Genomic DNA, 144,179 nt, shown 5'->3' with positions numbered 1-144,179 from the left:
AACTGGTTAAACAGTCTTTAAATGGTCCTGCTTCTGCATCTGATATTATGCCTAAAGTTAGCAAGACCAACATTCAATAAGGAAACATGGACTTGAAGTGGGAGAATATAAAGGCAAACTATAATTCACAAGGACAAACTAGATCCTACAAGGGCAAACTGAAACTTGTGAGTAAATAAAGACAAACTAGCATGTGTGTCTGTATCTCATCAACTCCCATCTTTAATCATGTGGGTGTTTGTAGGATCAGCTGCGTCCTTTCACTATGGAGCTGCTCCAAAACTTGACTTAAGATTCAGAAAAGAAACAGAATGCAGCAGGAAGATTATATTAAATGTCTCCTTAATGATGTGTTTCAAAAGATAAGGCCTGTATTATGTGCTACCTCTCCCTGATGGTAGCAGTTAAAAGGGAAGATTTGAGGTGAACATTAGAGGAGTAGGTGAAATGATTAGGAAATAAGCACCAAAAGAGGGAAAAAAATAAAAAGTATGTTCAAAGGAGTAGCTGAACCCATGTGGTGCAAAAATGTTGTTCTAGGGCAGTATTTTACTCACAGACTTAGTGATCTCTAAATGTGAGAATGAGAAAGAGCTGAATTAAACTTACTGTCAGAAATTTTATACAATATTTTCCCTTATAGGAAACCAAAACAAATGGAGCATGCAAACATGTGGATTGGGTGCAATGTACTTTATGGCACAAGGATTCTGGCAAGGAAATTTGTACAAATAGTAAAACAAATATACTTATAATATTACACAGCTTATGAGTGTATTATTATAACATGTAGTCATCATCAGAAATATGCCTCTTCAGCAGGTCAGATATGAATATCTTCTGTATTGCATGTGTATTAGATAAGTATGAAAGAGTTTAAGATATTCGGGATCATGCAAATTATGAAGAAATTGCTAGAAATGGGCATACTCATGCATTAAATATGGTTTTCTGAGACTATCTTTTCCCTCTTTTAGGGAATTTTATTAAGTAAAAGAAGATATTTGTGCTAAATTTTCACTTTTGCCACATAGCAGAAAAAGAAATTGATAACTTACATTATTGTTTGATTACCACAGGAAATAGCCAAATACACACACTCTGATTTTTAATTTTATGGATTTTATTAGTTACTGTACATGGATATAACAGTAAAGGAACTACTTCTTTAAAACATCAGCTCTTTCACTTTTCAGTCTTGTGCCAGATCCTTATGTATATTAATTAATATTTGAGATGCAATATAGTACTGGTAACACTTCATATAATTCTTCTATTTCTTAGTATTAAAATATTGTTTCAATATTTTCTGTTTCGTTTTTTGGATGGACTTTCATGTATGGGTGCCAATAGTCCATCATGTACTTACATTTACTCATAATCCTCATTCTTTGACAGTCAAAACTAAAAGAGGTAGCAATTTTATTTTTGTTACCAGTTGCTAATATATTAAATATACTCAAAAGCAGAACTAAAACATCATTAGTTAAAGTTTGGGTTCATTCACATCACTATTTTCCCATGTGCAATGTAAAGATTAAGTAAATGTAGTGTGTTAGTAATTATATCCTCATATTTATTTTTATGTTGAGAATATTTAATCATTAACTATAGCAGAATCTAACTCAGGCACTTTCAGATAGTGAAAGTTTTCTCTAAACAATAGCCACACAAACCCTAACATCAACAATTCCATCATGTTCTTGTAAAATATCCAGTCTTCCCTCTTGAAAAGTACACCAAGTATATGGAAAGTCATATTATTGTTTTCTTCTTCTATTTTGGGAAAAGTACAAATATGTAACAAGGTCAAGAACCACATTGTTTCATGGTTCACTCTCTATTTTCAGGTTGTAGCAGATTCTTCATTTTCACTTTCATATTTTTTCAGAAATAACTTTTTCTAAGTATCACTGAATCAGATAAAGAATATTTGAGTGGCTAGAGGATGCTAGATGTCCTGAACCATTTTGTCACTAAGGAATGCCTGGAACAGAAACAAGTCTTGAGTTTCTCCCTTGAGATGACAAGGGTTAGAATGCTAATCACAATTTTTATTTTATGAAATAGCATACCTGAAGAAGTCAGTGTGACTAGAGGTATTTCACTAATTAGTATAAACTACTTTTTCCAAAGCAGGATTTTTGTGCAAAGCTGCCTGTTGGTTGTAGTTTTATACTATAAGCACTTTTAAAGAAGTCCATTTACCCTGTGTGTTTGATATATGTTTTCTTTCAGTTCATTATCTAGGAATTACATGGCATGAGGATTCTTGTAAAATAACTTCATTGTTAATAACTACAACAAAAAACAGGAGCATTATTTTCCTTGCAGACTATTTTGCAAGCTCTCCAAATTTCTTGTACTTCTTTTGCTCTATTAATAGAACACTATTTTTTAAAATTTTTAGTTGTATATGGACTCAATGCCTTTATTTGTTTTTATGTGGTGCTGGGATTGAAACCAGTGCCTCACGCTGTGAGGCAAGTGCTCTACCACTGAGCTACAACTCCAGCCCTAGAATAATAATTTTTTAATCTTATTTTTTATTTTTTTTTGCATTTCTCAGATTGCTGTATAGTGTATATATGCTGTGAAATTTGGAAGGTTTTTTGGTTTTCTTCAATACTGTAATCAAACTATCCAACAGTGCTTGGCATGTGACAGGCTATTGTGGGTTGGCTTGGCTCGGTTGGGCAATTCATATGCTCCACAAGGTGATCATTCCAAAGAGTGCTCAGATAGGACTAGAAATTCATGATGGGGTAGCTGGAATGATTGAGGACTGGCAGGGCCTTTACTTCTGTCCACTTTAACTTTTACAATGTGCCTCATGCCTCCAGGAGCATTTTTATTTTAAAACCTAACCTATAGAATTGTTTCTGAAAGTCCTTGAGCATTTTCCAAATTGGTTCTTATATGATCATTAATTAAGTTGAGGTAAAATGAAAATACATAGGCTTTTAATTATATCATATGAGATGCAATAATTCCAAGAAATTTAAAACTCCAATATTCTACATTTCAAAAAAAAAAAAAATCTGAGCCATAACGGTGAGTTGATAACAAAGTTTTACAGCTTTTAATTTCAGTACATTGGGGTTATTGAATGACATACTTTTTATTTGTACAGAGCTTGCTTTGAACACTAGGAATAGCAAATAGAATTTTAAAATATTTTACGGAAATGTATTCGTTTTCTAAGTGGTATTTTTCAGAAGCCATTGGCACTCAAGTGCTGACAATAGAAAAGTACATTCTGAGTATCTTCCCCCTCGATATGATATCTTACTAAATGTATTATTTCTTGTTATAATGTTTCAACTGCAGAAGTTACACAAAGCATCAATTCTAAATTAAAACATTGAGAGCATACCACTGTCTGTGGCTACAGAATAATTGGAATATAACTCCTTTACAGGAATTGTAAAACCAACATTTAGTTCCAGCACTGGTGAAATTATGTTTCAGAGCACTGAGAAAATGCAGAAAATTTCAAGGATTGCTATTTTCTTTTGTGCAATATAAAAAATCAGTCAAAAAAAGAGAGCAAAATATCAAAAGTGTAGTTTCATTGAGTTTTCCACACATTTTGATTTTGTATTTCTGATAAAAGTTGTTTTGTTTAATGTACTCTTCTCTTCATATTGACAATTAATTTAGATTATGTTTAGGTTTGCCTAGATCCATGACCTCTCACCATCCACTACTCCAAGATTTAGGTATTAACACATCTGTTTTGACTTTAGATTACATAAACATAAAACAATAAATTAGTATCCTATGATTTATAGTCAACACATTGAATCTAGTTTTAGAACAATAATGATCTTTGAGGGAAAACATGAACTATAAAACTGTAATTAAGTTACTGAAATTATACTTCCCCTGCTAAACCATACAAAATTAACTAGAAGAATAAAAATATAAATTACAGAGTAAAAAATCTTGGAACTATAATTAAACACACCTTATTTAAGTAAAGTTTTAACTTTCAACAGTGTTTACCCAGCAGGTAAGTGTTGTCCCATTTACTAGTCAGAGGAGTACAGTGATCCTGACACTTGTCCATTATAGGTGTCCTTAGCACTGGTTATTCCAGTATTTCTTTCATATGTTAAGCTGTGGAATTAAATAAATACTCTTCCTATCAAGAAGTAGGGTCAGTTTTCCCTTTCTGTACATAGGTGTACTCATAACTGTTTTTGAGCAATAGAATGTAAAATATTCTAGGATGCTGATGGTAGCACTAGATCATTAAGAAGCCAACTACCCTGTACTACCCCTAAGATGGTCCATGCTAGAGAGGCCACTATAGATGCTTCAGTTGAGAACCCTAGTTAAGTTGCCAACTAAAAATCTCACCTAACAATGCTGTTAATAAGTCCAACCCAGTTGTGCCTTCAGATGCCAGGACCCCCAACTGACACTTGAGAATCACCCAGAAAGAATCATCCAGGGAGCCCTTCCAAAATTTCTGACCCAAAGATTCATGAGCAAAATAAAACAGCTGTTTTACTCCACTATACTTAGAAGTAATTTGTTATCAAGAAACAAATAACTAGACTATAAATCCATTTTAAGGTTTAAAACAAATAAGTACTTAGTAAAGATTCCCTCCTTTGGGTCCTGCCTCTTTAGAATAAATTGGAATAAAACCCCCATTTTTTTCCATTTCTTATTCTTCATTCTTGAGGTGGGAGATGGTTCAGGCTAGTTCACTCAATTTTTATATGGTATACTCCACTTTGTATTCTTTGACTAATAGTTTAAAAGAGGATCAGGTTGTCTTGGGCAAAGTTGTTTCTTTTTTTCCCAGTACTCATCTGGATTTTATTCTTTATCATCCAATGGAAAAAATTATCACATAGTGAATGTGTTCATGTTTTACTATTCTTCACTTGACCTTTCACTTCCTATAAATGTTACACTGTAGCAATTTGGTATTGGCCCCAGCTATTTATGCTTATATCAATTTCTACAGTAGTCAAAATGATTGAGAAATATTTATTGTCAAGTCTAAAACTAAATCTTAGTGAAATAAAAGAGTGGAGTATCTGCCTCTCCCTTACTTTTTTTTTTACTTTTATGTTACTAACTAAAAACCACTTCTAAATGTGCCAGTTATAATTCTTATCCACTGAGGTGAAGAGCAAAATGCATATTATCCTGTATAATATTCCATGGTTTTATTGCTCTGCCTGATATATAGTTATCATCAGGAAAAAAAATAACATACCTAGGTATTCTGGATATGTTATGTATGAATCCAAAATCATTTTTACACACATCATTTTTACAGCTACCCTGTACTACCCTGAGATGGTAAACGTTTTTTTAATTGTTTATATCTAGCAAACTTCTAAATAAAGTCAAAGATTTTATTTAGGAGTAAATATAAATATTTTATTTAGGAGTAAATATTTAGGTAAACAGATTATTTTGAGACTTTTGGTAGATGCTGCAATATTTAAACCAGATAGATAGTTGATGGATATTTTCATATTTCATAACTAGCAATTGGTTAATTATGCCTGCATTAAATATAATGCAGTTACAATAAAGCCACTATAACTATGTTTTATCCTAATCAATAGCCTAAATACTCATCTGACTCTGTGTGAAAAAGACTGTTTTATTTCTAGTTAAATGTTGATCCACACTGCTTACAGTTATTACTAGGCCAACTTTTATGCCTAGGTAAAGTTGCCATATATACAAGCCTATTTTCAGCTTAGGCTACTCAGTTTTTGTTATAAGGTTTCACACTTATATTTCAATCATTTACAAAGTGTATAGATTTGTTTTTGTTAAGCTGTAAAGAATATCTTCATAATGTTTTCTTACAAAATGACCTTAAGTATGTTTATTAACATATTCTATTAAAAGTACAAATGAAAAAAATAGATTTATAAGAATTTTGAAAGGCTGAGCAAATCGTTTATTTGATCAGATTCTAAAGCCTGTGAAACTGTTCAATACCAGAGCCACTAGCCACATTTAGCAATTTGCACTTAAAATGTGGCTATATACATTGAGATATGCTATTTGTGTCAAATATCCTTTGAATTTCTAAGTACAAAAAGTAAAATATTACATTAATAGTATTTTACATTGATTACATTATTAAATGATAATATTTTAGATATTAAATAAGATAAATTATTAAAATTAATTCATACATGTCACTCATATTTTAATTATGTATCTATTGTATAGCACTACATTGCTCTAAAGGTAATTCTTGGATTAAATCATGAGTGAATTGAGTGCAGGGACCAGAGTTTTGACCTACCAGTGTATCATTATTGTATTTTTCTTGATTTTATTTGTACCACTAACCTGCCTTATAGGAGAGTATAAGAAATATTCCTGTTAATATTACAACTTTAGGGTTGTTGTTAAGAATAAGTAACCAAATTACATAGGGTCTTCTTATAAAGACTGTATCAGTTGGTCTGGGATTGCGGCTTAGTGGTGGAGCACTTGCCTAGCATGCATGAGGCACTGAGTTTGGTTCTTAGCATTGGACATAAATAAAAGGTCCATCAAAAAATTTTTTAAAAGACTATCAGTCAACATAGGATGGGTTATATTGCAGTAACAAACAAGCTCTAAAATCTCATTGGCTTAGAATAATGAAGGCTGGTTTCTTTCATAGGCCTCAAGCTCTTCACAGTTTGAAGGAAGGGTTCTTTGTTCATTGTAGGCACTCAAGCACTATGACAAGAAGGTCATCCAGTATGTCAAATATTGCTAAGCCAAAGGGTAAGAAGAGAGAATGGGTTACACGTCGATAATTAAACACTAGTGAAGTAACTCAAGTCACTTATTCTAAAATTTTATTGATAACAGCTAATTATATTGTCCCAGCCAACATTATGCACTGTCCAGGAAGTTCAAGCTCCCATGTGCCCAGAGGAAGACAAATAGAAATAAATAAATAAATAAATAAATAAATATTATCACAATAGCCTAAGAAATTTATTTTATGTATCTGTATTTTTAAAATATTTAAAAATTTTCAGTTGTTTCTGGGGTATCTATTTGTTTAAAAACAGCTAGAGTATCTTATCTTATAATGCTTTCCTGATTACTAATCATAATTATTATTTAGTTTTATTTCTCCCCATGTAGAGTTACACCATTTGTGCAATAATACCCACATATAGTGGTAATAATAATTGTTAGAACTGATATTAACTTTATCTTTATTTAAATATTTGGAACCCTTGGACTTATTTTTCTAAATTTATCTTTCCTTCTTCCATATTTTCTCACTTATTTTAATGTCCTGTATTTATGCATACCTGTTTAAAATACCTGAATTTTTTTAAAATAAAATAACTTTTGCACACTTATCCATATGTGAAAGAGGAAGAGATTTTTAGGAAAAGTATTTTAAAATATTTGATATATTATGGTTTGCAAAATTATACAAAATAATAATTCTCATAAGTTTAATAATTAAAGCTTTTAGTTATAATAGTGTTTAAATTGTTTATTGGTAGTGACCTTACCTGTGTAATCTAAGAAAAAAAGTTTTTTTATTCTCAATAACTAGTTCAGCAGTATTCTTTTTGTTATCTCACAGGAGTGACTGAATTGGTCACTTTTCTATTTAAAGATAGATTCTTTTTTTTCTCCTTTCACTCAATGTAATATATGCTACTTGAGAATAAAAATTTAATTATTTTAAGAATGACTGGAAAAAATAAAATGTTAAGAAACTAGAGTGAACTTTACTTAATTGGTTCATGACAATGCAAATAGATAAATATTATTTCAATGCTGGTTTTGAAGTCAAAACCCATACTTACCTATAATACTTATATCTAAAAATATGACATATAATTTTGACCTGCTATACATATAAATTATGATGATATATGTTATCTGAGTATTAGTGTTTACCTCTAAATAATTTTAAATAATATTTACCTCATAGAATAAATGTACATAAAAACAGTCTTTAAATGTTTCTAGGCCACTAGAAGTGTGGATCATTGGCAATTGAAGACATCAACATGTACATTTTAATGACCAATTTGGGTTTAAAATTGTTCTATCAAAGTTAGTAAATGTGTTGAACATTATAAAAGAAAATGTGTGGGGAGATTGTCATAATTTGATGTTGTTAACTATACCTGTAAATACAAGAACTTCAGTTCTAACTTTAGTGTGCTAACCATTGTAATATGCATGGTAGTTCCCAGATTAGTAGCTCTCTTGTGATGATATAAAGTTATGGCCAGCTGTCAAGGAAAACTTTCATTTTTTAATCTTCCTTAATACTTCATCATTCTATATCTAGCACTAATCTTATTTTTACTAAGTAAAACATCAATAAGGGGGCTGGGGTTGTAGTTCAGTGATAGGGTGCTTGCCTCGCATGTGTGAGGCTCTGGGTTCAATAATAAATAATAAAAATAAAGTATGCTAGCAAAGCTTTTTTGCACAAATAGAGCATGGCTTTTTATTTCTCTGGTTGTATATGATGTGGAATTACACCATTTATGCAATAATACCCATATATAGTGGTAATAATGTCCATATCATTCTACCATCTTTCCCCTACACACTCCATGTCCTCTCCTACACACTCCATCTCCCCTCCTTCCCTCCCCTCTATCTCCTCTGCTCAATCCAAAACTCCCCCTTTCTCCCCTTGCCCCTCACCCATTATGGATCAGCATCCACTTATCAGAGAAATCATCCACTTATCTTGTATTTGCACTTATCAGAGAAATCATTTGGCCTTTGGATTTGGGGAATTGGCTTACTTCGCTTAGCATGATATTCTCCAATTCTGACCATTTACCCATAAATGCCATAATTTCATTCTTTAAGGCTGAATAGTATTCCATTGTGTATATATACCACATATTCTTTATCCATTCATCTATTTAAGGGTATCTAGGCTGCTTCCACAGTTTAGCTATTGAAAATTGAACTGCTATAAACACTGAGGTGGCTGCATTACTGTAGGGTGCTGATTTTAATATATATATATATATTTTTTTTTTGGTATAGACCAAAGAGTGGGATAGCTAGGTCAAACGGTGGTTCCATACCAAATTTTTGAGCAGGTCACTCAGGGTAGATAGCAGAAGTTTATTGGAAATGTGCAGTATATATTGTGGTATGAATTGATAAATACAATCAATAAGAGTGCAAGTTATAGGTTATGGATTAGTAAAAAATGTAAATTATAGGTATACGGTTTTGATAAGTGAGATAAGACGATTATAAAGCAAGAACTGTCATAAACAGGCCTAAGACTCCATTTTGCCGCCTTCTATAAAAAACTGTTCCAAGAGCTGTTTCTGAGAAACTGAAATGAAAGATGTTTCCTTATTTAAAAAAAAATGTTTTTCTGTACATTGTATCTCACAAATTGTACCCTACGCAGGATGTAGCAGTGGTTGTGGTGAGCTACATCCTGGGTTTTAATGCCTTTGTGGGTTTACAAGACTTTGAAGTATATTCTTGCCCCACCAACCCGCTCCCTAATTCAGGATATGACTGTCTAGCACCTGCTTGAAACCAAGACTGTGGTCAACTGAATTGCAAAGTTAATGCTTTTTTTTTTTTTTTTTTTTTTTTTTTTTGCTTCTGTTTATCACTTGCTTGCTGAATGGAAAATCCCAGTCCTGCCTAGAGCCTACAGGTCCCACTTATTAATGTTTTAATTTCTGTGATTGGCTAACTTACATGACAATAAGAAAGTCACTGAGTTATGGTTTTTGTTCTTATATTCTTGGATAGACCAGGAAGCTGCTGTCCTCGAACAGAGCTTGAGTTTCTACAAGTGGGTGACAGTCCATGGTCAGGTAAATAAAGCTCTCTTTTGATTTGAATTCAGACTTAGAGTGTTTTATGAAGTGGCTCCCCATAACAGTACACAGCGATCAGAACAAACTAAATGAGACAACTTTGGGAGCATGACACATTCTTTGCAGGGTTGGGGGATTTAAGAACTTTGATTCTTGGAATGGGACTGAATTTTTTGAAGCCCTTCCCTGCTGAAATTAGGGAAAATGCAAATTAGGGAAAACTTCCGGATCCCAGGAAGTTTTGCTCCCCTTTGTTATGACACACAGGGTTCTTGGAACTTGGAAGGAATCAAATCCCATGAAATTCCTTTTGGTCTGTTTGAAACCTTTGGAATTCTGTCTTTTATTACAAATACCTCTTTCTCCTGGAGCTTCTTGGAGATGAAACCTTTAGAATAATGAGTTCTTGCCATCTTCCTTGAGGCTGAATATCTCTGGGGGAGAGGTGGTTATGACTTAGTTTCCTTTTTGCCCTAGACCTGTATAAGTATTAGGACCTGCCTAATAAAAGTTTCTTTGTTCTTGCCTGCTTTTTATAAGGTTCCCCTGAGGTTTTAGTTTTTATGATGCATATATATGTCTGCTGTCCTCTCTATGAATTACTACCCTTCATTGGCCCACCTATTCATGTCTAACACTCCCACCTAACAGTAAGAGAGACACACGCTCCCCTGGGCTTTGTTTGGCCCTGCTTCAGGTGTTATCTTCATTCTCAGAATCAGGCTGAGGAGTAGCTAATAATAGTAAATTACAGCATCCTAGCTAGCAGAAATAGAATAGATAAGAAACTTGGTACATGCACATGTATGCGTGCGTACACACACACACACACACACACACACACACACACACAGAGTTACCATTTAACTGTCTATTCCTAATTGCCATTCATCACTCCTATTCATATTTCCTTAGTCAATATAAGTCATATGGAATAGCAAAGCATAATTTGCCCAAAGGCAGCACTGCATGTCACATATCAATGATCAGCAATAAATAATCCTCTTAGAGACAAAGGAGAAATGAACATTTGGGAACAATTATTCAGTCCACATCACAGAAGAATGTAATAAAAGTTGGAGAATAGAGAAGGGCAGAATACTGACCCTGGTGTCTTCCATCCTGAAGGTTGAATTTTTAAAAAAAGGAATAACAGAGCAAAAGAAGGAATATCAGAGTGGAAAATCAGATCAGTCTGTCAGATCCAATCCAAGGGTTTTTCAAATATGAGAGCATGGTCAAATGCATTTAGTGCCCATGAATAATCAAATAAGAAAGTTATAGACATAATTCTTCACTTCATTTCTCAAAATGAGCAAGGCTGGAGTCCTCAAAAAGTGCATTTTAAGTATATTTTCAGAGTAATAGTACAGTGAGCTCAGAAATGATTGAGGATTTCTTGTCCTGATATAAGGCAGCCCAAATTAGCATAAAATCACTCCTGTGCTGTAAGCTCCTAGAAATCCTGGATAAAGTACAACAATAGCAAAATATATTGCTGAAGTTGTAAGAAAGCAAGGAAAATCCCTAAGTGTCAGAAACAAAGAGGAAATGAAAAGATAAGGCCGTAGCACTGAGCTTGTTGTTATGGAGGTGATAGGGAGCAAAGAAAGAGCTTTATAGAACCCATAAAAGTCATTTTTAAGGCTAAGGCTTGGGTTTTTAAAGCTTACCAAGATATAGGGGGGAAATAACTTGTACCAATGTGATGTTTCAGTGTAGAGTCTCTGGCTACAAACAAAATGTCCCATGTAAAAACAGAAAATCATGGCTATGGCAAAATTTTATTATGTATTTCTTCCAGATGATGCTTACTTAGATGTCATGTTATCCTGTGAATTCTTCTGTATATTTGGAATATTTCATATTTAACATGATAGTAGTTTGAAAGTATTGATAGAAATATTGAATATAAACGATATCAGATAATAAAGTCAGTCATGAGGGATCTCTTGTTTAGGTTATCAAGTGAAACATGGTAAAATACCTAAAATATTCCTATACGTATCAAAAATTCCAAAAGTATTCTGACTTAAAGAAAAACCAATAAACATACACAAACCTTCTTTGTTCTACAATATGAAGAAAGAATAAATGGGTAAGGTATTGAAAGACATTTCTTTGAATAGTGTTGGGGCTTTGTTCCTCTACAAAAAGGGAGGAATGAGAATCTCATATTATAATCACAAACTTGTTGAGAGGAGGCTTTAAGAGAACTTCTCTAAAAGCTTGATAAGTATTCTTTGTGCTTAGCAAACATAATAGATTGATGTATTATGTACACTGAAGAATTTCTAGACAGAAATCTGACTATCAGCTAGAAGCAGGAGGACAGAGAAAGATGGTAAAAAGTTATTTGGGGCAAACAATGAATTAGCTTCTCCTGGTTAGGTCTACTTTAAATGAGCATCATTCTCGTTAAAACTTCCTCAGACAGTCTTGTGGAGTAGATGTTTTGCTTGACAACCTAAATGTCATGTCCCTCACAACTGACTTTGTTGTGTGGTAGCTTTTATATATCAAGATCTCTGTCAATAATTCCAAATTAGCATCTTGATTTAAAAATACTATACTAAGGGAGATAGGGGCAAAAATAAACAAATGACTGTCAGAAGAGCCCAATAGGAATGTCTCCAGAACATTAAAAAAAAATAGCTGTCTTATACCTATTCACCAATGGGAGCTGGTGCTAGATGACAATTGCACTTACATAAAACTTTTTTTTTTTTCTCACAATCCTCTCTTCCCCTGGGCCTTAGTATGAAGGTTTAAAATAAATATATATGTAGCACATGCCCTTAGGAAGTTAAGAGAGGAAATTAAATGCTAAGTAATAAAAGAATTAGGACCCCACACTCTTTCCAGGTACTATCTGTCTACCTAAATCAAATTGTGATGGATAAGGGGAAATTTTATGATTGAATGAATTTCAGATATTTGATCATAGCCAAGTATCAGATATACTAATATCTGTGTATTGTTAATAAAGGTGATTCTACACCTATTTCTTAGAGAATATAATGGGATTTCAATGAAATAAAGAGTTATTTGAATAAGAATGCCAGAGTAAATTTATATGAAGGCCAATAGATTGTGGATAGAAAGTGTGATATTTTGCATCTAGTAATCATTGGTGATACCAAAATTCAGCTCTTAAGTCAATGTGTTCAGAATTTCAGGTTGCATGCTTTTTTTTTTTTTTTTTTTTTTGGCAGCTTCCAATGAGGAGCATAAAACTAGGAAATGAATTGAATTTTGATGCCAAATAAATTGTTGACCCCCTGAAGGTCAGACATTTTAGGCACAAATATAATGGAAAAAAATTGGAGTTGATAGGCATTTGGAATGATAATAGGAACAAACTTGAAGCCAGATAATGAAGCTGATTAAAAACAATTTTATAAGGTTTTTTTTTTTTAGTATGACGACTATTGTTAAGTCAGAGTTGTGATTATTTTTCAGACATCAAAAGATGATTGATATATATTTATCTGAAGTGATTATGTAATAAGGTACAGAAAGGAAACATCAAAATGAGCCTCAAACATGTCCCTTTTATATGAAGTTAGATATGTGTGTGTGTGTGTGTGTGTGTGTGTGTGTATAGTGTATATATATATAATTGAATATCATTCAGTCATAAAATGAAATGAAGTAGTAATATTTAATGCAGTATGAGTGAACCTTGAAAATATTATGCTAAGTGAAAGAAGCCAAATTTAAAAAAAAATAAAATTCTGGGGCTGGGTTGTGGCTCAGTGGCAGAGCACTTGCCTAGCATGTGTGAGGCACTGGTTCAATCCTCAGCACCACATAAAAGATAAATTAATAAACAAAGATATTGTGTGTCCCTCTACAATTAAAAATTATATATTTTTAAAATTCATGTTTTCTATCTCTAGGAAATATCCAGAATAGATAAATCCATAGAGACAAAACCAGGCTGGGAGTTCCAGGAACTCGGGGGGAATATGGAATGAAAAGCAACAGCTTAAAGGATATAGATCTTCCTTTTGGGGGGATGAAAATGTAGATTCAGAACCACATTGAAGTAATTGTACAACAATATGAATATATTAAATGCCATTGAATTGTTTGCTTTAAAGTGATCAAATTTATGCTATGTGAATTTCATCTCAATTTCAAAAAAAACACAGCAAGAATCACTTTAAATGGTATAAAATAATGTTAGAAAATTTTGAGGAATTAAGCACTTATGTACTATGGGAATATAAATAAGTATGAGAATTAAAGAATAATATATCAGGACTGGGGCTGTAGCTTAGTGGCAGAGTGCTTGCCTTGAACGTGTGAGGCACTGAGTTTGATTCTCAGCACCATATACAAATAAACAAATAAAATAAAGGCATTCTGTCCATCTACAATTACAAAACATTTTTTAAAAAGAATAATATATCAATATATTTCAAAAATAAATCATTCCCTGACTTATAGGCAATTTCAATTTAAGATATTAATCCTAAAACTATATCCCATAACTTTAATCCAGATATTTCATACTCCATATATATTTTGAAAGCTCCCTTTATCACCCTTAAACCCATTATGCACAACTAAAAATAGGTTTAAAGAAATATACTGTTCATATTTATATATTTGGGAGCAATAACAAGTTTTATTTATGAACAATGTAGTTTTCTTTACATTCTGCAGAAGCAGGAAGTTTGGTTTAAATATTTAGAGTCTCAAAATTTAAAGGAATCTCATTTACTGTCAGAGTCCTTTCCTCAACATCTCTAAGAAGAGCTCTTTTAGAAAATTCTCAGGGGAAAAAATTAAGGCCATAACTTAGTGTGTACTAAGGCAGCTTTGTGGACAAATTCACTTGAAAGAATATTTTCCCTCTGCTGTTTTCACTGTTTACTTGTGGTCTTAAAACAAATCTAATTATGCCCATACAGAGCAAATTTACTCTGTTGAACCCAAAAGTCTTTAGAAGGCAATTGTCATCTAGATTGAGCATTCCTGGTTCTTTGCATCATGCATTCATGAAAATGCATATACAATCACTAGGCACTTAGTTAATCACTAATACTAAAGAAACATTTATCCATTGTAATAGCTAGTAGGAAAAATAATACCAAAAGTCTTTTTTTTTTTTTTGCTTAGCAAAAAACAAAGTAAGATACTGTGTCATTTTCTTAAAACATTCAAATTTGCTTTATTTTGAGATTAAAATAAAACCCTGGCATCCTGTGAATTTGGGAGCCAAGTTTTATATGGGAAATGATTATTATGTTGAATTATGAATCCCTGAAAAATAAAGCTTTACAAAAGAAATGCTGGCACAACCTTAATTGCTATTCAAAATGTTGACATTTTAATCTATGTAAATACTCTAATAATATCATCTTTTCTGTGTATCTAAGCTTTCAAAGCTGTTTAAAGCCTTTGGTATTTATATATTGTAGGTTTGTAGGACCCTTGTGAGAGAAACCCTTTCAAAACAAAATCATTCATTTGGACTGACTAGATGAAAAACATGAGCACACAAGTATTCAGATCCAGCATCATGATTCCCTCAGCATCATGATTATATGAGTTCTATAAAGTCCAGTTCTGTGGGGAGCTAGGAAAATGCTTTCTAGAACCGCTAGAATTTGAATATATTCCCTAGTTCTAATTCTTTGGCTAAAATGCCTTCATTTGCATTTTCTACTAAAATTTTTTTCTTTTAAAAAAATTTTTAGTTGTAAATGGACACAATACCTTTATTTTATTTATTTTTATGTGGTGCTGAGGATTGAACCCAGTGCCTCAAATGTCCTAGGCAACTGCTCTACTACTGAGCCACAACTACAGTCCCCACACATATTATCAATGAATATGCTTTTATGTCTGTTATTAAATAAATCAATAGTGTGTTTAATTGTTTTCTTCAAAAGGAATTCCAAGGAATTATCCAGGTAATAATCCAAGCCCAGAGGATTAGCTCTCAATTTAAGCTTCCAGGCAAACATTCATAAAGCCTACCTGATGGCACTTTGCCTTGGCATTAGACATTTACAAAGGGAAAACAAAAAGGTACAGATTTCTGGTTTCTGATTTGAGTACTGTATAGCCATTTCAGGGAACAACAAATAACATTGCAAAAGATTATCTTTAAAGTATATCATGTATAAATTTATAGGTTTAGCTGAAGTGGGCATTTTTTATGTTATGTGATGACACTAAATAACCAGAGAACATTTGGTCATGTTTTTCTGGAGAAATAACCTGAAATAATGATTAAGAAAATGAATGCTACAATGTGCATATACTGAAGCTTCTGGTTCCATACCTGGAATTTATAGTCTTTGTGTTCAATAATAATTCTACAGTGATGGGTTCCAATTTCTTCAAATATTAATCTCAATATTTTTTCTTTCATTAAGGGAGTTTCACTCAAAACGTTTTGTGTTTTGAGGTTTTAAATTGATTTTTAATTTCTAAAGCCATTTCATATTATCTTGAAGCACAAATAACCTAGACTAAAATGGACAAATTTTAGATACACAACTCAGTGATTTCGATTATTTTAAAATTAATACACTTTTAAAAAATAGTTAAATTTAGAAAAAAATTGAGAACATGGCATAGAGTTCCTGTATTTTACATATCTTACTTCGTACACTATACCCTATTATTAGTATTTTCACTAGTGTTTTATGTTTTTATAACTATTGAACCAATGTTTGATGTATTACTATTAACTAATGTCCATAGTTCACATTAAGATCTACTCTTTAGGATGTATAGTTCTATGGGTTCTAACAAATCTATAATTCCATATATATATATATATATATATATATATATATATATATATATATACCATTGTAGTATCATTTAAAAAAGTTTTATTACTCTAAAACTCTTCTGTTCCTTACCTATTATTGTCCTTCCATCTTCCCCAATCCCCAGCAACCACTGATATTTGCCTTTTCAGAAAAGTTTTTTTTTAACTTAGCAATATGCATATAAGTTTCCTCCAGGCTTTTAACTTATCATTTTTACTTCTTTAAGGGATTATGCTTTGGGTGTTATATGGAAAGAAGTATGGCCAAACCCAAGGAGATATAGATTTTCTTTTTTGTTATCTTCTAAAACTTTTGTTTTAGTTTGCATTTAACATTTAGGTCTATGTTTCTCTTTCAGTTAATTTTTATGAAAGGTGTAAGGGGTATATGCATATTCACACATGAATGTACAACATTTGTTGAAAAGATCATCCTTTCTTTTTTTAATTGCCTTTGCTCCTTTGTTAAAACCAGTTGACTACATTTGTTAAGGTTTATTTATGAGATCTTGAATCTGTTCCATTGAACTATTTGTTTTTTATTTTGCCAATATCACAATATCATGATTAGTATAGTTTTATATAATAAGTCTTGTAAACAATAGCATTAGTCTTCCAACTTTGTTCTTCTTTTTAAGTATCGTATTAGTTATGTGAGTGGGATCTTTTGCTTTTTCATATACACCTAGAATCCAATTGTTGACATTCAAGAAATAACTTTGTGAGACTTTAAGCAGGATTGTTAAGAAGAGACATCAAAGATACTTGCTAAAGTGACATAATAGAATTCTTGCAGGCCGGGATGATCAGATAACAAAGGAGAGTATTCATTCTAAATTGCTTTAACAGAATTCTTGCTAAAACTGGATACGCAGGCTAAAGACAAAGCCCAAGAATGAGGTCAAGTGAAAAAAAGCATCAAAGGAGCCTTTCTAAAGTTTGGACAAGGATAGAGTCTTTGTCATTGGACTGTGTCCAATATTTTCTGTTGTTGTTAGTACAAGAGGATTTATAGCCCACTAGTGTCCTTGTTTTTCTCCCCTCCCCAGTTTTCTTTGTATTTACCTAAGAAATCATTCTTGAACAGAATGTCTGTTTTTTGGCTCTTTTGATTTTAAATAATTAGTATATTTTTGAAGCTGTGTAAATTTAGTGGTAAGGAGTGAGGAAGGGGAAGCCTTTTATAATTTATTATCAAATCTCATTTTTAGTAGGGTTAAGTCCTTTTGCTGTGACATTCAGTATGTCGTTTCTCCTCCTCCTCCTCCTTCTTGTCTTCTTACATGAGACTAGAAGGCTAGAGAGAGACTGAAGCTGGCCAGTTACGTTACCCAAGTCAATAAAGGTTTAGTACAATACTTTCCCTTCAACATAGGTCTCTTTCTTGGAGAATACTTTGTTTATATCTCAAAAGTGTTATTTTTCTTCTCTCTGTGTTTATACAGGGTTACTGTTTCCTCCGTCTATAAGAAGGGTTTTTCTCTAATCTTTTCTATCAGAAACTAATACATCTTCTAGAGGTCAAATCCATAAAAATGTCCACCACCACCCCTCAAGTGTTTGAGCTCCTAAGAGTTTTTGACTCTCAAGCTAATCTACACTTAGCCTTCAGCAGTTTGTCAAAATTGCCCATATGGGGTTGCTGCCAATTACTGGTTCCAGCAGTTTCTGGTGACATTATGCTGATCTGTGATTCTCTGTATTCACCTGTCCACATTTCAGTATGGCAATTTTCCCTGTGATCTCAGTTATCCAATATCTCCACAAAGTCATTTTTTTTTCAGTTTGGTTGGCTTTTTAAAAATCACTGTTGTGAGTTCCTTATATGTCAGAACTGAAACTGAGTTCAATAGCTTTTTTTAATTCGTGCATACAATATTTTTATTTTATTTTAGAGTGGTGCTGAGGATCGAACCCAGTGCTTCACGCATGATAGGCAAGCACTCTACCTCTGAGCCGTAACCTCAGCCCTCAATAGCTTTAAAAAAAAGATTAGATGTTGAATGAACCTTTATTTTATTTATTTGTATGCGGTACTGAGAATCAAACCCAGTGCCTCACACATGCTAGGTAAGTGCTCTACCACTGAGCCACAACACCAGCCCCTCAATAGCTTTTTTAAAAAATGTATTTATATATTTGTTCTAATCAGTTATACATGACATTAGAATTCTCCGTGATTCATTGTACACAAATAGAGCACAATTTTTTTACTTTTCTGGTAGTACACAAAGTAGGATCACACCATTTGTGCAATCATACATGTACTTAGGATAATGATGTTTATCCCATTCCACCATCTTTCCTATCTCTATGCCCCTCCCCTCCACTACATCCCTTTAGCTAACCTAAAGTTCCTCCATTTATCTCATGCCCCCCTGCCCCATTATGGATTAGCATCCACTTATCACAGAAAGCATTTGGACTTTGTTTTTTTTGGGGATTGGCTTACTTTGCTCAGCATGATATTCTTTAACTCCATCCATTTACCTGCAAATGCCATAATTGTATTCTCTTTTATTGCTAAGTAATATTCCATTGTGAGTGTGTGTGTGTGTGTGTGTGTGTATCACAGTTTCTTTATTCATTCATCTATTGAAGGCCATGTAGGTTGGTTCCACAGTTTGGCTATTGTGAATTGTGTTGCTATAAACATTAATATGGCTGCATCACTGTAGGATTCTGTTTTTAAGTCCTTTGGGTACACACCAAGGAATGGGATAGCTGGGTCAAATGGTTCCATTCCAAGTTTTCAAAGGAATTTCCATACTGTTTTTCATATTGGCTGCAGCAATTTGCAGTCCTACCAGCAATGTATGAGTGAGCCTTTTCCCCCACATTCTCACAAGTACTTATTGTTGCTTGTATACTTGATAAATGCCATTTTGACTGGAGTGAGATAAAAATCTTAGAATAGTTTTGATTTGCATTTCTGTAAGTACTAGAGATGATGAATATTTTTTCATATATTTTTTGATCAATTGTCTATCTTCTTCTGAGAAGTATCTGTTTAACTTCTTAGCCCACTTATTGATTGGGTTGTGGGTTTTTTTTTTTTTGGTGTTTAGCTTTTTGAGTTTTTTTATATATCCCAGAGATTAGTTCTCTATCTGATGTACATGTGGTAAAAAATTTGCTCCCAAAATGTACGCTCTGTGTTCACCTCATTGATTGTTTCTTTTGCTGAGAAGCTTTCTAGTCTCAATTCATCCAATTTATTGATTCTTGATTTTATTTCTTGCTCCTTAGGAGTCTTGTTAAGAAAGTTGGGGCCTAGTCCAACATGATAAAGAATTGGGCCTACTTTTTCTTCTGGGGGGCATAGGGTCTCTGGTCTAATTCCTAGGCCTTTGATCCACTTTGAGTTGTATTTTATGCATGGTGAGAGATAGGGGTTTATTTTAATTTTGCTGCATATGGATTTCCAGTTTTCCCAGCACAGCACCATTTGTTGAAGAGGCTATCTATCTTTTCTCCAATGTGTGTTTTTGGTGCCTTTGTCTAGCATGAGATAACTGTATTTATGTGAGTTTGTCTCTATGTCTTTTATTCTGTATCATTGGTCTACTAGTCTATTTTGGTGCCAATACCATGCCATTTTTGTTACTATAGCTTTGTACTATAGTTTAAGTTCTGTATTGTGGTGCCTCCTGCTTCACTCTTCTTGCTAAGGATTGCTTTAGCTATTCTGGGTCTCTTATTTTTCCAAATGAATTTCATGATTGCTTTTTCTATATCTATAAAGAATGACATTGGCTTTTTAATTGGAATCACACTGAATCTGTATAGAATTTTGGGTATGGCCATTTTGACAACATTAATTCTGCCCTTCCAGGAGCATGGCATCTTTACATCTTCTAAGGTTTTCTTCAACTTTTTATTTGAGGCTATTGTGAATGGGGTAGTTTTTCTAATTTCTCTTTCAGAGGATTCATCACTGATGTATAGAAATGCATTTGATTTATAAGTATTGATTTTATATCCTGCTACTTTGCTGAATTAATTTATTAATTCTAGAAGTTTTCTAGTGGAATTTTTTTGATCCTCTAAGTATAGAATTATGTTGTCAGCAAATAAAGATAGTTTGAGTTCTTCTTTTCCTATTCCTATTATTTTAATATCTTTTATCTGTCTAAGTGCTCTGGCTAGAGTTTCAAGAACTATGTTGAATAGAAGTGGTTAAAGAGGGCATCCCTGTCTTGTTCCACTTTTTAGAGGGAATGCTTCCAATTTTCCTTAATTTAGAATGATGTTGGCCTTGGGTTTAGGATAGATAGCTTTTATAATGTTGAGGTATCTTCCTACTATCCCTAGTTTTTCTAGTGTTTTGAACATGAAAGGGTACTGTATTTTTTCAACTGCTTACTCTGTATCAATTGATATAATTATATGATTCTTATCTTTAAGTGTATTGATATGATGAAAAACATTTATTGATTTCTGTATGTTGAACCAAACTTGCATCCCTGGGATGACCCCCCACACACACACACTTGATCATGGTGCACTATTTTTTAAATATGTTTTTTGTGTGTGATTTGCCAAAATTTTATTGAGAATTTTTGCATCTATGTTCATCAGGGATATTGGTCTGAAATTTTTTTTTCTTGATGTGTCTCTGGTTTTGATATCAGGATGATACTAGCCTCATAGAATGAGTTTTGAAGGGATCCCTCCTTTCTGCTTCATAGAATGATTTGAGGAGTATTGGTATTAATTCTTCTTTGTAGGTCTTGTAGAACTTGGTTGAGAATCCATCTGATCCTGGGCTTTGCTTTGTTGTTAAGCATTTTATGACATCTTCTACTTCCTTGCTTGAAATTGATCTGTTTAAATTGTGTATGTGATCCTGGTTCAGTTTAGGTAGAACATATTCCTCTAGAAATTTGTTGATGTCTTTGAGGTTTTCTATTTTTCTGGAGTATAAATTTTCAAAATAATTTTTAATTGTCTTCAATATTTCAATACTGTCTGTTGTGACATTTCCCTTTTCATCAGGAATTTTAGTACTTTGTGTTTTTTCCTTCTTTTCATTAATGTAGCTAAGGGTTTATCAATTTTATTTATTTTTTCAAAGAATGAGTTTTTTGTTTTGTCAATTTTTTTGAATTGTTTCTTTTGTTTCAATTTCATTGATATCTGCTCTGATTTTCATTATTTCCTGTCTTCTCCTACTTTTGGTGTTGGTTTGTTCTTATTTTTCTAGGGCTTTGAGATGTAATATCAGGTCATTTATCTGCTGACTTTTTCTTCTTTTAATGAATGAGCTTAATGCAAATAACTTTCCTCTTAGTACTGCCTTCATAGTATCCCAGAGATTGTGATATACTTTATCAGAGTTCTCATTTACCTCTAACATTTTTTTTTATCTCCTCCCTGACGTTTTCTGTTATCCAGGTGTCATTCAGTAGAGTATTATTTAGTCTCCAGGTGTTGGAGTAGATTTTATTTTTTATTTTATCATTGATTTCTAATTTCATTACATTATGGTCAGATAGAATACAGGGTAGTATCTCTATTTTTCTGTATTTGCTAAGACTTGTTTTGTGGCATAACATATGGTTGTTTTGGAGAAGGATCCATGTCCTGCTGAGAAAAAACTGTATTCACTTGTTGATGAATGGAATATTCTGTATATGTCTGTTAAGTCTAAGTTATCATTTGTTTTATGGAGTTCTACAGTTTCTTTGTTTAGTTTTTGATTGGAAGATCTATCCAGTGGTGAGAGAGATATATTAAAGTCACCTAGTATTATTGTGTTGTGGTCTATTTGACTCTTGAAGATGAGAAGAGTTTGTTTGATATACATTGATGCCCCATTGTTTGGGGCATAGATATTTATGATTGTTATGTCTTGTTGGTGTATGAATCCCTTGAGTAGTATGAAATGTCCTTCTTTATTGCTTTTCAATAACTTTGGTTCAAAGTCCACTTTATCTGATATGAGGATGGAAACCCCTGCTTGTTATGTGGTCTGTGTGAATGATATGGTTTTTTTATCCTTTCACCTTCAGTCTATGGATGTCTTTTCCATGTAAGATGAGTCTCTTGAAAGCGACATATTGTTGGGCCTTTTTTTAAAATTCAAATCTGCCAGTCTATGTTTTTTAATTAATGAGTTCAGGGCATTCACATCCAGGGTTATTATTGAAATATATTTTGTATTCCAGGTCATTTTGTTTCATTTTTGGTCTATAACTTGAGTTGGTTTCTCCTTTGATTGGCTTTTCCTTTAGTGTAGTTCCTCCCTTTGCAGATTTTCATTGCTGTTTTTCATTTCTTCCTCATGGATATTTTGCCAAGTATGTTATGTAGTTCAGGTTTTCCTACTGTTAATTGTTTTAACTTTTGTTTATCATGGAAGGTTTTTATTTCATCATCAAATCTGAAGCTCAATTTTGCTGCATACAAGATTCCTGGTTGGCATCCATTTTCTTTTAGAGCTTGGTATATGTTGTTCCACGATTTCCAGGATCTCAAGGTCTGGGTTGAAAAATCTGCTGAGATACTTACTAATTGGTCTCCCCCGATATGTGATCTGATTCCTCTCTCTTGTGGTCTTTAAGATTCTCTCCTTATTCTGTATGCTAGTAATTTTCATTATAATGTGCCTTTGTGTAGATCTGTTGTAATTTTGTAGATTTGTCCCGTAAGCCTCTTGTATTTGATTTTCCAATTCATTCTTCATGTTTGGGAATTTTTTTGATATTATTTAATTGAAGAGATTGTGCATTCCTCTGGTTTGTATCTGTGTGCCTTGCACTATCCTGATAAATCTTAGATTTGGTCTTTTAGTGTTATCCCATAATTCTTGGATGCTCTATTCATGGTTTCTTACAATCTTCAACTTTGTTTTCAAGACTGTATATTTTGTCTTCATTGTTTAAGGTTTGTCTTCCAAGTGATCTAGTCTGTTGATGATTCTTTGTATTGAGTCTTTTATTTGGATTATTGTTTCCTTCATTTCAAGAATTTCTGGGGTTTTTTTGGTTGTTGTTGTTTGTTTGTTTATATTCAGAATCTATCTCTTTCTTCACATAATCTTTTGCTACCTGTATTTGCTCTCTTATCTCTTTTTTGGAGTGATCAAATTTTGCCTAAAATTGCTCTCTTAGGTCATTCTTTAATTTGCAGATCATTTTAATTATGTATATTCTGAATCCCTTCTCTGACATTTCATCTACTATGCTGTCAATGGTTTATCTTATTGTAGTATCTTGGTTCATTTGGGGCACTTTCCTCCCTTGTTTTTTCATGTTGTCTATGTGTCTTCTCTCTTGCAGTGCATATCTGAGATATTACAGTTTCTATCCTATGATCTTATAGTGTCTCTGTAGGTTACCAATACCTCACCTTTAAATGGGAGATCAATGTTTACAGCACACAATGCAACCAATATGCAGCCATAAGTCTATTAGCTTCTATTTAGTCATTTACAGTTTTGTCACTATAAATAGAAGTGTTGAGTTCAGTTATCTTCTACCTTATAAATAGTAGGTTTGCATAAGAATTTATATTTTCTAATTATGCACAGAGAGAGAGAGAACACAGGGGATAGGTAGGCTGTGATGTTTATGAGGTAGGTTGTGAGAATATAGAGGTATTTGATTTTAGGGCAATTGAAAGGAGAATCAAAAGATTCTCTGTTAGCAGGACAAAAAAGAGAGAGAGGCAACCCATGCAAGTCTCCCTGTTGCCTCTGCAACAGGATGGTGTCTTTAGCACACTGCAAGGGATACCTCTGGTGCAACTGGGTCTACAGAGACCTTGGTGATAGTCTTTCAGGTCCTGGTTGTTATCCCTAGATGGAAGTGGCCATGTCCGTAGTTGTTGGCAACAGTAGTGTCAAACCTGTAGGTACCTTGATGTTGGCTTCCAGGCCCAAGTCAGTGTACCAAGATGGAATCTATCACATCTAAATGTGGTGGAGGTGGCAGTAGAGATAACTCCAGATGGTGGTGGACGTGTTCCAAGATGGAGGCAACCACTTTCAGAGATGAGACTGGAAGAATGAGCTGTGCGATTGGTGTTGGGAGGCCTGCTTGGTGATGGTGCAATGTAGCATGAGGTGCTACAGTGGGCCCTGTCCATTGTACCATGGTGAATATGACCTCATAGGAAGGGTATTGCAGTGGCTGCAATGTCCCAAGATGGAGGCAGTTTGGGTGAAGTCATATATTGGTGGATAGGGTACTGCAGTGTTCTGATTCTGGCTCCAGCATCAATAGCTTAGCTTTTTATGCATATATGAAGACATAATTTTCCAAGATCAAGTTGTAGGATATTTCTATCCCAAATGTACACTGTTGCATCTCTTAAAACTTACTTTCTCATAGTGGTAGCAAATAATTTGTGACAGACAGATAGATAGATCATAGCACCATATCTTAGCCTGTTCTAAAACTATATAAATGAATTCATACAAATGTGCTTTATTGTACAATTTTTCAAAAGATTCATATATATTGTGTTATTAATTATTTTTACTGCTAAGTAAGTAGTTTATTTTCCTGTTTATTGACATGTGGTTTGTTTCCTTACTGTACTTTTGTTTGTTTGTTTGTTTGTTTTCCTATTATGGATAAAGTTATAATGAGCATTCTTATGCAAGTCTTTACATATTGAATAAGTTCACTTTAATATTAACCTTGGAATGGAATTAAAGAACATGCAAGTTGTTAATTTATTGCCTCTCAGTCCCAAACCCACTCTTCTTCCTCTGTTTTGTCAGATAGAAGATAAACTCTGTATACTATACTTCTCTTTTACCAGCTTGCTTCAGTTTAGTCTCTAATCATAGAATTTGTTGGAAGAAAACACAAAGGCTGAGTGAATAAAGGAACTCTGTTGCTTCTACTTTCCATTTTAGTTTGTTTTTTTTTCCTTAATAAGACTATCTCAGGGTAGGCTATGAGACAAGTGTCTTTACAGAGGGAGCACTCTTGTGGCAGAGGAGCAGGTACTCTCCTTCTCTTTTTAATCAAAACAACAGGCAGGTGCTGGACAACCCCTTCTGACCAGCAGATTACTGGGAGCCTAGATCCAGCCCAAACCACCCATACCAGCCCTCAAGGGACCTACCTCTCAGTAGGCCTCGTTCATCCCTCCCCCTGCGGGGCAGACACCCACCAGAGCCTAGCCTCTGGTGCAGGACCGCCCTTTCCAACCAGCAGACTACCACTGGAGGTCAAGCCCAGTGGGAGGTCAAGCCCGGTGGCCCAGATCCAAGCACACTGACTTGCAAAGGACCTAGATCCATGCACACTGACTTGCACCTACTTGCAGTAGCATTCATTGAGGGATACTAGCAGGGTCTGGAAGCCCTGCATCAAGGTGAGGTACAGATAATCTGTACAGATAATATAGGGAAGAAACTGTAATATCTCAGATCCACACTGCAAGAAAGGAAGACACATAAACATGAAAAGGGGGGGGTGGAGAATGTGCCCCAAACAAACCAGGAAACTATAATAACAGAACCCCTGAACAGCGAAATTGATGAAATGTCAGAGAAGGAGTTTAGAAAATTCATGATTAAAATTATCTGTGAATTAAAGAATGATCTAAATGAGCAAATACAGGCAAAATTGATAACTCCAACAATGAGATAAGAGAGCAAATACAGGTAGCAAAAGATTACATCAAGAAAGAGATAGAGACTCTGAAAAAAAAAACAGTCAGAAATCCTTGAAATGAAGGATACAATAAATCAAATTTAAAAAGTCAAAAGAGGGGAGACCCCATGTGTTTGTGTGTGTATATGTATATTAATGAATGTGAGTATGGGGAGCTTGCCCATGCTGTCACAGGGGTGGATCCTGTGCTGCGGAAGCCTCCATCCTGCTCCTACGTACGGGTTCTTCTAATCTCATTGTTTCTTTTAGATTAGCTCGGGCCTAGTGACCCTCTGAGCCTGATATATGGGCTGGACAGTATCACAACCTGGGCCTAGGAGCTTAACAGTAGCAACTGCTGCAGAGGTGGCAGGCAGCAGCAGCAGCACCTTTAGCAGCAGCAGCAGCAGCACTACAACTGACTCGGGACAACTACAGGCACCCAAAAGGCCACACAGGTGTTTAGAGAAAATGGCAGAAGATACTGATATTGAAGCAATGCTTGAGGCTCCTTACAAGAAGTCTTGCCTAACGATATCTGACTCCCATGAATTCACCTTTCATTCCAGTGTGAACTGTCAATCATAAGGATGAGAACAAGTTGAGCATTGCTAACAGCCATGAAGAATGTAGCAAAAAGAGGGGAAAAAGCAAGAGCAGAAGTCACAGTCATGAATGAAAGTGAAGCAAAAGTAACGAAAGAAAGCGAAGCAGAGATAGAGAAAGGAAAAAGAGCAAAAGCCAGGAATGGAAGTGAAGTAGAAGCAAAGAAAGGAGACATAGCCACTCAAGAAGTCGAGATCAAAGATTCCAAGGCCACTACAGAAGTCCCTACTCTGGACCAAAATTTAACAGTACCATTTGAGGAAAGAACGGGTTGCCTCATAGCATCAAATTAAGCAGATGAAGTTCCTGAAGCAAAAATCCATTCAGAAAAGATAAAAGTCCTGTGAGGGAACCTATTGGTAATCTAATTCCTGAGGAAAGAGATGCCAGGACAGTTTTCTGCATGCAGTTGGCAGCAAGAATTCAACCAAGAGATCTGGAAGTTTTTCTCCAGAGTAGGGAAGGTTTGAGATGTTAGGATTATTTCTGATAGAAATTCAAAACGTTCCAAAGGAATTGCTTATGTGGAGTTTATTGATGTTAGGTCAGTGCCTCTAGCAATAGGATTAACTGGCCAGCGAGTTTTAGGAGTGTTGATCATAATACAGGCATCTCAGGCAAAAAAAAAAAAAAAAAAAAAAAAAACCAGAGCTGCAGCAATGGCAAACAATTTACAAAAGGGAAGCGCAGGACCTATGAGACTTTATGTGGGCTCATTACACTTTAACATAACTGAAGATATGCTTTGGGGAATCTTTGAGCCATTTGGAAGAATTGAAAGTATCCAGCTCATGATGGATAGTGAAACGGGAAGCTCTAAGGGTTATGGATTTATTACATTTTCTGACTCAGAATGTGCCAAAAAGGCTTTGAAACAACTTAATGGATTTGAACTAGCAGGAAGGCCAATGAAAGTTGGTCATGTTACTGAACATACAACGCTTCTAGTGCTAGTTCATTTTTTGGATAGTAATGAACTGAAAAGGACTGGAATTGACTTGGGAACAACTGGTCTCCAATTAATGGCGAGACTTGCTGAGGGTACAGGTTTGCAGATTCCATCAGCAGCCCATCAGGCTTTACAAATGAGTGGCTCTTTGGCATTTGGTGCCGTGGCAGAATTCCCTTTTATTATAGATTTGCAAACATGACTTTCCCAACAGACTGAAACTTCAGCTTTAGCTGCAGCTGCCTCTGTTCAGCCACTTGCATCACTGTTTCTAACTATCTAACATGTTCAACCCTCAAACAGAAGAAGAAGTTAGGTGGGATCCAGAGATTAAGGATGATGCGATTGAATAATATAATAAATATGGTGGAGTCATTCATATTAATGTTGACAAGAATTCTGCTCAGGGCAGAATGTATGTGAAGTGCCCCTCAATTGTTGCAGCTATTGCTGCTGTTAATGCATTGCATGGCAGGTAGTTTGCTGGTAAAATGGTAACAGCAGCCTAAGTAGCTCTTCCAACTTACCACAATCTCTTCCCTGATTCTATGACAGCAACACAACTACTGGTTCCAAGTAGACGATGAAAGAAGATATAGTCCCTTATGTACATAGCTTCCTTTTTTTTCCCTTAAGAATTCATCTTGAGTTATCTTTTATTTAGATAAAAATAAAGAGTCAAAGGTCTACTGTCATTTGTATACAATTCCTTACCTTGAAAAACTAAAAATGTTAACAGGAAAAAAAATCAATAGAAAGCATAACCAACATACTAGATCATTTGGAAGAAAGAACGTCAGATAATGAAGACAAACTATACAACCTGGAAATAAAGTTGATAACACAGTGAAGATAGTTAGAAACCATGAACAGAACATCCAAGAATTATGGGATAGAATCAAAAGACCAAATCTAAGAGTTATTGGGATAGAGGAAGGCACAGAGATTCAAACCAAGGGAATTCACAATCTCTTCAATGAGATACTATCAGAAAATTTCCCAAGTATTAAGAAGGAATTGGAAAACCAAATACAAGAGACTTACAGGACACCATATCTACAAAATTACTCCAAGGCACATTATAATGAAAATGCCTAACATACAGAAAAAGGATAGAATCTTAAAGACCACAAGAGAGAGGAATCAGATCATATATAGGGGGAGACCAATTCATATCTCAGCAGATTTTTCAACCCAGAACGTCGAAGCCAGGAGATCGTGGAACAACATATACCAAGCTCTAAAAGAAAATGGATGCCAACCAAGAATCATATCCAGCAAAACTAAGCTTTAGATTTGATGATGAAATAAAAACCTTTCATGATAAACAAAACTTAAAAGATTTTATAACTAGAAAGCCTGCACTACAGAATATCCTCAGCAAAATATTTCAAGAAGAGGAAATGGAGAACAATGATGAAAATCAGCAGAGGGAAGGATTACATTAAAGGAAAATCTAATCAGAGGAGAAACCAAGTCATGTTAAATACCAAAAATAAACAGAAATGGCTGAGAATACAAATCATGTCTCAATAATAACCCTGAATATTAATGGCCCAAACTCACCGATCAAAAGACATAGACTAGCAGATTGGATTAAAAAAATGATCCAACAATATACTGCCTCGAAGAGACTCATCTCATAGGAAAAGACATTCACAGACTGAAGGTAAAAGGTTGGGAAAAATCATACCACTCACATGGACTATGGAAGCAAACAGGGGTTTCCATCCTCATATCAAATAAAGCAGACTTAAAACTAAGGTCAATCAACAAGGATAAAGAAGGATACTACATTCTGCTCAAGGGAACCATACACCAGCAAGACCTAACAATTATAAATATATATGCCCCAAACAATGGAGCAGCTATGTTCATCAAACAAACTCTTCTCAAGTTCAAGAGTCAAATAGACCACAACACAATAAATTTGGGTGACTTTAACACACCTCTTTCATCACTAGATAGATCTTCCAAACAAAAGCTGAACAAAGAAACTATAGAACTCAATAATACAATTAATAACTTAGACTTAATTGACATATTTAGAATATTTTATCCTGCAACAAGAGAATACACTTTCTTCTCAGCAGCACCTGGATCCTTCTCTAAACTAGATCATATATTATGCCACAGGGCAACTCTTAGCAAATACAAAAAAATAGAGATACTACCATGCATTCTATTAGATAATAATGGAATGAAATTAGAAATCAATGATAAAATAAGAAATAAAATCCACTACAAAACCTGGAGACTAAATAATATGATACTGAATGAACAATGGGTTGCAAAATACATCAAGGAGAAGATTAAAAAATTTTAGAGGTGAATGAGAACACAGATACGACATATTGAAATCTCTGGGACACTATGAAAGCAGTGCTAAGAGGAAAGTTCATTGCATGGAATTCATTCCTTAAAAGAAGAAAAAGTCAACAAATACATGATTTAATATTACATCTCAAAGCCATAAAAAAAGAAGAACACTTAAAGCTTCAGAAGACAGGAAATAATTAAAATCAGAACTCAAATCAATGAAATTGAAACAAAAGAAAATTGAAAAAATTGACAAAACAAAAAATTGGTTTTTTCAAAAAAATAAATAAAATTGATAGACTCTTTGCCACACTAACAAAGAGAAGGAGAGAGAAAACTCAAATCACCAACATACGTGATGAAAAAGGAAATATCACAACAGACATTACAGAATTACAGAAGATAATTAGAAATTATCTTGAAAACTTATACTCCAATAAAATAGAAAATATCAAAGGCATCAACAAATTTCTAGAGTCATATAATTTGCCCAAATTGAATCAGGATGATATACAAAAATTAAACAGATCAATTTCAAGTGACAAAATAGAAGATGCCATCAGAAGTCTACCAACCAAGAAAAGCCTAGGAATGGATGGATACACAGCCAAGTTCTACAAGGCCTCTAAAGAAGAACTAATACCAATACTCTTCAATTTATTTCAGGAAATAGAAAACAAGGCAGCACTTCCAAACTCATTCTCTGAGGACAATATCACTCTGATTCCAAAACCAAGCAAAGACACATCCAAAAAAAAAAAAAAAATTCAGACCAATATCTCTAATGAACATAGATGCAAAAATTCTCAATAAAATCCTGGTAAATTGTATACAAAAACATCAAAAAGATCATGCACCACGATAAAGTGGGATTCATCCCAAGGATGCAAGGTTGGTTCAATGTACAGAAATCAATAAATGTAATTCATCACATCATTGACTTAAAATCTTAAAGATAAGAATCATATGATCATCTCAATAGATGCAGAAAAAGCATTTGAAAAAATACAGGGCTGGGGATATAGCTCAGTTGGTAGAGTGCTTGCCTTGCATGCACAAGGCCTTGTGTTCAATCCCCAGCATCACAAAAAAAAAATACAGCACCCCTTTATGTTCAAAACTCTAGAGAAACTAGGGATAACAGAAACATATCTCAACATCGTAAAGGCTATCTGTGCTAAGCCCCAGGCCAACAACATTCTAAATGAAGAAAACTTGAAGGCATTTCCTCTAAAAACTGGAACAAGGCAGGGATGTCCTCTTTCACCACTTCTATTTAATGTTATTCTTGAAACACTGCCCAGAGCAATTAGACAGATGAAAATTAAAGGGATAACATAGGAAAAGAAGAACTCAAATTGGCACTATTTGCTGATGATATGATTCTATACCTAAAAGACCCAAAAAGCTCCACCAGAAAACTTCTAGAACTAATAAATGAATCCAGCAAAGTAGCAAGATACAAAATCAACACCCATAAATCAAAGGCATTTCTGTATATCAGTGACAAATCCTCAGAATGGGAAACGAGAAAAACTACCCCATTTTTAATAGCTTTGAAAAAATACTTCAGAATCAACTTAATGAAAGAGGTGAAAGATCTGTATAATGAAAATTACAGAACCCTAAAGAAATAAATCAAAGAAGACCTTAGAAGATGGAAAGATCTACCTTGCTGTTGGATAGGCAGAATTAATATTATCAAAATAACCATACTTCCAAAAGCACTATATAGATTTAATGCAATTCTGATCATAATTCCAATGACATTCCTAAAAAGAAATAGAAAAACCAATCATGAAATTCATCTGGAAAAATAAGAGACCCAATAGCTACAGCAATTCTTAGCAGGAAGAGTGAAGCAGGTAGCACCACTATACCAGACCTTAAACTATACTACAGAGCAATAGTAACAAAAGCAGCATGGTATTGGCACCAAAACAAACTGGTAGACCAATGGTACAGAATAGAGGACACAGAGACTAACCCACAAAACTACAATTATCTTATATTAGACAAAGGTGTCAAGAACATGCCTTGGAGAAAAGATAGCCTCTTCAACAAATGGTGCGGGGAAAACTGGAAATCCGTATGCAACAAAATCAAATTAAACCCATCTCTCTCACCATGCACAAAACTCAACTCAAAATGGATCAAAGACTTAGGAGTAAAACCAGAGATTCTGCATCTAATAGAAGAGAAAGTAGGCCCTAATCTATATCATGTGGGTTTAGGCTCCAACTTCCTTAATAAGACTCCTGTGGGACAAGAATTAAAATCAAGAATCAATAAATGGAGTGGGCTCAAAATAAAAGTTTCTTCTCAACAAAAGAAGCAATCTGTGAGGTGAATAGAGAGCCTACATCTTTGGAGCAAATCTTTACCTCTCACACATCAGATAGAGCACTACTCTCTAGGGTATATAAAGAACTCAAAAAGCTAAGCACCAAAAAACAAATAACCCAATAAAAAAATGGGCCAAGGACATGAACAGACACTTCTCAGAAGATTATATACAATCAATCAACAAATATATGAAAAAATATTCATCATCACTAGCAATTAGAGAAATGTAAATCAAAACCACTCTAAGATTTCTTCTCACTCCAGTCAGAATGGCAGCGATTATGCAAACAATAATAAGTGTTGGCAAGGATGTGGGGAAAAAGGTACACTCATACACTGCTGGTGGGACTGCAAATTGGTGCAGCCAATATGGAAAGCAGTATGGAGATTGCTTGAAAACTGTTAAAGGAACCACCATTTGACCCAGCTATTCCTGTCCTTGGTCTATACCCAAAGGACTTAAAAACAGCTTACTACAGGGACACAGCCACATCAATGTTTATAGCAGCACAATTCACAATAGCTAAACTGTGGAACCAACCTAAATGCCCTTCAGTAGATGAATGGATTAAAAATGTGGCATTTATACACAATGGAATATTACTCAGCAATAAAAGAGAATAAAATCATGGCATTTGCAGGTAAATGGATGGAGTTAGAGAGGATAATGCCAAGTGAAGTTAGCCAATTCCAAAAAATCAAATGCCAAATGTTTTTCTTTTTTAATATAAGGAGGCTAATTCACAGTGAGATAGGGAAAGGGAGCATGGGAGGAGTAGATGAACTCTAGATAGGGCAAAGGGGTTGGAGGGGAAGGGAGGGGCATGGGGTTATTAATGATGACGGAATGTGATGGACATTATTATCCAATGTTCAGGTATGAAGACATAAATTGGTGTGAATATACTTTGTATACAACTAGAGATATGAAAAATTGTGCTCTATATATGTAATAAGAATTATAATGCATTCTGCTGTCATATATAAAGAAAAAAAGAAAAAAATATATATTTTCAAGAAAAAAAAAACCAGGCAGCCTTTTTCTATAGTATCCCTATCCTCTCCTTAAAAATCCAAATTAATCTAAGCTTTGAAGGCCACCATCTCTAAGAAACTTTGTGTTCTTGTACTGTTTCACTCTCATCCCTGCAGAAAATTTCTGCAGATGCTATTCTTATACTTTAGAATTATCTTTCTTCCCTTTTAGTATTGAACTTCTGTTATGGTTTGTATGTGAGGTGTTCCTCAAAAGCTCATGTGTGAGACAATGCAAGAAGGTTTGGAGGAGAAATAATTGGATTATGGGAGCCTTAACCCAACCAGTGAATTAATCATCTGATAGGATTAATTGACAACTGAAGACAGGTGGAGTGTGGCTAGGGGAGGTGGGGCATTAGGGGGCATGGATTTGGGGTATATATTTGTATTTGGCAAATGGGAATATCTCTCTGCTTTCTGCTTATCATGTGAGCTGCTTTACTTTGTCACACTCTTCTACCTTGATGTTGTGTCTCACCTTGATCCCCACAAGAAGTGGAGCTGAGATCTCTGAAACTGTGACCCTTCAAATAAACTTTTATTCCTCTAAAATTGTTCTTGTTGGGTCTTTTAATTACAACAGTGAAAAAGCTGAATAAAACAACCACCTAGTTATTATAATCTTGAAATTAACAAGTTCATGCTCAAATTGCTTGTGTAATTTTGCCTCCAGACAGAACCCCTAATAGACAAAATGGATCATGAACTTTGTATTATTTTTTATTATAAACTTCCAAGCAGATTTTTAGAGTGGATGTACCATTTTAAACTCTGATCAGTAACATATGAGGAATCCAGATGGTTTGCATCTTAGCAGACACTTGTTGTTGTTGGTCTTTTTAAATTTAGTTATTTGGTAAGTGTGTGATGTAACCTTTTGTGGTTTTAATTTACATTTCTCTGGTGAATAATAATGTTAGTACAGTTTCATGTTCTCATTGGCTTTAGGATACCTTTTTAAAGGTGATGTTATTGCAAAACTGAAATAAATACAAAATAAAACCTTGTTAACAATAGTGAAAATATACTGGACCAGGATTTGAGCTACTTTGAATCTAATTCTAATCCTAATATTGTTTACTAGCTTTGGGATTTGAGACATATTAAGTGAAAAAATATGCTTTCATCCTTAAAACAACAAAGACTTGAGAGCTTGTAGTAGATATACATGGTGTCTTGAATCACATCCTCTTTGTCTACCTGTGATTTTAGTATTTGGCATCAAAGTCAAGCACTCATATTCATCTGAACTGGCCATATTCTATCTACCTCAATGGCCATATTCCTGAAGTTGGTTTCAGGTTCCATTGTCATGTCTTAATTTTCCATGCTCAAGCTCATCCTCTTAGTGCAGAGGAATTTACAACATGATGAGTAACCTTCACTAACTATTGAGTAAAAGCAACTGGGGAGATGGTCATGGCTTCCATCTTCATTTTTTATTGGTTCTTTTTAGTTCTATATAACAGTAGGATTCATTTTGACATAATTATACAAGCATGGTATATAATTTGTTCTAATTCATTCCATATTACTTCCCTTTCCCCTCCCATCCTACATCCCCCCTTTCCTTTCCCTCTAATCTACTAATCTTTCTGCTATTTACTTACATATTTTTTTAAAATTATTGTCTTACAGATGTATGTGATGGTGAGATTCACTGTGGTGTAGTCACATATATGCATAAGAAAATTGGGTCAGATTCATTCCACTGTTCTTCCCTTATTTCATCCCTCCTCCTCTACCTTTATTCCACTGATTTTTCTTCTATATTTTTAATTTACTCTGCCTTATTTTGGGTTAGCTTCTGCATATCAGAGAAAACATTTGGCCTTTGACTTTGGGGGGTTGGCTTTTTTCACTTATGTTAGTCTCCAGTTCCATCCATTTACTAGAAAATCTGGCTTCCATCTTCTAGGGGAAAAAATATATATTCTTTTCCAGGGGTTCTGGAAAATCAAGTCCCTATTTCCCATGATAGTAATTATCATTACTCTCATCTTGGACTTTTCTCTCTCCTTCTTTCTCTCCCTACTTCCATAATTCTCCTTCTTAGGATCATATATCAAATATACTTCCTAAACCAAGTCTTTATTTAAGCCTCTGCATTGAGCAAAAACTAAATAAGATGGATTTTTAAGTTATTATTTTATTTCACTAGGGAAAACACAGACACCAGTGTTTTGAGACTCAGTCATTTAGAAGCCCAGAATGTATCTACCTATAAACTGTATAGAACGAAATTACATATACCAATTAGTACACATAAAACTAAGGAAGTATGAATAAGATCAATGGATTTTATTGATATTTTAGTTGTGACAGTGTAGTATAGTTTTAAAAGATATATATTGTAAAAGTAAGTGGAAAATAAAATAATGATAAATTGGGTAAAGAAAGCAAAGATCTATCTGTATTATTTCTTACAATTGCATATGAATCTACAATTATCTTAATAAAAATTTCATCTCAATTGAATTCCCAGACATCAAGGAGCATTAGAAATAAGTTTTCACTGCTAACCCTCTTAGAGTTTTTATCTCATGAGATAAAAATAATGATAGTAAATATTAGACTCACAGGGTTTTAGAGGAGAAAGAGGACTCCATTTGAAATTGGACTAGTGGCCATTCAAGTTACATTCTAGCAAGGAAGTTATCCATATTTTGTCAATTTCCTGAGAATTTCTTTGAGGCTGAATTTAAACATCATGTATTAATTCACCTGGAAGAAGGAATTTCAAGGCAGTACAGCATTTAGTGGGTAGCCTGGGTATTACTGGCAGATTTCGCCAAGTTTACATGATAGTCAGGATCTGAAAGATAAGCAGGAAGATTTGAAAAACTTGGAGTTTGGCCAGAAAAGTGCAAGTAAAAATGGGGTTAAGGAATTTGTGTTTGTTAGAGAGAGTATAGTCATTAAAGAGACACTAAGTATTTCACCCAGAAATAGTAGGAAAGATGACTTGAGGACATCTCAGGAATTGGCAAGACCATACCCATTTCAGGTTCAAGTATGTAAAATTCCTTTGAAAAGAGACCATTGGGGCACTCTGCTTGCATAGAGGACCTAAGAAGTTGTTTCACGGTGCTCAGTTGCCCTGTCACTCAGAGGTTGCTGTATCCATGGCCACAGGTTTGGCTACTGCTTGAGATGACAGGAGACCTTGGTGTTGTCATGGTTTAGATGTGGTGTCCCCCAAAAGCTCAGGTGTGAGACAATGCAAGAAGGTTTGGAGGAGAAATGATTGGGTCATGGCCTTAACATAATCAGTGAATTAATCCCTAATGGGATTAACTGAGTAGTAAATGGAAGCAGGTGGGGTGTGGCTGGAGGAAGTGGTTCATTGGGGGTGTGGCTTTGAGGTATATATTTGTATCTGGGGAGTGGAGTCTCTCTCTGCTCTCTGATCATCATGTGAGTAGCTTCCCTCTGCCACACTCTTCCCCCTCCCACACCCCCACCTGCCAGGAATGGAGCCTGCTGTTGTCAGCTGTGTCCAAGGAACTACACTAGAGCCAAATGCATTTCATTTTTTTTAAATTAATTTTTATTGTAGGTTGTTCAAAACATTACATAGTTCTTGATATATCATATTTCACACTTTGATTCAAGTGGGATATGAACTCCCATTTTTACCCCATATACAGATTGCAGAATCACATCAGTTGCACAACCATTGATTTACATATTGCCATACTAGTGTCTGTTGTATTCTGCTGCCTTTCCTATCCTCTAGCCAAATGCATTTCAAATGCAATTATTTTGAACACACTCTTAACACACACAGAACAGTACTATTTCCATTTCATCCAGCCAGCAAGTCCTTCAGAAATAACAGACCACGGTCTGCTGGTAGCATGAGGTCTCTTGGTGGCCTCAGAGGTGGTCTCTCTGTGGGGATGCCAATAGCTCTATTGGAACTGGAGTAGCAGCAGTTATCATGGTGATAATAGAGCAACACAAATGGTATATAGCACAGAGAGCTTGTCTGTGATGATAGCAGAATCAGGGAGTCTTTGAGTGTTCGCTTCTCTGTGTTCCTCTCTCCGAGAAGCTGAGCTTCTGTGAGGGATTAAGTATAAGTCTCCTCGCAGTCTGCTTTGCCTCATTGTCATCCTACCTTCTATTACTCACAGAAGGGCAGAAGGATGAAACGGCAGATGGTTCGTCACATGGCCAAGTTAGCAGCTGTTCAGCTAGTGCTATCTGGGTGCTTACCTGTCTTGAGTGCTCCTTAAACTTGCTGTCCATGGACTGAGATCTCTGAAACTGTGAGCCCCCAAATAAACTTTTCCTCCTAAAATTGTTCTGGTCAGATCTTTTAGTCACAGCAGGGGAAAAGCTGACTAAAACAGGTCTCAATCACATGGTTCTGCAGTGTTGCAGGATGCTGGTGTTTGAGGATCATGGAGGCTTCCACTTAGATTTCAAAGGAAGGCCTGGGAGGCCAGGCAAATGCAGCAAGTAGCTCATTAAAATATTTCAGAAGTACAGGGGTTGAGGCTGTGGCTCAGTGGTAGAGTGCTCGCCTAGCATGTGCGAGGCCCTGGGTTCGATCCACAGCACCACATAAAACCAAATAAATAAAATAAAGATATCATGTCCAGTTACAACTAATTCAGAAGTATAAATGCAAATTAATAATAGATGTGTCAAGAATCTACATCATTAAGAAAATAAAAGGACAAACAGCAGTAATCCTTTCTTCCCTGATGAAACTAATAAACCTAAAATAAAACTGTCTTCACCATTTAGTGATACCAAAGTTATGAAGAGGCCCTCCTATGTAAGTCTACCTAATACATGCATCAATATGACTTCTAGAAAGCAATAAGGATATATATATCAGGAGCCCAAACTCTACTGATCATTCCACTTTTTCCACTAATTTTCTTTTGTTGTTGTTTTTAAAAGCCAACCAGTCCGTTGGTACTTTGTTATGGAAGCCCTAACAAATTAATGGGGAATTTTTTTTCAAAACTTTATACATATGAGTGTTCATGCATGCACTTTGTATGATTTGGAACATGACACCAAATTTGCAAATATATAACTATATTAGCATAAAATTATGCAAAGTAAATATGCCAAAATGAATAATAACAAAAATTATTTCTGGGTAGTAAAAGGTGTAATGTATGTTTTATTCTCTAAAAAAAATTTTTTCTGTTTGGCTTCTAAGTAATTTGCTCTAAAACTTAAAATATAACCAAATATTTTTAGTGAAATGCCCACAAATTCAACATGTAAAAATATTTTGACTTAGAATAAATTAAAACCTACTTTGTGTCATATAAGAAAAGTATTAGACTCATAAAATCAAGCATAATTTTAAGGGCTATGCATATTTATCTAAAATAAGAGTATATCTAAAAATTATCAGCCTTTAAGATAATTTTACTCTTTTGTTTTATTTTTGCAGTGCTAGGGATAAAACCCAGAGTCTCTCAAATGCCTCATCTCAAGCTCAGAGATAAGTTACTCTTAGTAGGAAATTCATGTTTATATATTAAATGTGTCAAAGATTTTTCATGGTAGTATTATGTTATCTTTTTAGAGTACTACAGTGTTAAGAAAATTTAAAGTGGAGATTTATTGCTATGTGAAAATATCTTTTATCATATCAGAATGGATGTTTCCTCTGTTCTCCAGAGGAGTAAGTTTTCAGGAGTTCTTATAAATTGAAAAGATAAAGCAGGAGTCTTCAAGGCACCTTAATATTAATTTTAAAAACATCAGTCTTTTCAAGGGCAGTAAATCACCTGCTACAGTTTCAAAATAATTAACACTCCAGTTGCAGATACTTATATCCCAAATAAGATAAATTGTCAGCACTTCCATTAAAGATTTCAAATCTTGTGTCACATGAATTAGGTTTGTGAATTTCAAATGAAAGTGACATTCCAGAAAGGACCTGGGATAATACCAATTTGCAGCTCTTTTAGCCTAAATAGAAGTCATCTCTTATGCCTTGAATGAATAATCTAAACTAAACTACCTGACATTTCCATTCAGTCCAAAGAACAGACTGAAAATGCTGAATTGCAGCAAAGCTTTGATGTAAATCAGTAGTCACAGGAGACTGCAAAGAAGAACATAATGTAACCATCTGCTCATCAAAGGGAAGTTTTCTTTAAAAAATTCTGACATGCTTCCTCTGAAGTAAAGGGTCATTTGGCGTTATTATTTTAATATGCAGCTTAAGATACCTTCCTAATAAATATTGAGATAATCAGTACCAAAAGATGAATGTTTACCTGTGATTCAACAGATTCATAAAAATTCAAATCAGGAACAAAATACTATTTGGCTTGAGAGACTTTCAATTTTTTTTAGTAATGTTTAAGCTCATGATTATTTCCCATGGATCAAAGGAAAAGAAAATTAAGGGAAAAATAAGTGAGCATATTTGTAAAATCATTTCCTTGGAAAAACTAAAAGTTTCCATTTTTTTCTCCTTTAGAGATTACTTTTGATAGGCTATATGTCTACAGCTTTTCCCCACAAAACAGTTTCCACACTAAGCAGGATCTAGAACACTTTAAAACTTGTTAAAATACTCAGGTAATTAGGCCTCATCTGTGACTAACTGAATCAGAATCGGCCTTTTGATAAGACTTAAGTGCTTTAAAAATGCAACTTAAAGAGTGAGATATAATTCTACATAATAATGAGTCAAATTTTTAAAGCAATATCTTACATTTTAGTATTTTATTCAAAGCACTGTATACCAAAGAATGGACAAACTTTAATTTTTGAACTAGGTTTATTTTGTACATGATCCTTCCACTTATTAGTGCTATGTTCCTAGTATCTTAGAGTAGAAGGAAAAAGGCAAAGATGTTCTAATTTTTCACATATAGGGAAGATGTTTTTTGCATTATATTGTGTCAGTTCAAATGTATTCATTGCTGGGCACAGTGACCCATGCCTATAATACCCCAAACTTGGGAGACTGAGGCAGGAGGATTGCAAGTTCAAGGCCAGCCTCAGCAACTTAGAGATACCCTGTCTTAAAATGAAAATTCTAAAAAAGGACTGGAGATGCAGTTTAGAGGTAAAATACTTCTGAGTTAAATTCTCAGTACAAAAAAAGAAGATGATTTCAGTTACAAATAATGAAAAACTCAGGTAAGAATGGCCTAAAGAAAATAACTCAAAAAACTTGACACCAAAATAAAATGAAATAATACCAATAACCTAATTAATAAATTGGCAAAAGAACAAAACAGACACTTTTCAAAATAAGAAATATAAATGGCTTACAAACATATGAAAAAAGGTACAATAACTAGCAATTTGGGAAATGCAAGTCAAAACTACAATGAATTAGCTTCTAAGATTTCATCTTACTCTAGTCAGAATGATAATCATCAAGAATATTAATAATAATAAATGTTGGTGAGTATGTGGGGGAAAAGTACACCCATACATTTTTGTTGGGACTGCAAATTAGTACAACCACTCTGGAAAGTAGTATTGAGATTCCTCAAAAAAACTAGGAATGGAGCCACCATATCTCACTATTTGGCATTTATCATAAAAATCTAAAATCAGAATAGTATAGGGATGTAGCCCATATAGTGAATAATTCACATTAAGCAAGTTATGGAACCCCATTTGGGTACCCAGTTCAGGTACCCAAACAACACATGAATGGATAAAGAAAATGTGATGTGTATAGACAATGGAATTTAACTAATCCATAAAGAAGAATGAAATTATGTCATTTGTTGGTAAATGGATAGAACTAAGTGAAATAAGTTAGACTCAAAAATTATGGGTTTAATAGTTTCTATCATATGTGGAAGCTAGACTATAAGAAGGAAAAAATAGGGAGGGGTGTTCCATAAAAATAGAAGGGAGATCAATGGAACAAAGGAAGAGGATTGATGGGGAGGAAGAAAGGATGGGAAAAGGGAGGAACTATGCAATGAAATTGAGCAAATTATGCTATGTACGTATATAATATACCACAGTAAATTTCATCTTTATGTATATCTTATCATAAAGCACAGATTTTATTAAAAAACGTATGAGTATATAGAATAAAGACCAATAGAATAGAGGAAGGCAAACAGTGTGAAGGAGGAGGGGAAAAGAGGAAGTATGTAAGAATGACATGGTGCAAATTATATCCCATGCTTGTGTGATTACGTCAAAATGAACCCAATGTTATGTATAACTATAATATACTAAGAAAAACATTAAAAAGAAAGAAAATGAAAATTGTTATCTTAAACAGAGCCCTGAACTAGGAAGATCATAGTTTGACAAATTGTATGATTCATCATTAATTGAGAACCCAGGCTCTTTTTATAAACTTGGGGCATCAACTTTTTCTTTAAGCTAGCTACTTTTACGGTCACAAATGTCTTCTATGATCCTATATAGTACTGAACTAAGAGGAAAAATAGATTTTTCAGATCCTTCCATGCTGGCTTCCTCTTGTATCTCATTGACCAGATTCAGGTTATATATGATGTCCGAGGCAACCGTGACAAAGAATTGTCCTGATTTGTCTTAGACTCATCAGGATTTATGCCCCAAATTATATTTAATTAGAGGGCCATAATAGGCAGTTCCTAAGATGTATCCCAGTGTTCCAATTCCTGGGAATGACACCCTTGCATATATAGTCCGGGTCCCCTTCCTTGAGGTAGGCTGGACCTAGATATTTCCTTCTAACAAACAGTACATGGTTAAAGTGGTAGGATATTATATCTAATATTAGATAAAAAACATTACCTGGTATTTGCCTTGCCTATTTCTCTCCTTCTCTTTTGCTTTCTCACTTTACTAGATGTAGTTGTCATATTGTCAGTATGCCCACATGACAAGGAATGGGGGTGGTTGGACCCAGTTAAGTCATGCCTGGATTCTTGCACCCCAGAAACCATTAGATACTAAGTATTTATTGTTTTAAGCCACTAATTTTGGTATAATTTGTTGTCTAGTGATAGACAATTAATAGTGACACTTGACAAAAGTGGGGCTCTGACTGAAAAGAACGGAGATACTATTGGGGTAATATGGCAGGCAGACTTTTAGATAATTCCCCAGTGGTCCTTTCTTCCTAGGGTTTATGCCTTTGTGTACTTCTCTTCTCTTAAGTGTGAGTAGGCCTGTGATTTGATTCTAAAAGTAGAATGTGACAAAAGTTGGTAGGGCATAATTCCTATGATTATATTACATACATAAGACCCCATATTGCTAGCTTACTTTAGGGATTACTTCCTCTAAAGGCTTTCCTTGCTGACTTGATGAAATCAATGTCCATTTTAGAAAAGCTTGCATAGAAATTAGACAAGTGGCCTCTAGAAATTGTGAGTGGCCTCTCTATTTGCTGAGGGTAGCCTCCAACTAATAATCAACATGGATCCAGGACAGTTTAGTCCTACAACCCAAAGGAAATTCAGAGTTCTATCAAAAACCCAAGTCTGCCTGGAAATGTATCCTTCTGTAGTCAGCCTCCAGATGAGAGAGAACACAGGCTGGTCTACACTTTGAGTGTGAGACCAGTAATAGCTCATGAGACCACAATCAGCACCCAGTTAGGTACACCTGGACACCTAACTCACGGAAACTGTGAGAAAATAAAAGTGTGTTCTTGTAAACTGCTACATTTGTCTTAATTTGTTATGCTACAATAGAAAGCTAATATCCATAGGTAAATGAGCAGTCTTATACAGACAAAGTTAATAGTGTCTTTACAGATACAGGTAACTACATCCAGAGATTGAGAGGCCTCTACCCTTAATGTTCATAATTTTATAGTTGTAAGACTTGATTTGATAGCAAATTATTTTTCATCATGCCTTGCAAGTAGAAATATCAGGTGGAATCAATGAAATTTCCATTTTTTTGAGGGTCAAAAATGATCAAGTTATTATAGAATTGTTCAGCTTCATCTTCAGATTCTGAAAGGATCTCTTATTTCACAGATTCCTTAAATGTGTCCCAGATATGTTTATTTTTCAAAATTTACTGTAGTAGTTGCCACTTTTGAGTCTATCTTGTAACTTTAAAATTTTCATTTATTTCATAGAATTGTAATTTAAGATGTGAAACACTTATTTTGGCCCTTTCTGAGCTCTTGGGTCCTTTCTTCAATTTTAATTTGAAATGTATTTTCTAACTTAATGTGAGTTTTTATTTACTGGTATAATGGCAAATGTTATAAAAGAGTTATCTTTCCTAAAAGGTTAGTATGGGTGATGTGTATTTAATATACTCTAACATGACATTTAAATGGCCCTTGTGTATTGTGAAAATAAAGACATTAAATTATTCCAATATACCTGTAAATCTTGACACCCTTGCTGAAAACCATACTACTTCACTTTAAATAAATGAAATGTTTTAATAATAATTGTTTTAGCATATGTATTAAGCACTTTTAAATGGGTTCCTGTTTTCTCCTCATAACATATTAAAATCACTTCCTTAGTCTCTTCACCATGACTGCAGTAATGATATTCTCCTTATAACAATTAAAATTTATCTGGAATTTAGAGGGTTACATACTTTAAAGCAATCTTTTCCTAGTTGGGGACCAGAGACTCATTGAACCCAGATGTGGAAATAGATCTTAAGGAAATCAAATAAGCCCTGTTTCTAAGAGAACTGACTTAGTTCCCTGAGGATATACATTTACTCTAGGTTCTTTTCACCTGCCCATCCAGCATACACTAGAGGACCATTAAGTGTTACAATAGAGCAGAGAAAATTCCCTGAAGTATTTTCAAGAACTAACACAAGTTTTGAAAGTTTAAACAAATAAAGTAGCTTCTGGTTTATAAAAATGTTAAGAGACAAAATAACCCATAGGCAATTAGCAAAATGAGAAAAGATTTCCCACAATACTCTTGACCACATTATCCTGGGGTTCTTTAACTTTGGAATAATTTTTTTTAACCCCTATCTCTACTCTGTTTCCCACATGTTTTGCAGTATGCCCTAATATCCTTTCCTAACTAAAATTCCTTTTAAAAATGAACAGTGTTAAGAAAAGACAATCTTTTCAAAAAACAGTGTTGGGAAAACTGGATATTCATAAGCAGAAGAAAGAAATTGGATCCTTACCACACACTACAAAACAAAACAAACTCAAAATGGACTTAAATAGCTTTAAATGGAAGACCTTAAATTATAAAACTACTGAAAGAAAATAAATGAAAAGCTGGTCTGGGCAGTGATTTTTCAGATTTAATCCCCAAAACACAAGCAAACAAAAACAAAACTAGACATTTTATCAAACTAAAAAGCTTCTATACAGCAAACAAAATAACAGATTGAAGATACAAGTTATGGAATGAAATAAAATATTGTAACTAACATATGTAGTAAGAAGTTAATATACAAAATATACAATGAATTCTAGTAACTAAAAAGCAAGGGAAAATATATACCAATTGAAAAATAGGTAAAGGGCCTAAATGAACATTTCTTAAAAAGAGACATACAAGTGGCTAACAGGTTCATGAAAGAATGCTTGAAGGCTGAGGTTGTAGCTCAGTGGTAGAGTGCTTGTCCTGCATGCCTGAGGCACTGGGTTTGATCCTCAGCACCACATAAAAATAAATAAATTAAATAAAGGTACTGTGTCTATCTACAACTAAAAATATTAAAAAAGACTTCTTGACATCACTAATCATTAAGTAAATGCAAATTAAAACCACAATAAAATATCATCACATATCTACTTTAATTATTATGGTTAAAAAGTTGAAAGAAGTTTTGGAGAGGATGTGATGAAAGGGAAAACTTGTACACAGTTAAATTGGCATAACCCTTATGGAAAACAGAATGTAGATTGCTCAAAAAACTAAAAATACTACTGTCATAAGATTCAGCAATCCCACTTTTGTATACATATCCAAAAGGATAGAAATCAAATGCCAAAGAGATATCATACTCCCAACCTCATTGTAGTGTTATTCACAATGGTCAAGATATGGAAGCAACCTAAGCATCCATCATTGGATAAATAGATAAAGAATATATGGTATGTATACACAATAGGATAATATTTCACCATGAAAAAAGAAAATTATAATTTGCAACAATGTGGATAAACTTGGAGAACACTATGCTAATGAAATAAGCCAGGCACAAGGAATCTAAAATAGTTTTGGAAAAGATTTGGATTCTAAAATAGTTCAACTCATGGAAGTAAAGAGTAGTATAGTGGTTACAAAAGGTTGTGTGGAGAGGGGGGAGCAAATAGGGAGATGTTGGCTCAAGGGAATAAAGTTAGACAAAAGGAATAATAATATAAAATATCTTGCACAGTGTGGTGATTATTTCTAATAATCATATTTCATAGTTGCTGTGAAAGTAAATTTCTAGTATCATATCAAAAAATAAGTAAGGCAATGAATATGCTAAATAGCTTCATCCAATAATTTCCTATTGTTTACATATGTTAAAATATCACATTGTACTCCATAAATATATTCAACTGTTACATAACAATTAATAATAATAAAGAACTAAAGCAAAAACAGTAGAAATACATTACATAAAATATTTTTGTTAGTCACTAAAATAGTTCAGCCAAGGAAATGCTTTACTTTTACATTTTCACATAGTTCAATGATTAAGTATATGAATTATATAAGAATATTAGATTTTTATTTTATTATCATTTTTTAAATTTTTTTGGTACTAGGTATTGATCTCAGGGGCACTTGAACACTGAGCCACATTCTCAGCACTATTTTTTTTATTTCTTACATACATGAGAATAGTGGAATGCATTACAATCATAATTGTCCATTCACAGCACAAGTTTTCGTAACTCTGTATATAAAGTAGGTTCACTCCAAATTATGCCATTATACATGAACTCTCTTATTTTTTTTTTACAATTCTTAATATACCTTTAATGAAAATTTATCATATCTCTGATTGTATATAAGGTATGTTGACACCAAATTCACATCTTCATACATGTATTTTGTACAACGAGGGTCTCCTTCCACCATCCATGCTATTCCCATGATCCCTCCCTTTCCCTCCCACCCCTATTCCCGATCTAGAGGTAATCTTTATCCCATGCTCTCCCTCCCTACCCCATTTTGAGTCTCCTCCCTTATATCAGAAAAGACATTGGGCATTTGTGTTTTTCGGGAGGATTGGCTAACTTCACTTAGCATAATCTTCTCTAATGCCATCCATTTCCCTGTAAATGCCATGATCTTATTCTTTTTTATTGCTAAGTAATATTCCATTGTGTATAAATGCCACATTTTTTTATCCATTCATCCCCTGAAGGACATCTAGGTTGGCTCCACACTTCAGCTATTGTGAATTGTGCTGCTATACACATTGATGTGGCTGTATCCCTGTAGTATGCTCTTTTTAGGTCTTTTGGGTATAGTCCGAGAAGGGGAATAGCTGGGTCAAATGGTGGTTCCATTCCCACCTTTCCAAGGAATCTCCATACAGCTTTCCAAATTGTCTGCACTGATTTGCAGTCCCATCAGCAGTGTATGAGTGTACTGTTTTCACCGCATCCTCGCCAGCAGTAGTTGTTTGTCTTCATAATAGCTGCCACTCTTACTGGAATGAGATGGTATCTTAGAGTAGTTTTTAATTTTCAGATCTCTGATTGCAACAGATGATGACCATTTTTTCCGTATATTTGTTGAATGATTGTGCATCCTCTTCTGAGAAGTGTCTGTTCAGGTCCTTGGCCCATTTATTGATTGGATTATTATTATTTTTTTTGGTGCTTATCTTGTTGAACCCTTTATATACCCTGGATATTAGAGCTCCATCTGATGTGTGAGGGGTAAAAATTTGTTCCCAGGATGTAGGCTCCCTGTTCATCTCACATATTATTTCTCTTGCTGAGAAAAAAATTTTTTAGTTTGAATCCTTCCCATTTGTTGATTCTTGGATTTAATTCTTGTGCTATAGGAGTCTTATTTAGGAAGTTGGGGCCTAGCCCCACATGATGGAGATTAGGGCCTACTTTTTCTCCTATTAGACGAAGAGTCTCTGATTTAATTCCTAGATCCTTGAACAATTTTGAGTTAACTTTTGGGCATTGGTAAGAGATAGGGATTCAATTTCATTTTCTACATATGGATTTCCATTTTTCCCAGCACCATTTGTTGAAGATGCTATCTTTTCTCCAGTGCATGCTTTTAGCATTTTTGTCTAATATAAGGTAGTTGTAATATTGTGGGTTAGTCTCTGTGTCCTATATTCTGTACCATTGGTCTATCAGCCTGTTTTGGTGCCAGTATCATGCTGTTTTTGTTACTATTGCTCTGTAGTATAGTTTAAGGTCTGGTATAGCAATGCCACCTGTTTCACTCTTCCTGCTTAGAATTGCTTTGGCTATTCTGGGTCTCTTATTTTTCTAGATGAATTTCATGATTGCTTTTTCTATTTCTATGAGGAATGCCATTGGGATTTTGATCAGAATTGCATTGAACCTGTATAGTGCTTTTGGTAGTATGGTCAATTTTATAATATTAATTCTGCCTATCCAAGAGCAAGGTAGATCTTTCCATCTTCTAAGGTCTTCTTCTATTTCCTCTCCTTAGGGTTCTATGGTTTTAATTGTATAGATCTTTCACCTCTTTTGTTAAGTTGATTCCCAAGTATTTTTTTTTCTTGAGGATATTGTGAATGGGGTAGTTTTTCTCATTTCCATTTCAGAGGATTTGTCACTGATATACAGAAATGCCTTTGATTTATGAGTCTTGATGTTATATCCTGCCACTTTGCTGAATTCATTTACTAGTTCTAGAAGTTTCTTGGTAGAGTTTTTTGGGTCTTCTAGGTATAGAATCATATCATCAGCAAATAGTGCTAGTTTAAATTCTTCTTTTCCTATAGTTATTCCTTTAATTTCTTTCATCTCTCTAATTGCTCTGGCCACTATTTCAAGAACTATGTTGAATAGAAGTGGTGAGAGAGGACATCCCTGGCTTGTTCCAGATTTTAGAGGGAATGTCTTCAATTTTTCTCCATTTAGAATGATGTTGGCCTGAAGCTTAGTGTAGATTGCTTTTACAATGTTGAGGTAAGTTCCTGTTATCCCTAATTTTTCTAGTGTTTTGAACATAAAATGGTGCTGTAATTTGTCAAAAGCTTTCTCTGCATTGAGATGATCATATTGTTCTTATCTTTAAGTCTATTGATGTGATGAATTACATTTATTGATTTCCGTATGTTGAACCAACTTTGCATCCTGAGAATGAATCCCACTTTATCATGGTGCATAATCTTTTTGATATGTTTTTGTATCCAATTTGACAGAATTTTATTGAGGATTTGTGCATCTATATTCATTAGAGATATTGGTCTGAAGTTTTCTTTCTTTGAGGTATCTTTGTCTGGTTTTGGAATCAGCGTGATATTGGCCTCATAGAATTAATTTGGAAGTAGTCCTTATTTTTCTATTTCCTGAAATAGATTGAAGAGTATTGGTATTAGGTCTTCCTTAAAGGTCTTGTAAAACTTGGCTGTATATCCATCCAGTCCTGGGCTTTTCTTGGTTGGTAATCTTTTGATGGCTTCTTCTATTTCCTCACTTGATATTGGTCTGTTTAAGTTGTGTATATCTTCCTGACTCAATCTGGGCAGATCACATGACTTATGGAATTTATCGATGCTTTCACTCTCTTCTATTTTATTAGAGTATAAGGTTTCAAAATAATTTCTATTTATCTTCTATATTCTGTAGTGTCTGTTGTGATATTGCCTTTTTCATCCCATATGCTAGTAATTTAGGTTCTCTCTCAATTAACATGGCTAAGAGTCTGTCAATATTATTTATTTTTTCAAAGAACCAACTTTTAGTTTTGTCAATTTTTTAAATTGTTTGTTTTTTTCAATTTCTTTGATTTCAGCTCTGATTTTAATTATTTCTTGCCTTCTATTACATTTGCTGCTGATTTGTTCTTCTTTTTCAAAGGCTTTGAGATGTAGTGTGAGGTCATCATTTATTTGTTGACTTTTTTTTTTCTTTTAAGGAATGAGCTCCATGCAATGAATTTTCCTCTTAGTACTGCTTTCATAGTGTCCCAGAGATTTCAATATGTTGTGTCTGTGTTCTCATTTACCTCTAAGAATTTTTAAATTTCCTCCTTGATGTCTTCTGTAACCCATTGTTCATTCAGTAGCATATTGTTCATTCTCCATGTGATGTAGGAATTTTTCATCCTTATTTTATTGTTGATTTCCAATTATTTCATTCCATTATGATCAGGTAAAATGCATGGTAGTATCTCTACTTCTTTGTATTTGCTAACAGTTGCCCTGTGGCATAATATATGGTCTATTTTTGAGAAGGATCCATGTGCTGCTGAGAAGAAAGTGTATCCACTTGATGTTGGTTGATATATTATATATATATATATATATATATATATATATATATATATATATATATATATATCAATTAAGTCTATGTTATTAATTGTGTTATTGAGTTCTATAGTTTCTTTATTCAATTTTTGTTTGGAAGATCTGTCCAGTGGTGAGAGAGTTGTGTTAAAATCACCATGATTATTGTGTTGTGGTCTATTTGACTCTTGAACTTGAGAAGAGTTTTTTGATGAACATAGCTGCACCATTGTTTGGGGCATATATATTAATAATTGTTATGTCTTGTTGGTGTATGGTTCCCTTGAGCAGTATGTAGTTTCCTTCTTTATCCCTTTTAATTAATTTTGGCTTCAAGTCTATTTTATTTGATCTGAGTATGAACACCTCTGCTTGCTTCCAAAGACCATTCGAGTGTTATGATTTTTCCCAACCTTTCATCTTCAGTCTGTGTAATGTCTTTTCCTATCAGATGAGTCTCCTGTAGGCAGCATATTGTTGGATCTTTTTTAATCCAGTCTACTAGCCTATGTCTTCTGATTGGTGAGTTTAAGCCATTAACATTTAGGGTTACTATTGAGATATGTTTTGTATTTCTGGCCATATTTGTTTATTTTTATTATTTAATTTGATTTGTTTTTCCTCTTTGATTAGTTTTTCCTTTACTATACTACCTCCCACTGTTGGTTTTCATTGTTATTTTTCATTTCCTCTTCATGTAATGTTTTGCCAAGGATGTTTTGAAGTGATGATTTTCTAGCTGCAATTTTTACTTTTGTTTATCGTGGAAGGTTTTTATTTCATCTTCAAACCTGAAGCTTAATTTTTCTGCATACAAGATTCTTGGTTGGAAACTATTATGCTTCAGTGTTTGAAATATGTCATTCCAGGATCTTCTAGCTGTCAGAGTCTGTGTTGAAAGAGCAGCCATTAATCTAATTGGTTTACCCCTAAATGTAATCTTCTTTTCTCTTGTGGCTTTTAAAATTCTCTCCTTGTTCTGTATGTTGGGCATTTTCATTATAATGTGTCTTGGTCTGGATCTCTTGTGATTTTGCACATTTGGCATCCTATAGGCTTCTAGGATTTGGATTTCCATTTCATTCTTCATGTCTGGAAAGTTTACTAATACTATTTCATTAAAGAGATTGCTCATTCCTTTGATTTAGACCTCTATACCTTCTTCTATCTCAATAACTCTTAAATTTGGTCTTTTTATGCTGTCCCATATTTTTTGGATATTCTGCTCATGGTTTCTTATCAGTCTCACTCTGCTGTATATACTCTTTTAGAGATGATATATTTTGTCTTCGTTGTCTGATGTTCTGTCTTCTAAGTATTTTACTCTGCTGGTGATACTCTCATTTGAGTTTTTAATTTGGTTTATTATTTCCTTCATTTCAAGGATTTCTGTTTGGTTTTTTTGTATAACCTCTATCTCCCTGTAGAGTTGATCTTTTGTTTCTTGGATTTGTTTATATAATTCATTGTCAAAGTGATCTTTCATTGTTTGCATTTAATGTCTAATGTCTTCCCTGGGACTCTGACATATGTATATCCTGAAATCTTTATCTGACATTCTTTCTGCTATACATGTTACCTCTTCTAATGTTGTATTGTCCTGCATTGTTTGTGGTCCTTTCTTTCCTTGTCTTTTCATGTTGGTCCTATTTCTTTCCAGCTCTGTGTGACTGTTGTGTTATTGGTTTTCCCCTACAGATTTGTATTGCCCTTCTATAGTTCCAAGATCTCTCCTTTGTGATGGGAGACAATGTTAACAGTTTCCAACATCAACAATACATCATCTATGAGCTAGTTTTTCTTATTAGTCTGGTGTCCTGCTGTGACGTGGATCGGAGTCTTGTGTGTTCTAGCCCTGAAGGATCAGTAACCCTGCGTCTGTGCACTGAAACTCCGCCCGACTGCAGCGGGTTCCCGCACCACACTGCTGTTCGGCTTCCCCTGCAAAGAGCGACTCTAGTTTCCCAGCGTTCTGGGGTGCACTTGCAACAATCTACTCTTTAAAATCCTGTCACATGCTCCATGAAGCTTAAATTCGTGAATGGGAGCCTCTGTGGGGGAAAACATCTGACCACTCACTTGGAGTTACGCCAGTAACAGGTGCTCCTCTACTCCACCATCTTGGAATCATCAGCCCTATTTTGTATTTAGAGATAGAGTCTCACTGAGTTGCTAAAAGCCACTGGGATCACAGGCCTTTGTGACTCTGCCTGGCAAGAATATTAGATTTTTAAAGATAAGAAAATTGTAATCTGGGAATGAATTGATATTTCCTGAGGTTTGTCTCTAAATTTTAATTTGAATCGGATAATAATTTGACCCCTCTGCCTTTTCCTGTTGGTAGATTCTAAAGCTTTATCATGACATCAGTATTCTACATCATTGGAAAAATGTTCTTCAGAATCCATCAGAATGAATCTTACACAGAACAGCAATATATGAAGCATGTAAATGTGGAACATTTCTGTTTTAAGCAGGAATGAGTGGGATGGATCAAAGGACAAAATGCTTAACTATTCTATGCCTTCACTCCCTTAGCCCATATTAGTCTTAAGGGTCAAAGAATAATTGGTTTTAGTTATGTTAATATATACATAAATTGAAATGCACACATTTAAGTAAGCAATTTAATGAGTTTTAATAATTATTTACATCACCACAAACAAGATTACATGATGTTATTACAGGAGAACATATTCTTTTGCTCCCATCCTGTTAATCCCCATTTCAAAATGCAGCTAGTGTTCTTATTTTGATGAAAATTTTATTCTTATTCTCACCTGTTTTGGAACTTGAATACGAAGAATCAAACAGAATGTACTATTATGCATGAATACAATGGTTTTAAAAGTGATCATGTTATTGTATGGATCAGTAGATCTTTCCACCTTATTTTTGGGGAGTATGCCTTGCATGCATGGGGATTCATTGGTTTATCAGTTCACCTGTTCTCAGGTACTTGTTTACACTATTAAACTAATATGAGTACTCGAAATATTTATGTGTAGATATATATTCATTTCTCCTAAAAGTAGAACTGTCTATTTGTATGGTAAAAGTATATTAAGTCTTACAACAAATTGAAATTTGCATACAATACTAGGGAATGCAAACTAAAATGTAGAGATAGATATCAGTTTAGTGTTAATAATATAACCTAATATATAGTGAGTTAAAGCATATCCTATAGATGGAAGGAGGTGACACAAGAGAGGGATGAAAAATGGGATGGGAAAAATCTTGTGGAAGTGATATATATTCTGAATCTTAATTGTGATTATGGTTTCACAAGTATAAATTTATAAATACTTATCAAATTGTATATTTATACATCTATTGGTTATTTTATGTGAACTTTAGTACAATGAACTACTGAAAAATTAAAATGATTCAGAGAAATATTCACTCCTGATTTCTGAGATATTTTACATATTTATACAGTTTACAATAGTATATTCCAGATTAAATGATGGTAATCAATAAGACTGATAAGAAAAATGAAAATTTTCATCATATCTTATCAGAGAAATGATGACTCAAATAATGCTTACAGTTTTCCAAACAAATTACAATTTGATTTCCTTTGTCAATTTTTTTTGAATTTTGAAATTATTAACTGTTATTTAAAAAGATATGTAATGTGGATATGGCTCAGTGGTAGACTGCTGGCCTAGCATGCCTGAAGCCCTGGGTTTGTTTGCTTTCCAGCAACACACCCCCACACCCCCACACCCCACTATATATATATATATACACACACACACACACACACACATATAGTGTGTGTGTGTGTGTGTGTGTATGCGTAAAAAACAGTAAAAAAAAATCGCCACCAGGTCGAAGAAGTTGAAAAGTTTCTATTGGGTTTCATATATAACTATTTCATAAGAATTTAATCAATATTTTTCCTGACCTTAAGAATGTATATATGATGAATAATGAAACCATTGTCTAACCTCCAAGGTCTTCCAGCCTATACTGTAAAGTATATCATTTCTATAACATTTTGCTAATAATATTTATCCACAAAAAAGTGTTAACTTGAAAAAAAATTGAGTGTCTAAAACTTTTCCCAGGAGATTATTTTACTGGCACTGAGCTAGTTAAGAAATGTGTGATTTTAAAAAAACTTTATTATTTTATCAATCTCTGTTCATAATGTGAATGAATAACCATTGTAGTAGATCAGATAACTTTTGAGAAATCCCAAAGATATTACTAATTCTTCAAGATTTTATTATTCAGAATAGAGGGTCTTATCTTAGGAAGTCGAAATAAAAAAATTTCCCCCCAGAGGTGATTTTTGTCACATGATGAAAATACAACAAGAGGAACCTGAGACCAAGAGTTAGGCTGTGCACAGTTATCTATTAATCAAAGACAAAATTCAAATACTTTTTTAAAAGCTAGTAGGAAATGAAGTGTTTGTAAGAAACTCATCTCTTTCTGAAGAGGGAAACTATTTGTGCCCTTGATTTTATTATAATAATCAGGAATATAAAATTTCTTTAAAGCACTGAAAACCATTCTTTTGAGATACAAATCTCCCTTATCTGGACAGATTAAACAAGTACTGAATAACCTTCTACTTCCTTTTGTTTATGGCAGACTGAGGTACTTCAGGACTAATTTGCTATTTTTACAGTGAGCAAACCACATTTTAATATTACATTAATATAATATTTGTCAGTAGAATAATTGCGCTCGCTCTCTCTCTCTCTCTCTCTCTCTCTCTCTCCAAATAGACTCGTCAAACTCAAGCAACTTTTTTCAAAATTTAAACATACTTTAAGGCCTTTGTTCAGATTCGTCATTTGTAGGTGTTATAAAGCAAGGAAACTAAATGTACCTGTGCAAACTTGGAGAACATTCTATGCCCATTAATGTTCCTTCCTCCCCCATCATTTTTCTCGTTTATGAAAACTCAAACAGTTTATTTTAATATAAAAAACATTTTTCCCCTCATAGTTTATCAGGAATATGACTGTAGTCCTATGTCTTTCTTCACTATTCTTGTTCTTAGCTTAGTCTGAAAAAACATTAAATAAAGTGTTTAGACAAAGTTTCTAAAATATTTTTCAGAGAGAAAAGTGAATTTTAATTGAAAAGTCCAACTATGAGCAAATATTTTAGCAGACCAAGTTCACCAATGTATATTTCTGTATATGTCTACATCTGTGTCTGTATCTCTAAGTATCTAATAGAACCATCTACAGCCACAGCACTCATGCTTATATTTTGTTAAATTGACAATAATTAATGTTTTTACATAATCCAAAGATATAAACTCTATGACACAAGAATGGGAACTTACATACACATGCATGGATATGCACATGCTTTTGTTCATGTGTACACACAACACACACACACACACACACACACACACACACACACACACCAGTGTAATGCCTGGCTGAACATTTAGTATTCTTTATTACTTAGCAATCATCAAATAGAAAGTCTGATTCACTCTATTTAATATTATCCAATGTCTTAAAAGTGAATACATATTGGAAATTATGTTTAAGTCAACATACCATACAACATAATAACTATTAATATAAAGAAATTTTGACACAATTATAACTCATCTTAGTTGACCACATAATTCAAAATGTTTCACAATCTTAAACCATGGGACTATATGTAAAATAATAAAAGGTTTAGAAAGTTCAGATAATCTCATCTCTTCTTAAGGAAAACAAATGTAACAATAAAATTTCATAGTTTTATTATAGGCCTTACATAATTAAGAAAAGGAGATATCACTGGTTTATTTTTTAAATGTATCAAACAGTTAAATATTTTCTTGGTAAGAAAACTTAGAATACCAATTTGTGAGGACAAATTTATCTTGTTAAACCAAAAACAATCATATCAAGCCTTGGAGCTAAGGAATTGCTTTGGTAAAATTTGTGGGCCCACTGATTTCTGGTCAACCTTGAACTGCAACTGTAATATCATTTTTTTTTTATGTTGAAGATCTCACCTTCCTGAAATCTTGGTTTCCACAAATATTTGTTCTTGAAGTAAACATCAGTGAAGTGCTTTGGGATTTTCACACTGTTGATATCAATTTTTGTGGAGGTGATAATGACAATTTCCTGGTGTTTTCTAGCCAGTGGAATTTGATTGAGGGACAGAGGTCCAGTTATAAGCATTAAACCACTGCTCAGCTGCTTTTGGAAAACCACTCTTTTTCCTGTGTGGCACTCAGTGAAGATGACCCAGGATGTTGACCAGAGTGATGCTAGTTTTTAGTTTTCTCAAAAGCTGATTTTTTTGTTTTGTTTTGTTGTTGTTGTTGTTGCTATTGGTTTGTATTTTTTGTTTGTTTGTGTTGTTTTTATTTTGAAATCGCTCAACAGCTTCAGAGATGCACATTTTCATTAGGATAATATCCTGGAGTTTTGCATAGATTAAATAGTTAAGTACCACCATTCTTTTCACCATCAACTGGTTTTATGACAGCATCAAGAATATTCTCCTTTTTCTTTGCAATCCTGGATTTAACAGCAGAGTACTTCCTTTTGTACTTAGCCTTTATGGAATACATAGCAGATTGGGAAATATGCCAATTTCTCTGACAAAGATAGAGTTTTAGTTTTGTCTGCAGTGGGACTTCTCTCTCTTGGGCATTTTAGTCTTGAAGTTACTCATTTTAACTTTGTCACTAATCACCCTCCTGGCTTTAGATTTCTTCTTGTTGGTCATTTTAACCATGATCTTACAAGATGGGAAAGATTATATCAATTTTTAACACCTAAATTATCTATGAATCTGACTTGTCCAGAGATTTTACTTGATTACGTGACCTTGACTTGTTAAAGAAAATATTTTTGAGCTAACAGTTTTTAAGCAGATATTTTTGTTTTGTTAAAAGGTTAGCACTTTTGACATACTGGCATTTTTCTCAGAATTCTGTGAATATTTATTAGACTTTCAAAACTAACAGAGCATACCTATTTTATCAGTAATCTTATAATCTAATATATTAATAACATCTCAAAAGTGGGGACATATTTTGCACTCACAAATTAGATTTTTTTTTATCATTTACCAATACACAAACACAGAAAGAATTTAGTAACTATTCAATGATGTGCAAGATTAACTACAGTTGACAAAAAATTGACATTCCTTATTTTAAGTAAATAGTATGTTTTTATAGTGGAAGTAAACTGTGTTCTTGCACAAATACAAAAAGATAAAACCAAGCAAGCAAGAAAAAACCTGGAAAACTTACTTTTTTACAACAAAGAAATGATATCCCCATCTCCGCCTGTAAGAGATTATCAAATGGTCAGAAAATAAAATCAAATTTTAAAAATAATGGAATTGGCAGTTTTCATGGCCACTTATGGATGATAACTTAGTGAAAATTTGCAAACCAGATGAGGAACCAAACTTTGTGAAACCAGAGAAATATATACAAGAATACAGAATCAGAAAAAAAACAAGGAACCAGGAGTCACTAAGAGTAATAATTTTCAAGAACTTAAGAAAAGATATGACTGAGATTAAATAAACCATAGAGGGCATTTCTCAAGGAATCTAAGTTTAATTGCCTTTGTAGTGGAACTTCCAAACTGTCAAAGGATAATTTTCAAAAGGTCACAGCATGAATCTCAAAGAAATATGAAGTGAGTGTATGCTAAATGCCTAATTAGCATATTAATGAAGGAACCAACAAAATGGTAAGTATGGTTATATAGCTCATTGTCATACACATTCTGTTCTATGACTTTGCTAAATTTGATTAATAGTATTAGTACTTGTTTTCCTGACTATAATTGTTATAATTAATTGATTATTATATTGATAATTATTGTAGTTTATAAGAAAGTAATTGTAATAACACAATTATAATAATGTAATTGTGATAATGTAAATCATGATGTTGTATTTTTATTCTTAGTTATATGTAACATTAGTATTCACTTTGACATAATTATAAAAGCATGGAATAAAATTTGCTCCAATTTAGTCCCTAGTACTTCCCATTTCCTCCCCGCCTTCCTCACAGTTCCCTTCCCTCTATTCTCAATCTTTCTGCTATTTAATTTTAGGGTTTTTTTAAATTAGTGCCTTATAGATATATATAAACATGAGATTAGTGTGATATATTTGTATATGTACACAGCAAAGTTAGGTCAGATCCATTCCCCTGTTCTTCCCTTACCCTGTCCACCCCACCCCCATCACCTTCCTCTATTCAACTAATTTTCTTTTTCAATTTTGATGAATTCACCCCTCATTTTATTCTTTTCTTTTCTTATTTTGGGCTAACTTCTGCATATCAGAGAAAACATTTGATCTTTGAATTTCTGAGTCTGGCTTATTTCACTTAGTATGATGGTCTTCTGTTCCATCCATTTACCGGTAGATGACCTAATTTCTTCTTTATAAATGAATAACATCCCATTGTGTATATATCCTGCATTTTATTTATCCATTTCTCTGTTGACAGGCACCTGGATTGGTTTCATAGCATGGCTGTTGTGAATTTTGCTGCTATAAACATTGATGCTGCTGTATCCCTATAGTAAGCTGATTTTGGATATATACTGAGGAGTAGGTTAGCTGGGTCATGTGGTGATTCTATTCATAGTATTTTGATGAATCTCCATACTGATTTTCATAGTGGTTGTACTAATTCACAGTCCGAAAAACAATGTGTGAATGTACCTTATCCACCATATTCATGCCAACAGTTTTTTGTATTCTTGAAAATTGCCATCGTGACTGGAGTAAAATGAAATCTCAATATAGTTTTGATTTGTATTCCCAAGATTGCTAGAGTTATTGAACATTTTTTCAATATATTAATTAGCCACTTGTATTTCTTATTTAGAAAAGTATTTAATACTTTTGCTCATTTGTTATTTGGGTTATTGGGTTTTTATATTAAGTTTTTTAAAAATTCTTTATATTCTGGATATTAACGCCCTATCTGAAGAGCAGGTGGCAATGATCTCCAATTCTGTAGGTCCTTTCTTTACATTCTTGTTTATTTTATTGTGCAGGAGATTTTCAATTTGATGTCATCTAATTTATTGTATTTTTATGTATTTTTTTGCATTTTAGGAGTCTTATTAAGGAAGTTTATGTCTGTGCCAATGTGTTAGGCATATATTACCTTCTAGCAGGTGCAGAGTTTTTGCCCAATTCCTACATCTTTGATCCAATTTGAGTTGCCTTTTGAGCAGGGTTAGAAATACAGGTCAAGTTTCATTCTTCTATATATGGATTTCCAGTTTTCCCAGCACCATATGTTGGAGAGGCTATTTTTTTTCTCCAATGTGTATGTTTTTGGCATCTATATCTAGTATCAGGTGACAGTATTTATGTGGGTTTGTCTGTCTGCTATTCTATTCCACTGATTTTCATTGTCCCTTTTGGTGCCAGTACCATGCTGTTTTCATTTACTATAGCTCTGTAGTATAATTTGAGGTTTTGCATTATGTTGCTTCCAGAATCACTTTTCTTGCTCAGTATTATTTTGGCTAATCTGGGTCTCTTATTCTTCGAAATGAATTTTACAATTTTTTTCTAGATCTGTGAAGAATGTCATTGGTATTTTGATGGGGATTGCATTGAATCTGTGTAGTGATTTTGGTAATATGATAATATTATTTCTGCCTATCCAAGAATATGGAAGGTCTTTCCATCTTCTAAGGTCTTTAATTTCTTTCTTCAGTGTTCTATAGTTTTCATTTTAGAGGTCCTTCTCCTCCTTTATTAGTTTTATAGCAATTATTTTTTTTTTAGGTAATAGTGAATGGTATAGTTTCCCTAATTTATTTTTCAGCAAATTTATTATTGCAGTGTAGGGAAGGGATTGATTTATGTATGTTAATCTTGTATCATACTACTTCACACTACTTTACTAAATTTATTTATCACCTCTACAATTCTTTTTATTTGTTTCTTTTTTTGTGAGTGTGAATGTGTTCTAAAAATAGGATCATGCCATGAGCAAACAGAGATAATTTGAGTTCTTTATTTCCTATTTTTATCCCTTTCATTTCCTTTTCTTGCCAGATTGCTCTGACTAGATTTTCAAGGCCTATGTTGAGTAGGAGTGGTGAGAGAGAGAGAGGGCATCCTTGTCTTGTTCCTGTTTAAAGAGAAAATGCTTTTAGTTTTTCTCTGTTCAACGTGATATTGGCCTTGGGTTTGGCACATATAGCCTTTACATTGCTGTTTTCAGTTCCATCTATCCCGACTTCCTCTAGTGTTTAAACATGAATGTGTGCTAGATATTGTGAATTTTTTCCCTACATCTATTGAGATGAGCATGTGATTCTTGTCCTTAAGTCTATTTATGTGATAAATTTCATTTATTGACTTGTGTATGTTGAACCATCTTTGCATTCCTAAGATGAAACACATTAGATCATGGTGCACTATCTTGTCAATGTGTTTTTAAATGCAGTTTACCAGTATTTTAGTAAATGTTTTTGTATCTTTGTTCACCTATGATATTAGCCTGAATTTTTCTTTCTTTGATGTGTCTCTGTCTGGTTTTGGTATCAGTGTGGTCCTGGATTCATAGAATGAGTTCAGCAGTGTTCCCTCCTCTTCTATTTCAGGGGATAATTTGAGGAGGATTGGCATTAATTTTTCTTTAAAGGTATGGTAGAAGTTGGTTGAAAATCCATCCAGTTCTGGGCTTTTCTTTGTTGGAAAGTTTTTGATACCTGCTTTATTTTCATTTTTTTTTTTCATTACTTTATATTGATCTGTTTATTTTTTTCTACATTCTCCTGGTTCATTTTGAGTAGGTCACATGTCTCTAGAAGTTTTTCAATATATCCAAGATTTTCTAGTTTATTGGAATATAAATTTTCAAAATAGTTTCTAATGATCCTCTAGATTTCAGTAGTGTCTGTGGTGATATCCCTTTTTTAATATCTACTTTCATTAATTTCAGTCTTCTCCCTCTTTCTTTGATTAGTTTGGCTAAGGGTTTATCAATCTTGTTTATCCTTTGAAAGAACCAACTCTTTGTTTCACTGATTATAGCTGATTTTAATAATTCCCTGACTTCTGCTGATTTGGTTATTTGCTTTGTTCTTATTTTTCAAAACCTAGAGGTACAATGATTGATTATTTATTTGGTATCCTTTTATTTTTAAAATGTAGGAACTCGTTGCTACAAATTTCCCTCTTAGAACTGCCTTCATACTTTGTCAGATTAAAAAAAAAACATATTTTAGATGTAGATAGACACAGTACCTTTATTTTTTTATTTTTATGTGGTGTTGAGGATCAAACCCAGTGCCTCACACATTCTAAGTGAGTAATCTACCACTGAGCCACAACCCTAGCCCCTTCTCAGATGTTTTGATATGTTATGTCACTGTTCTCATTTGTTTCTAATTTTTTATTTCTCCTCTGATTTTTTCTGCTATCCATTTGTCATTCAAAAGTATATTATTTATTCTCCAGATATTAGAGTGATATCATTTTTTATCTTATCATTGATCTCTAATTTTATTCCATTATGATCAGATATGATGCAAGGAATTAACTTTATTTTTTGTAATTGCTGAGACTTGCTTTGTTCCCTAAAATATGATCTATTTTAGAAAATATTCCATGTGCTGCAGAGAAGAAAGTAAATTTATTGATTAATGAAATATTCTATAGGTGTCTGGTACCTTCATTTGATTAATAATATCTTTTTAGTTCTGAAGAATCTTTACTCAGTTTATGTCTGGATGATCTGTCTAGTGATGAGAGAGGTGTGTTACTATATTGTGTTCTATTTGATTTTTAATATTGAGAAGGGTTTGTTTTATGTTTGTAGATACACCATTGTTTGAAGCATAAATATTTACAATCATTATCTTTTTTGTTGGATGATTCCATTAACTAACATAATGTGAACTTCTTTTCCTCTTCTGATTAATTTTGGCTTGAATTTCAGTTTGACTGATATGAATAGCTAACCCTGTTTGCTTTCCAGTATGGTTTTCATGGTATATCTTTTACCAACCTTTCACTTTTAGTCTGTGGATGTCTTTGTGATGTGAGTCTCTTGCAAACAACATATTGTTGGGTCTTTTAAAAAATCCAAACGACCAATTTATGTATTTTGATTGAAGAATTTAAACCATTTATATTCACTGTTATCATAGAGAGATGATTTTTTATTTCCTGCCATTTTGATTTATTTCTGCTGTTTAAATCAGACTTGATTCTCTTTTAATTGACTATTCTTCTAGTGCAATTTATCCCTATGCTAGTTTTTATTTTTATTTTTCATTTCTTCTGCATGAAATATTTTGTTGAATATGTTTTATAGTGGATATGAATTATTTTAGTTTCTTTTTATCATGGAAGGTTTTTCTTTCATCTTCAACTCTGAAGGATAATTTTGCCAAGTATAGAAATCTTTGTTGGTACCCATTTTCTTTCAGTGCTTGGTATATATTATTTAAAGCCCATATGGCTTTTAAGGTCTGGGTTGAGAAATCAGTAGAAATCCAAATTTGTTTACCTCCAAATATTACCTACTATTTTTATCTTGCAGATATTTGGAGTTCAATATGCATCTTGCATTTGAATTTCCATCTCATTCCTAATATTTGGAAATGTTTCTAATATTATATCATTGAAAAGTTTGTGCATCCCTTTAGTTTGTATTTTGGAGCCTTCATCTACCCCCAAAGATTCTTAAATTCACTCTCTTGATTTTATCCCAGATTTTTTTAATATTTTGGTTATAGTCTCTTAACATCTTTATCGTCACCTTTGTTTTCAAGATTAAGTATTTTGTCCTCAAGACCTAAAAATTTTTCTTCAAAATGGTCTAATCTATTGGTGATGCTTTATTGAATTTTTAATTTGTTTATTGTTTCTTTCATTTCCAGGAGTTTTGTTTGGTTCTTTTCAGAATCTCTCTCTCTTTATTGAAGTGATCTTTTACTTCTTCTATTTTTTCTCTAATTTTGTTCCTTACATCATCTTTTATCTTGTTGAACATTTTAACTATGAACTTGAAATTCTTTCTCTGACATTTATTTCATTCTGGTGTCTATAGAATCAGTTGTTGAAGTGTTATAGGCTATTTGGGGTGGTTTATTCCCTTGATTTTTCATATTGCTTATATATTGGGATGATTATCATTTATTCTTTTATGCAAGGGACTCTTTGGTGAGCTTATTTCTCTTAAGAAATATCTAGTTACTGATACTTTAACTTATTGTGTGGCCTCTACCATTCTCAGCATCAGCACTACAGTGCAAGTAGCTACTGAACCCTATTTACAATCATCACTTCAGAGCAGTGATGTACTATTCGACCTTATGAAAAATACAAAACTTGTTGATATTCTTCTCCACAGTTCCTCTAATCCAGGTATAAACTTGTAATAAAGTTCTGGAATAGGCCAAAAATTAGTTATTAAATATAATAAAATTGCTATAACATTATGTAGGGATTGAAAGGGGGAAGAGAAAACTTGGGCAGAAGAGAGAAAAATATTTAACAAAAGTAAAAGTAAAAATAGAAAAGAATAATTCACCCCAAGTTAAAAGTGAAAAAAAAAAAAAGATGGATGGGGGATTTGAGGCAGTAACAGATAATGTAAGAGGGAGAAGAGGGGGTAAGAAGAGCAAGAATAAACCAGAGATATGAAAACACAAAACCATTCTAATCAATGCTTTAAACCATTAGAAGAAATACAGTCAAAGGGTTTGAGGACACCGCTGGCTGTTAGTGTAACAACTGCCAAATCAAGATAAAGAGTGATCACAATTACCAGCAGTGGCCATGGATCAGTCTGGGTGACATCTCTCTCCCCATGCTCTAGACCTAGGAAGCTATCTACTTTGATGACTTCACACCAGCTATGATCATGATCCAGGCACCATCCCATTAGGCTTCTTGGACTCAAGCAACTTCCCTCCATTATAGGCCTCCTGCCAGTGGCAGCTTCAATCTGGGTATGTCCCTCTTTGCTTCTGGGGATATAGGTAGCTTCCTGCCTTGGAGGGCCTCCTGCCAACTGTAGCAGTAATCTGCATGCCTTTCCTTTCCTCTACCAGGGACCAAAACTGCCTTGTTTGGATGTGAGCTCTTGCTTCCTGCTGCTGTGAATTAAAGTTGTGTGTTCAGTTTCTTCCTGGGCTCCTGCAGAGGCTTTGCAGAGCTGGATTAAGCTAGCACTTACTAAAGCAGAGTTACTCCAGCCCACTTCCCTTATTCAAGGGGAGGGGGAGGGGGTTTTAGCAACTTTGGGCTAGTAGCTATCCCTGTATAAGTTCTTTCTAGACAGGATGCTTAAGAGATCTCACTGCAGGGTGTTCCCTCTGGTTTTTGTCTGTTGCTATCTGGACATGGAAAGATGTCATGTTGATTTAAAGGACTACTAGTCAGCTGCAGGCTCCAGGAATTGCTGCAGAATCAGGTATGGCTTTCCATTCAAGATTTGGTTTTAAACTGCTTGATTTGCTTTAAAAAGCCCACTTCTCCTGTCACATTTCAATTCAGTCTCATTTTTTCAAGCTGTTGAAAAGTGGGTGAGATTGTGTGCTTTTCTCTCCTTTTTTCTCCCCCCCACCCTACTCTACCATGGTGGCCTGAGTTTGGCTCCAGTAACCAAACTTCAAGTCTCTCCAAATCTCAGACTGTCAAATATTGGGTCTTTCAAAATTTATTCTGTCACCCACCTCTCAGGTCAGCTTTTCCTTCACTGTCTCTCTTCTTTGTTGTGGAGAGAGCAGGGATTACTGCACAGCTCCATTCTGCCATCTACTTCTCCAACCACATTGTATATTAACAAAAACAATTTACTTTTTCTTCACAATTCAAGTTATTTTGATTTCTTTCTCTTGTTACAAGCCCTGACTAAAATCTTACCAACAGCGTTGAAATTGATAATGAAGAAGACATGCTCAAAATGTTTCCAAATGTAAAGGAAGGGCATTAGACATATTAACAACACATAAAATGTTGGCTATAATATATTTGTTGTTCTATATAACCTTCATCTGATTGAGAAGGTTTACTGAGAGAGTTTTATCATGAATGGGTGTTGAATCATTAAATGTTTTTTTTTTCTGCATCTCCTGAGATGATCATAAGGTTTTCCTCATTTGGTTATATTTATTGATTTCCCAATATTAACCCAACCTTGCATTCCCTTGATATACCTTAGAAGTTATGATACTTTTTTTGGTATGTGTCACTAATAAACTATATCATGACAGATATTAGTTTATACTTATCTTGTTAGAGCTTAATTGTTGAATTCAAGAGGATTATTCAGAAGTTCTCACCCTGTTTCATGTGTTTTGTGAAGTTTTTTCCTCAAGTAATCCATACATTTTATTTGAGTTATTGAGTATATTGACATGAAGTTGTTCAAAATACTCCCTTATTTACTTTGGTTTTCTTTGTACAATGATTTTATAATTTATGAAATTATATATGACTATATAATTTCTCTTCTTCTACACTTTGAACCATGATTGCTATAGAGCATTTTCTGCTTATCAGTTATCTCTGACTAAATATTATTATACTACTGTCTTATCAGGTACTCACATGTTTATTTACCTGTTTAAAATCTTCTTTTTATATATGGTAGGTCTGAAGAACCCATACTCATAGATACTGTGAAAATATAATTCCTTTTCCCAAATGTAACAATAAATTATTTAACATTTTAGGTTTTAGATTGTGAGGTAATGAAATTGATCTTCTTCATAATGATACAGTAATTGAAAGTTTGTCTATTTTATAGTACACATAAATTTGTCACCAAAATGAAAGGTATGAGAAGCAAAATATGTTTATTGTTATGAATAACTTTCATATACACTCATACAAATTTTCTATCTATCCTTCTCTAACCTGCTTTGTACATAGGAGGCTGAAGTATACAGACTGCATTAACAAGCTCTACGAGTTAAACATTAAATTGGGTGTATAGATGCACCCATCATATGGGGTTACATCCCAATAAACTCATTGAAAACTGAAAATATTGTAATTCTAAAATGCATTTAATACACCTAACCTACTGAACACCATAGCTTAGCAACACAGTACAACTGTAGAGTTTCTGTTCTATGGTTCATGAGTGCATGGCTGTCTGAAAGCTGTGACTCATTGTCACTGCCCATTACTGTAAGACAGTAGTGTAAGGTATGTTGTTAGCTCAGGAAATTCAATGTAGGTTTTATGCTGAATGCATAGTTAGAACTCTTATAAAGTTTAAAAAAATGACAAGGCAACATAGTAAGTCAGGGACATACTCTCACCCTCCATAGTAAGTTATATTGCTAATTAGCTACCTTTACTATAAAACTTCCAGATCATGGACTCAGCTTTTTCCTCTTATCCCTTTTCCTAACCATTTTAAGCCCAAGTGTAATGTTACCCAAATATTAAGAGTCACAGGAATACTAACTTTCCCATATCTTCGTACATGGCTTCTTTATATAGGATAGCACTATTTCACAAGTAGTCAAGCCCAAATCTGTGCATATGTATATAAAAATAAATTTATATACATGTAGGATTTTCATATAAAATGAGGTTGTCTATTTAAAGCAGTAAGAAATAATATATTTTAGAAATTTTGAAATTTGCATTATGACATATACCAGAATAAATTCCAAAAATGTAAAAAAGTAAATAATAAAACATTGAAAGAAACCAATAAAAGGTCTATTTTCCTCATCCTAGTGAAAGTTTTTCTATGTATAACACAAATTCCAGAATATATCAAGCGAAAAAATGTGTTATATTTCACCACATAATATCTAAATACATACTACAGTTAGAGCAGCCTTTTTCATGCTCCTATGCAGCCAAATTATGAACTCAGAAAGGAAACAGACACAAAAACATTACATGACAATTTACTGGAGCCCTATCCCCTATACAGTGAAAAGTGGAATAGATTTGGCTTGCTAGACATGACTATGATATTCAAGAAACTGCAACAATACAGAGACAAAGTTTGATTAAAAAATATGGTTGTAATAAGTACACAATCATGGAGTACCATTTCCCTCTTGGAGAGAGTCTAGAGTTCATACGTTCCCTTGATTCAGTTCACATATACTGTGTAAAGTTCTCACACATATTGCTTTTTCCCCTTTCCCCCCTTAAATGTTGAATAATTTTGAGTGATGCTGATGTCTATGTTAAATGAGGTAGATCAAACATGTTTCTATGAATAATAATGATATCTGAAAGGAAATATCCTTGACTTGACCATCTAGTAATACCTGATTTTCCTCACTGAAGGACCCTGAAGTTGTGTGGCTTCACAAAGTAATTCGGGATAAGAGAAATATTAGTCAGACAAGGAAAGTTGTATGAACACTAACATTTTATGCCATTTTAGATTCTGTAAAAGATGTTACCATCTCTTAATGACAGCCTTCTCAAAAATAAAAGTGAGTTATTTCTGTGCCATCATCACTAAACATCTTTACTTTTAACAACATGTGTAAGCATAATCAAAATAAAAGTGGATGACATAAGTAATAGTTCATCCTCCATGTATATGAAAAAATCAGAAAAGAACAATTTATTAGTATTTTAGTGCCTTTAAAGAAATAATAAAATTCTCTTAAAACCAAATGTTATCAAAATACAAAAAAAAGTCAAGTTGAGAGTATGTCCTAGAAAACAGCATTAATCATTAATCATTAATCAACTGTATAAGACATATATATAAAATACAGAGTATCTGATCAAGAGCTACAATAGCTAGTAACAATTTCTCTAGAAAGGGAAGTCAAAAAATTAGAGAGGAGATACTAGAAAAAAATGTCCCTTTAGTAGAAATATCTTCACAACAAAATGACTTATTGATTACTAACATAAAAAAAGAAAAGAAACTGGGCTAATGTTGTGGCTCAGTGGTAGAGTGCTTTGCCTAGCTTGCATGAGGCACTGGGTTTGATCCTCAGCACCACATAAAAATAAAATAAAGAAATTATGTCCACCTACAACTAAAAAATAATATAAAAAATAGAAACAAGGAAAGACCTACATGTAAATATCTCATGACTTCATAACAAAAATGTTAAAAAGTTACTAGCAATTTCTTAATTATTAATGAATTTACTTGTTTATTTATGAGTGCTAGAAATCAAACCCAGGACCTCCCACATGTTATTCAAGTGCTTTCCCACTGAAATTTCCCTAGACCAAATTAATACTTTTAAGGGCAAAAAGAAGATATGCTACTTTTTATAGGCAATACTGAATGCTAGGATATCTTGGAACAGGGTTTTAAAAACTCTCATATAAACATTTAGAATCAAAAATACTTTAACCAAGAAAACAAATTTATTTTCCAACATGAAATGAATCAAGTAGTTTGCTTCTAAAACATGTTTTCTGGTAATTTACTCTAGGTTATACTTAAGCAAAATGAGGATAAAACAAAACAAAAAAAAAATAGAAAATAGCAAATGAGTCACTTAAAAGGAGATTGAGAAATTCCCTTTTTAATTTTTTTTGGTTATCAATAGATCTTTTTATTTTATTTATTTATATGTGGTGCTGAGAATCAAACTCAGTACCTCACACATACTAGGCAAGTGCTCTGCCACTGAGCCATAACCCCAGCCCCATGAAATTCCCTTTTAATATATGAACTAAGAGTAAAATATACAGTTTTTTGAAGCATGGAGTCAAAGAACTCTAGATAAAGTATCTTTGTGGAAAAAAGGAAACACTACCAGGAAAGTAGTATAATTTATAGGGTAGAATCATACAATAAAAATAATCCATTAATTCAGTCAATATATATATTCTTGAGCACTGACCTTATTTCTATAGGCACCAAATTAACAATAGTGTGTATGTATACACACAGGCACATTGATGCACTTGCATGCACACAGATTAAGGGAAAGATCCTGTTCCAAGGAATGTTTCTAGAGTTAGAAGATAAAATGTTAGAACACACACACACACACACACACACACACAAAATACACTGTACACACATTATTAGAAAAGATATGATTGGGGAAAAAAAGCATGATATAACGATAGAATGGTAGTCACTATTATTTTCTATAGATTAAGTAGAGAAGTTCTCCTTCCTTAGGATTAGCTTGGGCTGAAACTTTTAGTCTTAGGAACATGTAAGGGAACTGTGCAGCTGAAATGGGGAGAATAACAGGAAGCACTGGAGAAGAAGAAAGTAGAGACCTAATAAGACATCATGGGGGACCTTAAAGCTATAATAAAGACTGCATTTGACTCTGAGTGACACAGAAGACAATTGGATGACTTGATGGGATCACTGTTTTATGTAAAAAAAAGTGTTAGGGATAAAGAATGGAAAAATGAAAACCAGTGAAGGGACTATTATAATAATTCAGAGGAAAGATGATGATTATTTGGAATAGGATTTTAACAATGGAAATGACAAGAGGGAGTCAGATTTGTGATATGATTACAAGGTATGGCTGACAGGAGCTTTGACTGGATTGGATGTATATGAGAGTAAAAGAGAAGAGTCAAGATTGACAGTGAAGTATTTGGCACAAGGAACTGGAACAACAGAGTTTCTACTTCTAGGGATGAGAAGAGTGAAGAAAGAACAGGTTTGAGGAACAGGAAGCAAGTATGTGTCAGATATACAAGGCTGAAATTGATGAGAGATGTTTGGAATGGAATTGTATTTTTCCTCAATAAAAATAAAAATAATTATAAAATTTCAGAAGAAAATAAAACATTGTCACAAGGCAGACATATTCCAAGTATGTAGAAAATTAAATGAAATAACACTTTTAAGAATTTGGGGAATGTAAGATTATATCTACAAAAACACACATGTAATCTTATTTATATATAATCTTGAATATATATTTAATATACATAATCTTCAAATATACATATGTGTGTGTTTGTGTATATATTTCTTTATTAATGTATTATTTTACTTCAAATAGCTAATGGTCAATACATTGAATTCAAAAGAAAAAATTATAATCTTAGCACACTACTTGATTGGTCAATAAACATTATTTACACATAGCATTTGCATTGTGTATTATTTGCAGTGGGTTTATTTTTATGTTGTGTGAATTTACAGGCAAGGCAAAGAAAGTTATGATTGTGGTTGAAGAACAAAATGTAGGATTTAAAATCTTAAGTGTGAAAGTAAATTTGTAAGTGACAGATGGTAGGAGATGAGAGAGCAAAGGATGTGGAGAATATATGAAGGTACTGATATTCTCATTCTATGCAAAGAAATCAAAATGTGTATATAACTTTTATAGACTAACAAACTGAATTATGAAGTTATTGATTAATATTAAAGTGTTACCCAACAAAAGAACATGTTATGGCCATAAACTTTTTGACACAGATGAATTTAGGTAATGGAATTACTTAAAAGTTTGAATGTCCTATTGAGAAGTTAATAGATTTTGTTCTAAAGTTAATCAGGATATAGATTTATAAGCATGTTATTTTAACTTTGCAAATTACTTCAATAGATGTTATATTGGAGGCTTAACATGGGCTAAAGAGAATTGATAAATGAGATTTTCTAAGTCTTTTCAGCAAGAGCCCTGCTGTGTTAATTGATTATAGTAGTGATGCAAATATTTAAGAATTTATTTAAAAAATATAAAAGTCTTTGCTAAATAATAGGAAGAAAAAAGTAAGTTTAAAAACATAGAAGAAATTCTAAAAATGTCACCTTGCAACACACAAATATCTAGTCCCTCCCATATATAAATATTTCCTTGAACTGTTAAGATTTATTTCATTTCACATACATTTAATAATCTAAACAAGCTGTTTTAGTGCATTGGGATGTCAGAAATTATAGGCTACAAACATTCACCAATTGTCATTATAAAATAATAAGGTAATACTGTATTTGATATAAAGCCTTATACAAATAGAAATAATCTTATAACCCTAAGTACTTGAAAATGTTAAATGCTATGCTGACATTGATATTGTCCTTTTCAGCATGATAAGAAGATGAGGTTGTACAATGTTTACATTCCTGTAATTATAGAGCAAGGGCAGTGTTCATGCTGTTCACTTTGAGCCATGTAGAGCAAGATTAAGCTCTACATACTCTGGTCATTGTTATCATGCTTAAAATTGTTCTCCTATATTTAATTTTAATAAATTAAAACAAATATTTCTAAGATAGGTAATTTATTATATTTTAACCATAAGGCTTATAATCCTCTAACCACTTAATGAAAACATTGAGTGACTAGTTCCATGTAATTAATTTCCCCAAATACTAAGATGAACTTTGTTGAACAGAGAGCAATATTTTCTATTTAGACATTCCCTCTTTCTACTGCTTCAATAACCTGATCAGTCAGAGCTACCTCTGACAGTTCTGAATTAAATTTAACATGAAATTTAACTTCTTCCTTACCTTCATGAAGATGGTGTTCTGGATTTTTGCTTCCCTTACCTCCATGTAGATGATTTATTTTTACATGCCAGCAACATGGAAACTGGTTTCTTGGACATATTTTCTTTTATATCTAACACGGGAAATAAGAAATGGGAACTCTTTCATTAGGGGACCCATTATTAATAATTTCAACTTTGTTTATTGGTGATATCATGATGGTTAAGATAATAAATGGCCTCATTCTTCAGTTGAAATTTCTCCAACCTAAAGAGAAACACTTGGCCAAACAGGATAAAAGAATGTTAAACATTACATTAACCTTAAACATTAGTCCAAAGTGTATAAACATGTGTATTACCCCAAAATTCTGCTGGATTTCTTACAGGCACACCATGAGATTATTTTTATATCATAACTTTGAAAAGAAAATTTACTACTCTTTTATTTTATTTTAAATATATTTTTTAGTTGTATATGGACACAATACCTTTATTTTATTTATTTTTATGTGGTGCTGAGGATCAAACCCAGTGCCTCACGCATGCTCAGCTAACGCTCTACCCCAGCCCTACTGCTCTTTTAAAAGCAATTTTATTCACATAGGGTTAAATTGAAATATCCACATTTGTAGCTCTTACTTTGACTAAGATTCATTTCACATACATTTAATAATTTAATAATCTAAATAATCTAAAGCTACATTCCATTAACTCCTTTATTTTTAAGGTGAAATTGCTTTTCTATGACTACAATGTTGAACAGATCAAACTTTCTCTTCTGGTTATTTGTATATATTAATATTTTTACTCTGTTGATTACTTTTTCATTTCTGATTAGATTCCTCCTTTTTTTGCATATTGGAAATCTAGTTCATCTCTGGAACCTAGTTCACCTCTCTCACTAGAACCCAACTGGTCTGGTAGGCAAGTATTTTCCAAATGTGCAAAATTCTTTATGGAAATAGCACATCCTTATGACTTGGTTTTTAACTACACCGTGGCAATGTTTAGCAAAATGATTATATGTTTTATATAGTTATCAAAGTTATCCAGATCTTTTTTAAAAAGAAATTGTGGGATAATGTGGAAAATAACATGGCTTTTTGGAGGAGGTATATATTCATATTTTTCCATAGCTCCTTAAATGAAATGTGATTAATATACATGTAGAATTGGTGCATGCTGCTTTCCCTATGATATCTCACCTAAACACCACTCTTTAGATTTGGATGTTTTCAATATGTTAAGGACATTCCAAAGGAATTTTAAAGGGCCAGAATTAAAAATCATCATCTTCCCTTCAAGGAAACTGCTACAAGTAATAAAACATTATTCAAAGTCTTAGTTCATCCTTTTAATATGCCCTCTGCTCTGTGTTACTAGAACCATATGAACCTCTGTTTCTCATTTTACTATATTAACACACTAAACATGGAACCCCAAAATGGTACTTTATGATTACAGAAGGAAGTTTTAATTATATTCTATGCCTTATAATCGTCAAGATAGGTCTTAGCTTTGCCAAAAGGGTTAAAATAAAAGTGAGCCATTATTTTAAAAAAATAGTTAATACTGTACTGGGGTTGTGACTCAGTGGTAGAGCAGTTGTCTAGTGTGTGTAAGGCACTGGGTTTAATCCTCAGCTCTGCATATAAATAAATTTAAAAAAGTAAAGATCCATCAACAACTGATAAAAATATTTTAAAAATAATTAATACCACTATTCATTTTTTTGGACTAATTTCAAATACCTCTTCCTCCTAAAAGCCTAATTGGAAATTATATAGCCTTTCTAGATTTCTCAACTGTCCTATTTCTTTTTCTAGGACATATGCTACACTCTATATTATTGTTATAGTTTATAATCATCACATTTCTTACTATGGGATTAAGTTATTTGAGAATATGAATTCTTCCTTTCTCATTATGTACAAAAATCAAATCTATTTTTTTAGATGAATGTTGAAGTAAACTTAAACTTCCACTTCCCTTCTCAACCTTATTAAAGTACCTATGCATTTTATGTGTAACTTAACCAATGTATCAGCTGAAAAAATGCTAGTATTGTCTATGATCGGTGTAATTCTTCAACTCACCCAGTAAAAACTATAGACCAATGTAAGAATTGTAATTAGTTTATTAGTTCATGTTAATCTATTAATTATAATCTACTATAAGTAGCTATTGAAATGCAATTCTTTTTTTTCTTGGCTAAATATTTCTATTTTATTTAAACAGTCTATTTACTGTCATGTTCCTGTTTTCACTTTCTCTTGCTTAGCCAGCCATGAGTTCTACATATCTTCCTCACAAGGTCTTCTGTGCTCTCCTTCCCCAACTCACAGTTCCTCTGATCACGAAGGCTCCTCCAGGAGTGTATACAAAGATGGGTATTATAGAGTTCCATATGATCCACCATATGTTGCATGCACAAGTAAGTTCATGTTGTGAAAGTAACAAAGGGCTGAAATGCAATTCTTAAAGTTTATACAATATGTAGCAATGTGAAAAAAGTATCAATGTGAATTTTATGTAAAATTCCTTAGCTTATCTCTCACATTAGAATGTGTTAAAAGTTATCTAGGACAATTCAAATTTGTATTTTTCTTTACTTGTTTTTTTTTTATAAAATTTTATATGTAAGTATATGACCAGAAAGTACTATAAGATTCAAAGTATTCTAATAGAAATCTAATACATCTTGTACAAATCACTGTGAGATTGCCAATGTTCGTAAATCTATTGTCATTTGAGTATTTGAAATTAGCTGTTCTTCAGCCTCTGATATAATTACATTTTAGTAAAATGGCAAAGAAAGGATCAACTCAAACTTTAGATTCACTGCCTATTCATGACCTGAATTTGATATTTCATTTCTTCCAATATAAAATTTAAGTAGAAAAACTTTCTTAAATAACATTTATCCAAAATGTAAAACACAACTCAAGATAATTCAGAATGTTAAATACAATTTGGAATCAGCATGATTTATACCTATTTTACTTATTAAACCATTTATTCAATGGAAAATACATATTTCAGGCTATCAACATGCTATGCACAGTTGTTGAATTCATTGAGACCATAGTCCAGCAGGAAACATAGATACTGAATAAGTAATAACAAATATGATAAAGATTAATGAAGGAGTTTTGTACATTAATTAGAGATATAAATGAGCATGGGTTACCTTTTGTATTATATTAAAACATGCTGAAGACATTTATGGATTTAAGCATTTCATGAAACATCTTGTGACTAGTTAGATGATAAATATACATAAAATGAACAAAGAAATTAATATATAAGCATAGCATCCATGTTGGGTGCCTAAAGGAAATAATGGAATATGAGAAATGTAATGCAAAGAATTTTACATAAGGACTAGATTATATATTCTCAAATTTTATTGGAAACTCTAAGAACAAATCAGGTTTTAACATAGAGTGCAGGACTTAGAATAGATCTAGGAAGACTTTTCAAAGAGTGGCAGTCATTAAATATTATAATTGATTTCCAAATGAAGTTGTCAAATCCTTTTCACATGTCTTTGAAAATAAGATAGGGGTTTCATCTGTTCAGGATGCTTTAATTGTCTCTACATTATGCCAAAACATCTGCTAGTTTCAGTCAATAGTAAAAACTCCGCACTGTCAATTCAAAGAATAAAATCAGATCAATCATTTTTTGGCATCATGTAGCTCAAACAAACCTGCTGACTGACATTTTTATTTCTCTTCAAATTATTCTAGCTTAATGTAAACTCAAAACTCTTATAGTTCTAAGAGGGCTACATTAACTAAGTAAATTTTCTAATGCTTTTCAACTATACATGCATAAAATTGTTTGTATTTATAATTTATGAGTATAAAGTACTTGTAACCCTTATATAATTTGAGTGAGGCATGCTTTAAGTATGCTTGGAAAAAGTTGAAATGAGAAAATGACAATGTTGATATTTAAATTAAAATGTTATTGCTAGAACTCAAGAAGTTGCAATAAAATTCAAAGGTAAGTATATTTTACATATTTCCTATATACTCATTATAAATAGCTACATTTAGGGGGAAAACATTGGAAAGAATAGTCGTAACACTAATATTAAGGATAATGAGGAAGAAATTGCTTTTTGAAAATTTCTAGCTAAAATAACAGCTTGGCTGATGCTTGATGAATACCTATTGGATAGAATAATTGGCTGGTTGCTTTATATGTTGAGACACTGATCTGAGATGTGGTAAATAGTGGTATAATTCATCTGTCAATTCAGTATGCTAAAAACAATTCCTTTTTTTAGTTTTTAGAGATATTGTGCTATTTTTCCTATTTTGATTAAAACATGGGTAAATTTCTATTTCTATTAATTCAGATTTTAGAGTTAAAAATTGTGTCAATGTGAAATGCCAAGTTAGAGTCAGCATACCAAGAAATGGCAAAGGCAGAAGGAAGAATGAGATTCTATAAACAGCCAATCATAAAGCCATGTTACTGTACTATTCCTAGGGTGTCAGCCATCACATCAAGGTGGTCCCCACTCCATGGAGTAGGGGATCAATACTGGGGTTACTCAAGCACTCCTATGATGCTCAAGATTTAGTGATTGCACTTGTTCATTTCCAGAAATTCTGTCTGGTCCTTTTTCAAATTTTATAGTCTGTTATTTTGTTGTTTCTTTTAGCTTGCTCAATTAACTCAAATGTCTGGGCTGCTGGTCACTCCATTTGTTGAAATTGCTGACTTCTGCATGATGACTTATTTGTCTTGTATCTTGAAATTTTCTTTAAGTTCAAGCTCATTCCAGTAGAATTTTCTCTCTTGTGGGATTCTTGAATGATCTTCTGTGTGGAAGGGCTCTCCAGAGAAGAGTCACATTTGCTTATTCTGGGACCCTAAGGGAGTCTGGATACATCTTCAGGTGATTCATAGGAATAAACTAGGTGTGGGACACCCAGGGACTTTTTGTGCTATCTTCTTAAGATTGTTGTAAATCTGAAACTTCTAAAAATATAGTCTGTTTATTAAACATTAGGGGTAAGGATGAAATAGATAACAGAACTATTATGTGCTATAAGCAATTTGAATGTATTTGGACTGTATTTGGGAGCCTCTGAAAGACTGAGTTGTAAATGTTTGCTTTGAAAGCCCCATGAAGCCTCAGGTCAACAAGAGACTTAGGTCAGAAGAGACCAGGTGGAGGCCTGCGCCAGGCAGTAGCAGTGGTACTGAATGGGGGGCAGGAGTCAAGAGAGTAACCAATGGAGTTAACAGCACTGAATCCCTGAATCAGTCAGGGCAGTAGACCAAAGAGGAGAGACCATGAGGGGATTCAAGTTGAAACTGAAATATTGAAAATGTTTACAGTAGGAAAACAATTCTTAATCCTAATTCAGTTTTGGTCAGGGAATTTTCCAGTGAGAAAGAGAAACTGAATAATAATGGTATATGGGGAAGGAAATTACCATTTACTACTTGCTCTACTCAAGTTTTTGTTTATTGTTTTTTCTTAGTAAATGAATATTTCTAGTGAACACAATTATATGCAGTAGTAAACCTTTATAAAAGTTTCCTTGAGAAGATAATACTTAGGCTAAATGCTTTACATTTCTTTCTTAGTTGTTACATCTATGAGATCATTAAGTTAAGAAGAGGTCAGTGGTTCTAAAAGTATTTTAAAACAACTGCTTCCATCCTCTTTTACAGCATAATATTGATTTTAACTATTCACAATGTTACTTTGTAACTAAGTCAAGGTATTACTAGTAGCAATAACACTTAAGCCTCAAAACTTAAAAAGTTGTAAACAATATTAAAAGATTGTTAATTATTCACATAAAATTCAAAATGGTTGTTCCACACCTGTGAGCAATTCTACCTTAAATAATACTTTGGAATGCATGCTTTTTCTATTTTATGGCACCACCATTTTTAGAGATGTCTTCCAAGTAATTATTATGTTCTTTTTTTTCAATCAGTGGGGGAACAAAGGATACACTGGATGATGAATAGTGTTTCTTAAAGGTCAAGATTGAAAGGGACATTTTAATTCCACTCACATTCTATTTTTAAGAACTTAGTCATATAGTCACACCTGCTTCTTGGTCATATAGTGAAATATATTCTAACTGTATTCCCAAAAATAAAAGTTGAGTTTCAAGGGAAGCTACTCAAACTGTGAAACACTCTTCTAGTTATTAAATATCCTATGCTGAGAATACTCCCCAAAGAGAATACCCCAAATCTCATCCAGTCATTGCATCTAATTAAAATCTAGTATTTTCAGGAGATGAGCAGTAGGTATTGTCAAGTCTGCATATGGATCCTCTTCATCTGTAAAATCTATTAATTGGGAAGACAAGTTTATCATTTTAGTAGACAGAATAATACTCCACCCTGTCTCTACTCCTTCTTCTTTGGGGACATCCTATACTAAGCTCCAGAACCAATTTATATATTAGGTTACATGGTAATGGAAAATTAAGTTTGCAGAAATTAAATTATGTTTCTGATTAGCTGACTTTTAGATAACTATTATAGATTATCTGAGGGAACCCAATGTAATCATGATGGTCATTGAGAGTAGAAGAAGAGCCAGAAATATTCTCTGAGAGAAAGAGATGTAATGATTAAATGAGGTCAGGGTGATGCAATGTGAGGGCTCAACCAACCATTGCTATATTTGAAAACGGACAAAGGGGCCATGATCCAAGTAATATGAGTTGGAAGTCTCTAGATGCTAGAAAGGGAAAGAAAATAAATTATTGGCTAGCATTACCATAAAGAAATGTAGCCCTGCTGACAATTTGATTTTGACTTGATGATACTTACATTGCACTGTTGCCCTCCAAAATGGTAAGATAATAAGTTTATGTTGTCTTAAGCCACAAAATTTGTTGTAGTTTTTATAGCAACAAAATAAATTAACACAAGTCTCTCTTTCCATAAACATCTAGTATGCCATGGTAGTGGTGGAACAGGAAAACTAGAAAAACATTCCCATGTAAAAAAGGGAAAGTGGAAGAGAACAAGTAGGAATATCGTAGCATACAGCAAGGATATAGCCTTTTGGAAAGGTACGTGAGTCCCACCATGCCCCTCCCCCAGTAATTAGAGGTGTTCCTTGATTACAGTTGATTTTGATTGGGGAGAAGCAAATTCCCTGATTTTTAGTAGATAAGTCTCCTAGCTATGCCTTCTTCAAGGTTATTCCGCTGTCATTATTCTCTACCTGAAATAGACTTTGAGGATTGTGATTTCCTTAGGTACTTCATTGTTTTTAGATCCTGCTTCTTGGACATATAATTCAGGAGCCATAATATTTTGGTTTTGTAATTACTCCTCCAAATTTGAGTAGGCTTATTTTATATTTAATTTTAGGTAGTTCCAGTGTCTTTAAACACATTGAAGTTGTTTTCAAGTTACTAGATATTATATATCCTTGGTTCTATACCTGTGGTGTGCTGTAACTAGACACTACTGGGTTTCACGTTCTGATTGTTAAATTTTCAGGAATTTTGGGAGCCAGTTGACATTATGTTGATAGCTTGAAATTATCTGTGGTGGGAGTAGTTATACCATAGACATGGACAAATACTATAAATCATGCCTTTTTATTTATGTCCTTTTTGAAAGCCATGTGTTAAAAATTTAATAGCACAGCAGTGTCTGTGTCTTTATTTCTCAACTTAATGTGGCTAACTTTACTCCCTCTGAAGAAATCAGTGGGAATGCAGCATAACATAATCTTGGCTGCAAAACTGAGTTATGTTTTTCAACTGGGAAGTCATACTAAGCCTTTCATTCAATGATTTTTACATTTTTAACTACTACTGTTTGGTGCTTAGAATGACTCTGATTTTCTATCCCTTTAACTTCTTAAATTTCTGAATTTTCTCCACTTGCTAAATATTTCTGCTTACACATCAGCCAATTATTTCCCTATCTTATCTCCTAATAATACCTTACAAAAAGTGGACCATAAATGTCAACCCATCATTATCACTGCCATTCAAGTTACTGCAGGTGAAATTTTCACCAAATGTTTTCTCACTGTACCAGATGGTTCTCACTGCATTATCGATTTAACTGCCCAACCACTGTCCAACAACTAAACCACTCCATATATTGTAAAGTTTTGTTAAAATTGTACCCTACTTCAAAGACAATTTCTGTATTACTTCAGATAACATTACCTACTGTAATTGATGAATCCCAAAATGTAATTTTCTCAATACAGTAGAAGTTTATCTTCCACACATATCCAAAATGAATGTCAGCAATTTGCTGATGGCTCTTGTTCAAGTGGTGATGCAGGGATTCAGGATCCTCTCTTATGGCTCCTGTTTCCAATATACTGCTTTCTGGGTCACTTTGCTCTTCTGCTACCAGCTGGCTGTAAGCAAAAGAGCATTGAGGATAATAAATGGGGCACTTTTATGGGCTAGTTCTGTAAGTGGCATATTTAATTTCTGCTTACATGTCTTTAGCTAGAAATCATTCATATAGGCACTTTATTGCAAAGGACACAGCACATGTAATCTAGATGTTGGTAGAAGACAAGAAATAAATTTTGTAAAAAACCAGCTAGTGTCTAGCACTTTAATTATTCTGCTAACTATGTTATGTTAATGGCTAATGTGCCTCCATGATTTGATTTTATCTTATTTTAAAAAATTTTATGATTTTGAATAACACTATACCAACACCATCATGTACTGTCTATTTTGGCTATTAATGGAATTTTCATTTCTGGAAATCAATATCTCCAAAGAAAATCATAAAATACAAAGTATATACCTTATAATACCCTCTAAGGGTAGCTTAAGAGTAAATTTTCTTATCTCTGAAAACAACATAGATGCATATTTGATTCAGAAGCTGTAAAGCTGTAATCATTAGGCATCTTAGTCATAAAATGTAAGTCCTTGTGTTTAATTTCTGGTGGGGCACAAAGCATTATTCTAGTTATTGAATCGCTTTGAATTACAATGGGTTCATCTGCAAAACAAGAATTGAAAATGTTAGCCATTATGTAGGATTATTGTGTGGAATAAGTAAGAAAATGTATATAAACTACTTAGCTCAGGACCTGAAAAATAGTAAGCACTAAATAAGTATTAGATATTACTAAACACGCTTTACTTCTGAATTACCAACATTTCAAACTGTCCTCACTGAGAATTCATTAAACCCTCTTATACTCTGGATGTTGAGGCTGTTGTACTCACTTTGATCATACTCATCTAGCTCATCAACTCTAGATATAACATGAATAATTTATATTTTATTTCACCACCAAGCACCAGTGTTTTTCAGATTTATTTTTGGGAAAATCCATATTTTTATTTCCACAATTTAGGCAATTGTCTTATATCTTCCAAACAGACTTCTGATATGCTAGCAAATAATGAGAAACAACTTAAAATCTATGAAAAGCAAGAGGAGCAACCATGTCTTGGAAGAAGAAAGAAAATGGCATGTGTACATCCTTGAAGATTAATGAGCCACCCACACTCATATAATATTAAGATGAAATCCTAAATATGCCACTTTGAAACCAACAGGATAATGATTAACAATTTTAGAGTGTTTAATCATAGGCCAGGCATGTAGATAAAAAGCATGGCAAATGTTAATATATATTAACTCACTCCATATTCACAAATACTGTAACAATTATGTACTATTACTATCTCCATTTTACAAATGTGCAAACTCTGAGATGCTAAATATAAATATTTGTGCAATTATAATGGGGCTAAAACATACTTGATAAAGAATCTTCAGTTTTCCTTTTGCTTTCTATCCTTGCATTCTTTTCTTGCCATTTTACTATCTATTTATGAAATTTAAATATTCTATAAACTACAAACATGCAAAGACAGTTTTTAGAATGTATTATTCCTATGGTTATCCAGACTTCAAAGAAGGAGGATGAAAACAGGAATGATCCTGAACTATGGAGTTTCATTAAGGTAGTAAGCCATTGCCATTATGGTTTGGATCTGAAAATGTTCCTCTAAAAGCTCATGGTTTGAAAGCATGATCCCCAAGGCAGGAATGTTCAGAGGTAAAATGATTGATGATTGACTTATGAAAGCTAATCGACTTCATTAGTGGATTAATCCATTTGGTGAATTAATAATTTAAATAGATTACTAGGTGGTAACTGTGGACGGGTTGGAAGTAGCTGGAGGAACTAGGTCACTGGAGGAATGTCCTGGTGAAGTTCCAGATGAGGATAACTAGATATGTCATCCAACCACTTCCAGCCTTGGCAGACTGTGGTCACTAGAAGGGGTATCTCAGATCCTGAAAAAGGACTAAAACAATCATCAGCACCAGAGCAGTAGAATACTATGGAGTCTTACCCCTGCAGTTAGCTCTCAGAATCCCCCAAAAGCCATGGCCAGATGTAGTTCACTCTGACTTTAACCTCTGGGGACTCAGGATAGTGAAGTGCTTAGTCTGTGGCTGGCCAATTTAGCCCAGGAAATATTTCCAGGATGTACCAGGAGTCAGAGTAGGACCCTAAAGAAGGAGTGGACCAAGAAACATAACAATGTGGTAGCACATAATTTCTCCACTGTCAGTACTGGGAAATATAGAAATAGATGTTATGCAGAGCAATTCTTCCTCAGGGTGACCAAGACAGAGGAATTGTACAGCTTCCCCATGAGTCACATGAGGAAACTGAGGACTGGTGAGGGCAACCACCATAAGTACCTAATTATGCATCACTGAAGATAAGAACATTTTAACATAACCAAAATACTACTAGCACATTTATTAATATTGAAAATATTTACTTAGTATTATGTAATATATACTATATATCTCACCAATTTTCTCAAAGTTCGCCAAAGGTCACAAAGTTGTCTTTTTGATATTTAGTTATAAAATCCACATACAAAGATGTTCATATGTTGCATTGGCTGTTTTGTTTCTTATCTAATTATCATAGAAAGAGGTTCTTCTCCTTTTTACATCAAGTATTGATTAGAGGAACCATATAATTTGTCTTGTGGAACATCCTACATCCTGAATCTGGCAGGTTGCATTTTTTTAATATTTATTTTTTAGTTGTAGTTGGATACAATACTTTTATTTTATTTATTTATTTTTATGTGGTGCTGAGGATCAAACCCAGGACCTCGCACCTGCTAGGTGAAGGCTCTACCACTGAGTCACAATCCCAGCCCCTGAAGATTGCTTTTTCAAGTTGTATTTTACCTTTTCTTTTTTTCGTGTATAATTGCATGGATCCATCATATCATTAAAGATTAAAAAATTGTAACATCCTAATCCTATATTTCATTCTTTGATTAGCTGGATTTATTATATAAAGAAAAATTCTTTGGTGATCTTAAATTACAGTTCATACAGGAAATTCAGGAAAAAAATGCTTGATTCTGTCATTTCACTATTTGTAATTTTTAGAGAAATCAACTCCAGAAATGCTAATGGAGAATAGTGATATTTTGAGAAGTATGAAATCATGGACTTTAATATAGTCTAAATATTAGCAGTTATTCTGTTTGATGATCAATATGCTCTTCTTTATTCCTGTGGAAGTCTCTTCAAGTTGAATCACATATCTTTTTTACATAACCACCTTAGTCTTTAAAGTCTTTCTTGTTTTCTGATATGACAACATGGCCCAGAATCAACTTGAATATGTTTTAACCTTACTCATAATTAAGAATTTCTCTGTGGATCCCTGACTCCATTTGATGGGAAATGGTTCCTGAGGTTTGCACTCTGGGCTCCAGTAACACCAATTGCTACTGGTTGTTATTTGTCCTTTGTCAGTGAGAAATTTTAGGAATATTGAGTTTTTACAAAAAAACATCCTGAGTTCATTCTGAACTTATGATTCAGATTTAAGGTTATACTCATTTTATATAAGTTCTTTTGTATTTGTATCTCTTTACTCTTATGCTGAAAACTTTGGTTCCTGGTAATATTACCATAATTATATATCTGTTCCTTCTACAATATACCCGTAATAGTTTCAAAAAAGCAATAACAATATCTTTTGCCAACAGCAAGAGTATAAATGAAGTTTAAAATTTATGAGTTTTTGTCATTTGAATGTTTTCCACTCATAATGTATATCAAAATACTTCTTTTCAAATCAATTATTTTTTCTCCCTATATCTATCCCAATAGTCATATCTGTTCGTACATTTGTTTCATATTTCTATTGTGATGTAACATCCATAACTATGAAAAACATATAATTCTATAGTCAAAATCATATTCAAGTTTGCATTTACAGAAATATCACTACCATTTTTATCCCCATACCCTATTGCATAGAGGGAGAAGGAAAGGGAAAGGGAGAGAAAAAGAGGAACAGGAAGAAATTGAATAGAATGAATGAGGACAATGAAGAATTTCTACCCCTTCTTGTACTGTTATGCATAATATTGAATCTTACTTTCATCAGTTAACAAATATACTCCATTACCACTGTGCATAAGTATAGAAAGATCCTCATTCTTTTTCATAGCTCCATAGTATAATCAGAGTACCTTTATAAGATATTAAAGAAATTTTGCTTTGAGGATAATATTTGTTTTATCTTTTCATATCTGTATTGGGCTATTAAAATTCTTCACAATTTTTTAAAGATTTTCATATAATACTAAAACTTTATCAGTTAAAATACAAATATTTATCTCATAATTTTGATTTTTTTTGTCTTTTTATTTGTTTTGTTTTGTTTTGTTGATACCAGTGATCGAACTTGGGGCACTTTACCACTGAGCCACATAGCCAACCCTTTTTAAATTGTCTATTTTGAGAAAGGGTCTCACTAAGTTGCTTAGGGCTTCACTAAGTTGCTGAAGCTGGCCTAAAACTTGCAATTCTCCTGCCTCAGTTGCTAGGATTACAGGAATATGCCACTGCATCTGGCTTGACTTTTCTTTTGAAATTATTTGGCTCTTAAAAAAAAACTAATGAAAATTTTATAGTAACCATATATTTGGTATTCTTGGGGATAAACTGAGTATAAAGACATAGCAATTTTATTGACATCTCACTTATTTCCATTATTTGTATGATTATACATTGCTATGTTTATGGGATTATATTTAAATATTTTTTAATTGTAGATGGACACAATACCTTTTTATTTGTTTATTTTTTATGTGGTGTGGGCTCTCATAACCCAAATATTTCACCTCTAAACTTCCTTGCATTGTCTTACACATGAGCTTTTGGGGGACAACTCATATGCCTCACACATGCTAGGCAAGCCCTCTACCACTGAGCCACAACCCAGCCCCATACTTTGCCCATTTTTCTATAGGGTTGTTTTAGTTAGATTTTTTGCCACTGTGACCAAAAGTCCTGAAAAGAATTAGAGGAGGAAAAGTGTCATGTTTCTCACAACTAAAACACTCAGGGTCACTCCAGGTGAACTAGGCTGCACGAAATAATCACACAAGAGACAGAGATACCTTTTTGTTTGGGTCCTGTGATGTCTCCTCTGACCTTAAGGGTCCTCAGAAAGAGAGAGAGAGAGCTTTTATTGAGAAGCCATTCAAATGAAGCAAGGGGTCAGGTTTCAGGGGGTGAGTCTAGCTTCCTGATGTCTGCTGTCAGCAGATTGACTGACATCTAGCAAGGCCACACGGAAAGGCAGAGCAAGAGAAGGGAGACACACAAAGGGTGTTTCCATGGGACATTCTATTCCAAACAGGACAAAGGGGTAATATCACAAAGGAACAGGTTAATGTAGCTCAATTCATGGGTCAACACATTTACATCTGAAAACATGTCCTCAAACTTCTGGGACAGGGCAATGTACAGGTCACTACAAGATGTAGTGCCTGGTCAAAGCCTCTCTGCTCCAGGATGGAAGCTGCAAGTAATTCAGAGTGGCTCCCCACAGAAAAGTTTATTTGGGGGCTCCTTGTTTCAGAGGTCTCAGTTCATAGATGACTGACTTCATTCCTTGGGGGAAGTGAGGCAGAACATCATGGCAGACAAGTGTAGTAGAAGGAAGTAGCTTAAGACATTGCACTGGGAATGAGAGAGAAAGCTCTGCCCAACAAAGGCAAAATATAAACTCCAAAGGCATGCCTCCAGGGGCCCACCTCACCTAGCCATATCCTACCTGCTTTCAGTTATCATCCAGTTTATCCCTATCCAGAGATTAATTCACTAAGTAGGTTAAAGGTCTCATAACCCAAGTATTTCACCTCTAAATTTCCTTGCATTGTCTTACACATGAGCTTTTGGGGGACAACTCATATCTAAATCAGAGCAGTTGTTCTCGTTTTACTTAGTTATTATAAGATTACAAAAATAAATAGTGAATATGAATCTCTTGTCTGATATATGAACTTTAAATACCTTCTCCTTATCTGTTACTTGCTTTTTAACATTCTGAATGGTGGTTTTCGTTTATTCTGCTTTGTTGTATTATAAACAGAAGTTCTTAATTTTAATGAAGTAGTTATCAAACATTTATTTTATGGGTTAGAGTGATTTATGTCATGTTTATAAAATAATTAAATGCTCGAAGCACACAAAGATTTTCGTCAAAAAATTATTTACCTTTCTTTAAAAGGTTAAATTTCTTTAAAATCCATTTGTAATTACTTTGTGTGTGCTTTTTTGTTTTTGTTTCTTTCTTTTTTTGGCTTATGGAGATTAATAGAATTGTTTTTTACTTGTCCATATGCTATCAAATGCATCTAACTTGGTTTATCAGCAAAGGGAACATTTCCATGATAAAATCACCATTACAATAAGTCAGGTGATTTATATATATTTTGGACTTTTTCTGGGTTTATTTATAGTCTATTTGTCTGCTCTTGCACAAAAAAAGTCTTAATTACTATAGATTTAAAATTGATCTTGTTATTGGATTATTCACTCTTCCCATTTTTTCTTCTTATTCAATATTTCTGTGGCTATCCTTGGTCCTTTGAATTTCTCTGTAGATTTCAGAGACAACTTATCAATTTTAACAACATCTTCCTAGGATTTTCGTTGAGATTTCCTTGAACTTATAGATCAGTTGAAGAGAAATGACATTTTTGCAATATTGAAAATAGCAACCCAATAACTTAATATTCCTCCCTCATCATTTATTTCCTTTTAAAAATTCGTGTAAACCTTATATTAATTGGATATTTTATTTTTATGCTATTATGAATATTTTAATTTTATTGTATGCATTTATTATTGAACTCTAGATATACATTTGGCTTTATGCCTAATCCCTTGTTTTCAAAGCAAGCTTTGCAGGTTTTTTATTCTATTTTTTCTTTCCCCATCTCTATTATAAATTGCTCATTGTAATTATTATCTCTGCATCATTTCAGTGTTCTTTCACTACCTTTTTTTCTCCCATAATCTCTGTTAAAACAATTATCTTTAATATATTATCTAGAGTAGTAGAAACTCACATTGAAATACTTTAATAAAGTTTATTTTTATCTTAACAAAAACAGCTAGGACAAAAATTAAAACAATGAATTTATTTATAGCAATCCAGACCTAAATTCAAGGCAATATCAATATGAAGAGACCAAACACAATTTCTTCTTAGGGGGAAATATAGATAATAATAATTTTAGGAATTCCATAGTGGTATGTGTACATGTTTATACAGCTTAAGTTAAAAATAACTACCAAAAGAACAAAAGGAGAAAATATAACCTGACAAAAGAAGAAAGTTCAGCCTGCATTGGAAGGTAGAATGAGAAGGAAAAGAAATAAATAAATAGCAAGCATGGGAGGACATGGTGGATTAAATGGTCCCTAACACGGCATGCATTAAAATTAATATAAATAATTTAAATTTTCCATTAGAAAAATCCAAAAATACATTTTCTTAAATGATACCCATTAAAACTAAAACAAAAATAGATAGATTGCTGGCAAGAAGACAATTTTTAAGGATATCTTGTGCAAACGTGAACAAAAAGGAGCTGGAGTAGCAACATACAGCAAAATGGTATTTATGAAAACATTTATCATCAGGGACAGTGTATAACATAAAAGGAACAATAAAACCATAAAAATAAAACTTTCATAAACATAAAAGCAATACTCAATGTGGCCTAAAATATTATTTAGCAACTTTTGATGAAATTGCCTGGATATATAGTTCATTCAACAATTGTGTTTTGATATTTAACAGCCACATCAGAAATTGATAGATCAAGTAAACAGAAATTGATAAAAATGAAAAAAAAAGAAAAGAAAAATTAAACTGAGAGAAGATTCTTTGCAATTCTTATTAAAATAGGCCTATAGCAAGAATGATAACACAAGAAAGCAAGTACAATTAAATGCACAATGGAAAAAAGAGGAAATACAGAAGACAATTAAAAAGCCTAAAATTGAGACTAAGTTACTACAAGGGAAAGATAAAGAAATCACAAAATTCTCAGCCAACTGTATTCCTTCTCCTTACATCTGTTGGCTCTAACTCTCTAGGCCATCTTTATACAAAACTATGTCCGAAATAAAGAACAAGTAATCGACATTTTCCTTGATACATTTGAACTCATTTTAAAATTTTGATCTTGGTAACTGTGTATTATCTGGCTAAATGAATAAATATAGCCTCACAGGATGTTATAACATTATACATATATATTTCCATCTATCTTTCAAAAAGAGATTTCAAAGAAAGATTTAAAATGTACTTTCCTAGTGTTTATTGCCTAAAATAATATTTTAATTTTCTACTTTTAAGGTACCTGATTCAAGAAGAAATTTAGGTCTGAAATTCAGTCTTTCAAGTGCCATTTTTTTTGTTCTTAAAACTAATGAATTGACATCATTTCAGATCTCCAGAATAAAAGTTCTGTTACAGATTGATGGTAGAAAAAGAGAAAACATGATCTACATATTAAAATGAAATTGGTCATAGTTATTGTAATAATTACATTTGCATTTTTTTTCTTTCAGGGGTTTTTTCCTTCTTACTCATCTTTTCATGGGAAACAGAGTCAGTGAGAGTGAAGCTATCTCTCAACTCTAGGCTTTTCTTGTCCATACCTGAAATATCAATACTTATATACTAGAGAGTTAATAACTATAAGGCTAGCATTATCCAACCTAGTATAATGAGAAGATTTAGCAATTAGTTATTTCTGAGCTTCAGTGTGAACCATGGAGGTTTCAAATCCCTTTGTGGTGGTCCTATGTCAGTGTTTTCTAAACCATTATTTCAGTACAATAGCATTAGCAACATTTGGGAATGTGTTAAAATATGAAATCTTAGGCTTCTGTATTCTAACCAACCATTCCATTGATTCTATACATGCAAAAGTTGATCCATATACAATAACTATGTCAACAACAATAAAGGAGTCCAGAAGCTATTCTTCGGGGTATAGTCAACTTGAGCTCATTCATCTATAAATGTCCATAATGCTAGATGTAGTGGCACATGCCTGTAATCCCAGTGACTCAGGAGGCTGAGGCAGGAGGATCATTAGTCCAAAGCCAGCCTTAGGAATTTAGTGAGGTACTTAGCAACTTAGCAAGACTCTGTCTCTAAATAAAATATATAATAAAAGGGCTGAGGATATGGTTTGGCGGTTATGTGTCCCTGGGTTCATTCCCAATAAAACAAGGCCTGATCACGCGTGAATAAGGATAGAGCAGACACATATCACTAATATAATTTTCCCACCATATGAACCCTTTTAACAACCTGTAGGTCTTGAGTACAGATATATACTTTCTCCCTCAGTAACACAGATTCTGTGTTTCTTCCTTCAGTACTGGACACCCCTTCTAAAAATCTTCAGATAATACTCAAGTATGTTGGCATCAGGTTCATCTCTTTAACTATAGAATTGTAGATGATTTTTTAACTGGCAGGAGACAATAGCCCCACTATGCACTCAGCATTTATTCAGACAAGGAAAATTAAATGGGAATGAAAAAATGAAATAGAGCACAATTGGATTAAAGTATCTTGGATTGAATTTCCCAGGCCCCTGGCTTTTCTAATTAGTTGCACATATGCCAGTGACACTTTACATACTATATTCCTTTAAGTAAAACAACTGTATGATTTGTTTACTGCTGCTATTTTTACCAGAGGTTTACATCACTGTACCAAAAGATTTAACTTTAATAATACATTCACATCTATTTAATGAATATGTATAACTCTTTTATGTTTCTTGAATCAACCTTAGTACTAACAAGGGCACATTCTCAGAAGGGGAATGCAGCAAGTTTGGTGCCTTTGTATAATAATTTTGCTGATAGATTAGATTTTCAGGGTCCAAGAGTATTTCTGTTGTACTATCATCCATTTTAGAAATAAGAATATATTATTTGCAAATATTCACAAATCATATATCTGGTAAGTGTGTAATATCCAAAATATGTTATCAACTTACTCAACTTGATGGTAAAATGCCATAAAATATCACCTCATTTCTGTTATTATGACCACTATAAAAAATAACAGGAGATAATAAATGTTGGCAAGGGTGTGGAATGTAAATTGGTGCAGTCTTGGTCAGAATATAAATTGATGCAGCCATTATAGAATAAAGAATGAAGTTCCTAAAAAATTAAAAATAGAGCTACCATGTGACTCAGCAATCCATCTGTTTTTATACACAAATGAGTGAAACTCAGAATATTAAAAGGCAAGTGACAGATAAGGGGAAGATATTTGAAGTTCATATATCAGACAAGAGATTCATATTCACTATTTATTTTTATAATCTAATAATAACTAAGAAAAAGTGAAAACAACTGTTATGATTTAGATATGAGTTGTCCCTCAAAAGTTTATGTTTAAGACAATGCAAGGAAGTTTAGAGGTGAAATATTTGAGTTATGAGAGCCTTAACCAGGCAAATGTGAAATCATTTCTCCTTCACACATCAGTCTTTGCATAATATTATTATACTTTAAAAATGTTTCTTTGTAATTTTTTTTTCAGTAGAAGCCAACATTTTCTTGGTGCAAATAGACATTAGAAAGTAATGCTATGCCAGTTCATAGTTTCAGATGACTTATTTCTATTTTGTATAATATTAATGCCTAGAAGGTGTTTCACACATTGGCTATGTGAAGGATAAATTTTATTCTATATATAAAGAAACCAATGACTGATGCATGCCTGTAGTGATAAGTAGATTCTCAGTGGATATTCCTCAAATAAGAACTTTTTATAAAATAATTTATCCAATTTGAGTATCAAACCAAGAGAGAAATCTAAGACTTCTGATATTAAGAGAAATTTTGGCCTTTGACCTAAAAAAGCTGTACTATTAAAAGTTACAGTGCTCTCTGTGATGCTGGGGCAATTTTATAATATTCCTTTTGTAGGGGAAGTAATTCTCCACAGCCGGAAATGAGTAAGATGGGACTTAATCAGTAGTTCATTTTTATTCATTCCATAGGTATGGAGGCCAATAGAAAGTGTTTTTACTTAATGGTTTCATGAAAGATAGTTAAGGTTTTACTTGCTAATTAAATTATTCAGCTTAAATGTTTGTTTAATGATGTTTATTTTCTTTCTTTGTATTAAGTGATTTTGAAAAATTTGATAAGTATATTAATTTTTAGTAACAGAAATATTCAAACTATTTTTAAGTTATTCTATAAAATTAGTATTTAGAGAAAAATAGCACAAAATTTATTATATTTGGGCTGGGGGTATGGCTCAAGTGGTAGCGCGCTTGCCTGGCATGCGTGCGGCCTGGGTTCGATCCTCAGCACCACATACAAACAAAGATGTTGTGTCCACTGATAACTAAAAAATAAATTTTAAAATTCTCTCTCTCTCTCTCTCCCTCTCTCTCTCTTAAAAAAATTTTAAAAATTAAAATTTATTATATTTGTATGATTGAGTGTACAATATATTGAAATATGCTCATATATTCTTTGGAATTATGTTTTGAACTCAATATTGTTTTTCATTCAGCCTTCATAAACACATATGAATAAACAAATATGTACAGATATAATATTTTCATAACATTTTCTTTTCTATGATTAGCATATATAGACTTAAATACATACATATTTATGTATAAACATATAACTTTCACAAATTATATGAATTATATATTACTTTTATATCCACATATGCATATATATGGACATATTTATAGATATGTTCAGACATATATACATCTCAAAAACTATATGATATAGTAAGATAGCATTGTCAGGAGCAGAGAGGACAAAATCTTTAGTTTGATTCCTGATTATGCCACCTAATGGCTTTCTGACTTTCACAAATTTAGCTTCCATGTTGCTAAGTTCATACTAACTTATTATCATTACAAAATGTTAGAAAGTCCTACTTGAGTACTTACCATTATTAAATTGGTTAGGTATAAGAGTATTTTCATTTTGTTCTTGATTCAATATGTGCATTCTGCCAAAGTTTAATTACTCTTTTAAAAATTGTACATTTTATTCACTTTTATTTTTTTCATTGATGCATAGAGAATTTGCCTTCTGTTTTACTCACAGACATTTAATTGGCTGTATCCTATTGTCTCTAGAATGAAATCTTTTTTGTGTATTTAATCTGCAGAATCAAATTTTTTGTCTTCTTAGGGAGGATTTTTTCCTGCTATATATATTTCCCTCTCCTACAGTGCTTCTGTTATTTTTTTTTTTTTTTTGTCCTTTAAGGACACTAAGAATTTGTAGAATGAGTTTTCATGTTTTAGATGTTCTCCTTGTTTTCATTTTGTACTTTCTTCTGACTTCTACGTTTATGAATTTATTCCCAGCTATGCAGATGCAGTTATTAATATCTCCTTGTAAACTTAGTTTATGCAATTGTGTTTTTATTTCTCTGGATTATTTTATTTTCTCTCACCATTCCGTTTTTCAACAATAGGTTTGTTTAATTCTGTTCCATTTTACTACCAATTCACAATTGAATGGTTTTAATCCTAAAGGTAGATAAACTATATGTACATTTTAAATTACAATTCAGTAGATGAAATATATAGGATAATTTTAAATTAATTATGGACAATGTCTAACTATAGTGACATATAGTATAAAATGTAAATTATTGCTTATAAGCAATGGTGAACTTTAGGAATTATTTTAATATTTGTGATATATGAAAATTGCTTTCTATTTTTTTAAATCAATAAGCATGATCTAACTTATTAGGACACCAGGAATACAATAAGAACATTAAAACTGATATCAGCTTTATCAAAAAAATAAATTTTAACACATTCCATTAAACATATATATAATTCCTGTTTTCATTTGGAAACTATTATATGATTTGGATTCTTTATAGAACACAAAGCAGGTGCCAATCATGAAAGCAGAGGCTTTTAAGAATCTAACATACATGGATCAATGCTGATAAGAGCTGGCTATGCCTAGTAGTTTCTTGACAGAAGATATAATTGATGTTTATGCTTTAAACCTAACCCATCCAACCCAGAAGATTTAAGACACTGATAAAGCCATCTGACACCTTTATGTATTTATTGGTAAAGAACAGATTTTGCCCTTTTATTTATATATTTATTTATTTTTATTTTATACATGGACATAATATCTTTATTTTTGTTTACTTATTTTTATGTGGTGCTGAGGATTGAACCCAGTATCTCACATGTGTGAGGCAAGCGCTCTACCACTGAGCCACAACTCCAGCCTGCCCTTTTATTTTTAAATATAATATTTTTAATATTTGTTTTAGGGGGAATAGAAAAGAACAGAAGGTATTGTTTCACTCTGCTGGTTACTTCATTTTTAGGAAGTAACATAAACTAGAAGTAGAATTGTTTCAAATGAAGTCTAGTCTACTGAGACCACAACTGGCTGATACTTGGATTGGGAAGAGGATAATTAGGAGTAAATCCAAAATGCGTAGTATATGCTGTATACATATATATCATATACAAATATATATATATATATATATATATATATATATATATATGTATACATATATATGTATACATATATATAATGTATATAGTTGAATATATTTCATGTTGTAAAACAGAGGGAGGGAGAGAGAGAGAGCACACATGAGAGAGAATATGGAAATACATACACTAAAATTGGTGCTTGGTTCTTTTCATAGGAAGATTAGTGAAAACATGAATCAAAATTAAGAAGTCACTTTTGTAAAACACTTCATGAAAGAGATCAAGATTATTTTTGTTGAATATTTGAAAACATTCAAGATAAAAAGTATCTTTTTACCTCACCCTTGAACATTATTTGATAGATTATAGTTTTATTTTTGGATACAGGCTTCAGTGGTATATGACAAAAATGCTAAACATTGAAATGAAGGTTACTTTTTATAATGGAGATAAAGAAAAGCAATACTAAAACATTAAATAATCAAAAAAAAGGAATAAAACACAAATACAAGCAACAACAACAATGTACCAATGTTTGCCTTTAGCAGATACAAGCCCGGTATGGTGGCACACGCCTGTAATCCCAGCAGCTTGGGAGGCTGAAATGGGAGGATCATGAGTTCAAAGCCACCCTCAGAAAGCGAGTTTCTAAGCAACTCAGTGAAACCCTGTCTCTAAATAAAATACAGAATTGGGCTAGGGATGTGGCTCAGTGGTCCTGTGCCCCAGAGTTTGATCCCCAGTAACGAATATATATATGTATATAAATTTATTTATATTAATCATTTAGCACATTGAACTTTTAATTATATATAAATAATATATATTTAATTATATATGTGTGTGTATATATATATATTACATCCAAGAACAAAAAACAATTTCTTGACTTTTCACATTAAAATAATTTAAATTAGTATATGTTATCTTTGAAGAAACTAAGGAAAATAACAACAGAAACAAGGACAGATAACTTTTTTGTGGAAAAATTTCCTTCCTGGAGATGATAAGACCTTAACTTGTTTCCAGGTTTGTAATTCTGTAATTTATATATCTAAATCTATATTTATAGAATAGTCATAAAAGAGGTGAAATAATTTGCTCCCATTTCAAATGTAAATAATCAGGAAACAAATCATTAATCTTTTCTGAATGCTGTAGCAAAGGGGAAGGAAAGAGTAGAATCCCATTTCATTTGACTTTTAATTACTTTTCCTTTCAAGCAGAATTCTAGTCTGAATAAGAAAAATCCATGGGAAAATATTCATAATTGTCATCAGTACTTTCTATACTCCCAGAGAAAAGGGTATAAGAGATACCAAAGGACTGTCTAATTATCAGCTGGAGTGGCAGTTCAAATGTTCTCACTATAGATGTTCAAGGAACTATAATTCATTGCTTCAACATAAGGGAATGAAGAAAAAGTAAGCAATCGAGGGTAATCATGATGTTTGAAGCAAATAAATTCCTGCCAATCCCATTTTTCATGAAAATTAATTCTTCCCATTATTTTTTTCTTAGTGCAATCAACTAAAAAGCAAATGTATGATAGTCTCATGAAAGTCTATCACAAAATATTGTATTTTATACAATATACAATATCTGTCCCCATAGACTTACTATAATGATTAAATTAGCAAAATGCCTAGAACATTATCTGGTACATTATAAGCACTGTGCATCAGTTTGTTTATTGAATGTATATTTTTAAAGAACAGTGGTAAACATATATTTGTAACAAAATTTAATAATTACTACTTTATTAAGGTCAAAGTAACTTTTTGGATTTATATAAATGAGTACATTTAAAACTATACAAATGATACAAGCCATGAAAAAGAAAAATAGTTGAATTTTACCACAATTTTATTAATTTATTTATATTAATCATTTATCACTTTGAATTTTTTAATTAATGGAAGGGACATAAACTTTTATTTATTTATTTATTTATTTATTTGTGCAGGTACTGGGATGGTACTGGGAATTGAACTCAAGGGTGCTTAACCACTGAGCCATATCCCCAGCCCTTTTTTATACTTTATTTAGAGACAAGATCTCACTGAGTTGCACGTGCCTCGCTAAATTGCTGGGGCTGGCTTAAATTGCTGGAGCTGGTTTTGAACTCGCCATTCTCCCAGACTCCCTAGTTGCTGGAATTACAGGCATGCACTACCATGTCCGGCACCACTTTTATTATTTTGCATAAACAAATTAATTTTAAAACTCAATAAATGATGGTATATTTGACATGTAGATATGACAAATATAAAAATGGTACACAGAGAACTCACATTTTGAAACATAATGATATGAAATAAATGAATGCATTTTTTCTTCTTTAAACAATTATTTCAACTTTGTGTATCAACTATGAAATCAACTGAGTATCAGACATGATCATAAAACCATAAGGCATTTAGTAATAATTAATAAATGCTATGTGAGGCCTTTATGGAAAATTACAAGATACTTAATGTTATTAAAGGACAGAAAATTTATGAGTGAATGTAGAGCTATACAGTTTTCATGCATGAAAATCTTAATGTCATGAAAATGATAATTCTCTCCAGTACAATCTATTAATTCAGTGGAATTCCAATTAGCAAAAAAAAAAAAAATCTCCTTTTACAGGAAACAGATAAATGCTTCTAAAAATAATGTGAAAAACAAGTAGGGAGAACCTTTTCTATCACTCATCAAGATAGCTTGAACATGTATAATAATTTTAAAATGTTTGAACCTGAACCATCCCCATCACCTTATGGGATCCTCCATGGAAACTATATGGCCCCAGTTAGAATGAAGCTCTATATAGCTCAACTAAAAATATAAAACCAACAAAAGAGAAAGAGAGAGGGTGAGAGAGACAGAGACAGATACAGAAAGGCAAGCAGGCCTGGGCTGTATTAGGGCCAAAACCAAGAAAACATGAGTCTCATCCTATGGAATCCATGGGTTTCCATAGGTGTTTGGGTTGAAAATGCATCTAGAGAACTGACAAGAGAAAATGAGCATTTATTTAAACAGAAGAATAAATATTACAAAATAGGCATGATAAAGAAGAAACATGAAGAAGGACTTGTCATTACAAAACAAAAAGTGGAAAAAATAAATTAATGAATAATGGAGACAGAATCTATAAGACACCTGGATGTAAATATAAGTGTGTGTTCTAACATCACAAATTAACATTGATTCTATTAGGAATGATTTTACATTTAATTGTAAAAACTAAACAAGAAAAATCTTCAAAATTCTTGAAAACCTCTTATAAAAATTAATGGCATAGAAGACTGTAATTATGACTGAAAGCCAAAAATTTATAAAAGAAAGGATAGTTCTTTTTTATATAATCAAGTAAAGAAAATATATCACAAATCAAGTCAATTTAGAAATAGAATTAAAAAGAAAATAAAGCAATTTACAACTGCTCAATTTTTATAAAATAATAAATGCTCTGTCAAATTGACAAGAAAAGCATATGCAATTCAATAAAAAAATATGAACAGATACTTAACTGAGATATCATTTTGAAAAACCAACAGACATGTGAAAAGATGCTCAAATTCTTCAATAATCAAGAAAATGCCAACTACATTAGCAATGAAATATCATTCTACCTATTAGAATAGTTAGTTCTAGTTTTTTGGGATTGGCTAACTTCACTTAGCATTATCTTCTCCAACGCCATCTACTTACCTACAAATGCCATGATTTTATTTTCTTTTATTGCTGAGTAATATTACATTGTGAGATATATATACATTTTTTAATCCATTCATCTACCGAAGGACATCTAGGTTCGTTCCACAGTTTAGCTATTGAGAATTGTGCTGCTATAAACATTGATCCAAATCAAAATGAACAGGAACAGCTAAGATGCTCTCATACAAAACCCTCCATTTACAATGCCATACAACTGTGAAAGAATCCTCAATTCCGACCATATGGCGTAAGAGTGAATGAGTTGCTTTGCCACCTGTACCTTGGATAAAGCATTAATCTCCAGGATATATAAAGAACTCAAAAAACTTAATACCAAAAAAAAAAAAAAGTAACCCCATCAACAGGCAAAGGAACTGAACAGATACTTCACAGAAGAAATAAGATTGGTCAACAAATATGTGAAAAAATGTTCAATATCACTAGCCATTAGAGAAATGCAAATTAAATCTACACCAAGATTTCATCTCACTTCAGTCAGAATAGCAATTATCAAGAATACTAGTAACAATAAATGTTGGCGAGGATGTGGAGGAAATGGTACACTTATACATTGTTGATGGGACTGCAAATTGGTGTAAACACTCTGGAAAGCATTATGGAGATTTGTCAGACAACCTGGAATGTGATTTCATTTGACCCAGTTATCCCACTCCTCAGCCTATTCCCCAAAGACTTAAAATCAGCATACTATAGTGATGTGGCCACATCAATGTTTATGGCAGCTCAAATCACAATAGCTAAGCTATGGAACCAATCTAGGTGCCCTTCAACAGATGAATGGATAAAGAAAATGTGGTATATATATATACTCAGCCATAAAGAAGAATGAAATTATGGCATTTGGTGGTAAATGGATGCAACTGGAGACTATTATGCTAAGTGAAATAAGCCAATCCCCACAACCAAAGGCAGAATTTTCTCTCTGATATATGGATGTTGACTCACAATAGGTGGGGGTGGATGGGGTGGTTACCAGATTGAACAGAGCCAAGTTCGGAGAAGGTAGGGGGGATGGGAATGGGAAAAAACAGTATAATGTATTGGACATAACCTTCCTGTGTTCATATATGAATACATAACCAGTGTAACTCCACATCATGTACGACTACAAAAATGGGAAGTTATACTCCATGTATATATGATATATCAAAATACATTCTACTTAATGTATAACTAAAAAGAACAAATAAAAAAAGAAAAATCAAAGATTTAAAATTAAAAAAAATAAAAGAGTAGCTTGTTCTAGAAAGAGTCATTGTTGTTGATGGTAACTGAGAAAAGAGGTACTCTCAAAATTGTAGTAAAAATGTTCTTAAGTACATAATAACCTTCAAAGTATCAGTTATGTGTTTCAATACTGTATTTTAAATTTTTTATTTATTTTTTTGTTTAAAGAGAGAGAGAGGTAGAGAGAGAGAGAGAATTTTAATATTTATTTTTTAGGCATCGGCAGGCACAACATCTTTGTTTGTATGTGGTGCTGAGGATCGAACCCGGGCCGCACGCATGCCAGGCGAGCGCGCCACCGCTTGAGCCACATCCCCAGCCCTCAATACTGTATTTTAATTTTGGTTGTTTAAAACCACACAAATGCAAAAAAATGAACTATGTTTACTCAGCTATGTAACAGTTACTCAGCTATGTAACAGTCACTTTTGAAACTTGGTTAGGTTGACTTAGGTTTCCATTTTGTAATGTTTTCTTTTACCATTAATTTCTTTAGTATTCCTTATTGAGTTTCTTGAGCTTTCTATTGGATTCATTTTAAAGAACATCTTCTTTTCTGTGATGGTTTCATATATTCTACTTGTTAATTTCTTAGTTGTGCTATCTTAATTTTCATCTTATACTCCTATCTTGTCACCTCTTCCCTGAGCTCTTTTATTTCTGTCTTGTAACTTAAGTCAGAAAACTGAATTTTCTTGAACATTCATAACAAAATTTTGGGTTACTCTTTCTGCTTTGTAGCAACATGTTTGTAGTTGGTGTTTTTGATGATTATTTTCTTTATTCCATAATTTATAGTATTTATATAGCTGCTGTGTTACTTTGCTTTTAATTATAACTTTTTAAAAATTTGTCTTTTCTGAAACTGCCTATTTGAAAGAAGCCCCTATATTTGAGAAGGCTAAGGTAGAGAGGTTCCATAATAATTGAGTTTTACAACAGAAAGGCACTATTATTTCCAGTTCCTACCTAGATGTCTCTACATGTTCCTCATGGATTACATTGCATCTATTATTACTTTAAAGCAAACTTCTGTCTACTGTGGACACTTTTATCTACTGTAGATAACTGTGAGTGCATGCATGTATGTCACCCAGCTCACATACAGACAAAACCCACACCCACTGCTTTCCTCTTCCCCACCCAAACGCACATTTTCATATGTGGTTTCTGGAGTGAGTAATATTGTTTTTGAAGCTCAGAGTATGTTTCATGTGTTTAGGAAATACACTTAATAATGAATAGTTTTGTTGCATCTGGGTTCTTAATACTGAGATCTATCTTTGGCTTCCCTCATTATCCTCTCTTATGATTTCCAGTTTTGGTATTCCACAAAAACATCTCAAGGGAGGAAAGAAGATGGCAGCAAACAGGAAAGCTACATTTCACATTGTGCTGTGCCTCAGGATCAAAGCATCGGGTGTACAGCTTCTCAGAAAGGTGAGTGAAAGGGAAATTTCACTAAAATTCAATATCAGGCATTCAAAGTGGCTTAGGGAGTCATAAATTTGGTTACAATAAACAAAGAAAGAGAAAACGCTAGAGCCTACCCAGCTGGCACACAGGCACCAAAAGTGGCAACAATTATCGCATTGATTTACAACAGGCAGAGGTAGAACACAGGTAAACATGGATTTGGTACAGAAAAATCCAAGATCAAAAAAGCTTTCAGAATTTGGCTTATCCAGAGGCTGTACTATACACTGGAGCTTGCAATGCACACTGTATCTCAACTGGCTGCAGAGAGCTCAGGCAGGAGCCATTTGAGGGCAATCACACTGCCTCAGCAGCTACTGGAGATCAGTGCAAACACTGGCTTGCCCTGCAGGTGACTACCAAGTGGCCTTGGGTGTGCCTTGTGGAAAATGAGTGATAAAAAACACCTCAAAGTTTGCTTCCTAGTTTTGTAGAAAACAATTTCTGTTTTCTATTTTTCCTTTATCCTGCTGGTTGGTTTCCTGGAGAATGGGAATGCTGTCTTAATCCATGACATTAATGCCAGAAATAAATGTTATTTTATGTTTATATAACTCACTCTTATTATTTATGTATTTTTTCCTATTTTAATTACTTAATAATAAAGTATCTTGAAAGGAGCCTGTGATAAAGAAATAATTACAACCCAATGAAAATATGAGGTTTGTTTCTTCTCATTCTGGTAAAGAGTAAACAAAGGGAAATAATATCTGATGATTTTCTACTATTATTAGTCAGGATATGGTAAGCTATCCTGCCATATAAATATAATCCCAAGAACTCAGTACATCAACATTAAAATATGTATTTATTGCAAAATTTTATGGCCAACACAGCTGCAAACAGTGTCTCAAGAAATCCAGCTGATGGAGGGTCTTCTATCTTGCAACAACAGAAAAGGAGACACATGTCATTCATTGTTACCATGGGAGAGGAAAATGAACTGGAGATTTGCATAGAGGTATATGATCTGACTTGGAAGTGGCATATATCATTTCTGTACTTGTGCCTTCATTCCTTTGTCTGTAATACAGTGTTTTGGATGGCTGATAAATGTAGCTCTCCTGTGTAGTCAGGGACAAGATAATTAATATGGAATTGATAAATGCAGAGCATGATCTCTGCCATAGTCATCATGATAGTGATTGTGATCCACCAAAGAAGAACCTGAGACTCAGAAAAGTTTAATTCACCTGAAGCCAAATAGCAAAATAGACAGCAAATTGTAATACAGAGTTCATTTCTTAATAAAAACAAACACATACACAAATACACAGATGTGTATATTGCATATCTACTTCTCTCTCTCTCTCTTGCTCCCCCCCTCTATACACACACACACACACACACACACACACAGAGTTTAGAAACACTGCATTAAACCCTCCTTTGAGATTATTAGTTATTAATTCAAAAGCAATTATTCTTAAAGAAAATGATTATAACCATAAAATACAATTTCAACATATATATTAGAATTATAGCAAATGTAAAAATGAGTATAATTACCCTAGATATAACAATAATATAAAGATTCATACATTTTATTTACTCTCACCTGTTCTTTTAATTTTGTTAGTCAAAACATACTAGCATTATGATAATCTTCATCATAGTTACATTCTTTCCAATGGACAAAACAGTTTATATGCTTATTTCTTGCATTTTTAAAATTTTTAATGTCAATTTAGCATTTAGTATTTCAGCTGTCACAGATGTCCATTTAATTGCCTGAGCAATTTAAAGAATAATTAGTAATTTAACACTATTTCCTATGACAGTAATAAAAACTTGCAAAGCTATAAAACAAAATAAGGTATGTAAAGAAATTTGAATTTTAACAAAATACCTTTAAAAAGAGTAAAATAAAGAAGCATCCATCAAGAGAAAAGCCTTGGCATTTCAGAAGTAGATATCACAAATAAAGAAGTAGAATTGATATAAAAGGTTATTATTTTTGCCCCAAATTGAACAGATTAACATCATTTTTTATACCTGATACTGACCTCATGTGCCCAAACTATAATTTATAAATAATTTTCCTCATTTTTTGAATGGCATTTTGACATTGCCTACATATCCATATTTTATTGAATACAATAAGACAAAAAGGGAACTTGAAGTTCTTCCATGTTTTAGTACTTTTATGGTCCCTATGTACTTCTCACATTCTATGGATCTTTATTTTTCTGAAATTTTAAAGGTATTTATTTGTTTTGCATATAATTCTTTCTATTATCAGGCTTGGAAAGAATATGAGGTGCTGATTATATTGATATTCTGTTAAAAAATTAACATAAATCATATAAGGAATACCAGTTTCTGGGCTGGGGTTGTTGCTCAGCAGTAGGGGTTCACCTAGCAGTGCAAAGTGCTGGGTTTGAGCCTCAGCAACATGTAAAAATAAATAAAGTTATTATGTCTAACTAAAACTTATACACACACACACACACACACACACACACACACATATATATATAATACCTGTTTCTGATAAAATATTATTCAACACAAAAACATGTATAATTGAATATGTAATTATATTAATTGATTTGCTTTTTCAAATATTTATTGAATATTGATAATATGCCTGATGCTGTTCTGAATTGTGAGAATTAAAATATCTTTAATAGGGAATTTATGTTGTTTTATATCCTTTGATTGTTCCAATTAAGTATCAACAAATTAAGGTCTAGTGGGACAATTGCATGTATTGTGAAAAATATGTAATGTAATTCTGATTTTTGGTATTTCAACTACTTTAACAATCTCCTAACAAAGTCTACAAAAGTAGATGAGCATAATTAATCTTTTACTTTATTAATTTAACCATTTACTTTTAAAAAAAATTTTAGGCTAAATAATCAGATAAAAGGTTTAACTCATTCATGGGTAAGTAATCATTTTAATCTATATAAATAATCCAAAACATGCAGTCCACATTTTATCTAAAATAAAATGAATTATATATCCATATCATATTCAATGCAATGTTTTTTGTTTTGTAAAGAATAGTGTTTTAGGACATCCAAGATGACAGGCCAGAGGGAGGCAGCATTCTGTGTTGCTCTGTGACCTGGGTCTCAAGTAGTGAGAATACTACATCCCTGTGAGCAATATTTCTACTCCCACGCAGGAATCATGGCCAGTGTGCCCATGCAGGACTCCAGGACACAGCGTCAGAGTAGGTCTCCCAAATACTTGCCCAGGCAGGACTACAGGGTACCCGAGTGGAACCATCAACACCCACCATGCAGAACTTTCAGCCACCCACCCGAGCAGAAATCACTGGCACCATTCCCACACAGGATACCCAGCAGCTTCTGGTCGCCATTCCATTGTGGACCTCCATTCCCTGCATGGGGCTCCCCTGGTCGCAGCCATCTTTGGTCTCTGCAGCAGCATGAGATAGTCCCCTATGCACAGTAGCCTGCCTGCATCAGGGAACTTCACACAGGCTCCAAAGTCAGCTGATAGCCACATACTACAAGCTCAACACCATCACTTGGCTCTCCCCACCAGACCGGACACCTCATGGCTGAAAGCACTTGCCTCCATCTTGGGTCACCTCCCTCACCATCTTCAGTGCAACTCCCAGTATGGAACTCCTGCTGGCCAAGTGCCCAGTTTCTAACTCCCCTCTCTCCCCAGCAGCTGCTACCCCAGCACAGTGACACCCTGGTTACTTTCACTATCCTGAGGGTGGAGATACAAGCTAACAGATGACCCCACCTACTGGATGAGAAGGAAAGCAGGAGAGATACTGATTTTTTGTTTGTTTGTTTGTTTGACTTAGTTACACATGATAGTGCAGTGATCTTGACATATCATCCATTTGAATCAGATGGGATATAATTTCTCATTTTTTCTGAGTATACAGGTTGCAGAATCTCATTGGTCATGCAGTCACATATATACACACAGTAATAATACTGTCTGTTTCATTCTACTATCCTTCCTATCTCCCCAACCCCTCCCCTCCCCTCCCTCCACTTCTCTCTACTTAATCTAGGGTAATGCTATATTTTTTTCTCACAACTTCATACATGTATTTTGTATAACAATTTTCCAACCAAAACAATCCCTGTGTTTTCCTTCAAGATTTTTTTGTTTCTTTGTTTTCCTCTCCCACTCCACTCTCTCTTCCTCACATTCCCAACATAGTGAAACCAAGTACTTTGCGTGAATTAGGATTTTGAGGACTGGGATATCTGAATATCACAGTTATGCTGTATATTCTTTTTATTTTTTAACTTTTTCCTACCAAATTCTACTATTTTAACATTTTTTAATTTTTCTTAATATGTATGTGTATTTGTTTTATGTACTCTAATGTCTTCCCACATACTTGTCTACCCCAAATTACTTCCTCTCCCTTCTCCTGCTTTTAACCTTCCTCTTTAGATTTCTCTTTCACACTTCCTAAGATATAAAAACTCTACATCTTCACCTCCTACCTCCTCAGCATATCATCCTACTCCTCACCCCCAGTTCTTTGTCCACCATCAGAAACTGTAAAACCTTTTACAAACCTACTGAGTATATTGTAGATAATAATTCAATTCACCATTTCTGTACATTATGACCAAACTTTAAAAGTCTTATTAGCAAACATTTGTTTTTAGGGTGTTTATTATTTATATTGAGATCTGAAAACATTGCCCTTCACATCAAAGGAGAGGTATTGGATCCCTGCAGGGGCACTATGATCCTGTAGGGTAAAACCGGTAACACCTAGGATCCATAGTGCTAGAAGGTAAGACACACAAGCAATATGAAAATACCCAAACAAACCAGATACCACAATATTAGAATCCATGGCCAGCACAGCAGAAGAAATTACAGAGAAGGAGTTCAGAATGTACATAATTAAAATGTTCTGCAAATTAAAGGATGATATAAAATAGTATAGATAGTCAGCAAAAGATCATTTTGTTAAAGGGCTACATAACCAAATATAAGAAGCAAAAGATTACTTCAGTAGGGAGATAGAGGTTCTAAAAAATTCTTGAAATGAAAGAAATAATGAACCAACTTAAAAGTTCAATTGAAAGCATCAGCAACAGATTAGACCACTTGAAAGACAGGACCTCAGACAATAAAGAGAAAATATATAATCTTGAAAGAATGTAGACCACACAGTGAAAATGGTAGGAAACATGAGTAGAATATTCAAGAAATGTGGAATAGCATAAAAAGACTAAATTTAAAGAGTTATCAGGATAGAGGAAGGCATAGAGTTCCAAACCAAAGGAACAATCAATCTATTCAATGACATTATATCAGAAAATTTTCCAGACTTGAAGAATGAAGTGGAAAACCAAATTCAAGAAGCTTACAGGATGTCAAATGTACAAAATCACAAGAGATCCATACCAAGGCACATTACAATGAAAATGCCTAACATACAGAATAACAAGACAATATTAAAAGCCACGAGAGAAAGGAATCAGATTACATATAGGGGGAAATTAATTAGATTATGTACAGATTTTTCAACCGAGAACCTGAAAGCTAGAAGATCCAGAAGAACATATATAAACCTCTGAAAGAAAGAGGATGTCAACCAAGAATCTTATATCCATCAAAATTAAGCTTTAGATTTGATGATGAAATAAAAAATATTCCATGATAAAAAAAAGATTTTACAACACGAAAGCCTACACTACAGAATATCCTCAGCAAAATATCCCATGAAGAGGAATTGAAAACAACAATGAAAATCAGCAGAGGGAGGTATTACACTAAAGGAAAATTAATCACAGGAGAAACCAAGTTAATTACCAAAAATAAACAAAAATGTCTGGGACTACAAATCATGTCTTAATAATAACCCTGAACATTAATGGCCTAAACTCAGCAATAAAAAGACATAGACTGGCAGATTGGATTTTTTTAAAAAAGACCCAACATTATCCTGCCTCCAAGAGACTCATCTCATAGGAAAAGATATCCACAGACTGAAGGTGAAAGGTTGGGAAAAGTCTTACCACTCACATAGACTGTGAAAGCAAGCAGGGGTTTCCATCCTCATATCAAAAAAAGTAAACTTCAAGCCATACTTAATCAAAAGGATAAAGAAGGATAGTTCATACTGACTAAGGGAACCATTCATCAAAAGACATAACAATAATAAATTTATATGCCTCAAACAATGGAACATCTGCATACATCAAACAAATTCTTCTCAAGTTCAAGAGTCACATAAACCATAATACAATAATTCTGGGTGACTTTAACATACTTTTTTTCACCACTGAATAAATCTTCCAAGCAAAAGATGAACAAAGAAACTAGAACTCAAGAATACAATCAATAACTTAGACTTAACTGACATATATAGAATATCTCATCCTTCAATGAGCAAATATACTTTCTTCTCAGCAGCACATGAATACTTCTCTAAAATAGACCATATATTATGCCACAAAGCAACTCTTAGCCAATATAAAAAAAGTAGATACTACCCTGCATTCTATCAGATCTTGATGGAAGGAAATTAGAAATAAATCATAAAATAAAAAATAAAAATGACTCCAACACATGTAATCTAAATAATATGCTACTAAGTGAACAATGGATTACAAAAGACATCAAGGAGGAGATTAAACAATTCTTAGAGGTAAATGAGAACACAGATACAACATAACAAAATGTGAGGGGTACTATGAAGGCAGTGCTAAGAAGAAAGTTCATTGCATGGAGTTCATTCCTTAAAAGAAGAAGGAAAAAAAAACAAATAAATGACCTCACAGCACACCTCAAAATCCTAGAAAAAGAAGAACAAATCAATACCAAAATTAGTAGAAGACAGGAAAAAAATTAAAATCAGAGATAAAATCAATGAAATTGAAACAAAAGAAACAATTGAAAAACTTGACAAAACAAAAAGTTGGTTCTTTAAAAAAATAAAATTGACAAACACTTAGCCATGTAACAAAGAGCAGGAGAGAGAAAACTCTCTAACATACTTGATGAAAAAGGAAATATCACAGCAGACACTACAGAAATACAGAAGATAATTAGAAATTATTTTTAAAACTTTTACTCCAATAAAATAGAAAATATCAAAAGCATTGATAAATTTCTAGAGTCATATGATTTGCCCAAATTGAATCAGAATGTCATACATAATTTAAACAGGTCATTTTTCAAATGATGAAACAGAAATTGTCATTTGAATCCTACAAATCAAGAAAAGCCCAGGACCAGATGGATACACAGCCGAGTTCTACAAGATCTTTAGAGAAGAACTAATACCAATACTCTTTAACTTATTTCAGGAAATAGAAAAAGAGGGAGCACTTCCAAACTCATTCTATGAGGCCAATATCACCCTGATTCCAAAACCAGGCAATGACACATCAAAGAAAGAAAATTTCACACCAATATGTCTAATGAACATAGATGCAAAAATTCTCAAAAAAATTCTGGCAAATTGAGTACAAAAACATATTAAAAAGATAGCGCACCATGATCAAGTGGGGTTCATCCCAGGAATGCAAGTTTGTTTCAATGTATGGAAATCAAGAATTGTAATTTACATCAATAGACCTAAAGATAAGAATCATATGATCATCTCAGTACATGCAGAAAAAGCATGTATTTGACAAAATACAGCCCCCGTTCATGTTCAAAACAGTATAAAAACTATGAATAACAGGAACATATCTCAACTTCATAAAAGCTATCTATGCTAAACCCCAGGGCAACATCATTCTAAATGGAGAAACATTGAAAGCATTCCCTCTAAAAACTGGAACAAGACAGGGATGCCCTCTTTCACCACTTCTGTTCAACATAGTTATTGAAACTCTTGTCAGAGCAATTAGACAGATGAAAGAAATTAAAGGGATATGGGTAGGAAAAGAAGAACTCAAAATAGCACTATTTGCTGACAATATGATTCTATACTTAGAAGACCCAAAAAATTCCACCAGAAAACTTCTAGAACTGGTAAATGAATTTAGCAAAGTAGCAGGATACAAAGTCAACACCCATAAATCAAAGGCATTTCTGTATATCAATGAGAAATCCACAGAAAGGGAAACAAGGAAAAACCACCCCATTTTCAATAGGCTCAGAAAATAAAATACTTGGGAATCAACCTAAGAAAAGAGGTAAAACACCTTTAAAATGAAAACTACAGAATACTAAAGAAAGAAATTAAAGAATATCTTACAAGATGGAAATATCAACCTTGTTCTTGGATAGGCAGAATTAATATTGCCAAAATGACAACACTACCAAAAGCATTATACAGATTTAATTGAATTCCATTCAAAATCCCAATGACATTCATCATAGAAATAGAAAAAATAGTCATGAAATTCATCTGGAAAAATAAGAGAACCAGAATACCTAAAGCAATCCTTAGCAAGAAGAGTGAAGCAGGTGGCATCACTATACCAGAACTTAAACTATACTACAGAACAACACTAACAAAAACAGAATGGTATTGACACCAAGAATAGTGTGCCATATCATTTAGAATACTTTGTTGAATTAAGAAATTTACTTAATATAAGTTTTCTTCAATTAATTCAAAACTGCCCCAGCTACATTAAAGAAGTTATGCTATATAAAATGCAATCCAAAAAGTAATTTAATTTTTTTTTCAAAATGCATAATTTCCCATTTGCAGTAGCTCAAGTAAATGAGTGTTTTGAGAATTGGAATAAGTATGCTTACCTAAATGTGAGTCAAAGGAAGAAATTTTAGCTTCTGTTTTATGCATTGGTCCAAAGAAATCCTTTGTTTCTCTAAAAGAAATTTTATACACAACTGGACCATATCATGACCTAGTCATATTTGATTTTTTAAAAATCTTACTAAAATGAGAACTATACCTATGATATATGTATAGCAAACTCTAAAATTTTCACATATTGCTTGAATAACAGTATAATCCAAGCCACCTGCTATCAATGGAGAGCAGGTGGCTTAGATTCATGCAGTATTTTAATATTGTGGTTTAAATTTCAATTTTAACAAACTTTTCTTCATGTAGTGAAAGTTTTGTACATGCTAATTCTGATGGGACTCACATCAGTAATCACAGTATACATTTTTTTTGTAAAAATAGGTATTTCTAATTTATTATCCAGCGTAGTTTAAAAAAAAGCCTATCCTACCATCATAAATTATATAGTGCTATTGTTAAATTGGTATTTTAAAATGTTTTTCTAATAATTACATACAAGTGGGATTGTGAATAGAATGCTTTATTTATGTAACCTGTCCCTAGACATATTGTAAGTGTATCGTAGACTTCCAAGGATACTAATGACTTTGATACTCTACTGGCTATGTAATGTGGTAATATTAGCAATGAGGGAAAATAACTCACAGGAAAAATTTATGATCTTATGTAAAAATATACTTTACAAGTTCTGTATGATTTAGCATTATTGTAGAAGAATGAGCTTCTTAAATATTTTTTACTTTCAAAGGGTTAATGAGACCAGATAGAGTAATGAAGAACTAAAAATTAGTCATGTATTCCTTTTACTATTGTTTAAAATGCCATTATGTACAGAGTGACATTTAGCATGTTTTTTTTTTTTTAATGCCAGCAACATACAACCTTTTACCATTCCCACTTCAAACATGTAGAGGAACATAATATTGTGAAATACTTCACAGTCACAGAAGTTAAGATTGTTTCTTCTTAAAAATAGCAGAATAGAATAGAATTAGTGAAAATGGTGATAACTCTAACAGCTTGTTCATTTGAAAGGTTAACCTTAATTCCTCATTTCCACAACTTTATCTACCTAAGCCATGGTAAACTGAAACTTCAGTCCCACTGATGAACTTGCAGTTTCCCAAATACATGTAAAAGCCTTAGAGAATTTACACTTAACTGTCACTTCACTGTACTAATCTGGACCCCAAGTCTTTTATTATTTATCTTATGTTGACCCTCTGGTCTACCATTATCTTACCATCTTTCCTGTGAGATAACTGCTCTTAAAAAAATCATAGCATGCTCAACAATAACACAGTATATTTCAAAGAGCAGATACCTGATTAATGTTAAGAGACTGAATGACCCAATGAGCATAATATCTAATTTAATAAGAGTTAATTTCTCCTAATTTCTTAAGTAAGCTAAACAAATCTAGGTACATGCCATTTAACTTTGCAGAAGAGAATACTGAAAACAATAGGGAAAACCTGGTAAGGTAAAGCTCCCAGGAACTAAGAAGATTTAGGGAAGATATTCACAAGTTCAAGGCCAGCCTGGGCAACTTAGTGGGATCCTGTCTCAAAATAACAAAAAGGGCTGGAGATGTTGCTCATCTCCAACATCTGGGTTCAAACCCCATTACTACAATAAATAAACACAAACAAACAAATGATAGTGAATACAGGAATTGTTAATTTTTTATCTCTGTTTGCTTTTTTAAGGAGGGGGGAGAGAGAGAGGGTGGGAGGAGAGAATGAAATATTTTTGTAAATGGATACAACACAATGCCTTTATTTGAATGCGGTGCTGAGAATTGAACCCAGGTCCTGCCTGTGCTAAGCGACTGCTCTACTGCTGAGCCACAATCCCAGCCCATGCTTTATTTCTTGATTCCAACAGTTTTACTGCTGAGTCTTCTCATATTTCCAAACATCTATTCTGATTCCATCTAATTGCAAAATAAGAGGGAAAGCATCCCCATTTACTTCACTAATGTAAAAACTCCTACTTTTAAGCTGATATACAGACACAATAAATGAGTAAACAAAGTAATTTGCAAACTAATACACTATTCAAACCACCTATTAAAAGTAATATTTGAAAAATAAGGAAAAGAATGAGAAAATGAGGAAGGGAGAGAGGAAGTAAGATTGTGTAATTTATCTAACTTATCACATAAACAAAAATACAAAGATGATATACACACATACTGAAGGTCATGGCCAACCACTAGGGCGTTGGAATGTTCTAAATAACTGTGATAGGAAGTGATAGGAATGTTTGCTCCACTGGAAAAAAAAAGTATAGCCTTCATAGGAAGCTGCAGTTAAGAGCTGGTCAGCAGGTAATGTTCCATAGTTGGAAGGAGTGTACACTGGAGAAGTCTCAGAGGAAGGAGGCTGTAATGATGGAAAGAGCTAAAGCTGTACAGAATACCAATTCCTGGGCAGTGTGAGCTTTCAGGGGCTATGGACATTAAAGTAGGAGGCTCCTAGGAAAATTAAACCCAGGGAAATTTCTCAAATTTTAATTTATTTTCATATTTACCTTCCCATAATAGGCCTGCTTTTAGTACTTTGGCTGCAAGTGCCTTTTTATTGCCTGAGATCCATTTTGGAATAGTGAGAAAAAATGAATTAAAAGACAAAAAGGTCTGCCTTTGGTTGGAGGAATAGTATGAGGTCTAGACAAATTCAGATTAGGAGCATAGCCCCAGCTTTACTACCTGCCAGTTTTGTGAACTTGAGAAAATGCAAGTTCATCATCTGCCAATTTAAATTGGTAAGCCCTATTTTGTAGAAGTGTATGAAATACACATATAATACATAGCAAGATTACTTGAAAGTATTGCCCAATATTTAAAGGATAGCATCTCCTTGTATCCCAGATGAAACCACCCACCACATTATGAACATTTTAAAAAATCGAGATGTCAGAGAATATGGGATACTCCTATACAAAGGAGATTGAATAAGCCAAAAAATCTCCCTAGTAAGTAAAATTGTAAATTTGTCCTGTGAGAGCACTTATTTTAGTGTAAGATTGTCTCCTCCAACTGTTTGTAACTTAGGATCCTAGAATTAGTATCAAGGAACAAGTACTTCCCTCCCAAGTGCCCATATAAACCATTTCTATTTACATTCATTATACTCTCAGCAAAATTTATCCCTCACTTAAAATTTGTTAAACTACACTCAAAATAACCTAATTAAAATGACTTTTTAATACAATAGGATCTAGCTCTTCCAGTTCAAGGAAAAGGTACAAACATAGTGGCTCCTGTACATCTTACCTCAAGGAATTATTACCCTTATTTCTCAGAAATTCTTGAGAGAAAATGTGTATACCCAGTTCACAAACTGTGTTCATCAGCACTGAAAACAGTTCAGGGAGTTTCTTGCTTGCTCAGGTGAAGATTTGACTCTTGTTTACCCACAATTCCAAAGCAAATTATTGGGCAATTTTATATTATAGACTGAATGTTTTTGTGCCAATGCCTGTCCAAATTCCTATGCTAAAGCACCAATTTCCAATGCAATAATATTTAAAGGTAGTGCTTTGGTAAAATAATTAAGTTTAGATGATATTATGAGGGTGGGCACCCATGTTGGGATTATTGTCCTTATAACAATAGGGAAAAAGACTAGATTTGTCTCTCTCTTCTATGAGGCCACAGCGAGATAGTGGCTGCTTTCAAGCCAGGAAGTGTACCATTACCAGGATCCAAATAGGCTGGCACCTTGAATTTGGAGCTCCCAGGCTCAAGAATTGTGGGAAATAAGTGTGTTTTGTTTAAGTTTCCAGTCTATAGTATTTTGTTATGGCAGCCCAAGCAGAGTTACAGGACTTTGCCTCTTAACTCTGAGGTATACCATCTGAGAGCATGGAATTTACTCACCACTTCCACAGCTTCAACTAACCTAACACCCATCTTAAATAAAATTTATATCCCACTGAGGACTCACAGTTTCCTAAAGCCCCAAACTGCCTTGCTCATGAAATTTCCACTTAATTGCTCTCATAAGGAATACTTTCATCCACTTTTTACTTTACCTCTGAGTTATATAGGGCAGTTCAGCAACTTTCTTGTATGATTACAGCTTGTAGGCTCAAAAACAAAATTCTACAAGTAGAGGCTGAGTCTGCTTCATTTCAGTATCCCATTCTACCACAGAGACTTCCAAACAGCATATATTCAATTAATTTTGGCGAATGAGTCAAGAAACACAGACTATTTTTTAAAGATTTAATTTCTTCTACACTTTTGAATAAGCCAAAGAAAGATCAGAACATTTAACTCCATAAAACAAAAGACAAAAACAATTAGACAACGCCAGGATTGATGAGGTTTTAATTTTTTTTCCTGCAGTCTATTAGCCCACTTATATTTTCAAGAAAACCCCTATTGTGATGTCATATTTTATTATCTGGATGATGAAAATGACTCAAACTTCAACAGGTGTGAGAGAAGCTGCTGGACATGAGGCCTTGGGAACTTCACTAGCTTTGGCAGTAGTTTCAGGCTTGGTTGCATCCGTGGTTTGGGATCTTTCTTTCTCATCTTTCAAAGCCTCTTCATAAAGGGTTGGGAAGAAACTAGGAGCGGTCTCATTAATCTTAGCCAAAAACTCCAAGACTTGCATCTTGCTGGTTTCTGCATGAGCTCGGGGACCCCACAGGAATTCATGGCGTGGAGGATCACTGTTGACCACCTGCCGGTACACCAGGTATTTTAGCCTCACCAAATCTTTGGTGATGAGCTTCTTGGGCTCTCCATAGATGAAATGCTTCTTCCCAGGATATACATGCATCATCTTCAAGAATCTCCAGATGTCTTCCTCAGAGGCGCAGTCGCCCTTCATGAAGATCATACCCAGGACATTCATCAGGAGACCGGCCTTGGGTAATCCCCTGCCAGCACGAATCCTCCCATTGTTGGGGAGTTTCAGCTTGCTGACAAGGTTGTATGAGTGATTGGTTGAGTCAACTTCCCTCACATCAACTGCAAAGACATCTGCAAGATGCTCACAGGCTCTCTTGAAGATTTCAGCAAACTCATTTTTGGACTTCTGGTTGACAACTTTCAGCATATCTTCCTTAGTAATACGCTGCTTCATTTCATACTTGTAGAGGAGGAACTGCTCCAACAACCCAACCTTTCCAGTTAGAGGATCTTCACAGGAATCATCAGTGGAGAGTGTGGCCTCAGAAGTGTTTTTCCCTTCCTCCTTTTGGCTATTAGAAACTTTATCAGATGTAGTGCAAGAAACACCTGCAGAAGCAGTGGTGGTAGATTGTGCTTTCTCAGGATCCTGGGGACTGCTCGGTGACTCAGTACCAGGTGAATTGTGGAGAGAAGAGGAGAACCCTTCTGCTGTTGTTGCTGCTGCTGCTGCTTCAAAATCCTCAAAATCCTGAGGATCACTTCGAGCTTGCTGGCATTTCTCACGGGCAAGGAACTTATTCTTCAGACCTCGAGGCATGATGAATCAGATTAGGGACAATAGAAGGAATATGGGCAGGATGACTGGTGATGCAAGCACCTGGAGGAGGGAAAATGAAATTGTAAGAGCACTTTCAGCAGGGAGTTACCTCCCTGGCTTTAACTAAAGCCACTTCTGCAGGTTTCTGGGAGAGCACTGCTTTAGGAACCCACAATGCTCATAGTCTAATAAACCTGTCTCCTGGAAGGCACAGTGAGTCTTAGGCTACAGACTGTCCCTGCCAGGGTGTATTGGAGTGGTAGTGGAGGCTCTGTTTTGAGGTGTGGGAAGTCATCCCATTCAACATCAACTGTTGGCAAGTCCTGGGCCTCTCTCTTTTGCTGCTCTCAAGTTGATACTTCAACCCAAAAAGCCAACATGCCCCTGAGACCCCAGAGGAAGAAGTAAAGGACATTCTCATCCTACATTCCTGTCAGAGGTTCCACAACTGAGAGTTACAAGGAGCCCTCTCTATCATGGCATGCTTGGGTATACAATTCTCATTTGGAGAATTTGCTTGATGTCCAGGTAGTGCCTGGTACATCTCCTTTCTTCTGACTGGTAGCTAATTCTCATACCAAATACCTTACCCCTCTTAAATTTGATACATAGTAGTGACAGCCTCATCCTGATAGCCCTGTTCTGGGCCCTCTAGTGCTAAATACATTGGTGGGGATCTGATTCTTTGTTATCTATAGAATGGTGAATGGTCTCTTCAACACTTCCTTTGACCTCTGAATCTTCCCTTTATGCCAAACTTCTCTCTTCCTGCTGGCATCTCCTAAGACTCCCTAGGAGGATATGAGGGCTACCTCATCTGTGCATTGCCTCCCAAGGTGGAAAATAAGAGATGGATTCTGTGGTATCTTCTTCTTAATGTTTCCCTCAGACATTATGGTTCTCACCTTAACTCCTGGAAATATCTAGAAATCCTCCTACAGCGGACCTTACATCATGCCTTTATTAAAAAATATCTCTCAACACTATTGTCCCCTACCCAATACCATGGGATATAATAAGTACCAGTTACATTGGTAGTGCACAAACATCACAGGCTTCCAGCAGGACCTGGGGTCCCTCAATTTCTTGCCTTGAAACCTGGCTATAACTGGGAAGCTTCCCTATGTTGACTCGAGGACCCATGACCCAGGTCTTCATATCCTCAAGAGACTCCCACATCCTCGCGGAAATTTGCCTGATGCCCCTCATTTGGGCTTCCCAGACTTATGGTAGGGTCAGGCTCTGGGCCATCTCACTCTTGGTGATTTCCTTAAAACTCACTGAAGGTTCTGCCCTTGATTCCCTGTTAAGCATGATACCCCTTTTGCTTACCGGAGCCACCTCTGGCTCCCCACACACTTCAGGCCAAGACTCTTAACACCCCCGCCCTATACCAAATAAGAAAGAACGGCTCACATCTACCTGACTCCATGTTTGCGTCTTCTGGAAGACGCAGTCTCGGTCTCCAACTAAGTTTCCTCGCCTTTACTGATTTTAGGGTCCCCTTCCCCTTCTTTACTAAACTAGGACTTCCCGCTTTTATTTTCTCTAGCCTTCCTTTTATTTTCTCTAACCTTAGAGGTGGAAATAAACAAAAATCTCAGTTAGCCCGCTCTCCTCAGACCTTCTCAAGACTGAGAATAAGAGTGAGGGGTTTTGGAGGAGGGGGAGGGGACACTTTTTCTGAGGTAATGATTCTCTCATTGCCAAACTCCTCACCTGGAAGCCGACCAGAAACTGGGACTTCGTTTTCCCTTTCGCTGATCTAGCTGCCTCAGATAAAGCCCTTTACCTTCCTCAGGCACCCTGGGAGGAAGTGAGAGCGATCACCAATAATAGGGCTAAGAGAGGCCGACTGCCAGGGCTGCGTCTCTAGCGCCCCCTCTGCTCTGGGGTGTAGGACTACCTCAGCCTCATAGAGAATTCTAGATTTTACTGTGACTTCTGGGCCCCTCCCTCTGCCCTTCCCTCTTACTGCAATGCCCTCCCATTCATAAGTTCCGCCTTGCCGAAGTCAGCTTGAGTACTGGCCTTGGCTCCCTAGATCTAAGAGCAAGGGAAGGGAAGACAATGAACTCCTATTTCTGAGGCTGCCAGCTCAAAGAAAGCGAGAGAAAAGTCCCAGTCTCTGGTGATAGTTAAGGTGAGGCGCTTGAATGAGAATGAAAGCAATACCTAGTTCAGTTTATGTGTTCTCAGTCAGTATTTATCTACAAATTCATCTTGGTGCTGTCTCTTTAATGAAAAGCTTTCTGCCAAATGCAACATTCCTGAAAAATCTTGAATAGTCTACCTACTTCAAATATTGAAGATCATAGGTCTGTGTCTCTGGAGTGATGTGAGATGGGGAAGCTGAAGAACAAGGTGGACAGGTTGGAATAGGAGGTGACTGCCACAGTAAATGTTGATTTATTCATTCTCTTCATCACACAGACTCAATCTTTCATGGTACTTCTGTTCTGAGAGATTTAATTACTACATGAAAGAAGCTAGAGCTTGATAATTTGGTGAGATCCCAATCCTGAAGTTAATTGAACACTGCACATGTAGATGATCATATTGTTACCAATTCTTTGTGTTTATTCTAACATCTCATTTATTTTGATATTCTTATTGCTCTGGTTATGGATTATAATTCAGAACTTTGGGCAAAAAATTCTCAATCATCTAAGATATATTTTGTAGTAGTGAGGAGAAAAATTAATAAATGTACACATGGTCAGACTTAGCATGAGAGTAGTGGAATAGCATGGGCTCTAGATGAATTCAGATCAGTGATCTATCCTAATTCTATCACTTACTACCTTGAGATTATGAGAATATTGCTAGTTCTTTATCAGCCAGTTCAGTTTCCTAAGCCTTATTATGGATTGACATTTTTTTGTCCTTCCAAAATTTGTATGTTGAAACTCTAAACTCAATGTGACAGGAAGTGAGTCCTTTGAGAAATAATTAGTTTTAAATGAAATAATGAGGGCTGGGTCTCCATGATGGGATTAATAGCCTTATAAGAAAACCCAGAAAGCTTGTACTCCCTTTCTTTCCATCATACAGGGATACACCAAGGAGGCAGATGTCTGCAAGAGAACCAGATATTCTTGAACCTTGATCTTGGGCTTTCTAGTCTCCAGGATATCAGGAAATGAATGTTTGTTATTTAAACCAACCATTTTCTGGTATTTTGTTATATAAACCTAAGTAAAACCAGTTTTATAGGATCATGGGAATATATGTATTGGGCAGAAAGCCCTTGTCATAATGACTGACAAATATCCAGTGTTCAGTGATTGGCAGTTATAATGATTTTTATCCAGATAATACCACTCTCCTTTAGGAATTTTTTAAAATCCAGGATATGTCAGATAAAATGAAATGCTATCAAAGAACCAAATCAGCTAAAAATCTATTTTAGGAAGTAAAATTAGATTTTCCCTGTGAGGGCATCTGCTATTTAATTTGAATGTGTGTGTGGGGGGGTTCTTCCCATCTGCATGTATTTCAAAGTTCCTAGAATTTTGTCAAGGACCAACTCATTCAGTGCTTCCCAACTACACTTCCATCCAAACTTCCTCTATTTTTTATTCATTTCTTCCTCACAAAAATCTAGCTCACTCTCAGAATTTGCGAAGTAATCCTCAATGTAACCTAAGTACAATGCTTTTTCAAAGAAGTGGCATCTATTTCTTTTAGTTGATGGCAAATTGACAATACAATGACTTCTGTACATCTCACCTCAAAGAAGTATCACCTTTATTTTTCAGAAGCTCCAGGACTCAATATGCATAGAACACCTAGTTTATGCATTATATTCTACTACATATAGATAAGGGCAAAGATTCCTTCTATTCTTGTCCATATGGATTGAATTGTATACCCTCTCCTCCAAAATTCATATGTTGAACTCCTAAACTCTAGTCCCTCACAGTGTGACTATATTTGAAGATAAGATCTTTGTAAGGGTAATTGAGTTAAAATGAAGCAGTTAGGGTACCCCCTAATACAGCTATGATGCCCTTATAAGAAATTATTATAACACACAAGAAGACACCAGACATGGACATACACCAAAGTTCCACCCTGTGCAGAGGCAGAAGGAAGATGAACTTCTACAAACCAAGGAGAGAGGCCTCAGAGGAAGCCAATCCTCTGGGACCTTGATCTTGAACTTGTAGCCTTTTGGACTATGAAAGAAAAATTCTACTTTTTAAGCTATTAGCTTATGGTCATTTTTAATGGTAGCCCTAAAACTCTAAAACACTGCCTTTAAGTAGATACTTCTTTGGAATCTATATTATCTTTGATCCCAAAGTTACTCTTGAAAGTGTGCTTTAATGGCCTAATAATTATTTCACTTGTGATGGAGGAATTCCTCCAGTGTGTTAATGTTGTATGCAAACACACAACCCTGAACACTGCACAGATGACTCCTTCCTGAGGGAGGAAGACACTATATGCTGCACAAGACCACATGGGAGTTGCACTCAGAAACAGAATAAATAAGTAGAAGATAGGATTTGTAGATTAAGAAGAAGAATTCATAGATGATTTTTTTGTTTGAATAAGTCCAAAAGCTTCTGTATCTAATCTTCTTAATAAAGATACTTGTTTGGCAAGGAGATCTTATCTATAGTACATATTGGGGAACTTGCAGTTAGGTCATTTGAGGCCCTGTTGGTTTCATGAAATTTCAAGGCAATACATAATATTGGATCTTATATTATAGGCCTTCCACTACAGTTTTCCATTCAAGGATCTTCTTTTTAAACTTTGTGACAGAGTTTCTAAGGGTATGGCCTCTGCTCACCAACCCCACAGCCATGTAGAGATCACCATGAAGCTTAATTTTAAAGTTGCATCACATTGACTTGAAGTTTCCTGACATTCAAATTGCCTTGCCACAGGCAATTTCTTCTCCTTTTCATTCATTCTTTCTACTTTCCTATGAGTCATATAGGGTATCTCAACATTTTCCTCATATGAGTGTAGCTCCCAGTTTCTAAAATTATGGGTAGAATCTATATCTGAGCAATTCTTGTATGATCACAGAACCTCCCAAGGAAGAGATAATCAACTGATGTTTTGGGAATAAGAACAGTGAGCAAGAAGTCTGACTTATACCCTATTTTTAATAAGCTAACCATATCAAGGTATAAACCATTCAATTACATAATAAAGACTAAAAGAAATGAGGGAATCCAAGATTGATCATGGTTTTTTTACTATTCTATTTTTCTCAACTGCTTTATTATTTTTTTCATATTTCCAAGAAAATTCTTATTGCGGTGTCATGTTTTCTTATAAGGAAAAAAAGGTCTCAGACTAAAATAGGTATAAGAGAGGCTGTTGGATATAGTCATGTGTTTTACTCAGCTTTTTCACTGCTGTGACCAAGAAACCTGACAAGGAAAATTAGAAGAGGTTTCAGAGGTCTCAGTCCATAGAAGCCCAGCTTCCTTGGGGCTTGAGGTGAAATAGAACATCATGGACAATGAGTGTGGTGGAGGGAAACAGCTCAGGACATGGAACCAGGAAGAGGGAGGGGGGGGGAAGAGAGAGAGAGAGAGAGAGAGAGAGAGAGAGAGAGAGAGAGAGAGAGAGAGAGAGAGAGAGAGAGGGAGAGGAGAGAGAGAGAAAGAGAGAGAGAGAGAGAGAAAGAAAGAAAGAAAGAAAGAAAGAAAGAAAGAAAGAAAGAAAGAAAGAAAGAAAGAAAAAAAAAAACACTGACTCTACTCACAGGATACAAAATATATACCCTAAAGACATATCCCAATGACCCACCTCTTCCAGCTATACCCTATCAGACTTCAATTATCACTCACCTAATCCCTATTCAGGGGATTAATTCACTGAATGGGTTAAGATTATCATAACCCAATCATTCCCCCTCTAGAACTTATTGCATTGTCTCACACATGAACTTTTTTTGCAGGGGGAACACCTCATATTTAACCATAGCACCATAGAACATACCTGGCTTTGGCAGTAGTGTCAAGACTGACTGAAATTCTCTCTTGTGATCTCTCTTCTTCATCTTTAAAAGCTTTTTCATATAATGTTGAGAAAGTGGGAGGAACAATACTGTTGACCTTGGCCAAAAATTCTAGAACTTTCATCTTGCTGGCTTCATTGTAGGCTCTTGGACCTCACAGGAATTCATAATGTGGAGAATTATTGTTGATCACCTGCTGGTACACCAGGAATTTAGCCTTGACAAATCTTTGGTGATGAGTTTCCTAGGCTTTCCATAGATGAAGTCCTTCCTCCCCAATGTATACTCATAACATCTTCAGGATTTTCCAGGAAAGTCATTAGGAGACCAGTTGTGGGTTACCCCATGCCAGCATGAATTCTCCTATTGTTGGGGAGTTTCAATTTGCTGACAAGGTCATATAAGTTACTGTTTGACTCAACTTCTACATCAACTACAAAAACAACCTCAATATGATCAGAGACTCTCCTGAGGATATCAGCAAACTGGTCTTGGTACTTCTGGTCAACAATGTTCAGCATGTCTTCATTGGTAATGGGCTGTTTTATTTTATACTTTATATACTTTCATTTTACAATTAACAAATTCACCTTCATAGCTAGAGAATCAGGCATGATGAGTCTCACTGGAAGTTGAGATCTCTGAGGAACTTGAGTATTCCTCATCTTGGCTGTTATCACCCTCATCATATCTTGTGCCTAAAAACATCTGCAGAAATAGTGGTAGAATCTAAAATGCTACAAAGCCTCTGGGGAATGCTACTTGACTCAGAAGCAGATGAGCTCTGGGGAATATCCTCAAGAACAGGAGAAGAAAAGGGAAAGGCTCTTTCTCCACTGCTGTGTTGGCATATGCTCCTCTGTGACCATGGGAGTCATCTCAGGCCTGTCAGCATTTCTCGTGGATGGGGAACATACTCTTCTGACCCCAAGGTATGTTGGCTGTGGTCAGAGAGTAGACAGGAGTGTGTGTAAGAGAACAGCTTATGAGGAAACCCTGGGGAGGGAGATGTGCACCTTCAGGATGGAAATTCCATTATGGCTAGAAGGAAGACTGAATTTGCAGTTTTGCTTTTTTTTTTTTTTTTAATTTATAGGTTTCTATTTGTTCTTTTTAGTTATACTTGACAGTAGTATTTTGGCAGATTATACATTCATGGAGTATAAATTATTCTATTTAGGATCCCACTCTTGTGGTTGTACATGATATGGAGTTATCCTGGTCAAGTATTCAAATACAAGGCTAGGAAACTTATGACCAAGTAATTCTGTCTTTCCTATTCCCTTCGTCCTCTGTTCTATACTGGGTGAGAACATAATCCAATGGATTTCTGTTATTTCCCTCCCCCACCTCCCTTATTTTGGTTTAACATCCACAAATCAGAGAGAACATTTGGCCTTTGATTTTTGGGGATTGTCTTATTTACTTAACATGATATTCTCCAGTTCCATCCATTTACCACCAAATGCTATGATTCCATTTTTCTCTATGGCTGAGTAATATTCCATTGTGTATATTACCACATGTTCTTTACCTTTAAAGTTTTCTGTGAGGAAACTGCTCTAGGAACTCACTGAGCTCCACCTCTCCTGACCACTCTCTACTATTGGAAACCTGTAGAGGAAGAGGAAGATAGAGTGAGCCTTAGCCTGTAAGTTGAGGAGTCCTCTTATTCCACATTCACAACCATCATGTCAACTGGTAGTGGGCAATGGGAGCCATTCCCTCTGCTGCTCTGAAATTAACATTGCAAATCTACCTGGCATCCACAAGAAGGGAAGTTAAAGGACCATTCAACTTATTATTCCTGTTCAGGTGACCTCAGTATTGACAGATCAATGGGGAATTTTATGTTCTCACCTCTTTGTAGTCCTTAGTCTTCACCCAGTCTCCTCAAATTAGCACACATGACTTGGGACCCCCCCACCTTTGTTTGAATGGTGGCTACACCTTCAGACTAAGGGTCTCACCTCTTGAAGGCCTGACTTAAATAAGTTATGGGAACTTCATCTTGACAACCCTGTCCTGGGTCTTAAAGGACTGAAAGCAGGGCAGGGCCAGATTCTTCACTGCCCTTTTTATTTAATAATGTGTTATCCTCTTGTTTTGATGCTTGGCATGATGTAGAACATCTCCTTTTTTATCCTGAGGTATGTCCCCTCATTGTAAGGACAAAACTCCCCAAAACAGATGGATATGTGGGTCTTCTCAGCTTACTTTACCTGTCCTTGGTCTCTCGAAGCTAAGAGTAAGGAATGGATTTTCTGATGCTTCAGCTATTATAGGATGAATGGTTCCCTTAATTCTCAGGGCATTCTCCGTGGCCTTTGGACAACTTGGAAATCCTCCCAATGCTGACCTTACTTGTGATCCCTGACCCTCTTGTGACACCATAGAAGTAAGTATATCACATTATGTCAACAATGCTCAGGTATCCCAGGGATGCCAGCAAGAGTGGGGCACTATGCAGTCCTTTTGGTCCTGAGGATGAAGGATTGCCTGTGTCCTCACTGAGAACCCTCATCTTAACTCTTGGCAGGGACTGGGACTCCTTCTTTTGCTTATATAAGGGCCCTCCCTCTGACCAAGGACCTGAATCCCTTCTCTTAGAAGCCAACCTGATAGCCCTACCTAAAGCTTCTGAGAGTAATGTCAGGGGCAGGCTCTGTGCCATCTCTGACTTCTGGAATCTTTGGTACCATCATTATCATGTTTCTGCACTTGATTCCTAGAAGGGCACAGGACACTCCTCTCCACTGTCCTAGGTTGCAAACCCTCAGACCAAGATTCTTATTCCCTAAGGCCCCAGTGAGAGAAGTTGAGGAATGCTACATAGGACCCTGTTTGTGTCCTTCTAGGGATGATATAAAAATTTAGGATTCTTGTGGCTTTGTTTGGGGCAGGGTTGTAACCTCGACATTTTGAAGGACCTCAGTTTCCCCTTTCTTTTTTATTAATTGATTTTAACTGATACAGAAAATTATATATATATATATATATATATATATATATATATATACACACACACATTAATAATCTTCAATATGATATTTTGATACATGCATACTTTGTATAATGTTTAGGTTAAGTTAAACATACATGTCTCCTCACCATTTCTTTTTTTAAACTTTAAAAAAGATTTTTTTAGTTGTAGATGGATACTACCTTTATTTTATTTACTTATTTATATGTGGTGCTGAGTATTGAACCCAGTACCTTACACATGCTGGCAAGTGCTCTACCACTGAGTCACAGTCGTAGCCCCCTCACTATTTATTTATGGTGAAAACATTAAAAATCCTTTCTTCTTTTTGAAATGTATAGTGCATAATTGTTATCTATAGTTACCTTCCTGGGCAATAGCACATCAGAACATCTTGCTCCTCTCTTAACTGTAACTTAGTACACATAGATCAACCTTCTCCCACCCCAAACCCCTCTTTCCAGCTTCTGGTAAATACCATTCTACTTTCAGCTTTGTGAGATCAGCTCTTTTAAATTAAACCTATGAGTGAGATCATGTGATACATAAATGAAAGAAGCCAGGCACAGACTCTTTTGATTCAGCTCATCCAAGTCAAACAAGGCTCTCATGTCCCTGAGAACCCTAAACATTGATAGGATACTGAGAATAGGTAGACTAGTTTTTCTGTGACTCATTTTTTATGGGGTATTTGTATCATCAGTTTTCATTCCTTAGAGTTTTCATATCAATTCTACTCACTTTATGGGAGGCTACCAGAAAAATGCTACATCAGTATAAACTCCTGATTATTTCCCCTCTGTAAACCTTGCAGAGAATAGGTTGTTTCCCAGGAATGATGTGAGATGCGGAAGCACAAAGCAGAGAGCCAAGGGCAGGTGTTTTGCTGTCAGACACAAAACATGCTGATCTATACCTTATCATCAGCTAGACTTAGTTTCTTATGTAACTTCTTTCAAATATACACACATTCTCAGGGAAGGACTGAGCCAGAAAATGTTGTGGTCTATTGACATTGACCTTGTGTATAATTATATTGTCAACCAAAATATTTTGAGGTTTATTGACATTGACTTTGTGTATAATTCTACTGTTAACCAAGCTCTTTCTTTATTCATACCTTGCATTTATATTGGTATTTTCAGTGCTTATTGCTTGGGCTATGTGTTCCAAAGCAGTATTTTGAGTTTGAAGTCTTGTTTTTTTATCACCTGAAATAGATTTTGAAGTGATGAGCAGAAAATGAATAACCAGTACAAGGTCTGCCTCAGGCTTGGAGGAGTACATCAGTGTGGACCCTAGAGGAATACAGAGTCTGAGTCCAGCTCTGTCACTACCAATCATTTGAACCTGAGAAAATTCCAAGTTCTTTCTCTGCAAAGTTAACCTGATAAACTCTAACATGTAGGGTTCAGGAATATGAAATATGTGTGTGTGAGTGTGTGTGTGTGTGTGTGTGTGTGTGTGTGTGTGTGTGTATATATATATATATATATATATATATATATATATATATATATATTAGAATATGTTTGAGAATATGCAAGTTCAAATGACATAGACATGCACATCAGCTGAAAGGCTGTTGGGCAACTAAAACCAGTGTTTTCCCATTAGATCATCTGTTATTTAATTTGGTTGTCGTATTCTGCTGTAGGCAATGTAAAGTTCCTAATTTGTGTTAAGGACCAACAACCTTCTTCAGAGGTGCTTTCCATCCAAATAACCTTTTTTCATCCCTTTCATTACAAAAATTGAGCCCTCAGAGTTTGACAAATTACAGTCTAAGTAACATAACAAAAATTCTCTTAACTGGAGCAGAATCTGGTTCTATCAGCCCATGATAAGAGCATAGTTCAGTGTCTTCCTGGCTTTTCAAGGGGGTATCACCCATATTTCTTAGAAACTCCCTGAGTATCATATGTGAGTGCTTTATATATATCTGCACTAGGGAAAGCACAGATTCCTTCCGTTCCTGTACCAGCTGGATTTCTTCTGGTAACTTACAATTCCAAAGTAACTATTAAGATTTGTTTCCCATTCTAGACTTAGTTTCTAAACTCTTGAGATGCCACATCTAATGGTCTGACCCTTGCTCACTAATAGCATGTCTTCTCCCAGCCTACAATGAAGCCTCACTTGCATGAAGACACTTGCAATTCCCTAATGTTCAAAATTGTATTGATGAAAAAATTTATAGTTGGTTTTCATCTTAAATCTCATCTTCCTGATCACTTATTTCTACTTGTTCTTTATGGCTTAGTGACTAACCATATTGCTTATAAAACAGCTGTTGCTATACTCTAGAAACTTCTGGGAAGTGGTTGCATCTTCATTTTTTTTTTTTTTTTTTTTTGGTTCTGGGAATTGAACCCAGGGTTGTTAAATCACTGAGCCACATCCCCAGCACTATTTTGTATTTTATTTACAGACAGGGTTTCACTGAGTTCCTTATGGCCTCGCTAATTTGCTGAGATTAGCTTTGAACTCATGATCCTCCTGCCTCAGTCTCCTGAGCTGCTGGGATTATAGGTGTGTGCCACTGTGCCTAGCTATATCTTCTTTATCTTACCATATTCAGTACTAAGGGGGACTTTCAAAGAGCAGATGTTCAACTAATGCTAGGGAAAATTAATTAAAAACAATCAAAAGAGTGAGTTACAACTTTATTATTATTTAATTTCACATAAATTAGAATAAAGTAAGCAAATCCAAGATGTCATTTAATATTGCAAGCAAAAGCCAAAAAGATAATAGGCAACTATAAATCAACCATTTTTGTTTTATTATACAATTTTGTGATGCCAACAATTTTCCAGTGTAATAGAAAAAAACATTTTTGAAAAAAAATAAATCCAGGTCTTTTCAATTTATACTAAAATAACTATTACAAGGAATAAACCAAATCAAGAATTAAGCATCTTTTACATTTATCTTTTTACATTTTTTTCTCCATAATGTCATTCACAATTTTTAATGTAGGGTTCTTTTACATTTCTTTGAAAACCCCGGTGCTGGTAACATGCTGACTAGTTCTGGATCATGAAGAAAACATGGTCTGTTAATTTTTTTTTTTTTAGAACTACAACTGTACCTTCCAGACCCATTACACAGCAGTGAATGTGAGAGTCAGTTCACTGACAAGGTTATAAACAGAAGCACAATAAATCTTCAATTAAAAGGAACAACATTGTAAAATAAAAACCCAAATTAGATTTCTACTTATGCATAACAGGAAAAGAAGACCACCAACATTTTGCTTCCTCCAGCCCACTGCTCTCCATCCCACAAAAAGCTAACTCCTCTTCAAATATACAGTGAACACCCGACCTCAGACACAACTAGATGTGAGAGGGTCTGTGGGGCAGAACCTTGGAAACAGCCCTAGACCTGGTAGGTGCACCCACTCTACCCACAGCTCTCTCTCCTGCTTTCTCCTCCTCATCTCTCAAAGCCTCCTCATACAGATTAGGGAAGGCATTAGGGTTGGTATCATTAATCTTGGCCAAAACCTCCAGGACCTTCATTTTGCTGGTTTCTGCATGGGCTCTGGGACCCCACAGGAATTCAAAACTGGGAGGGTCACTACCAGGCACCTGGCGGTACTCCAGGTACTTTTCCTGCACTAAATCTTTGGTGATGAGCTTCCGGGGCTCCCCAAAGATCAAGTGCCTCCTCCCAGCATAGATCCCCAACACATTCAGGAATTCCCAGATCTCTGCCTCAGTGGCACGGTTGCCCTTCATGAAGATCACACCCAGGAGGGTCATCAGGAGACCGGTCTTGGGCAAGCCCCTATGGCCACTCAGACTTCCTTCACTGGAGAGCCCCAGCTTGCTGATAAGGACGTAGGAGTGACTGTTGGGATCCACTTCCTTCAACTCTAGGCCAAAGACCAGCTCCACACGCTCGGAGGTTCTCCTGAGGATCTCAGGGAAGTACTCCTTGTACTTCTTGTTGACCACCTTCAGCATATCTGCCTGTGTAATGGGCTCTTTTGTTTTATACTTCTCCAGCAAGTACTGCACCAACAGACTGGCCTTCCTGGTGAGAGGATCTCTGCGTGAGCTCTCAGGAGAGGCTGCTGCCTGGGAGCTGCCTGGCATTCTCTCCTGGGCACCTGCTTCAGAGCTTTTGCAGGAATCACCTGCACCAAGAGAGCTAGAGGGTGGGGCTCTCTGAGACACCTGGCTAATGCCAGCAGCAGGGGAGCTGGGGAGTGCACCCTCACCAAGAGGAGAGGAGCAGGGAGACCCCACTTCCTCCTCTGCAGTGGCCTGAGCACCCCTGAGGCCCTGGGTCTCATCGCGGGCCTGCTGGCGCTTGGCTCGGGAACGCAGCTTACTCTTCTGACCCCTAGGCATGACTGTTGTCAGGGACAGCAGGCAAGGAGTGTTGGCACAAGGGATGGAAAGGCTGGGACCTGGATCGGGGAGAATGGCGACAAGTGAGCAAGGTCATCAGGGAGAGAGCACCCTGGCTTTAACCAAGGCCCCCTCTGCTGCTGTCCTCGAGGGCAGTGCTCTAGAGCAGTGGTGGGCTCACTCACTACTTCATTCAGAGGCACCCAGGACACCAGGAGACACCTGAGTCCCTTCTGTTAGGATGAGTGTGGTTTCCACAGTGATCAGAGTCCTCCTCTGGACCCTTCCTATGGCTGGGGAATCTCTCGCCCTCTTCTGACAGGTTGCCAGCCCTTTGGAGCAAAGCTCCCAGCTCGCTGAATCTCCCGGGGGACAAAGAGACTGAAAACACCCCCCCCCACACACACACACTCCATGCCACTGCCACCGGCCACCGCGACCCCCCGCCCCCACCTTTAGTAGGTCTGCAGACATCAGGGACTGAGTTCTGTAAGCCCACCCCTGGGCGCTCTGGGCTCGGGGGCATGGAGTCCCCTCAATCTTCACCAAGTTTCTCTCCTTAACCCTGAGATGCCCCACTCTGCCCACCTAAGCCCACCTGCCTCAGACAGCCTTTGTTCCTCAAGTCCTGGGGGAGACGCCAGATCTTTGGGCCTAACTGCCATGTCTGAGGGCTTCCGGGAGCGGGCAGGCCCTGTGGGGCCTGCTTTTCAGGGGAAGGGAAGGGCGTGTTTGTCGGGGACTCACATTTTTTTGGGGGGTGGGGGTTGAACTTAGGTACCTACCAAGACACCTGTCAACACCTGGTAGTCTATCTCAGTAGGCCTGAGGCTATGCGTTCAATCCAAGGCCTCACCACAGCCTCGTGAAGAGGAAGTCGGGTTTGTACTTCCGGTCCTGTGGTCCAGCCCACATGGTCTCCAGCTATAACTGCCGGGCGGTGCTGGGACAGTTGGCCTTCGTTCTGGAGGAGAGGAGTTCCGAGAGAGCTCACACAGCTCTGGAGGAGAGGAGTTCCGAGAGAGCTCACACACTCAGCTCATTGACTTTGCACCAGTGCTGGGGCGACTCCCTCTACTGAGGTGAGGCAAAGGGGCTTGGAATAAGGAGCTCATTTCCCAGAGAGGCCCGAGTAGGGAGTAAGGTGGAGCCTGAGTCTAGCATCTCTGCTTGGGATCTCCAAAGACTGGTAGTGTGGGTTGATCTGTGTGGTCTCTTTCCTGGAGGTGGGGGGGGGTGGGGTTCGTGCCCTCAGTTCTCTGTCTTATCTTGATTACTTAGGTGTTCAGCTACTGTCCTTCCAAAGGCTTGAGTCCAGCCCCTCAAAGCAAAGAACTCAAGTTTTTGAGACTCCGGATGTGACATAATGGCCATTACTGCGCAGTCCCTCCTTAATTTGTTTACTGCTGTTAAGTTCTGGTGCATGGAGTCGGGTTTATGAAGTAAATTGAGAGGTCCTGTTTCTTTTGAGGTGTGTAGTATCTCTGTCTTTAGTTTCTCATACTGAGTTCTGGCGCCGCTTGGGTTTCAAACATTTTCTGATGTGAAGCCACCCCATTCCTTCAAGCATGTTCCACAAATTCTCAAAAAAAAAAAAAAATGATAGGGCTTCTTAGTGTCACAGCAATATCTGAGGCCTCTGTTGCTGACTTTGGTATCTATATTCAAAAATTTCAGGTTGAAGTTCTCTTCCTACTATGTATTCCTCACTGTGATACCTGCTATTCCAAAGTCATCCATTCCTTATAGTGCACAATACTGCAATAAATTAACTGTCAGTTGTCATTCATTAAAGAGGTTTCAGGTTGTTTTAGAACAATTTCTATATTTATACTTTTTCTACTAACTCAAATGTTTGTGTTGTCCTAAAACTGCCCCCTAATCCCCACAGTGACCAGTGCAGTTGTTACCTCATATTCCTTAAATGAAGCAGTAAATATGCATTGTCCAAAAGTATGTTGAAAAAACAATAGCTAAACTATAAAATTTTTCTCTTGACAATTATGTCATCTAACTGTTGCAGGTTGTAGACCTGTCTCCACTTCAGGTTATGTCTAATATAGAGGTTCTAGTTCTATAAGGACTTAGTGTCCCTTGCTGTTATTCTTAGAATTGTTTCTTTATTCTTCCTTTAATTTTCAATGGTGATTTCAGTCAGAGGAAACAGCACCTTGAGTTTTGTTGTCATATTCACAATTATGTGTAAGGCAATAGATCTGTAAAGAATTTAAGGATAATTGACATCTTTAAAATATTTTCTTCTCTGAAGAATGAACGTAGTACACACCTCTATTGGAGACTTACTTTACCTTCGTCTTTTTTTAAAAATATTTTTTAGTTGTTTATTTTATTTATTTATTTATTTATTTATTTATTTATTTATATGTGGTGCTGAGAATTGAACCCAGTGCCTCACACGTGCTAGGCAGTTGCTCTACCACTGAGCCACAACCCCAACCTCTTCCTTAGCCTTATAAATAATTTTATAGCTGTATTCATAAAGAAACCTTATGTTTTTGTTTTATTTCTGTATTAGGTATATTTTACATGTTGCTGCTGTTTTTAAAGGTATATTTTCCATTATGTCTTCTAATTGGTTACTGATTTCATTTGATTAATCTCCTGATTTTCCTGTAGTGATGTTTTGTATACCAGTTTTTTTAAAATTTCCTTATACACCTAAATTTTTTCTGCTTCAGTTACTTTTATAAAAAATTAGGAGATCATATTGTTACTACTCTCATCTGTTTCAATTTTTTATATTTCTTACTTTGATATTCTTGTCATATTTGTGTACTGGCTATGTGTTTTCATCCAGTTGTCTGTAGTACAATTAATGCCATATATCTGTGAGTTTTTTTGGACTCAGTGGGGATGCTTGTAACATTGTACCTTTAGTGTGTTCATTGTAGATTTTACAAAATGGAAAATTTCTCCTAATGAAAGTTTGCTTAAAGTTATCATGCACTGCTTTTGAGAGATTTTTAAAAGAATTTTATTTTCTTCTCTACATGATCCCATGGCTTTTCATCTTTTTTGGTAATAGTGATTTCCGATTAATGGTATTTTAAAATGTGATACAATCACTGTATTTCTTGGACCCAGACTCGTTTTCATTAATTCACTTCTCATTGGATGTGCTATGAATTTCCTTAAGATAGTTTGTCTCTATGTGAGTGAGATTGTCTCTATGTGAGTGAGCTTGTCTAATATTATTTGGGCATGCTCATCTCATCTCTGTAACAAGGAAAGCTAGCCCATTAAAATGGCCAAGTAATTTCCACTTTTTTTGGTAAGATTTGGAAGATTTTGCATTAAATGGTGATTAGTTTTTCTTCACATTTGATACAGTGGGGTGGGCCTCCTAACATAGCTGTCCTTGAACAGTTTGATGGTTGGTGGCTTAGGTTTGGACTATAGTTTGGGTTTCTATTGTACAGTTGAAGATTTCTATTTCTTTATGGACTTGTTTAGTCATTTATATTTTAGTAAAAATTTATCCATTTTACTTTGGTTTTCATACTTACAGTCATGATATTTATTTTAAAATAATTTTATTATAAAAACTAACAGATATATACAATGGTATAGAAATATAGTAATAAAATCAATTACCAGACATTAGGAATCAAAAATCCTCAACCTCTGATAGGAATTTTTGTAGGAACATCTTGTGTATATTAAAGACTACTTATCTATTGACAGTTGCACTCCTTAGCTTAAGTGGTGCACTTCCTTTAGTAGATACAAAATGACTGTTTTCCCCTTTGTTGTGATGTTGGAAGCCATCCTCTTTATCCATCAATCTTTTAGGAATTGCAGGATGGTAATTTCCTTGATTCTAAAATTTCCTTCAAGTTTATTAAATTTTGAGGTAGAACCTTTTCCTCCCACCATTTATTCCTGGTGTATTGATAATTCATATTTATAGTGTTTTTTTAAAATTTGTGTTAAATCCCTTCTGCATCCAAGTTTTATACAATTTTGTGTATCTAATATCATTTATTTCTGCTTCTTCTTTTAATTGATAATATTTACAAAATTCATTTATATAATTATATAATATTTACAAAATTTATTTATATAAATTCTTCCAAGAACTAGCTTTCACTGGTTGGCTCTACTATTTTCTAATTCATCAATTTTACATTTATCTTTACATTTATGGATTTCACTTAACACTTTTTCTTCTTCATGTTTAATATGCTATTTATTTTCTATTTCATGAGTTGTTTGGATACTTTAAATATTATTTCTTTAAATATGTTTGATGAAATAAATACTTCTGTGATGCCACTTGGACTATTTCCAGTAGAATTTTATGTGTAATGCTCGTGTGTGTGTGTGTGTGTGTGTGTGTGTGTGTGTGTGTGTTTATGCACACAAACCCTAGAGCGTGTAACAATTACTTTTTAGGCCAGAAAAAAAATTAATAAAAGAAGTTTCAGGATCCAAGAGGTGTTTGGCTTTGTTATATTTATTAATGATAGATGAGAATTGAATAAATTTAACTACAAGTGACAGAATGGCTTGTTTTGGTTTTTGGAAGAAAAGTGTTTCACATAAGAAAATCAATAAAAATAATTGGCTAAATGCAAATACTTATGGATTTTCCAGGAAAACGGGAGTTACTCTAAATATGTAACTCAGAGGTTTTTTTTTTTTTTTTTTTTAATTCATTGACTTTATTTTTAGAGAAGTTTCAGGCTTACAGAAAATTTAGATGGAAAGAATAGAGAGTTCCCATAAACTCTCAAATCCCTTCCCCCACACACCTTCTCTTAATATTAATAATTTGCTTTTATGTTGTATATTTGGTACAATAAATGAACCAATGATGATGCATTGGTGTTAAGTGAAATCCATAGTTCACATTAAGCTTTACTCTTCTGTTGTATATTCTACAGGGTTTTAAAAAAGCATGACATTATCTAGCATTATATTATCATAAAAATAATTTCATTACAATAAATATACATTATTTTCCATTTATCCATATATCTCTCTATCCAACTAAACTCCTTTTTTATTGTTTCCATATTTTTGCCTTTTCCAGAATATCATGTAGTCACACAGGACAAAGCCTTTTTCAAGCAGACAACTTTCACTTAACAATATGTATTTAGGGTTCCTCCATATTTTTCATGGTTTAATAACATTTCTTTTTAATTAGTTAACATATGTTGTATACATATATAAAACACTTTGTTTATATGTTTGTTGAAGAGCATCTTGGTTTCTTCATTGTTTTCAATAAAGCTGATATGAACATTTGTGGCAGGTTTTTGTGTGGATATAGTTTTTAGCTCATTTGGGCAAACACCAAGGAGTACAGTTGCTGGATTGTATGATAAAAATATGTGTAATTTTGTAATATACTGTCAAACTGGGCTCTGGAGAGGCTATATCATTTTATATCCCCACCAGCAGTGAAGAAGAAATCCTGCTGTTTCATATATTCTCCCTCATTTGATCTTGTCTTTTTGGAATTTTAGCCATTTTAATAAGTTTACAGTGCTCTCTGTCATGGCTTTAGCTTGTAATTCCATAATATACATTTTGTTAAGCATCTTTTTTGTGTTTACTTGTAGGGATTGGTATCATTTCTTCATAAAAATTTATAAGAATACTATTGAGCCCATTTAGAACTGTTGTTTTCTGTTTTGGAAGATTATTAATTATTGTTTTAACATCTCTTATAGGTGTAGATATATTCAGATGATATACCTTTCCATTGTAAGCAGCTGTGCATGCAATGATATATGAAGCTATCTAGGTGTCTTTCGAGGAATTGGTTTACATTTCATCTGTGTTACCAATTTGGGGCCCTAGAGCTGCTAATAAGATTCCTTAATTATTTTTCAATATCCAGGGACTCATTATTAATGTTCCCTGTTTGATTCTTTTTTTTTTTTTGGTATCAGAGAATGAACCCAGGGGTGCTTAAGCACTCATCCACGACCCCATTCCTCCCTTTTAAAAAAATTTTTCATTTTGAAGCAGGATCTCACAAAGTTGCTTAGGGCCTTACTACATTGCTGAGTCTGGCTTCAGACTTGCAATCCTCCTACCTCAGCCTCCCGAGTTGCTGTTCTGTTTACATTTAATTTAATTTCTTCTTCTATTTTCAGTTTCCTAGAGTAGAAGTTTAGATTATTAGACCCTTGACTTTCTGAATCTAGCTTATTTTGCTTAGTATGATGTTCTCCAGTTCCATCCATTTACCAGTAAATGACAATTTCATTCTTCCTTATGGCTGAATAAAACTCCATTGTGTATATATACCACATTTTCTTAATCCAGTTCTCTATTTAGAGATACCTAGGCTGTTCCTATAACTTCCTGTCATGAATTGTGGGATATACAGAAGCTAGAGAGAAATAAGTGACTTAAAATAACAGGAACTGGGCTGGGGATGTGGCTCATTGGTAGAGCACTTGCCTAGCAGGTGTGAGGCACTGGGTTCAGTCCTTAGCACCACATAAATAAAGGTATTGTGTTCATCTATAGCTAAAATAACATTTTTAAAAGAAAACTGATTTTAAAAATAAATAAAATAACAGGAATCTTATGAAAAGAAAGATAGAACAGTGGAGTAAAGGAAGGCGATTGAAGTGGAGGGAGGAAGGAGGAGGGTGGGTAAGGGGAGGACCTGCAGAATAAAACTGACCAAAGTACATTATTTACATGTATGAGTATATCACAATGAATTCCACCTTATATACAACCATAAAACTAATAGAAGGAAGACCAATAGGGTAGAGGAAGAGGATCAGAGGAAAGAAGTAGGGGAGGGAAGGATGTAATGCTAGGGATTGAAATGGAGCAAATTATGTTGTATGTGTTAATAAAGATGTCAAAATGAATCCCACAATTATGTAAAACTATAATGCACTAATAGAAACATAAGAAATTTAGATTATTAGACTAGATATTCCTTCTTTCCTAATATACACATTCAGTGCTGTGAATTTCATTTTAAGGACTGCCTTTGCTGTACCTTACTTATTTTCATGAGTATTTGTCTTTTCATTTAGTTCAAAAGGTTTTTATAAATTCTTCTTGAGACTCCTCATTTGACCTATGTATTCTTTAGAATACTTTGTATGATTTATGTTCCTTTAAATTTGATGATTTGTGTGAAGTGGGGCAGAATGTTGTCTCTCTTGGTGTGTGATTCATGTGAGCTTGAAAAAAAAATGTGTTTTCCCATTATGTTGTGTTAGGTATCTATAAAATTTATTTAGATCTAGTTATTGACAGCACTGCTTAGTTCAACTATATTCTTATTGATTATCTGCCTTTTGGACATGTCACTCATAGAAAGGTGTTGAAGTCTTCAACTGTAAGAGTAGATTTGTCTCAGTATTTATATGACTCATGTTAACACTGTGCTTTTCAGTGCATACAGAATAAACATTGTTATATCTTCTTGGAGAAGTAACACTTTTGTTCTTGTGTTATTCCCCTCTTTATCCTGGATAATTTTTCCTGATCTGAATACTGCTTTGTCATAAAAAAATGGCTATATAAGCTTTCTTTTCATTTTTGTTAGAATGGAGTATCTTTTCCCATCCCTTTACTTTTAATCTATTTATGTCTGTTTTATTAAAATGGAATTCTTATAGACAGTATGCAGTTTGGTCATGTTTTTATTTTTTAAATCTCCTTTGATGGTTTCCATCTTTTAGCTGGTTTATTTAGATCACTGATTTTTAAACCAATTGTTGGAATATTTAAATTAATATCTACCATATTTGTTTATTGCTATCTACTTGTTGTCATTGTTTCTGTATTCCACTTTTTTATTCTTTTAAGACTTCTTTGATATTAATTGATTATTCTGTATGATTTAATTTTCTCTTCTTCCTTATGAAATCAGTTTTACTTCTTTTTAATTTCTTTTAGTAGTTGCCCTAGAGTTTGAAATTAATCCAAGTCTAATTTCAAATAATATTATGGCAGAGTGTTCTCAATTTTTCCTTTTGTTTCTTATGACATTGTTGACATACATTTTACTTATTCATACATGTGATCACTGAGTGCATTTTTGCTATTATTATGTTGAACCAACTGTCATCTGTTAGATCAAGTAAGTATACAAAATAAAAGTTTTTATTTTACATTTATTCTGTAACACTGTTAATATCTTTATATAGATTTGAGTTTCTGACATACATCATTTTCCTAATCTCTGAAGACCTTCTTTTAACATTGCTTGCATGACAAAATCTACTTTTGACAAATTCTCTCAGAGTTTGTTTATCTGAGAAAGCATTTTTCTTCTTTGCTTTGAAAGATAACTTTGATGGATATAATTATATGTTGTTTTTTTTTAAAAATTACGTTTTTTAAATTTTAATTTGTTATATATGACAGCAGAATGCATTACAATTCATAATATATTACACATATAGAGAACAATTTTTCATATCTTTGGTTGTACACAAAGTAGAGTCACACCATATGTGTCTTCATACATGTACTTAGGGTAATGATGTCCATCTTATTCCACTGTCATTCCTACCCCCACGCCCTCTCACTACCCCTCCTTTCCCTTTGCCCTATCTAGAGTTCTTCTAATTCTCTCATGTCATCCCCCCACCACCACGTTATGAATCATCAGCTTTAAATCAGTGAAAACATTCAAAATTTGTTTTTTGGGGATTGGCTAACTTTACTTAGCATTATATTCTCCAACTCCATCCATTTACCTGAAAATGCCAAGATTTTATTTTCTTTTAATGCTGGATAATATTCCATTGTGTATATATACCACATTTTCATTATCCATTCATCTACTGAAGGACATCTAGGTTGGTTCCACAGTTTAGCTATTGTGAATTATGCTGCTATAAACATTGATGTGGCTGTGGATCCCTGTATTATGCTGTTTTTAAGTCCTTTGGGTATAGACCAAGAAATAAAATAGCTGGGTCAAATGGTGGTTCCATTCCCAGTTTTCCAAGCAATCTCCATACTGTTTTCCATATTGACTGCACCAATTTGCAGTGTATGAGTGTGCCTTTTTCCCCACATACATACCAATGCTTATTGTTGTTTGTATTATTAATAGCTGCCATTCTAACTGAAGTGAGATGAAATCTTAGTTTTGATTTGCATTTCTCTAATTGCTAGAGATGTTGAACATTTTTTCATGTATTTGTTGATTGATTGTATATCTTCTTCTGAGAAGTGTCTGTTCACTTCCTTGGCCCATTTATTGATTGGGTTATTTGTTTCTTTGGTGTTAAGATTTTTGAGTTCTTTATATATCCTAGAGATTAGTGCCCTATCTGATGTGCATGTGGTAAAAAAATTTTCCCAAATTATAGGTTCGTTTCACTTCACTGATTGTTTCTTTTGCTGCAAAGAAGCTTTTTAGTTTGAATCCACCCTGTTTATTCATTTTTGATATTAATTCTTGCACTATATGAGTCTTGTGGTAAAATTTTTTTCCCAAATTTTAGGCTCTATTCACTTCACTGATTGTTTCTTTTGTTGCAAAGAAGCATTTTAGTTTGAATCCACCCCATTTATTCATTCTTGATATTAATTCTTGCACCATAGAGTCTTATAAAGGAAGTTGGGGCATAATCTCACATGATGGAGTTTTTCTTCTAATAGATTGACTCAGTGTCTCTAGTTTAATTAGTAGGTCCTTGATGCATTTTGAGTCGAGTTGAGTTTTGTGCATGGTGAGAGATAAGGTTTAACTTCATTTGTTGCATATGAATTTCCAGTTTTTCCAGCACCATTTGTTGAAGATAGTATCTTTTCTCCAATGCAAGTTTTTGGCACCTTTGTCTAATATAAGATAAGTATAATTTTGTGGCTTAGTCTCTGTTTTCTCTATTGTCTGCCATTGGTCTACAAGTCAGTTTTGGTGCCAATGGCATGCTGTTTTTGTCACTATTGCTCTGTAGTGTAGTTTAACGTCTGATATAGTGATTCCACCTACTTCACTCTTCTTGATAAGGATTGCTTTAGCTATTCTGGGTCTCTTATTTTTCCAAAAGAATTTTATGACTGATTTTTATATTTATATGAGGAATGTCATTAGAATTTTGTTTGGAATTGCATTAAATCTGTCTAGTGCTCTTGGTAATATGGTCATTTTGACAATATTAATTCTGCCTATCCAAGAACAAGGTAGATCTTTCCATCTTGTAAAGTATTCTTTAATTTCTTTCTTTAGCATTCTGTAGTTTTCATTGCAGAGGTCTTTCATCTCTTTCATTAAATTCATTCCCAAATATTTTATTCTTTTTTAAGGCTATTGTAAATGGGGTAGTTTTCTTTATTTTCATTTCAGAGGATTTGCCACTGATATACAGAAATGCCTTTGTTTTATGGGTGTTGATTTTGTATCCTGCTACTTTGCTGAATTCATTTACTACTTCTAGAAGTTTTCTGGTGGAATTTTTTGGGTCTTCTAAGTATAGAATCATATCATTGGCAAATAGTGAGTTATTTTTTTCCTATCCACATCCCTTTAATTTATTTTGTCAGTCTAATTGCTCTGGCCAGTGTTTCAAGAACTATGTTAATTGGAATGGTGAAAGAGAGCATCCCTGTTTTGTTCCAGTTTCTCCATTTAGAATGGCATTGGCCTGGGGCTTAGAATAGATAGCTCTTTTGATGCTGAGATATCTTCCTGTTTTTCTAGTGTTTTGAACGTGAAGCCATGCTCTATTTTGTCAAATGCTTTTTCTGCATGTAATGAGATGATCATATGATTCTTATCTTGATGAATTACATTTATTCATTTCCATATGTTGAACCAACCTTGCATCCCTGGGATGAACCCCACTTGATTATGGTGCACTATCTTTTTGTACTCAATTGGACAGAATTTTATTGAGATTTTTTGCATTTATGTTCATTAGAGATTTTGGTCTGACGTTTTTTTTTTTTGTTGTTGTTGTTGTTTTGATGTATCTTTGCCTGGTTTTGGAATGAGGGTGATAGTGGCCTCATAGAATGAGTTTGGAAGTGCTCCCTCTTTTTGTATTTCCTGAAAAAATTGGAGAGTATTGGTATTCTTTAAAGGTCTTGTAGAACTTGGCTGCATATCCATCTGGTCCTGGGCTTTTCTTGGTTAGTAGGATTCAAATGGCAATTTCTATTTCATCACTTGAAATTCATTCTGTTTAAATTGTGTATGTCATTCTGATTCAATTTGGGCAAATCATATGACTCTAGAAATTTGTCAATGATTTCGATATTTTCTATTTCATTGGAGTAAAAGTTTTAAAAATAATTTCTAATTATCTTCTGTATTTCTTTAGTGTCTGTTGTGATATTTCCTTTTTCATCACATATTTAGAGATCTGAGTTTTTTCTCTCCTTCTCTTTGTTACATGGCTAAGTGTTTGTCAATTTTATTTATTTTTTCAAAGTACCAACTTTTTGTTTTGTCAATTTTTTCAATTGTTTCTTTTGTTTCAATTTCATTGATTTCATCTCTGATTTTAATGATTTTCTGTATTCTGCTATTTATTTATTTATTTTTTCATTACATTTCTGAATACACCATTATACCATAATTTATCATATCTCTGATTATATATATAAGGTATGTTGACACCAAATTCACATCTTCATACATGTATTTTGTATAATGATGAGGGTTGTTGTGGATTTGTTCTTCTTTTTTCTAGGACTTTGAGATGTAATGTTAGGTCATTTATTTGTTGACTTTTTCTTCTTTTAAGGAATGAACTCCATGCAATGAACTTTCTCTTAGCACTGCCTTCATAGTGTCCCAGAGATTTTGTTATGTTGTATTTGTGTTCTCATTTACCTCTAAGAATTTTTAATTTCCTACTTTATGTTTTTGCAACCCTTTGTTCATTCAGTAGCATATTATTTAGTCTCCAGGGGTTGGTGTAGCTTTTATTTTTTATTTTATGATTGCTTTCTAATTTCCTTCCAGCATTATCTGATTGAATGTAAGGTAGTGTCTCTACTTTTTTGTATTTGCTAAGAGTTGCTTTGTGTCACAATATATGGTCTGTTTTAGAGAAGGATCCATGTTTTATTGAGAAGAAAGTGTATTTGCTCATTGAAGGTGAAATATTCTATATATGTCAGTCCAGTCTAAGTTATTGATTGTATTCTTGAGTTCTGTAGTTTCTTTGTTCAGCTTTTGTTTGGAAGATCTATCCAGTGGTGAAAGAGGTGTTTTAAAGTCACCCAGAATTATTGTGTTGTGGCCTATTTAACTCTTGAATCTGACAGGAATTTGTTTGATGAACGCAGATGTTCCCATTGTTTGGGGTGTATAAATTTATTATTGTTATGTCTTTTGCTGAATGGTTGCCTTGAGTAATATGAACGATCCTTCTTTATCCCTTTTGATTAACTGGCTTAAGTCTTCTTTATTTGATATGAGGATGGAAACCCCTGCTTGCTTCCACAATCCATGTGAGTTGTATAATTTTTCCCATCCTTTTATCTTCAGTCTTGGATTTCTTTTCCTATGAGATGAGTCTTTGGAGGCACCATATTGTTGGGTCTTTTTTTTAATCCAATCTGCCAATCTATGTCTTTTGATTGGTGATTTTAGGGCATTAACATTCAGGATTATTATTGAGACATGGTTTGTATTCCCAGGCATTTTTGTTTATTTTTGGCATTTAACTTGACTTGTTTTCTCCTTTGTTTAGTTTTTCCTTTAGTGTAATACCTCCCCTTGTTGGTTTTCATTGTTGTTTTTCATTTTTTTATTCATGGAATATTTTGCCAAGGATATTGTGTAGTGTAGGCTTTCTCGTTATAAATCCTTTTAACTTTTGTTTATCATGGAAGATTTTTAATTCATCATCTAATCTAAAGGTTAATTTTGCTGGATATATGATTCTTGGTTGGCATCCATTTTCTTTCATAGCTTGGTATATGTTTTTCCAGGATCTCCTGGCTTTGAGGGTCTGGGTTGAAAAATCTGTTGTGATATGAATTGGTCTCCCTCTATATGTGATCTTATTCCTCTGTCTTGTGGCCTTTCATATTGTATCCTTATTCTGTATGCTAGGCATTTTCATTATAATGTGCTTTGGTGTAGATCTGTTGTAATTTTTACGTTTGGTGTCCTGTAAGCTCTCATATTTCATTTTTTAATTCATTCTTCATATTTGGACATTTTTGTAGATTATCTTATTGAAGAGAGTGTACATTCCTTTGGTTTGAATCTCTGTGCCTTCCTCTATCCCAGTAACTCTTACATTTGGTCTTTTCATGCTGCCCCATAATTCTTGGATGTTCTGTTCATGGTTTCTTACCATCTTCACTGTGTGGTCAACTTTATTGTCTGGATTGTATACTTTTTCTTCATTATCTGACATTCTATCTTCCAAGTGATCTATTCTCTTGGTGATGCTTTCTATTGAGCTTTTTTTGGGGGGGGGATATTGTTTCCTTCATTTCAAGAATTTCTGATTTTTTTTCAGAATCTTTATCTCTTTCTTAAAGTAATCTTTTACTACCTGTATTTGCTCCCTTATCTCTTTGTTGGTGTGATCAATGGATGCCTGTATTTGCTGCCTTATCTGTTTATTGGTGCATCAATAGTGCTTATATTTGCTGTCTTTTCTCTTAGAGTGATCAAGTTTTTGCCTGTATTTTCTCATTTAGGTCATTCTTTAATTCACAGATTTTAATTATAAACATTCTAAACTCCTTCTCTGAAATTTCATCATCTGCACTGTCCATGGAATCTGTTATTCTAGTATCCTGGTTTGCTTGGAGCACTTTCTTCCCTTGTTTTTTTCATGTTGTCTATGTGATTTCCTTTCTTGAAGTGTGGATCTGAGGTATTCTAGTTTCTACCCTATAATCTTGTGGTGTCTGTGCAGATTGTCTGTACCTCACCTTGGTGTTGGACTTCCAGACTCTGCTGGTGTCCAAAGATGCATGCTACTGCAACTAAAGGTGGTAGCAGCAATAGCAGGAAGTAACTTGAGATAGCATTGTAGGTGCCCTAAGATGGGTGCAACATTTTTCAGAGATGGGGCTAAAAGGGTGGACCTTAATGCATGGGCTGTCTCTCATCCAGTGAGGAGATCCACGGAACAGGGTAGAGTGTGGCTGCAGAGTAGCTAATCAAGATCTCTAGAGACCAAGACCAAGCAGGAAGCAGGTCTGATTTTATTGTGCAGTTACTATGTATATATACTCAGTCAGAAGCTAAGCAGATTACAGGTAGCCACCAATGCAATTTCTGCTAACTGTCCTTGAAGCGACCAATCGAGGTATGGGCTGTGGAGCAAGCACAGGGACTGCAACATATGGCCTCATGCCCAGGGCTGTGCCTATGGGGTAAGTGGTTTGCCACTCGCACACCTAACATGGGGGAGTGGTTTGCCACTCAGACGCTCTTAATATATGCAGTACTCCATGCACTTTTCCCCACATCTACCCACCCCCCAACTGTGCTGCAAGAACTTCAGCCAGCATTGCTGTTTTTCGTTTGGTGGCCTCTACATGGTTACATAAGCATCTCACAACACAAGAAAAAATTATCACTATTATAAACAGTAAGGTCAGGGTAATAGCATTATAAGGATTAGTTAATTTGGCTATCAGGTTTTTCCAATGTTCAGTCAACCCCTGGGAAAAGGAAGATGTTGTGAAGATAGAACCTTAGGCTATTGATTTTGACAATTGCCTTAGTAAGGTTATGCATAGTCATAACATAGTTAGCATCCCAAGCACCCTTAATATACTGAGAAAAATTGGAGAAATGTAAGGTTACATTCTCAGACATAGCATACTGGGTGACACAAATACTATGAAATTCAGGGTCACAAATGAGCCTTTGTAATATAAACAGAATATCTAGTTGTTCCTGGTGAAGGTCTAGTTCTTGCTGAATGACTAAAATAGTGGCTTAGGACAGTTTATTTAAGTCATTTTGAACTGCAAAGGCTTCTGCCATGGCAGTACAAAAATTGTTTACAGTCTCAGCAGTCTGGATACTCTGAGTAAGTGAAGTAGCGGCTGCGGCTATGGTGGTGATGGCAGTTACTAGGTCAATAATTTCAGCAATGATGTGGCTATTGCATGCCTCATCCAGTGTAGGATCTTATTCAGAAGATTCTTCATCTCCATGTCCCATGGTTTCCTCCACTCTCTGGGCAGGTTCACTGGAAGACAGATTTCTGGGGGTACTCTGAGGATAAATAGACATTTAGTTTTCATAGTGGGGGTTAGACAATTTGTGAGCCTGCAGGATGTATTGACTGCACAAGGGATCTCTGTATGAGTGATATTTATGCCATCAATATCATTGATTATTAGCATGGCAAAGGGTGGCGTAACACAAGCATAGTGGATGTGGGTATAATTTGGCACAAAGGCAAATCCATGGTCAGGGTCTGGACTCAATATGGACCCATTCATCCAGCTGGCTGCTGCCCATTTGATGGGTCTAGCAGCTAGAATACTGGCGTGATATCCATTATGCCATACTGATTTCCTGCATACTGGTTGGTAATGGTTTGTCCCATGTAGCAGTTACTATAGTAGCCCATATGGTTTTTGGTCACATCAGTTACATTCCAGGGGGCTGTATCCACCCAGGTGCATAGACGTTGTTCTTCCCCAGAGAAATTCCTCTTACCAAGGAGGTAAGGTATGACAGTGACACATTGATTCCATGGTATGCTATTATTATCTGAGGTGGGCTTTCCCAAAAGCATTGTTCAGCATGTTGGCAGCAAGGGTTTCTTGCATTTGTCATGGGGGAGTCTATGGTTATAGGTAGCATTAATTATAACTCTAAGGTTAGTGAGAGACAGCACAACATATGACTTATTATAGTTATCTATAGTAGTTTCATTGGCAAGAGCAAAACAGAGAGGACTGCCTGGATTATAGGTTTCTTTATCTACTCTAGAGAAACAAATGGGCAGAGTAGGTATGGAAATGCTGGTATTCCAGGGTATGGTCGCCTCCTGGATGGATAACTCAGGATCAATAAGGTTGGAATATTGGAAAAGAGCTTAGGTAACGCCCCTTCCCAATTAGCAACTGCTAAAGGTGGTGGCCTAGTGACCAAAACTCAATTTACTCGATTGGAGGCTTCACTGTTAGCAGTGAGCACTGCATACAATAGGACCATCATCATAGGCCCAGGGATGGGGTTGCCACCATTCAAAGGAGCCAATCTGGTGGCTTGGTCAACGAGATCTTTAATATCACCCCAGATTACTTTACAATTTGCATTGTTGAGTCCTTTGATTTTGAGGTTTCTCCCCCAGAGTTAGTTCCTTCATCTTCTTGGTTTGTGGTTCTGGGTGTCCAGGGCTTGGCTTTCTGGCAGGAACCCACATGGGGTGAGACTCCTGTTAACATATGCAAACCCTCCACCCTTGGTTAGGAGAGGCCCTGGACCATCCCAGGCATTTGTTCTGGAATCCTTTCATGAGACCATAGGTAGATGGGAGGACCCTGTGGGGGGGGGCAATGCTTATGGGCTTCTATTTCTGTAGAAAATTTTGAAATTGAAAGAAAATGTAAAGTAAATAAGATTCTTCTCAAGGCATCATGAGGGGACTTGGTATAGTTTTCCCCCTCTGTTTGTAGCATGGTCTTTAATTCCTTGTGTGTTCTTTTTATAATGCCTTGAGTCTAAGGGTTGTAGGGAATCCAAGTTAAGTGCTGTGTATGCCAATCATTGCAAACTGCTTGAAATGTATTGTTAATATTGGGTGGCCCATTTCAGTTTTAAGAGACATGGGAACATACATAATTCCGAAACATTTAAGTAGATGGGATATGATCTTTTTTGTGATTTCTCCTAGGGAGGCTGTGGCCATTACACAGTCTGAATAGACATCGAAAATTACATGAATAGATGTTAAATTTCCAAAAGGAGCAAAATGAGTGACATCATTTGCCATAAAGCAGTATATTTTATCTCTTAGGGATTCACTACAGCAGGTTTTAAAGGGCCAATGAGGAGAAAAGGTGCACATTTTTTGAAGTCTCTGACTAACTGTCTGCAAGCCTCCTTAGTCCTGCTTTTATGCAGCTGCCATGGCTGAGGCCAGCAGAGAGGCTTGAGCTGTTTGTGTCCCTTTATCTTGGGTGGTAAAAAT

The 144,179-nt window shown here is 34.4% G+C and overlaps 2 protein-coding genes and 3 pseudogenes across 2 annotated transcripts; 1 reads left to right on the top strand and 4 right to left on the bottom strand.

The window, feature by feature from the left end:
• The first annotated feature begins 27,243 nt into the window (after nt 1-27,243).
• On the top strand, nt 27,244-28,391 carry LOC143390005 (RNA-binding protein 39 pseudogene; annotated as a pseudogene).
• Nucleotides 28,392-55,841: 27,450 nt separating this feature from the next.
• Nucleotides 55,842-103,049, bottom strand: LOC143639350 (large ribosomal subunit protein eL6 pseudogene; annotated as a pseudogene).
• A 9,709-nt stretch (nt 103,050-112,758) lies between these two features.
• On the bottom strand, nt 112,759-113,741 carry LOC143639349 (melanoma-associated antigen B5-like). Its single transcript, XM_077107512.1, is given in 2 exon segments — nt 112,759-112,803; nt 112,806-113,741. Coding segments are annotated over 2 exon segments (981 nt in total).
• A 5,362-nt stretch (nt 113,742-119,103) lies between these two features.
• Nucleotides 119,104-120,438, bottom strand: LOC143639347 (melanoma-associated antigen B5-like; annotated as a pseudogene).
• A 5,616-nt stretch (nt 120,439-126,054) lies between these two features.
• Nucleotides 126,055-127,077, bottom strand: LOC143639346 (melanoma-associated antigen B4-like). The gene has a single exon (XM_077107510.1). The coding sequence runs from the start codon at nt 127,075-127,077 to the stop codon at nt 126,055-126,057; it is 1,023 nt and encodes a 340-aa protein (XP_076963625.1).
• Between the last annotated feature and the right edge of the window lie 17,102 nt (nt 127,078-144,179).

Source organism: Callospermophilus lateralis, chromosome X (assembly GCF_048772815.1).
Source record: "Callospermophilus lateralis isolate mCalLat2 chromosome X, mCalLat2.hap1, whole genome shotgun sequence".
Classification (NCBI taxonomy): Eukaryota; Metazoa; Chordata; class Mammalia; order Rodentia; family Sciuridae; genus Callospermophilus; species Callospermophilus lateralis.
Note: the sequence above shows the minus strand (reverse complement) of the source record. Positions and strands in the feature narration are given on the sequence as shown.

Coding starts and splice junctions, on each gene's coding strand:
- LOC143639346 (XM_077107510.1), bottom strand. CDS start 127,077: ATGCCTAGGGGTCAGAAGAGTAAGCTGCGTTCCCGAGCCAAGCGCCAG.